The 115,719-nt window shown below is 41.0% G+C and overlaps 1 protein-coding gene and 1 non-coding gene across 3 annotated transcripts; one reads left to right on the forward strand and one right to left on the reverse strand.

Moving 5' to 3' along the window:
• The first annotated feature begins 36,523 nt into the window (after positions 1-36,523).
• Positions 36,524-101,948, forward strand: CHD1L (chromodomain helicase DNA binding protein 1 like). Of its 2 annotated transcripts, XM_070366938.1 has the most exons (23): positions 36,524-36,678; positions 55,742-55,854; positions 58,457-58,563; positions 59,129-59,243; positions 59,836-59,867; positions 64,581-64,662; positions 67,649-67,811; positions 69,117-69,272; positions 69,916-70,008; positions 72,871-72,967; positions 75,597-75,670; positions 75,941-76,051; positions 79,165-79,279; positions 79,901-80,054; positions 85,042-85,207; positions 89,404-89,552; positions 90,287-90,450; positions 91,000-91,196; positions 92,576-92,674; positions 99,558-99,628; positions 99,735-99,849; positions 100,584-100,692; positions 101,577-101,948. In XM_070366938.1, exons 1-23 carry the CDS (start codon positions 36,546-36,548, stop codon positions 101,653-101,655), a joined length of 2,694 nt encoding a protein of 897 aa, XP_070223039.1. In that variant the 5' UTR covers positions 36,524-36,545; the 3' UTR covers positions 101,656-101,948. The 2 variants fall into 2 exon arrangements, with proteins under 2 accessions (XP_070223039.1, XP_070223036.1); XM_070366935.1 differs by lacking the exons at positions 36,524-36,678; positions 55,742-55,854; positions 58,457-58,563; ... (2 more) ...; positions 64,581-64,662; positions 67,649-67,811 and adding an exon at positions 67,923-69,005.
• A 4,806-nt stretch (positions 101,949-106,754) lies between these two features.
• Positions 106,755-106,861, reverse strand: LOC138987377 (U6 spliceosomal RNA). Its single transcript, XR_011463852.1, has one exon. It is a non-coding gene; the product is annotated as a U6 spliceosomal RNA (small nuclear RNA).
• Positions 106,862-115,719: the final 8,858 nt, after the last annotated feature.

Below are 115,719 nucleotides of genomic sequence, written 5' to 3' on the forward strand. Positions count from 1 at the left end.
TTGATTTGCATTTCTCTGATAATGAGTGATGTTGAGCATCTTTTCATGTGTTTATTAGCCACCTATATGTCTTCTTTGGAGAAATGTCTGTTTAGTTCTTTGGCCCACTCTTTTATTGGGTCGTTCATTTTTCTGGTATTGAGCTGCATGTGCTGCTTGTATATTTTGGAGATTAATTCTTTGTCAATTGTTTCATTTGCCATTATTTTCTCCCATTCTGATAGCTGCCTTTTCACCTTGCTTATAGTTTTCTTCATTGCGCAAAAGCTTTTAAGTTTAATTAGGTTCCAATTGTTTATTTTTGTTTTTATTTCCATTACTCTGGGAGGTGGGTCATGGCCTTGTCATTTTTGATATTAGGTATATCTGTTTTCCCTCTCACTCTTTTCCTTATTAATTCTGTCAATTTTATTAATCTTTTTAAAGAACCATCTTTTGCCTTCATTGATTTTCTCTATTTTATATCTGCTTTCTGTTTCATTAATTTCTGATTTTCTTTCTATCCTCTTTTTGCTTGTTGAGATCGTTAATTCATCAAGTTTCCATTGAAGAACTACTGCAGCTGCATTTCACAAATTTTGATATGTTGTATTTTCAATACTGTTACTTTCAAAATATTCTGTAATTTATATTGTAATTTCATCTTTGATGGATGAGTTATTTAGAAGTAAGTTACTTAATTTCCAGATGATTTGGGATTTTCTAGATATGTAACCAAGCAGGACCCTATGGGTCGTTCCTCTGACAAACCCCTTCCCTATATCCTCTGTTTTAGCTCCTCTGAAGTATTTAGATAATCATATCTGACACACATTTCCCAAGTTGCTTTACAGATGCTAAAACTCCCACCAAATGGAAGAAATTAACTTGATGACCATAAGCCTGTAACCTGCAGACCTACTGGGGCCTAAGGATTGATAATGTTAACCCCTGTGACACCACCCTGTTACCTCACCATCAGCCAATCAGAGAATTCTGCAGGGGCTGGTCATTTACCCTGGGTTGCCACTCCCTCACCTTGTCTTTAAAAATACATTGCTGAAACCCATCAGAGAGGTCAGGCTTTTTGAGCACTAGTCCTCGGTTCCTTATGTGCGTGCATGCTAATTAGGTTGCTTCAGTCGTGTGCAACTCTGTGAGCCCATGGACTGTAGCCTGCCAGGTTCCTCTGTCCATGGGGATTCTCCAGTCAAGAATACTGGAGTGGGTTGCCATTTCCTCCTCCAGGGTTCCTTATATGGCACCTTACAATACATGCTGCACTTTGCTTCATCACAACCTGGTGTCAGTAGATTGGCTTTCCTGTGTGTAGGCAAGTGGACCCAAATTTTGGTTCCATAACAGATATCTTATTGTTGTTGATTTCCATTGTAACTTTCCTGTGGCTAAAGAACACATTTCATGTGATTCTAATGCTTTGAAATTGACTACTAGTTTTATGGCTCAGTATATGATATATTTTGTTCATTGTTCCGTATGCACTTGGAAAGATGATGCAATCTACAACTGTTGAGTGCAGTTTCCTACAAGTATCAGTTGCTTGGTATTGTTACTCAAATGTTCTATATCCTTACTAATATTTTGTCTGTTTGTTCTATTGATTACTGGGGAGGTATGTTAAAATCTCCAACTCTAATTCTAGGCTTGTCTTTCCCATACAATTCTGTCAATTGTTTGCTTAATAAATTTTGAAGTTATATTATTAGGTGCATACACATTTAGGATTATGTATTTCTTCTATGGAATTTACGTTCTAATTATTATGAATTTCTTTTTTTCCCTCTGTTACTTCTTCCTTAACATCTTCTTTGACCATTAATAATATAACTGCATTAGGTTTCATATGGTTGCTCTTTTCACAGAGTATCTTTACCCATGTTTTATTTCCAGTTACTTATATTTAAAGTCTCTTGTACTCAGGATATTTCTGGGTCCTTTAAAAAAATAGTCTGACAATCTTTTTCTTTTAAAGAGCTATTATTGTTGTTTAGTCACTAAGTCATGTCTGCTTCTTTTGTGACCCCATGGACTGTATTCCACCAGACTTCTCTGTCCATAGGATTTCCTAGGCAAGAATACTGGAGTGGGTTGGCATTTCCTTCTCCAGGGAGTCTCCCTGACCCAGGGATGAAACCCGTGTCTCCTGCACTGGCAGGCAGATTCTTTTACCACTGAGCCACTTAGGACGTCCTAAAGAGTTGCTGCTGCTAAGTCGCTTCAGTCGTGTCCGACTTTGTGCGACCCCACAGATGGCAGCCCACCAGGCTCCCCCGTCCCTGGGATTCTCCAGGCAGGAACACTGGAGTGGGTTGCCATTGCCTTCTCCAATGCATGAAAGTGAAAAGTGAAAGGGAAGTCACTCAGTCGTGTCAACTCTTAGCGACCCCATGGACTGCAGCCTACCAGGCTCCTCGGTCCATGGGATTTTCCAGGCAAGAGTACTGGAGTGGGGTGCCATTGCCTTCTCTGTCCTAAAGAACAATTAGTCCATTTAAATTCGCAATTACTGATATGGTTGGCTTAAAGTATACCATATTTGCCTTTTAATTTTTTCCATCAGTTACTTGTTGTTGTCTCTCCTTTTCAGCTTGCTTTCAGGTTAGTCAAGTATGTTTTAGTTCTCCATTTTCCCTCTTTTATTGTCTTTTTACGTATAATATATACTTAGTATTACTCTAATGATTACAACATGCATCCTTTATTACTTTCTATCTTGAAATGGTATTTAATCATTTGGCAGTGCACTAAAGCCTTACAATAGTATAATTATAATTTTATTGATCTTTTCTGAATATTGTGTTATCAATGTCATATATGTTATATCAACATGTTATGAACCCCATAATATATTGAAAGTATTGTTTTAAGCAGCAAATAGTCTTTTAAAAAGAGTATAAAGTGAAGATTTTGAAATGTTACCATTTATACCATATGAAAATATCAAATTCCTGGGGATAAACCTAACAAAAGACATACAAATCCTCTATGCAGAAAGTGGAAAAAATATTGGAAGAAATTACAGAGACCTAAATTAGTGGCGTGAGATACCATGTTACGAGTCAATATTGCAAGGATGTCAGGTCACCGCAATTCAGTCTTCAGATTCAATGCAGTTCCAATCAGAATCTCAAGGTGTAGAAATGTGTGTGTGTGTCTGTAGCTGATTTTAAAAACTTAACCTAGGCACCTCAAAAAGAGCAAGGCTCACCAAAGAAGTTATGGTGTGAGTTGAGTGCTCAGTTGCTTAGTCATGTCCAACTCTTTGTGACTGAAGGACTGTAGCCCACATATCTCTGTTCATGGGATTTCCCAGGCAAGAATACTGAAGTGAGTTGCCATTTCCTTCTCCAGGGGATCTTCCTGACCCAGGGATCAAACTCAGATGTCAAATAAGCATATGAAAAGATGTTGTACATCATATGTCATCAGTTCAGTTCAGTTCAGTTCAGTCGCTCAGTCGTGTCCGACTCTTTGCGACCCCATGAATCACAGCACACCAGGCCTCCCTGTCCATCACCAACTCCAGGAGTTCACTCAGACTCACATCCATCGAGTCAGTGATGCCATCCAGCTATCTCATCTTCTGTCGTCCCCTTCTCCTCCTGCCCCCAATCCCTCCCAGCATCAGAGTCTTTTCCAATGAGTCAACTCTTCACATGAGGTGGCCAAAGTACTGGAGTTTCAGCTTTAGCATCATTCCTTCCAAAGAAATCCCAGGGCTGATCTCCTTCAGAATGGACTGGTTGGATCTCCTTGCAGTCCAAGGGACTCTCAAGAGTCTTCTCCAACACCACAGTTCAAAAGCATCAATTCTTCGGCATTCAGCTTTCTTCACAGTCCAACTCTCACATCCATACATGACCACAGGAAAAACCACAGCCTTGACTAGATGGACCTTTGTTGGCAAAGTAATGTCTCTGCTTGTGAATATGCTATCTAGGTTGGTCATAACTTTCCTTCCAAGGAGTAAGCATCTTTTAATTTCATGGCTGCAGTCACCATCTGCAGTGATTTTGGAGCCCAAAAAAATCAAGTCTGACACTCCTTCCACTATTTCCCCATCTATTTCCCATGAAGTGATGGAACCAGATGCCATGATCTTCGTTTTCTGAATGTTGAGCTTTAAGCCAACTTTTTCACTCTCCACTTTCACTTTCATCAAGAGGCTTTTGAGTTCCTCTTCACTTTCTGCCATAAGGGTGGTGTCATCTGCATATCTGAGGTTATTGATATTTCTCCCGGCAATCTTGATTCCAGCTTGTGCTTCTTCCACCCCTGCGTTTCTCATGATGTACTCTGCATGTAAGTTAAATAAGCAGGGTGACAATATACAGCCTTGACGCACTCCTTTTCCTATTTGGAACCAGTCTGTTGTTCCATGTCCAGTTCTAATTGTTGCTTCCTGACCTGCATATAGGTTTCTCAAGAGGCAGGTCAGGTGGTCTGGTATTCCCATCTCTTTCAGAATTTTCCACAGTTTATTGTGATCCACACAGTCAAAGGCTTTGGCATAGTCAGTAAAGCAGAAATAGATGTTTTTCTGCAACTCTCTTGCTTTTTCCATGATCCAGTGGATGTTGGCAATTTGATCTCTGGTTCCTCTGCCTTTTCTAAAACCAGCTTGAACATCTGGAAGTTCACGGTTCACATATTGCTGAAGCCTGGCTTGGAGAATTTTGAGCATTACTTTACTAGCGTGTGAGATCGGTGCAATTGTGTGGTAGTTTGAACATTCTTTGGCATTGCCTTTCTTTGGGATTGGAATGAAAACTGACCTTTTCCAGTCCTGTGGCCACTGCTGAGTTTTCCAAATGTGCTGGCATATTGAGTGCAGCACTTTCACAGTATCATCTTTCAAGATTTGAAACAGCTCAACTGGAATTCCATATGTCATCAAGCAAATGCAAATTAAAATCACGATAAGATAATACTACAAATCTGTAAGAATGGCCAAAAACCAAGAACATTGATGACACCAAATGCTGGCAAGGCTACAGTGCTACAGATAAGTTTTCATTGTTGATGGGAATGTAATATGGTACAACCACACTGCAGGTTACCCACAAACTATGCATATTCTTACCATGTGTCTGGCAATTATGAGTCTCAGTATTTACTTGAAGGAGGTGAAAACTTTCATCCATACATAAACTTGCACTCAGATTTCCATGCTGTGCCCCCAGCGTAATTGATGTATGTGTGTGTGCTTAGTTGCTCAGTCATTTTGGACTCTTCGCCACCCAATGGACTGTAGCCCACCAGGCTCCTCTGTCCCTGGGGATTCTCCAGGCAAGACTACTGGAGTGGGTTGCTATGCCCTCCTCCTTGGGATCTTCCCAACCCAGGAATTGTACCCAGGTCTCCTGCATTGTGCGTGGGTTCTTTACTGTCTGAATCACCAAGCAAATGAGGTATAATTGACAAATCCAAAGTTATATATATTTAAAGTATATACCATGATGATTTTCTGTATTTATACATTGTGAGATGATTACCACAATCAAGTTAATTAACACTTCCATCACCTAACATAGTTACTTTATGTGTGTGCCTGTGTGTGTGTGTGTGTGTGGTGAAGAATGCTTTACATTTACTTCCTTAGAAAATTTCAAGTATCCAATACAGAATTATTAATGATTACATATATTATATATATATATATTTATATATTACATATATATATTAATATTACATATTATATATATATATATATATACACACCATGCTGTAGGTTAGATCCTCAGGACGTATTCATCTTTTAAATGAACGTTTATGCCCTTTGACCAACATCTTCTCATTTCCTCTATGTTCTAGCCCCTGGAAACCACCGTTCTATTCTATTTGTATGAGCTCAACTTTTTTTTTTAGATTCCACATATAATAATTCCACATCACATTGTATGTGATAGCATACAATATTTATCTTTCCCTTCTGGTGTATTTCACCTAGCATAATGCTTTCTAGGTTCATCTGTGTTGTCACAAATGACAGGATTCCCTTTTTATGGTTAAATAATACCCTATTGTTATGTGTATATAACATAGTTTCTCCATTTATATGTTGGTGGACACTTAGGTTGTTTTCATACCCGGCCTATGGTAAATAATGCTATCATGAATATGAGCGTGCATGTCTCTTCCAGATACTGGTTTTACTTGCTTTGTATACATATGTAGAAGTGGAATTTCTGGATCTTATCATAGTTCTATTTTTAATTTCTTGAGGTGCTTCCATACTGTTTTCCATAATAGCAGTATGAATTTACATTCCCACCAACAATGTGCAAGAATTCCCTTTTTCCACAACCTGGCCAACACTTGTTATTTCTTACATATATTTCTTTTGATAATAGCCATTATAACAGGTATGAGGTGATATCTCATTATGGTTTTGATTTGCATTTCCCTGATGGTTATTGGTAATGAGCACCTTTTTATGTATCTGTGTGGTATTGGAGAAGACTCTTGAGAATCCCTTGGACTGCAAGGAGATCCAACCAGTCCATTGTGAAGGAGATCAGCCCTGGGATTTCTTTGGAAGGAATGATGCTAAAGCTGAAACTCCAGTACTTTGGCCACCTCATGTGAAGAGTTGACTCATTGGGAAAGACTCTGATGCTGGGAGGATTGGGGGCAGGAAGAGAAGGGGACGACAGAGGATGAGATGGCTGGATGGCATCACTGACTTGATGGACGTGAGTCTGAGTGAACTCTGGGAGTTGATGATGGACAGGGAGGCCTGTCATGCTGCTATTCATGGGGTCGCAAAGAGTCGGACATGACTAAGTGACTGAACTGAACCAAACTGAGCTGACCATTTGTATATTTTCTTTGGAAAAATGTCTACTCAGGCTCTTTGCCTATTTTAAAAATGAGATTGTTTGCTTCCTTGCTATTGAGTTGCATGAGTTTCTTATATATTTTAGATATCAACCCCTCATCAGATACATGGTTTGCAAATGTTTTCACCCATTCTGTAGATTGTCTTCTCATTTCTTGTTTATTTCTTGCTGCATAGCTTTTTGGTGTGATGTAGTCCCAGTTTATTTTTGCTTCTGTTGCTTGCACTTTTGGATTATCTAAAAAATCATTGCCAAGACCTTCTCCCTATATTTTTTTCTAAGAGTTTTATGATTTCAGGTCTTACATTTCAGTCTTGAATCCATTTCAGGTTAGTTTTGTGAGTGATATAAGAGAGGAGTCCAATTTCGTTCTTTTGCAATGTGGATATCTAGCTTTCCCAGCACCATTTATTGAAGAGAGTATCCATTTCCCATTTTATGTACTGGGCACCCATGTCAAAGATTAGTTAACTGTGTATATGTGAGTTTATTTCTGAGCTTTCTATGCTCTTCCACTGGTCTATGTGTCTGTTTTTATGCCATTACCATTGTGTTTTGATTACTGTAGGTTTTTTAATATAGTTTGAAATCAGGACATGTAATTCCTCCAGCTTTGTTCTTTTTCCTCAAGGTTGTTTTGGCTATTTGGAGTCTTTTGTGAATACAAGTGTTTATAGCAGCTTTATTTGTAGTTGCTGCAACTTGGAAGCAACTTGGATGTCTTTCAGTAGGCAAATGGATAAATTGTAGTGCATCTGGACAGCAGAATATTGTTTAATATTAAGAGGAAATGAAATACCAAGCCATAAAAAAGACATGGAGGAAACTGAAATGCATCTTACTAAGTGAAACTAAAGTGAAAGACTACTGTGATGGTTAACTTTATGTCAACTTGACTGGACTAAATAAGGTATACCCAGATAGCTGGTAAAACACTATTTCTGAGTGTGTCTGTGAGGGTGTTTCTAGATGGGATTAGCATTTGAATTGGCAGATTGAGTAAAGAAGATCACCCCTTACCCATGTGGATGGGCATTATCCAATTCATTGAGGTCCTGAATAAGACATAAAGGTGAAGGAAGGGCAAATTTGCTCTCTCCTTGAGCTGGAATATCCATCTTTTCTTGCCCTCACACATGGGTGCTTCTTGTTCTTGGGCTCTTGGACTGCACTATGACTTAAATCACTGGGGCTTCCCGGGTTCTCAGGCTTTCAAATTTAGAACTACACCACTGGCTTTCCTATGCTCCAACTTGCATATGGCAGACATTGGGATTTCTCAGATTCCATAGTCAGTGAACCAATCCCTCATTATAAGTCTCTTACTATCTCTCTCTCTCTTTATATATATATATATACACACACATACATACATATATATGTATATTATATACATACGATTAGTTCTGTTTCTCTGGAGAACCCTGGCTAAAACAGCTACATACTATATGATTCTGACTATATAACATTCTGGGAAATGCGAAAGTATGAAGATACTTAAATGACCTGTGGTTGTCAGGGGTTTGAGGGAAAGAGGGATGAATGGGTGAAGCACAGAGGAGTTTTAGGGTAGTGAAAAGACTCTGTGTGATACTATAATGGTGTATCCATGTCATTATATATTTCTTCAAACATATAGAATATACAACACCAAGAGTGAGCCCTAATGTAAACTATGGACTTTGGGTGATAATGATGTGTCAATGTAGATTCTTTGATTGTAACAAATGTACCACTCTGGGGATGGTGATGATGAACTAGGCTATGCTTGTATGGGAGCTGGGAGTATAAGGGAAATCTCTATACCTCTTATCAATTTAGCTATGAAGCTAAAACTTCTCTAAAAAAGTAAAGTCTGAAAAAATGGAATCTTAAAAATATTTTTTCAGTAGTTCTCTGTTTAAAAAAAAGAAGACATGCTGTACTAAACTACAGTTATGTTGTGTTGGTGTAAGAATAGTCAAATAGTTGAATAGGACACCATAGAGAATCCAGAAACTGGTTCATGCACATAAAGACATTTGATTTATGATGAAGTTATCACTAGAAAGCAATTGGAAAAGTAGCTATCAATAAATGGTGCTGTGTGGAAAATACCCACAAAACTTGATTCTTATTTCATATTCTACAAAATATTGATTCCAATTTAGAAATCCTAGAAATATTAGAAATCCTAGATGGTGTAACAAAATAAGAAAAAGAAATGAGAGGTATTTAAACTGGAAGGAGGAAATGTCCCTACTTGCAGAGAATACATTTGTCCATGTAGAGGATTCCAAGGAATCTACACAAAAAGCTGCTGGAATTTACAAGTGATTAGCAAGGTCACAATATTAAAAAGGTCAACATATGAATATATAGAAATGCAGGTTGATTTTTGTTTATAAATGATTGGAATCCCAAAGTCAAAAACAGCACCAATAGCTCTTCATAAATGAAACAGGTATAATTATAATAGAATATGTAGGATCTTTATTTTGAAAATAAAAAAACTTGATGAAATAAATCAGAAGACCTTAATGAATGGTGAGACATTGAGGCATACCATTTTCAGTGATTGAAACATTCAGTATAGTTAAGATGTCCATTCTCCCTAAGTTGATATACTGATTTAATGCAATCCCAACTAAAAGCCCAGCAGGATTCTTTGCAAATCTTTACAAAAGATAATTCTAAAGTTCATGGAAATGTGAAGAAACTAAAGTAGTCAAAACAATTTTGAAAAGCAAGAACACAGTTGGAAGACTCACATTAAGATATATCATGAATCTAAATAGAGAAGACAGTGGTATTGGTAAAAGGATAGACACATAGATGAGTGGAACAGAACAGATTCCAGAATTTGACCTTTTATAGTGGGAATTTCTAATAATGTACTTTCACAGCCTTGAGAAATTTCATAGAAATAACACCTGGAAAAACAGCATATATCAAGAAACTGTATTGATTATTATTATTTTTCATGTTTTTCTTAGAATAATAGCCTTGTTACAGACCCCAAGGCCAGACCCAGAAGGAGTATGACGGGGATCATGAAAGCATGGAGCTTGGTTCATACCTAACGCCAACACTGTGTTGGCGTTAGGTACGAACACTGCCTACGCACTTGCTGATTGTTCCCAAGACTATCCCAGAAGAAAACAGCCTGGGGTAAAAACAAGGAGATCTGGACTATGTCAATGTAGCGTCTTGGGAAAGATGGATCAAAAAAAGTTTTGTAGTCTGCCATTAGGAATAAAAGCTGGACTCAGAGTGGACTCTGAACCTCAGCCCAATAGAGGCTGCTGGTCCGCCACCCAATGCACCAGATTTCGTGTTCTGTTTTCATTCTCATTGCTCACTCCTGGACCTTTAGGGCAACAACCTTTGTAAATTCAGTCTATTGATTTTTAGTGAAGGCATAGGGGCAATTCAATGGAGAAAAGACAGTCTTTTGCACAAATGATCCTGGAAAAATGAGACATCCATATGCAAAAAAAAAAAAAGTGACCCTTGACCTATGTCTCATAACTTATATAGAAAATGAATTCAAAATGGATAGTAGACCAGATATAAGATATAAAACTCTTAGAGAAAATATCGAAGAAAATCTTCATGACCTTGGATAGGGCAAAAATTTGATTTTGTTAAAACTTTTTCTCCTCAAAAGACATTGCTGCTGCTGCTGCTGCTGCTGCTAAGTCGCTTCAGTCGTGTCCGACTCTGTGTGACCCCATAAACGGTAGCCCACCAGGCTCCCCCGTCCCTAGGATTCTCCAGGCAATAACACTGGAGTGGGTTGCCATTTCCTTCTCCAATGTGTGAAAGTGAAAAGTGAAAGTGAAGTCGCTCAGACATGTCCGACCCTCAGCCATCCCACGGACCGCAGCCTTCCAGGCTCCTCCATCCCATGGGATCTTCCAGGCAAGAGTACTGGAGTGGGGTGCCATTGACATTAAGCGAATGAAAAGCCATGGACTGGGAGAAAATGTACTGATCATCTATTTGACAAAGAACTTTTACATGCAATATATAAAGAACTCTTAAAACTTGAAAAAAATACAATTGAAAAAAAGAGGGCAAAAGATTTGAACAGACACTTCCTGAGAGGGCTTCCCTGATCTCAGTTGGTTAAGTCTGCCTGCAATGCAGGAGACTCTGTTTCGATTCTTGGGTCGGGAAGATCCGCTGGAGAAGGGATAGGCTACCCACTCCAGTATTATTGGGCTTCCCTTGTGGCTCAGCTGGTAAAGAATCTTTCCGTAATACAGGAGACCTGGGTTCAATCCTGGGTTGGGAAGATCCTCTGCAAAAGGGAAAGGTTACCCACTCCAGTATTCTGACCCAGAGAATTCCATAGACTGTATAGCCCATGGGGTCACAAAGAGTCGGACATGACTGAGTGACTTTAACTCATTCACTTTCACCAGAGGAGATACACGGATGGCAAAAAACACATAATGAACCTATTAGTCATTACATAAATGAAAATTGAAACCAAATGGGAAACTCTTGCACACCTATTATAATGGCTAAAATTTTTTTAAATGACAATATCCAGTGCTGGTGAGGATCTATAGCAACTTGAACTCTTCTACCGAGAATGCAAAATAGAGTAATGGTTCTGGAAAATAGAATCTGGTTGATAGTTTCTAAAAAATTACACAAATACCTGCAATGTTACCCAGCAATCCTACTTCTATTAATAAATATTTATTCTAGAGAAATGAAAACACATATCTGCACAAAAACTTGTACACAGGTTCATAGCAGTACTATTCATAACTGCCAAAAACTGAAGACAACTCAAAATGTCCCTCAACAGATGAAAAGATAAACTGTGGAATTGTCATATGATGGAGTGCTACTCATCAGTAAAAAGAAATAAGCTATTAATACACAAACACCATGGATGAATCTGAAATGCATTATGCTAAGTGAAAGAAGCCAGTCTCTAAAAGTAACTTAATGTATATTTCCATTTGCATGATATTTTGGAAAAGATAAAACTATAGTAATAACAAACAGATCAATAGTTTCTAGGGATTAAGGTTGGGTTAAGAAACTGATTAAGGAGTGTTAGAATTGTTCTTTATCCTGCTTGTGGTGGTGGTAGTTATAAGAATCTATGTATTATTAAAACTCAAAAAACAGTTAATGAAACAAAAATCTTTATCCATTCATCTGTTGGTGGACATAAGCGGTAATTTAAAAATCTAGAAGAACAAACTGAATAACTATTTGTACTAAAATGAGTTCAATAAAGGGGCAAAATATAAGATAAACATATACAAACAAAAAGAGTGAATTTGCTACATGTAAACTTTAAAACAATTAATAGATAAGTAAGTTGAAATATACTAGAGGTTGGACTCATCTTGGGTCAAACTGAAAGTCTACATAACCTAGAGTTTAATGGGTGGTAGTGCAATAAAATAGGATAGTTGCTATTTATCCAAATATTGTGCCCATATCTTTTATTTGTTATCTATAGTTCTGTTATTCATAGCTGATGCATTCTCACTCTGAAAACAAACTTATTTTACCTTTTAAACCATATACTAAAGATCACACTAACATGTCATAATATTTTTATAAGTGGAATTTTAAAAAATTCATTTTTAATTGAAGGATAATTGCTTTTCAATATTGTGTTGGTTTTTGCCATACAGCAACATGAATCAGCCTTAGGTATACATATGTCCCCTCTCTCTCAAACCTCCCTCACACCTCCTACCCCATCCCATCCCTCTAGGTTGTCACAGAGCCCTGGTGTGAGTTCCTTGGGTCATACAGAAAATTCCCATTGGCTGTCTGTTTTACATATGGGAGTGTATATGTTTCCATGCTACTCTCAATTTGTCCCAACTTCTTCCTCTACTGTGTCCACAAGTCTGTTCCCCACATCTGTGTCTCCATTCAAGAAGTGAAGTTGCTCAGTCATGTGAAACTCTTTGCAATCCGATGGACTGTAGCCTACCCGGCTCCTCTGTCCTGTCCTGCAAATAGGTTCATCAGTACCATCTTCTAGGTTCCTTATATATGCATTGATATGTGATATTTGTTTTTCTCTTTCTGACTTACTTCACTCTGTATAACAGGCTCTAGGTTCATCCACCTCATTAGGACTGACTCAAATGTATTCTCTTTATGGCTGAGTAATATTCCATTGTAGATTCGTACCACAGCACAGCTGCTTTATCCATTCATCTGTTGATGGACGGAAGTGGTAATTTTTAAAATCTAGAAGAAGCAACTGAATAACTATTTGTACTAAAAAGAGTTCAATAAAGGGGCAAAATATAAGATCAACATATACAAATTGGTATTTTTCCTATACATCAATTAGGAAAAGTAAGAGAATAAAAGATCCCATTAACAATAGCAAGAAAAACTAAACATCTCCTAAGAATAAACCAAAAAGTAATATGCAAGATCTATTTGAAGAAAACAGTAAACCTGACTAAAAGACATAAAATATGACTTGAATAAATATCATGTTCCCAGAGAGGGAGTCTTAGTATTGTAAAAATTATTGTTTGCTTGTCAGCATTAATTGGTAATGTCAAGGCAACCCAGTCAAAATTTCAGTGGAATTTTTCATGGGCCATGATGAGTTGATTCTCAAATTTATATTGAATACTAGAAAAGAAAATATTTGAAAAAATTAAAAGAAAGACAAAAACTGAAAAAAAATATTTAAAAACAAACTAACATTATAGTGATTGAAGCAGTGTGGTATTAGTTATATAAAAAGATAGCCTCATGTATAAAAAGGAATTTAGTTTCAATAAAAATGCTATTTCTAATCATTGTAAGAAAAAATAAATTATCAATAAATAATGTTTATTATCTATTTGGGGAAAAAGTTAAAGTTAGGTCCTGATTTTGCACTGTATCAAATTCCAGAGATAGACATAAAATACAAAACTATAGAAAAATGGGAGAACATATAGGAAAATATTTGTATAACCTGGGAGAAAAGAAAAGCATTCATAAACAAGACACAAAAATCTAAGAACAGTGAAGGAAAAGTCTTACACTTTTCCTTCAAATTCAAAACTTCAGTATATCAGTTCAGTTCAGTTCAGTCGCTCAGTCATGCTAAATAAGGAATTCAGGGACTTCCTAGTGGCCCAGTGGCTAAGACTCTGCATTCCCAATACAGGGGGCCCAGTTTGATCCCTGGTTGGGGAACTAGATTTCACCTGTCAGAACTAAGAGTTCACATGCAGTTTTGAGGGGTGGGAGAGCTCCCTTGTATCAAGGTTTTAACAGTGTCTCAGAATACAGATATGTGTGCAACAGGTGTGCTTATTTTTCAAACACAAGACCCAGCTTTGTGGGGTGAGGGCATGAGATGGCTTTGGGTTCTTGTCAACCACAGCAGAAGGTGGTTCTTAGGACTGTAGCTTCAGGTACCAAGTCCACCCTGTCTAAAGTTACTCAGTGTAGGCTGAGTAATGAGAAACATTTGACATCATGACTTTATTACTGAGATTTCTTGATCCTTCTGTGGAAATGTGACAAAAGTTAAATTCCAGGGTTGGAAAACTTGGAAGACTTTGGGGATTAGCTATGCATAAACATTATACTGCTGGGTGAAGAACAGAAAGAGTGAAATCACATGTGACTAATTTGAGGGCAAGGTATGACAGCCAAAGGACATTTATCTATAACTAAAAAGGAAAATAAACACAGTCCTGTCAACAAAAGGTCTGTGGGCAAGTTTTAGTGCATGGCTCAAGTTCACGACCTTTAGATTTTGTTCTCAAAGATTTTTTTAATAATATTTCAGTGTTTTTATGCCCTTACCCTTGATTGTAAAGGCTACCAACAATTTTCTGAAGTGACTGGGCAAGAGTCTTGTAAAGTAGACTTACTTTGTTGATATGCTAAAATGTGAAGCGTCTTTAATCTATTTCTCCCCCTGGAATTCTGGATTTTATTTTTTAAATTTTATTTATTTACTTTTCTAACTTTTTATTTTGTATTGGGGTATAGCCAATTAAGAATGTTGTGATAGTTTCAGGTGAACAGGGAAGGGACTCATACTTATACATATATCCACTCTCCCCCAGATTCCCCTCCCATCCAGGCTGCCACAGAATAGTGAGCAGAGTTCTGTGTGCTATACAGTAGGTCCTTGTTGGTTATCCATTTTAAATATAGCAGTGCATACGTATCCATCACAAACTCTCTAACTCTCCCTTCCCTCCATCCTCCTCCCTCCTTCATTCTGTAAGTCTGGCAGCCTCTTTCTGTTTTGTAAGTTCATTGGTATCATTTCTTTTTAGATTCCACATAAAAGGGATATCATAGGATGTTCCTCCTTTTCTGACTTACCTCACTTAGTATGACGCTCTCTAGGTCCATCCATGTTGCTGCAAATGGCATTACTTCCTTCTTTTTAATGGCTGAGTAATATTCTGGATTTTTTTGTTTACTGTGTGTTATTTGTGTCCCTAGTAGCTCAGATGGTAAAGAATCTGCCTACAATGCGGGAGACCTGGGTTCAATCTCTGGGTTGAGAAGATCCCCTGGAGAAGGAATTGGCAACCTGTTCCAGGATTCTTGCCTGGAGAATTTCATGGACAGAGGACCCTGGTGGGCACAGTCTGTAGAATTGCAAAGAGTCAGACATGACTGAGCCACTAACACACACACACATTTGATCCCAAAGTTGTATAATTACACTGAAAGGCAAAATACGGTATTTCCTTTCAAGGGAGAAAGGAAACCCAGTCTCTATCATCCTAGTGCAGTGATTTTTATTTATTTTTTAGTTACTCACTGACCTAATCCTAATCTGGACCCAAAGGTCTAAGTCCATGTGCTCAGGAAGAGATCTATCCGGACATTGACCCAGGATCACAACTTTCACTCAAGCTCCATATCTGACTCATTAGATGCTGCTAGCTGGTGTACTACTGTGATCCAACAGAGCAGGAAATATCAGACAGCAGACACAACTTTTTCATAACCTGTATTTGATCAAACATGTTTTGGTGGGGTTGGCATATGTGAAAATCCATCACTGGCACAGTTTGAATATCATTAATGTTTATTGGTTAGCTGTTAACAGAGGTTGTGCCTCCATGGTTTAAACAAAGCATTAATAAGCATACTGTGTTTATAGAACCTGAACTTACATAACTTGAATGAAACAGAAACTGGGGTTATACTTTATTCTGGAAGTCAACAAGATCAAACATGTTTTGGTGGGGTTGGCATATGTGAAAATCCATCACTGGCACAGTTTGAATATCATTAATCTTTATTGGTTAGCTGTTAACAGAGGTTGTGCCTCCATGGTTTAAACAAAGCATTAATAAGAATACTGTGTTTATAGAACCTGAACTTACATAACTTGAATGAAACAGAAACTGGGGTTATACTTTATTCTGGAAGTCAACACTGACTCACTGGGAAACATTGCACAAGTTGCCCAAACTCTGTGTGCCTTAGTTTGCCCATTGTGAAAGATCCTCTCTATACCTCACAGTTGTAACAATCCCATGGACTGTAGCCCACCAGGCTCATGCCAGGGATTCTCCAGGCATGAATACTTGAGTGAGTTGCCATGCTCTTTTCCAGGGGATGACAATCCTAGGTCCTGGCTTTTAGAACAGGCACCTCATTCAAACATTCAATAATACTTCTTATGTGCTAGACACTCTTCTGGGTACAGTCACATTTTTAACATATCCAAAAGTGATATCATTATCTTCTCTTCCTCAAACTAGCTTTTATTTCATCTATTTTCTGTCTCAGTGGTGGCACTGACATCCATCCAGTTGCCTGAGACAGAAATGCCTGGGAGTCCGTGTCAGTGTTTCTCTTTCCCTCTGTCCTCTATCCAGTCAATGACAGTCCTCTCAAGTGTACCCTCACCAATTAAAAAAAAATCTTTTACTCCCTTGCTAACCCCACCTCAATGTCTTAGCCCTTGTGGTCTCTCTGCCATGAACATGGCCCTTCCTGATTTCACAGAGCTGGCTTCTCATCATTCAGATCTTAGCCTAAATGTCGTCTTGTTAGTGACATGTTCTTCAACCCTTTCTATACAGAGCTGCTCCTCAGCCCTGCTCTTAATTTCTTTACCTGTTTTCTTAACCATCTTATTAGCACTAATACTACCTGTTAACTCATTTGTAGCCCCCATTTTGTATATCTCCATCACAGAATCTTTCAGGATTTGGAATAGCTCAACTGGAATTCTATCACCTCCACTAGCTTTGTTCATAGGGATGCTTTCTAAGGCCCACTTGACTTCACACTCCAGAATGTCTGGCTCTAGGTCAGTGTTCACACCATCGTGATTATCTGGGTCGTGAAGATCTTTTTTGTACAGTTCTTCTGTGTATTCTTGCCATCTCTTCTTAATATCTTCTGCTTCTGTTAGGTCCATACCATTTCTGTCCTTCATCGAGCCCATCTTTGCATGAAATGTTCCTTTGATATCTCTGATTTTCTTGAAGAGATCCCTAGTCTTTCCCATTCTGTTGCTTTCCTCTATTTCTTTGCATTGATCGCTGAAGAAGGCTTTCTTATCTCTTCTTGCTATTCTTTGGAACTCTGCATTCAGATGTTTATATCTTTCCTTTTCTCCTTTGCTTTTCGCTTCTCTTCTTTTCCCAGCTATTTGTAAGGCCTCCCCAGACAGCCATTTTGCTTTTTGCATTTCTTTTCCATGGGGATGGTCTTGATCCCTGTCTCCTGTACAATGTCATGAACCTCATTCCATAGTTCATCAGGCACTCTATCAGATCTAGGCCCTTAAATCTATTTCTCACTTCCACTGTATAATCATAAGGGATTTGATTTAGGTCATACCTGAATGGTCTAGTGGTTTTCCCTACTTTCTTCAATTTCAGTCTCAATTTGGCAATAAGGAGTTCATGGTCTGAGCCACAGTCAGCTCCCAGTCTTGTTTTTGCTGACTGTATAGAGCTTCTCCATCTTTGGCTTCAAAGAATATAATCAATCTGATTTCGGTGTTGACCATCCGGTGATGTCCATGTATAGAGTCTTCTCTTGTGTTGTTGGAAGAGGATGTTTGTTATGACCAGTGCATTTTCTTGGCAAAACTCTATTAGTCTTTGCCCTGCTTCATTCCGTATTCCAAGGCCAAATTTGCCTGTTACTCCAGGTGTTTCTTGACTTCCTACTTTTGCATTCCAGTCCCCTATAATGAAAAGGACATCTTTTTTGGGTGTTAGTTCTAAAAGGTCTTGTAGGTCTTCATAGAACTGTTCAACTTCAGTTTCTTCAGCATTACTGGTTGGGGCATAGACTTGGATTACTCTGATATTGAATGGTTTGCCTTGGAAACGAACAGAGATCATTCTGTCGTTTTTGAGATTGCATGCAAGTACTGCATTTCGGACTCTTTTGTTGACCATGATGGCTACTCCATTTCTTCTGAGGGATTCCTGCCCACAATAGTAGATATAATGGTCATCTGAGTTAAATTCACCCATTCCAGTCCATTTCAGTTCGCTGATTCCTAGAATGTCGACATTCACTCTTGCCATCTCTTGTTTGACCACTTCCAATTCGCCTTGATTCATGGACCTGACATTCCAGGTTCCTATGCAATATTGCTCTTTACAGCATTGGACCTTGCTTCTACCACCAGTCACATTCACAGCTGGGTATTCTTTTTGCTTTGGCTCCATCCCTTCATTCTTTCTGGAGTTATTTCTCCACTGATCTCCAGTAGCATTTGGGCACCTACTGACCTGGGGAGTTTCTCTTTCAGTATCCTATCATTTTGCCTGTTCATACTGTTCATGGGGTTCTCAAGGCAAGAATACTGAAGTGGTTTGCCATTCCCTTCTCCAGTGGACCACATTCCCAAATAGGAAAAGGAGTACGTCAAGGCTGTATATTGTCACCCTGCTTATTTAACTTATGTGCAGAGTACATCATGAGAAATGCTGGGCAGGAAGAAACACAAGCTGGAATCAAGATTGCTGGGAGAAATATCAATAACTTCAGATATGCAGACGACACCACCCTTATGGCAGAAAGTGAAGAGGAACTCAAAAGCCTCTTGCTGAAAGTGAAAGTGCAGAGTGAAAAAGTTGGCTTAAAGCTCAACATTCAGAAGATCATGGCATCCGGTCCCATCACTTCATGGGAAATAGATAGGGAAACAGTGGAAACAGTGTCAGACTTTATTTTTCTGGGCTCCAAAATCACTGCAGATGGTGACTGCAGCCATGAAATTAAAAGACGCTTACTCCTTGGAAGGAAAGTTATGACCAACCTAGATAGCATATTCAAAAGCAGAGACGTTACTTTGCCAACAAAGGTTCGTCTAGTCAAGGCTATGGTTTTTCCTGTGGTCATGTATGGATGTGAGAGTTGGACTGTGAAGAAGGCTGAGCACTGAAGAATTGATGCTTTTGAACTGTGGTGTTGGAGAAGACCCTTGAGAGTCCCTTGGACTGCAAGGAGATCCAACCAGTCCATTGTGAAGGAGATCAGCCCTGGGATTTCTTTGGAAGGAATGATGCTAAAGCTGAAACTCCAGTATTTTGGCCACCTCATGCGAAGAGTTGACTTATTGGAAAAGACTCTGATGCTGGGAGGGATTGGGGGCAAGAGGAAAAGGGGACGACAGAGGATGAGATGGCTGGATGGCATCACTGACTCGATGGACATGAGTCTGAGTGAACTCTGGGAGTTGGTGATGGACAGGGAGGCCTGTCATGCTGCGATTCATGGGGTCTCAAAGAGTGGGACACGACTGAGCAACTGATCTGATCTGATCACAGAATCTAAGCTCTCTAAGTGCAGGTACATTTTCTGCCTTTGCTGTTGTTACTCAGTCACTCAGTCATGTCCAACTCTTTGTGACCCCATGGACTGCAGCATGCTAGTATTCCCTATCCTTCACAATTTCACAGAGTTTGCTCAAACTCATGTCCATTGAGTCAATGATGCCATCCAACCATCTTGTCCTATCGTCCCCTTCTCCTGCCATCAGTCTTTCCCAGCATCATGGTCGTTTCCAATGAGATGGCTCTTCCCATCTGGGAGCCAAAGTATTGGAGCTTCAGCTTCAGTATAAGTCATTCCAATGAATATTCAGGTTTGATTCAGTTTAGGATCAACTAGTTTGATCTCCTTGCTGTCCAAGGAACTCTCAAGAGTCTTCTCCAACACCACAGTTCAAAAACATCAATTCTTTGGTGCTCAGCCATCTTTACGGTCCAACTTGCACATCTGTACATGACTACTGGAAAAATCATAGGTTTGACTATATGGATCTTTTTTGGCAAAGTAATGTCTCTGCTTTTTAATATGCTCTCTAGGTTTGTCATACCTTTTCTTTCCAAAAAGCAAGCATTTTTCAATTTCATGGCGGCAGTCACCATCTGCAGTGATTTTGGAGCCCAAAATCACTAAGAGGTCGTGAGCTTAGTTTTTTGAATGTTGAGTTTTAAGCCAGCTTTTTCACTCTCCTCTTTCACCTTCATCAAGAAGCTCTTTATTTCCTCTTCGCCTTCTGCCATAAAGGTGGTATTATCTGCATATCTGTGGTTATTGATATTTCTCAATAATATTTTCCCAGTAATTAAGATTATTTCCCAGTAATATTTTTTTTAATTTTAAAAAATATACACGTGTTCCCCATCCTGAACCCTCCTCCCTGCCCGCTCCCCGTACCATCCCTCTGGGTCATCCCAGTGCCCAGTAATCTTAATTCCAGCTTGAGCTTCATCCACCCCAGCATTTTGCAAGATGTACTCTGCATATAAGTTAAATAAACAGGGTGACAATATGCACCTTGGCATACTCCTTTCCCAATTTTGAACCATCCTTTGTTCCATGTCCAGTTCTAACTGTTACTTCTTGACCTGCATACAGGTTTCTCAGGAGGCAGGTCAGGTGTTCTGGTATTTCCTTCTCTTGAAGAAATTTTCCATTGTTTGTTGTGATCCACACAGTCGAAGGCTTTAGCATAGTCAATGAAGCAGAAGTAGATGTTTTCCTGGAATTCTCTTACTTTTTCTATGATCCAAAGGATGTTGGCAATTTGATCTCTGGTTCCTCTCCCTCTTCTAAATGTAGCTTGTACATCTGGAATTTCTCAGTTCACATACTGTTGAAGCATAACTTGAAGAATTTTGAGCATTATCTTGCTAGCATGTGAAGTGAGTGCAATTTTGTCATAGTGTTAACATTCTCTGGCACTGACCTTGTTTGGGATTGGAATGTAAACTGACTTTTTCCAGTCCTGTGGCCATTACTGAGTTTTCCAAATTTGCTGGCATATTGAGTGCAGCACTTTCACAGCATCATCTTTAAGGATTTGAAATAGCTTAGCTAGAATTCCATCACCTCCACTAGTTTTGTTCATAGTGATGCTTCCTAAGGCCCACTTGACTTCTGAATCCAGGATGTCTGGCTCTTGGTGAGTGATCACACCATCGTGGTTATTGGGCATCAAGATATTTTTTGTATAATTCTTCTGTGTATTCTTGCCACTTCTTAATGTCGTCTGCTTGTATTATGTCCATACAATTTCTGTGATTTTTTGTACCCATCTTTGCACAAAATATTCCCTTGGCATCTCTGATTTTCTTGAAGAGATCTCTAGTCTTTCCCATTCTATTATTTTCCTCTATTTCTTTGCATTGTTCACTTGGGAAGGCTTTCCTATCTCTCCTCGCTATTCTTTAGAATTTCCATTCAGTTGATGTATCTTTCCTTTTCTCCTTTGCCTTTTGCTTCTCTTCTTTTCCCAGCTATTTTTAAGGCCTCCTCAGACAACCATTTTGCCTTTTTGCATTTCTTTTTCTTGGGGATGGTCTTGTTCACCGCCTTCTGCACAATGCCCTCTTTCGGTTATTGCTCCCTGTTTTCTGTTCCCCTTTATAGCAAAACTCTTTGGAAGAGTGTAATGGTATGGTTAATAACTTAATGTTACTGCACCATTCGGTCACCATTTTGATGAAGCATGCACCAGATGGTGACCTGATGTATTGTGTTCATTGCTTGTACCCAAACAACTTATATACTTAAACGTAACTTATACTTAAGCAACTATGTATTTAAACACAATAAAGAATGAGAACATCATGAAAACATCTGCCCAAAAAGGGGGAAAAGGTGTCAAGTAGATAAATTGACATTTGGGGAATACCGTTTTCCTTCTTTGATCTGGCTAATCAAAGTGGGGACCAGGTTATTTTCCACTACCCTCATGCATAAACTCTTTGAACTCCTTTGAGAACAAAGAACATTGTAAGGTATAAAATGGTGGGCCCCCAGACTCATGGCAAGGTCCCCTCCACGCATGGATGCATGTAGTGGATGGTGCTCCCACTGGGACTCTGGTGCACTGACCAGCTGCTGAGAGCCAGATGAAGGAGCTTTCCCCGGGACTGGTGAGATTCATTTACTAAGTGCTATTGTAAATTCACTTCTTTCCTTTAACTTTGATCCTTGATTTGTACTAGGCTAGTTCAGTTCAGTTCAGTTGTTCAGTCGTGTCCGACTCTTTGCAACCCCATGAATCGCAGCACACCAGGCCTCCCTGTACCTGATAAATTGGCATTAGCTACCAACCTGTAGACTATATCTTGAATTCTTTAAAAGAACCACTGAAGCAAAACAAACCAAAGAGGCGTGAGACATTTTGTCTCCACTTTTTCTCCTATTCCCTTTTTAAAAGTCCACTTCAATGTACAGAAATCATTCTTGTCAAGGTCATCAATGTCCACTATATTGCCCAGTCCAATGCTTATTTCTCTCTCCTATCTTTACTCCAGCTCTTAGCTACATGTGACACAATCACTTCTTCTTGAAACTTCTCTTCATTTGGCTCAGGGACACCACATTCTTAGTTCCTATACTATGTCACAGACTGTTCTTCTTAGTCTCTTCTGCTGGTTCTGCTTCATCTTTCAACTTCTAAATATTAGTTGTCCAAGGCTTAATCTCTTTTATAGCTTCAGTCATCTCTTAGGGGGACTTACCTAGTATCAAGGATTAAGGTCTATCCTAAAATGAGGATTTCCATATTTATATTATATATTTAGTTCCAATCTCTCCCTTGAATTCCAGACTAATCCAATTATCTAGTCAAACCCTACACTTGAATATCTAATAACCATTTCATGCTACTATGTCCAAAAACGAATTCTTCATGTTCCTCAAATCTCCTCATTAGCAGTCTTCTTTCCTCCATATATGGAAAATCCATTCTATCATTTTCTTTGACCAAATCCCTGAAATCGCCCTTTATTCATCTTCTCTTAGGTACTCAACGTATTTTATAGGCTCTACCTTTTCAATATATCTAGGATGTCACCACTCCTCATTACTCCACTCCATCACCACCCTGACCCAACAACTATTATCTCTTTCCCAGCCTCCTACAATAGTTTCCTAACTAGTCTCTCTGCATCCACTCTGCCCTCTTCTATAGACTTTTCATACAGCATTCAGAGTAGAACTTAATAGGTGTCATATCACTAAATGACTTAGAGTCTCTCAGCTACCTTTATGAAACAACAGACTGGTTCCAAATAGGAAAAGGAGTTCGTCAAGGCTGTATATTGTCACCCTGTTTATTTAACTTATATACAGAGTACATCATGAGAAACGCTGGACTGGAAGAAACACAAGCTGGAATCAAGATAGTCAGGAGAAATATCAATAACCTCAGATATGTGGATGATACCACCCTTATGGCAGAAAGTGAAGAGGAACTAAAAAGCCTCTTGATGAAAGTGAAAGTGGAGAGTGGAAAAGTTGGCTTAAAGCTCAACATTCAGAAAACAAAGATCATGGCATCCGCTCCCATCACTTCATGAGAAATAGATGGGGAAACAGTGGAAACAGTGTCAGACTTTATTTTTGGGGGGCTCCAAAATCACTGCAGATGGTGACTGCAGCCATGAAATTAAAAGACGCTTACTCCTTGGAAGGACAGTTATGTCCAACCTAGATAGCGTATTCAAAAGCAGAGACATTACTTTGCCAACAAAGGTCCATCTAGTCAAGGCTATGGTTTTTCCTGTGGTCATGTATGGATGTGAGAGTTGGACTGTGAAGAAGGCTGAGCGCCAAAGAATTGATGCTTTTGAACTGTGGTATTGGAGAAGACTCTTGAGAGTCCCTTGGACTGCAAGGAGATCCAACCAGTCCATTGTGAAGGAGATCAGCCCTGGGATTTCTTTGGAAGGAATGATGCTAAAGCTGAAACTCCAGTACTTTTGGCCACCTCATGTGAAGAGTTGACTCATTGGAAAAGACTCTGATGCTGGGAGGGATTGGGGGCAGGAGGAGAAGGGGACGACAGAGGATGAGATGGTTGGATGGCATCACTGACTCGATGGACGTGAGTCTGAGTGAATTCTGGGAGTTGGTGATGGACAGGGAGGCCTGGTGTGCTGTGATTCATGGGGTCGCAAAGAGTCAGACACGACTGAGCGACTGAACTGAACTGAGCTGTATTTTAGATGCCAGACTCAATATACCAACAGAACACTTAGCTTATAGCTAGTATCCTATCTCTGGTATTATAAGAAAACAAATGTACTTTAAGTTAAAAATAACAAACACCCTTTTGTTTGAGCTGCAGGTGGTTGTTATTGCAGCTTTAATGGATAAGTCTATCCACAGAACCTGGAGGGGAAAAAATAAGTCAAACACAGAGACTAGTTTGCAAAAACCACTCAGGAGTAACCACATAGGACAGAAGTTCCTCCAGGGAAGCTGGCAAAGGAGACAGGTCTGTGTTATGGTTTTGAGAAAACACCCAAGTAGGAAATCAATGTAGCCCCATCAAGTGACTCTTGTAAGGAAGGTATAATTCGGGCCGAGGCAGAAAAGAAGGAGAGATGACCTCAACGGAGGCAGGTTACCTTTATTCAGGCAAGGAGGGGTGACTGTTGGCCTAACGACCAGGCTGAGCACGAGAGGGATCAGGGAGGCTTCATATTTAAAGGGAGGTTTGTGGAAGCGATAAGGGAAATGTTACGCGGTTTGGGTAAGATGGCATTTGTAATTGAACAGGGGGTGGGAGGTTTTGGGCAGGGGGTGATAAATCCCCTGGATAGGGGGTGATAAGTCCCAGGCAGATGTAGGGGTGGGAGGTTTCTGGGCAGGGGGTGATTAGTCTCAGTAGATGCAACAGGTCCGGAGCATCAGGGTGGGACTTAAAGTTCGGTTTTGTTTTCTCCAAAGTTAGATGATTCAGCAAGGGCCTTTGAGACCGTTGTTTTCTTTTCTGGGCCCAAAGACTCCTTCATTCTAGACCCTGAAATCACAAAAAATTGGGGGAAAGGGCGCCATATCTCTCTGGCTACTTCCGCTGGTTAGGGGCGATGGTTTTGGGTCTGGAACAGAGGATCGTCCTAGGGCCCAGGGTCTCCTTTTCCTGAGGTTGGAGGTGCCAGGCTCTCAAGAAGAATGGTCTTGACCTGGTCTCCAGAGATGGCCTGAATCCGTTCTTGGAGAAACCTTTGAAAGAGATTGAAGAGACAGGGTCCAAGTAAGAGGAATAAAATGATAAGTACCAGTGGTCCCAAGAAAGGGAGCAACCAAGGGAGGGCCTGTTGGAACAGGTTTTGGGAAGTGTAAAGGTTTTGTAACTCATTCCTGTGGCATTCGATCTGTCTCTAAGTTCTTTGACTCTGCCCTGGACTATGCCCGTTTCATTAACAAAATAGCAGCAGTCCTCTCCTAGGAAAAGGCAGGCCCCTCCCTTTTCCACGGTGAGAAGGTCTAGGGCTTGCCTATTTTGTAGGACCACAGAAGCTAATGAGCTAATTTGTCTTTGGACTGAAACGAAGGACTCCACTACCTGCTCCATATCCTCATTAAGTTCTTGGGACAGCTTGTAGTAGAAATGGGCCAAGGTTGAGATGCCCCCAATCCCGGTGCCTAGGGCCGCTGCTATGCCGGTCCCAATCAGGAGAGGGGCTATGGCAGCTTGTTTTTCTTCTGTGAAAAAGTTCCCCTTGGGGGTGAAAGGTTGTTGTTGAATCACACGAAGACACCAGGATTCTTGGCCCCCAGAGAAGAATTCAATCCGGGGCCAGAGATCAGGCTTGATCGCTCAGAGCTTTTGTGTAATAAAGTTTTATTAAGGTATAAAGGAGATAGAGAAAGCTTCTGACATAGGCATCAGAAGGGGGCAGAAAGAGTACCCCCTTGCTAGTGTTAGCAATGAAGTTATATACTCTCCAATGAATCCAAAGAATGTCTGGAGGTTGTAAAGACCTCACCAGACCTACTCCCATAATTTACATTTGAAGATAACAGAATTAGCCAGAAGGTTTAATCCAGAGACTGTCCTCAGGCAGGATACATTATTGTTATATAATCCTAAGGAATGTAGAGAAGGAAAAAAAGTTTGTCCTTTCTTCCTCCTTGAGAATTCCAGACCCCTCTCTCCTTGGGGACCCTAGACTCCTTATCAACCTGCCTAGGAAATGACTCTCTCAGGGGTAGACTATTTGTTCTATCTCTTCTTCTTTAAGAAATGTTAGACCCGGGGTCGGGAAGACCAAAATGCAAGGTCCAGAGGGGTCAAGGGGGAGACATGATTATGCATAGGTCCCGCAGAGAATGAAGATTCCTGAGTTGGTGCAATTATTTGTGTTGTTCCAGAGAACCCAAGTGGAACAGAAGGAGGGAGCGGAGTTTGTAAGACCAGTGTAGTTGGGACTAGAGTAGTTGATACACGTTAGGTTGGAGGAAGCTGAGAGTAGGACATTGTCAGAGACTGGCCCAATGAGTCATGTAGTTTTTTGTTGGGAAGGGGAGGTATAGTTGCCCTATGACAGCCAGGTTGAGGGTAAGGGAATTGCCATGTGTGGTGAGGGAGACTGATATGCATATCCAACACTGGGATGTATGTTGTGTGTACTGAATTGGAAAGAAGAATTGAAGAGAAGAGTTGAGAAGGCGGATAAGGTGTTGGTTGCCAAAGGGAGGTTTTAGGAGAGGCCGTAATTGGGAAAGGAGGTCTAGGCATTTAGAAGGCTCAGGGCTTACCTGTAACCGGGAAATTATGTTCTTTATGACTTGTTTCTTTTCCTGATTTTTAGTACCCCGCCCCAGTCTGAGTACCCTCAGTGGGTAATGGGATAGCAACATATGTTTCTTCCATTTGGCTTATGGCAGGTGCTCACGAAACTCCCTCTCTTTTGTACTTTACCAGTGAATAGGGATTTGGACTCCCCCTGCCCGCCACCTGCCCCAAGGTTCATGATGCATGGTCTTGGAGCCGTATTATAACATGAGGAATGAACACAGGAATAAATGTCTGAGCAGGGGCAGGGAGTAGCCAGAATGCAGGGGAGTGCAACAAGGATAAGGAACAGGGGAGTCATGGGTCTGTTAGTTAGGCAGTGCCGAGGAAATAGCACCCTAGGAGTAGAACACAGCTACCAATGTAGGTGATACCGACAAAGAGATGAAGGATAGGTGACCAGTCCTGAGGGGAGACAGTTACTAGGCCTATAGCAAGGACTAAGATTAAGAGTATAGTTATAGTTAGAGAGATGGGGAGAGCCCAGTCAGGGCGAGGGGCAGAAGGCCCCAAGTTGGTGGTTGCTTGAATATGAGGAGGAACAGTGTTCATAAGGATGAAGAATGACATAGAGAATGAAAATAAAGAAATCAATTTCATCTGGAGTCAGGTTGTAGAAGGTTCCCTGAAGCCATAGTTGAGACACCAGCGTGGTCAGTTCTTCGAAGGAGGTTCCTGTTGTGGCGCTGGTCCAGAGGTCTTATAGTAGTTGGATCAGGAGCAGTTGTAGGTTGAAGAGAGTCCAGGTCATTCAGTGTCCTCTTGGATGGTTGACGGGGGTTGTCACTGGGTGACTTTTAAGGAGGTAGGTCCTGTGAGGGAGACCTGATAGGTGTCAGTTAAGGAGGGCAGCGCAGAATCGGAGGTGACCCGTTTTAGGCGAGAGAGGTGTACCCAGGAGGTGACCTTCTCAGGTTTAGCTGTAGTCGGGGTAAGAAGGATGATTTTGAATGGTCCCTGCCACTTTGGGGTTAGGTCAGCCTGGGGATTATCAGCCAGATAGAGCATGTTCCCAGTTTGTAAATGGGGACAAGTCCCCCAAGGGGAACTTGAGGGTCAGAGGCAGGCTAGTTGTGGTTGACGTATTTCCAGAGGAAATTGCGGAGTTCCACCAGCAGAGGGGAGTGTAGGAAGCTTGGTATGGGAGGAGGTTCGGGGGGAGTCCAGGAGGGAGTGCGGGCCTTCTGTACATCACCTCAAAGGGGCTCAGCTCCAGAGGCTTTCTGGGCAAAGTCTGTACTCTGAGGAGAACAATCAGCAAAAGTTTAGTCCAATCCAGATGTACCTCGAGGGATAGTTTGGTAAGAGTTTGTTTGATTGTTCTATTCATCCTTTCTACCTTTCCTGAGGTCTGGGGATGATATGGAATGTGAAATTTCCAGGGTATCTGTAAGAATTGGACAAATTATTGGGTGACCTTGGAAGTATATTCCAGGGCATTATCAGACTTTAAGTATGAAGGTAAGCCAAACCTGGAGATAATTTCTGTGAGGAGGATTTGGGCCACGGTGTGGGCTCTTTTGTTTGTAGTGGGAAATGCTTCTACTTATCCTGAAAAAGTGTCCACAAGGACCAGGAGGTATCTGCCCTGGTCTATCTGCCAATCCTGTGCTGGGAAGCTGCCTCGCATTTGATGGGTTGGAAAGGATGTAGGTTTAAGGTTGGAATTGGGATAGTACAGTGACATGTCTGACAGGAGCGGGTAAGGTTATCTAAATATTGTTGGTCAGCAGTGGATATGGGGAAAGTGGTTACCGAGGAACTGTTGGAGTGTCTTGGATGAGGGATGAAAAAGTGAGTGTAGATAAAAGTGGATTTCTCTGGTGGTGGGAGGGTCAGATGGAGTCAGGGCTAAGATGACAGGCGACTGGAGAGAGGGATGGGACAGAGCTATCTCCTTTGCCTTCTGGTCTGCAGCATTGTTGTAGGCTGATATGAGACTTCCCTTTTGATGTCCCCTACAGTGGAGGATGGCGGCTTTGTTTGGTAAGAGTGCTGCCTCTAGAAGTTTGTGGATCAGGTCTGAATTAATAATGGGGGATCCCTTTTGGGTTAGGAAACCTCTTTCTCTCCATATTAGGATGTTTGAGTGAAGTATGTTATAAGCATATTTGGAGTCTGTGTGGATGTTAACCCTTAGATTTTTAGCCAGAGTCAAAGCTCTGGAGAAAGCTATCAGTTTGCCTGTTGGGAGGTGGTGTAAGATAGCAGAGGTCAAGCTTCAATTGTCTGGGTCCCGTGATTGTGACAAAGGTCCCCCTGGATGATGGCATATCCTGCCTCGAAGGGTGGGGATTCTTGAGAGCTGCCGTCAATGAACCAGTGTGGGTTGTCTGGGCCTAGGATGGGCTGATCTGTTAAATGTTGGAAGGGGTTTTGGGTAAGATCTACTTTAGGCTGTGGCTATTTAGGAGAGGGTCTGTTGTAGGGGACGAGGGTAATAAGCTGGAGGGGTTAAGGGGAGAGCAGGGGGAGAATGAGAGCTGAGGGTCAAGGAGAAAAGCATGTACCTGTACCCTGGAAGTGGGAAGAGAGAGGAAAGTCCGAAGTGATAGTAAGTCTTGGAAGGTGTGTGGAGAACAGACTGTTAAAGGGGCTTCCTAGAGAGTTTATTTGCTTCAGGTATGAGGGCTGCGATAGCAGCCATGGCCTGTATGCAGGGAGGCCACCCCTTGGTCACCATGTCAAGCTGTTTTGACAGATAGGCTATGGGAGCCCAGGTGTCTCTGGCCTGCTGACATAGAAGTCCCAGGGCGTGTCCTTGGTTGGAATGGTCAAAGAGAAAGGATGGTCAGGTGTGATCTGGCAGGTGGAGAGTTGGCACTCGGAGGAGGCTCTGGGTGAGCTGGCGAATAGGATTGGCCAGCGAGGAGGGGTTAAAGAGGGGCTCATCCAGACATCCTTTAGTTGCCTCATAGAGCGGCTTTGCAACGAGGGAGAAGTTAAGGATCCAGATACGGGAAAAGTTTAGGAGGCCGAGGATAGACAGGAATTCCCTTTTCATTTTTGGAAGTGGACAGTTAATCAGGGCCTGGATTCTATCTGGGGGAATAGTTCTCTGTTGGTGGGATATGGAGAGCCCCAGGTAGGTGACGTTTGTCCGTACTTCTTAGGCCTTGGATCGGGACACCTGATAACTCCAGGATTCCAAGGCCCCAAGGAGTTTGGCAGTATGTTGGAGGCAGAGTTTTCAGGCTGGGCTACAAAGGAGGAGGTCATCTACATATTGGAGGAGATGACTCAGGACTAGGTTGAGGGTTTGTAGGTCCTTTTGTAAAGCCTTTCCAAAAAAGTGGGGGCTGTCTCTGAACCCCTGGGGGACAACTGTCCATGTTAGTTGTTGGGAAGCGTGAGTCCCAGGGTCTTGCCAGGTGAAAGTGAAAGGGGTTGGGGGAGGGGGTGGAGGGAGATGCTGAAAAAGGCATCTTTGAGATCTAATACCATGAAGTGGGTTGCAGTCACGGGTATGGCAGACAGAAGGGTGTAAGGGTTAGGGACTACTGGGAAGGTCGGCATGACGACCTCATTGATTTTTTCGAAGATCCTGGACCAGTCTCCAAGAGTTTGGTGCCTTCCTTACTGCCAGAATAGGGGTGTTGTGTGGCGAATGGGTAGGAATTAAGATAGAGTCTTGAAGAAGACAGTCTATGATAGGCTTAAGTCCCTTGTGGGCCTCCGGGGTGAGAGAGTACTGTTGTTGGGTGATTATAGTCTAGGGGTCTTTTAAGGTAATGTGGACTGGGGGATGATGTTTGGCTATGGATGGGTGATTAGTGTCCCAGACTTCGAAGTCTAAGGTGGGGGTAGATCCAAGGGAAGGTCAGGGGTGAGGGATAGGGACCGTCCAGGTGCCATCTGCATGCAGAATATAGAGACTATATTGAGGGGGGATATGGTAATAAAGACCCCCAGTTTGGATAACAAATCTCTCCCTAAGAGTGCTATTGGGCACTGAGGCATTATGAGGAATGAGTGTATGAGGGTTGATTTTCCAAATTGACAGAGTAATGGAGAGCTGATTTTTGGCCTTAGGGGAACTCCAGAGATCCCCTTGATTGTGAGTTCTGAGTCTTGAGTTGGGCCAAAGTAGGAAGTTAAGAGACAGAAAGCGGCTCCAGTGTCTACTATAAAGGAGATCTTTTTCCCGGCCACTATCCTGTCCACCCTAAGTTCTGAGCTCATGTCTGGGACATGGGCCGGGCGGCTGGAACCTGGGCCCCGTCATTGGAACAACTCTTGTAGGGCTGGACTGGGGTTCTGGGGAGAAGTGGAGATCTCCCCCGGTGTGCCAGGGTGTCCCTGTAGACACTCCACTCTCCAGGTCTGGGAGGTGGGGAACTCCCCAGGGGTGCCAGGGCGTCCCTGGAGACAGTCCATCTTCCAGTGTCCCCTCTGGCCACAGGTCGGGCATGCTTTTGTAGGGGGCTGTGGGTTTGGGCAAGTTTTGCCCAGTGTCCTGACTGGTTGCATCGGAAGCAGGGTCTGGCGGGGGAGGGTCTTAAGCCCTGGTCTGGGACTAGGGCGGAGGCTGATCTCTTCCCTTAGTTGCTGCTGCCAAAAAGGCATATTTCACTTTTCTCTCACAGTCTTTTTCTCTCTTAGCCTCCTTCTCTCTATTATTGAACACCTTGAAGGCCACTTCTAGAAGGTCTCTTTGGGGGGTCTCAGGGCCCTTCTCTAGTTGTTGAAGCTTGCATCTAATGTCAGGGGCGGACTGGCTGATGAAGACAAAGGTAGAGTAACCCAGCAGGGGTGGTGATATCTAGGTTGGTATACTTCTGTACTGCCTCTGTGAGGACTGCCAAGAACAAGGCTGGATTTTTGTCTGCCCCTTGGGTGATTTCCCTGACTTTATCATAATTGACATGGATATGAGTATTTTTCTGCATTCCTTCTAGAAGGCAGGTAATCATGTGATTGAGTCTCCTGATACTTGGGTCACCGGGCTGGTACATCCAGTGGGGACCTAATTGAGGCACCGCCTTATCAACAACTGGGCTATCCCAGTCTTGGTTATGCAAGTGATGGGCATGGGCTTTCGCCGCTTGCCAAATATGGTCTTTTTCATCTGGGGTGAGAGATGGCATGTAGGATATAATATAAGTCACTCCATGTGAGCTTATAGGCCTGGGAGAGTCTCAGGAATTCTTTTCTGTATCTGGTAGGATTTTCAGAAAATGATCCTAACTTTTCTCCTATCTGGCTCATGTCTGAGAATGAAAATGGCACATGGACTCAGGTGGGGCCCTCTGGTCCTGCCACCTCTCTCAGGGGAAATATGTGTTGAGTATGTGACCGTGTGGTGGAGGTGGCGGGGGAAGGGGAGAGGGGGGAGGGAGAGTCGGGGAGATGGGGTAGCGGTCGAGGAGGAGTCAGGAGAGGTTTCAGAGTCAGTAGGTGTGTTGCATGAGTGGGGAGGAGAGGGTTGGCAGGGTGGTGGGTAGGGAGTCGAACTCTGGGGATGCAGAAGGTCGAGATGGGCGGTTAGTTGAAGAAGAGCCCTTTTGCTTGGGAGGCAAGGTGCATAGAAGGACCTCATGGTGGAGCAGGCCTTGCATAGGGGGGGCCTGCTCCGAAGGGCCCAAAACGCTTGGGCATAGGGGACCTCCGACACCACTTGCCATTCTGTTTAAGGAAGTCGGTGAGATTTTGAAGAACGTTAAAGTCAAATGCGCCGAATTCAGGCCAGCGGTCTTGATTGTCTAATTGGTATTGAGGCCAGATCTGTATACATAGTTGTTTTAAGCGGTTACCTTTGAGTTCAGTGAGTAAGAGCGATTTGAAATTTTCGAGAACACAGGTTAGAGGAGAATCTTTTGGGACACATTGGCCAGACCCCATAATTGAAAGGCAAGCAGAGGCTCCTATTGGGAGCTCGAGTCGTCACCCGTAGTCGCAATAGGAGTTATGAGAAGAGAGCTCTGTGTCGAGGTGGAGTGTCCCCCACCGTCACCTACAGAGTGGCCTTAGGCTGGGGGTCCCCAGGACCCGGAAAGGACTGGGTTCTAGAGCGCCTCTAGAACACCGTCCGGATCTTACCTTAATCTAGGGGCTGGCTTGAGTGGAGTGTTGCATGTAGAGCGGTCGAATGGCAAGAGTTCCCTGTTCCAGAGGTCGTCAGAGAGAGAGAGAAAGGGGACAGTGCCGGAGGCCTGGGGGTATGCAAAGCACCAATAAAACCTTAGGACAAGGCTTGCACCGCTCACGAAGGCACTGGGTATCCTCGAGGGGAACTTATGAGCCCTGGCAGAAAGTGAGCTCAGTGGGTGTTCCTGTTTCCAGACTCCAGGAAAAGGGAAAACGATGAGAGGCAGTGAAGAAGGAATTCATAGGGCCTGGACTCCATCTTAGGCCTGTTCATGTTGATCATGCTCGGCCACCTTTCCAATGGACTCTGAACCCTGTGTTTAGTTTAGCCTATGAAAACAACAACAGAAGGATAAGACCCCCTCCAGACAGGGGAACCTTGAAGATCGTATCTAGGTTACTCATCGCCTAAGAGAAAACATACACTAGTCACCCCTTCCTTCAGACAGGCCATAAATTTTTCTGTATCTATCGGAGTGTAACCTCGGGTTTATTGATTATTGGCTAATTGTTTGACTGTTTGAGCACATGAGCACATAGCACGTGAATGATGGGGTTATTGGGATTGTATTTTCCTTGGTTTATGTAAGTCTCGAGGAATTTGGAGTGGTGGGTTCAGACAGGTACACATGGGGTATAAAAGATTTTCACAAATGCTGGTCGGGGTTCTTGACTAAGAGGAGACTCTGCCTTGGGCCCGCCGGTGCAATAAACTGCACTCCACTATCTGCATTGTCCTTCTGAGTGAGTTTGTTTCCCGGAACCCGTGGCTACAACAGGAGGGAGAGTGAGAGAGAATGGGAGAGACGAGTGCCTCGCCCTCTCCGGGTTTCGGCACCAAGAATGTAAGGTATAGTTCGGGTAAGGTATAGTTCGGGCAAGGCAGAAAAGGAGAGATGACCTCAGTGGAGCCAGGTTACCTTTATTCAGGCAAGGAGGGATGACAGTCGGCCAAACGACCAGGCTGAGCACGAGATGGATCAGGGAGGCTTCATATTTAAAGGGAGGTTTGTGGAAGCAATAAGGGAAACGTTAGTCAGGCGGAACGTTTTGGGTAATCTTTGGTTGAGATGGCATTTGTAATTGAACAGGGGGTGGGAGGTTTTGGGCAGGGGGTGATAAGTCCCAGGTAGATGCAACAGGCTGGGAGCATCAGGATGGGACTTAAAGTTTGCTTTTGTTTTCTCCGAAGTTAGATGATTCAGCAAGGGCCTTTGAGACCATTGTTTTCTTTTCTAGGCCCAAAGACTCCTTCAACTCTGTTTCTCTTTCAACTTAACATTTATCTCTACCTGATTTTATTTGCTTACCTCTTATCTCCTCCTTTTAAAACATAACCCCCAGTCATGTCTGACTCTTTGTGACCCCGTGGACTGTAGCCCACCAGGCTCTTCCATCCATGGGATTCTCCAGGCAAGAATACTGGAGTGGGATGCCATTTCCTTCTCTAGGGGATCTTCCTGACCCAGGGATTGAACCCAGGTCTCCCTCATTGCAGGCAGAGGCTTTAATCTCTGAGCCACCAGGGAAGCCCATTCACTTTCACTTTCACTATCTCCTCCTTTTAAAACATAACCCTAATTTAAAATACAAACAATATAATTTACTTAAATGTTCTATAGATGAAATTAGTGGCCTTTGTCTCCAGGGCCAAAAGAGTTCTTGGCACAAAGATGTTCAGTCAGACATCTTTGAGACAGAATGACTCAACATTAACTTTGCAATGCTTTGAGTATTTTTATGAATAAATCAACTGGAAGGCATGTCTTTTGTAGCAATTTTCACCCTTTATTTATAGGGCGTGGAGATATGGGGAGTGCAACTTTAATCTGTGTTTACTGAAGGTGGAAGCGCCAAGATTAACCTAAACAGGAATTTAGTATTTTCATATTACCCAGAGAATAGTATATGGGTCCAGCTCTGCTGCTGCTGCTAAGTCACTTCAGTCGTGTCTGACTGTGCGACCCCACAGACGGAAGTCCACCAGGCTCCCCCATCCCTGGGATTCTCCAGGCAAGAACAATGGAGTGGATTGCCATTGCCTTCTCCTATGGGTCCTGCTCAGCTTTGTTCAATTACCATTCCAAGTCAGTTTCCTCAGCTGTCATGTAGGGACAATTATGGTACCTATTTATAGGGTTATGGGTGGATTACAGGAGAAAATCACAGAAAGCTCTTAGGGGAGTAACTAACTGCATCAATAAATGCAGCAATTTGTACACTACTAATCATCAGTTCATGGGAAATAGATGGGGAAACAGTGGAAACAGTGTCAGACTTTATTTTTTTGGACTCCAAAATCACTGCAGATGGTGACTGCAGCCATGAAATTAAAAGACGCTTACTCCTTGGAAGGAAAGTTATGACCAACCTAGACAGCATATTCAAAAGCAGAGACATTACTTTGCCAACAAAGGTTCGTCTAGTCAAGGCTATAGTTTTTGGATGTAAGAATTAGACTGTGAAGAAGGCTGAGCGTGGAAGAATTGATGCTTTTGAACTGTGGTGTTGGAGAAGACCCTTGAGAGTCCCTTGGACTGCAAGGAGATCCAACCAGTCCATTGCAAAGGAGATCAGTCCTGGATGTTCTTTGGAAGGAATGATGCTAAAGCTGAAACTCCAGTACTTTGGCCACCTCGTGGAAGAGTTGGCTCATTAGAAAAGACTCTGATGCTGGGAGGGATTGGGGGCAGGAGGAGAAGGGGACGACAGAGGATGAGATAGCTGGATGGCATCACCGACTCGATGGACGTGAGTCTGAGTGAACTCCGAGGGTTGGTGATGGACAGGGAGGCCTGGGGTGCTGCGATTCATGGGGTCGCAAAGAGTCGGACACGACTGAGCTACTGAACTGAACTGAAGTGAATCATAAATTACTACACCTTGCTGCTGCTGCTGCTAAGTCGCGTCAGTCGTGTCCAACTCTGTGCGACCCCATAGACGGCAGCCCACCAGGCTCCTCCGTCCCTGGGATTCTCCAGGCAAGAATACTGGAGTGGGTTGCCATTTCCTTAACCAGTGTATTCAATCAAAGCTAATGCTGAGTCATGGTGACTCGCTAACACATAGCTTCAATTTGCTCTCTGTAATTCACTTGAGAAATCCATTGTGGCCATGACATTCTTCGTATGTTTAATTTACTACCATTCAGAGGTTCCGGCCTACAGACTACAGGGAGCAAGTAAGGATTTCAGGGCTCAAACCAATTTATTAATACTGTAAACTGAACTCTACAATGTTGCCGAAAATCGCTGGGGGGCAGAGCTATAACCCCAGAAGCCAACAGAGCACATTTAATGTTGATTAAATAACAAGTGAATGACGAGCGTTTCAGGTGATCAGTCGCCTAGAGCGGACATAAGCTCAGCCCAGAGACACACGTGTGAGCGGCCCCACATGCACCCAGCTGCAAGCATTCAACAGCGGGTAGGGGACCTTCGAGCACCCTCGGCTCTCAAAACTCAGAGCAGGAGCGCCCTCTGGCGGCGGCGGCGCCCGGGGGTTCTGGCCGAGAACGTCGGGAAGGACGCTCGAGGGGCGGGGCGGCGGCGCGGGGCGGTGCTTCGCCCGACTGGATGGAGCGTGTGGGAGCTGCGACCCCGGAGGGCGACATGCCCGGCTTTCTTATGGCTCTTCAGAGCAAGAGCCGAGCCGAGGCGCTGCGGGCGCGGGTGCAGGAGCAGGACTTGCGGCAGTGGGGCCTCACAGGTCAGTGGCTTCAGGCGAACTTCCGCCCACGCCGGCCGACTCGTTGGGACTCTCCTCGCCCGGGCCTCTGTACCCGTTGCCAGGAACGGTCCGGCGGCGCCGCGGGTGGACCTTCCCGTCGGTTTCAAACCTACAGACACCAGGGCCTTCCTTTCCCGCCCTTGCGGCGGGGCTGGGCGGAGAGGAACTCCGCCTTGTGCCGGGTGGCCTTTGCCCCGCCTGCGCAGCGCGCGCGGCCGGCGGACGCGGGAGAAATGGGATTCCCAGAGGGGAAGCCCGCTGCTCCAGCTACCCGGCGCGCCGGCCCTGGGGAGGGGGAACTTGTTGAGGCCCCAGTCGCTGAGGTAAGACGTTCCTCTCTCTCAAGAGGTGGAGACTGTCCTAGCGCCCCAAGGGTGTGGGTTTCAAGTTTGTGTTCTGGTGGGTTTGGAGGCCTAGCTTGGGGCGTTTAATTGGTTGCTTCTGTAAAACGATCAGAACTCGTCTCCGAGCTTCAGTTTTCTTCTTCGTTTACCCGGCTCGCACAGTGATAGTTCTCCACTGGTTAATTCTCCTCCAACGTTATAATTTGAAATATGAAGCTAAGCAAAGTTCATCAGCGCTTTTCTGCGTGCAACTATTTTATTTGTACTAGCCCTTCCCTAGAATCTTAGAAGCGCAAAGCTTGCATCCCCTTGAGGTCTTCAGGCAGGGAGGCTGATCGTGTTTCTGGATGGAGACCACAGGGTGGAGAGTTGTTGTTTGTTGTTGTTTAGTCGTTAAGTCGTGTCTTATTCTTTTGCGACCCCTGGACTGTAGCCCGCCAGGCTCCTCTGTCGGTGGGATTTCCCAGGCAAGAATACTAGAGTGGGTTGCCATTTTCTCTAGGGGACCTTCCCAACCCAGATATCGAACCCATATCTCTTGCGTCTCCTGCTTTGCCACCCGGGAAGCTCGTAAGGAATGTTATCCATGTTAAATGTGAATTTATGGTCTGATGCTTATGTGTTTGGTGTAAAGTTTATCTGTTTATAAAGCCAGAGTTTATACGTGCTTGTGTGTTTGCCTGTTTCCTTGCATGTGTTTTTGGGTATGATACGATGTGTGAGAGAAGGCTAGATCAAATGTGCACATTGATACTGGACTGTTGATAATTCACCTGGAGAAATATACACATGGACCAGTGCTGTTATAGTAAAATTGACAAGATAGGTACGAGATTGCAGGTTTGCCTGGAAGAATTAGAGTGAGTGAATGAAGAGGTAAATAGACAAATACGGAAGTTTGGTGCTGGGCATGGATAAGTGCGTAGTGTGGAGAAAGGAAAAAGTAGAAAAGTATACTCAGGGGAATAACCATTTAATATTGTAACTTGAAATTCCTATTTCTATTTGAATAAATTAATGTTCTGAGAAACTATTCTTTGGTTAAAAATGCTTACTGAATTTTCATTTTTTCGTTTTTATTTTTTGTATTTAAAAATTATTTGTGTTTTTTTTCCTTCTGATTTTTTCATTTTTAACAGAGTAGTACATGTTTTCTGTAAAACATTTAGGGTAATATTCTATGCATAAAGGAGAACAGTAATATACATAATTCTATGACATACTATTATGTTTCCTGCTAGTTCTTGGCCTTTGCATGCATGCATATGTTTGTATATATCATTTCTTTTTCTCTCTCTTTTCCATGGTGGGGCCAGGACTGAGGGAGAAGTGCAAAAATGGGCTTTCATTTTTATGAAACCATAAATTTTTTCCTTATTGTCATTTATTCTTCAATATATTTAGTGCGTATATGTGTGCTAAGTCACTTCAGTCATATCCAACTCTTTGTGACTCTGGATTGTAGCCTGCCAGGCTCCTGGAGTGGGTTGCGTATTTAGTAGGTACAGGCTGATTTTTTCATTTTTTATTTTTATTTTGGAGATTAATCTCATCATTTATTTCGTTTGCTATTTTCCTCCATTTTGAGGGTTGTCGTTTCATCTCATTTATGGTTTTCTTTGCTGTACAAAAGCTTTTAAGTTTAATTAGGCCCCATTTGTTTATTTTTGTTCTTATTTTCATTACTGTAGAAGGTAGGTCTAAAAAGATCTTGTGGTGATTTATATAAGTGTTCTTCCTGTGTTTTCCCCTAAGAGTTTTACAGTATCTGGTCTTTAATCCATTTTAAATTTATTTTTGTGTATGTGTTAGGAAGTGTTCTAATTCATTCTTTTACACGTGGCTGTCCAGTTTTCCCAGCATCACTTATTGAAGAGACTGTCTTTTCTCCATTGTATTTACATGCTTCCTTTGTCATAGATTAGGTGACCATAGGAATGTGGGTTTATCTCTGGGCTTTCTATCCTGTTGCCTTGATCTAATATTTCTGTTCTTGTGTCAGTACCATACTGTCTTGATTACTGTTGCTTTGTAGTATAATCTGAAGCCAGAGAGTCTGATTCCTCCTGCTCCATTTTGTTTTCTCAAGATTGCTTTGGCTATTTGGGGTCTTTTGTGTTTCCATACAAACTGTAAAATTTTTTTCTTTTAATTCTGTGGAAAATGCCATTGGTAATTTGATAGGGATTGCATTGAATCTGTAGGTTGCTTTGGGTAGTATTGATTCTTCCAAGAACATGGTATATCTCTCACCTGTTAGTGTTATCTTTGATTTCTTTCATCAGTTTCTTAATAGTTTTCTGAGTACAGGTCTTTTACCTCCTTAAGTCGGTTTATTCCTAGATATTTTATTTGTTTTGTTGCAGTGGTAAATGTTGTTGTTTTTTTTTTTAAATCTTTCCTATCTTTTATTGTTAGTGTGTAGGAGTAATAGAAATTTCTGTGCATTAATTTTGTATACTGCAGCTTTACCAGATTCATTGACTCTAGTGGTTTTCTGCTGGCGTCTTTAGGATTTTCTGTGTATAGTTTCATGTCATCTGCAGACAGTGACACTTTTGCTTCTTTTTCTCCAGTGTGGATTCCTTTTCTTTTTCTTATCAGATTGCAATGCCTAGACTTCCAAAATTATGTTGAATAATAGTGGTGAGAGTGGACATCCTTGTCTTATTCCTGATCTTAGAGGAAATGCTTTTAGTTTTTCACCATTGAGAATGATGTTTGTGGTGGGTTTTTCATATATGACCTTTATGTTGAGATAGATTCCCTCTATGCCTACTTTCTGGAGGATTTTTATCATAAATAGGTGTTGAATTTAGTCAAAAGCTTTTTCTGCATCTATTGAGGTGACCATATGGTTTTTTTTTTTTTTTTTTTTTTCTGGTTGTTTTTTTCTTTAATTATGTCAAAGACAAATGTTCTGGGACAGATGTTACGAGAAATGGAGGGTGTGGTACTTTAAAATACAGATATAAAAACATCACCAGTAATAAAACATATCAACGTCATGTATCTTTCAGATATAATGAACTAAGAAGGGCACAACATCACTTCTGTGGTATTTTCTTCCCTCAAATGTGTAACACCTCAGTCTAACAGAAAACATCAGATAAACCCAAATTGAGGAACACTGTATAAAATAACTGACCAATATTCTTCAAATGTGTCATGGTCACAAAAGAAAGACTGAAGAAATATTTCTAAGGCAATGGAGATCTTACACTGGATCCTGGATCAGACACAGAACATTATTAGGAAAAGTAGTGAAGTCTGAATAAGGTTAATAGATTAATAGTATTTTATGAATGTTAATTTCTTGGTTTTGATAGCTGTATTATGGTTACATAAGATTAACGTTAGAGGAACCTGGGTGAAGGGTATATGAGAACTCAACAATTTTCTACAGAAAACTTACAACTTTAAAATTTTTTCAAAGTAGAATATTTGATATATATATATGTGTGTATATATATATAGTCAAGAAAAAATGTTCTACAGTTCACACAGGCATTGCTAGACAATGTTGTGACTGCATAAACTCTAGAATGCTACATACAGTGTTGGTGCAGAAGAAGGAAGCAAACACAATGCCACCCATCCTACCCTCTCTAAATTCAGAGACAGGGACGCTTTGTTTCATTAGGGAAGAAGCTCACTGCCTACCTCGCTCTGAATCAGAACGATCTGAAGAAATAGTTGATCCAATGCTGTCCATTCGTATTCGTTCCATCTCTTGAGGACCCTGCAGCTGTTCCAGTCGCCGCTTTAAAAATCTCTGTTCTCGTTCCAAATTCTCTAGCTGGTGCTGGCTCTTCCTTTCAGCTTCTTCAAGTTTCTTGATGTGTGCTTTGGCTGACCATATGGTTTTTATTCTTTAATTTGTTAACATGGTATATCGATTTGCATTTGTTGAAGAATCCCTGCATCCCCAGGATGAAGCCCACTTGATCATGATGTATGATCCTTTTAATATGTTGTTGTATTCTGTTTGTTGGTATTTTGTTGAGGATTTTTGTGTCTGTGTTCATCAGTGATATGGTCTGTAATTTTCTTTTTTTGTGATATCTTTGTCTGGTTTGGGTATTAGGGTGATGGTGGCCTTGTAAATTGAGCTTGGAAGTGTTCCTTCCTCTGCAGTTTTTTGGAAGAGTTTGAGAATGAGTGTTAGCTTGTCTCTAAATGTTTGATAGAATTCGCCTGTGAAGCCATTCTGGTCCTGGACTTTTGTTTGTTGTAAGATTTTTAATTATAGTTTCAATTTCATTACTGGTGATTGGTCTGTTTATATTTTCTATTGGTTTAGTCTTGGTTCAGTCTTGGAAGATGGTACCTTTCTAAGAATTGGTCCATTTTTTCCATGTTGTCCATTTTATTGGCAAATAGTTGTTTTAAGTAGTCTCTTTTGATCCTTGGTATTTCTGTGGTGTCAGTTGTAATTTCTCCATTTTTCATTTCTAATTTTATTGATTTGAATCTTGTCCCTTTTATCCTTGATGAGTCTGGCTAAGGGTTTATCAATAACCAGCTGCAGTTTCATTGATTTTTGCTATTGTTTTATTTCTACTGGGTTGGCCAAAAAGTTAATTCAAGTTATTCCATAGTATCTTATGGACAGACTCAAAGGAATTCTTTGGCCAACTCAGTATTTCATTTATTTCTGCTCTGATTTTTATGATTGCTTTAGGTATAAGGTTAGGTTGTTTGAGTTTTTTCTTGTTTGTTGAGGTAGGACTGAATTGCTATACACTTCGTTCTTAGAACTTCTTTTGCTTCATAGGTAGATTTTGGGTCATCGTATTTTCATTTGTTTCTATGTATTTTTAAATTTGCTCTTTGATTTCTTCAGTGATGTCTTGGTTATTTTGTGTCATATTGTTTAGCCTCCTTGTGTTTGTGGGGTTTTTTTGTTTTTTACATTCCACCCCCCCCACCCCCCGTTATTGACTTCTGGTCTCATAATGTTGTGGTCAGAAAAGATACTTGATACGATTTCAGTTTTTTAAAATTTACTGAGGCTTAATTTGTGACCCATGATGTTATCTATCCTGGAGAATGTTCCATGTGCACTTGAGAAGAAAGTGTAATATGCTGCTTTCGGGGAGAATGTCCTATAACTAGCGATTAAACCTGCCTGGTCTATATTGGCATTTAAAGCCGTGTCTCCTTATTTTCTGTCTAGGTGATGATTCCATGTGTGTAAGTTGGGTGTTAAAGTCCCCCACTATTATTGTGTTCCTGTCAGTTTTCCTTTTTATGGCTGTTAGCATTTTCATTATTTATTGAGGTGCATACATATTTATGTGTTATATCTTCTTGGATTTATCCCTTGATCATTATGTAGTGACCTTCTTTGTCTCTTTTAAGTCTTTTTATTTTTACGTCTGTTTTATCTAAGTATTGCTATTCCCGCTTTCTTTTGATTTCCATTTGCATGGCATGTCTTTTCCCATCCCCTCACTTTCAGCCTGTATGTGTCTTTAGGTCTGAAGTAAGTCTCTAGTGTGCTGTGTGCTTAGTTGATCAGTCATGTCCAGCTCTTTGCGATCACGTGGACTGTAGCCTGCCAGGCTCCTCTGTCCATGTTCGAGGCAGGAGTACTGGAATGGGTTGCCATTTCCTTCCCAAGGGGATCTTCCCAACCCAGGGATCGAACCCAGGTCTCCAGCATTGCAGGCAGATTCTTTACCATCTGAGCCACCAGGGATGAACCATACATTCAGATCTTGTTTTTGTATCCATTCAGCCAATCTGTTTCTTTTGGTTGGAGCATTTAATCCATTTACATTTAAGATAATTATCAATATACATGTTCCTATTACCATTTTCTTTATTATTCTGGGTGTGTTTTTGTAGGTCTTTTTGTTCTTTTGTGTTTCCTGCCTGGAGTTTAGCATTTGTTGTAAAGCTGTTTTGGTAGTGCTGAATTCTCTTAGCTTTTGCTTGTCTGTAAAGCTTTTGATTTCTCCTTTGAATCTGAATGAGATCTTTGCTAGGTAGAGTAAAGTAGGTTTTTCCCTTTCATTATTTTCAATATATCCTGCCAGTCTCTTCTGGCCTGCAGAATTTCTTCTGAAAAATCAGCTGATAACTTTGTGGAGATTCCCTTGTATGTTATTTTGTTTTGCATTTCCCTTGCATTAGTATTTTTTTTTTTAATTTAGTATTTGTTTGATTAATATGTGTCTTGCCATGTTTCTCCTTGGGTTTACCCTGTACGGGACTCTGCTTCTTAAACTTGGATGGCTATTTCTTTTCCCATGTTAGGGGATTTTTCGGCTATAATCTCTTCAAATATTTTCTCAGACCCTTTTTCTCTTTTTTCTTCTGGGATCACTGTTATTCAAACGTTGGTGAGTTTAAAGTCTCTGAGCCTCTCATTTCTTTCCATTCTTTTTCTTTATTCTGCTCCTTTGCAGTTATTTCCACTATTCTACCTTTTAGCTCACTTATTCATTCTTCTGTCTCAGTTATCCTGCTATTGATTCCTTCTAGTGTATTTTTAATTTCATTTTTATTTATTTTAATTGGAGGATAATTACAATATTGTGATGGTTTCTGCGATATTCAATATGAGTTGGCCATAGGTACACTACACACATGTCCCCCCAATCCTGAACCCCCTCCCACCCCTCCCCACTCCACCCCTCGAGGCTGTTCCAGATCACTGGCTTTGGGTGCCCTGCTTCATGCATCAGACTTACAGTTGTCATCCATTTTACATATGGTAATGTATATATTTCAGTGCCATTCTGTCAAATCATCCTTCACTCTCCTTTTCTCACTGAGTCCAAAAGTCTATTCTTTACGTCTGTATTTGCTGCCCTGTATGTAGCATTGATCGTCGGTGTCATCTTTCTAAATTTCGTGTGTGTGTGTGTATGTGTATATATATATATATATATGCATTAGTATACAGTATCTGTCTTTCTCTTTCTGGCTTCTTTCACTCTATAATAGGCTCTATTGCTATTGCTAAGTCACTTTAGTCGTGTCCGACTCTGCGTGACCCTATAGACGGCAGCCCACCAGGCTTCCCCGTCCTTGGGATTCTCCAGGCAAGAACACTGGAGTGGGTTGCCATTTCCTTCTCCAATGCATGAAAGTGAAAAGTGAAAATGAAGTTGCTCAGTCATGTCCGACCCTAAGCGACCCCATGGACTGCAGCCTTCCAGGCTCCTCCATCCATGGGATTTTCCAGGCAAGAGTACTGGAGTGGGGTGCCATTGCCTTCTCTGATAATAGGCTCTAGGTTCATCCATCTCATTAGAACTGACTCAAATGCATTCTTTTTATAGCTGAGTAATATTCCATTGTGTATGTGTACCACAACTTTCTTGTCCATTCATCTGCTGATAGATACCTAGATTGCTTCCATGTCCTGGCTATTGTAAATAGTGCTGCAATGAACATTGGGGTACATGTGTCTCTTTCAATTCTGGTTTCCTCAGGGTATACGCCCAGCATTGGGCTTGCTGGGTTGTATGGCTGTTTTATTCGAGTTTTTTAAGGAATCTCCACACTGTTTTGTATAGTGGCTGTACTAGTTTGCATTCCCACCAACAGTGGAAGAGGGTTCCCTTTTCACCACACCCTCTCCAGCATTTAGTGTTTGTACACTTTTTGATGATGGCCATTCTGACCAGCTTGAGATGACACCTCATTGTGGTTTTGATTTGCATTTCTCTAATAATGAGTGACGTTGAGCATCTTTTCATATGTTTATTAGCCATCTATATGACTTCTTTGGAGAAATGTCTGTTTAGGTCTTTTGTCCACCTTTTGACTGAGTTGTTCATTTTTCAGGTATTGAGCTTCGTGAGCTGCTTGTGTATTTTGGAGATTGTCACTTGTTTAGTTTGCTATTATTTTCTCCCATTCTGAAGGCTGTCTTTTCACCTTGTTTATAGTTTCCTTCGTTGCGCAAAAGCTTTCAAGTTTAATTAGTCCCATTTGTTTATTTTTGTTTTTATTTCCATTACTCTGGGAGGTGGATCATGAGGATCTTCCTGTGATTTATGATGGAGAGTGTTCTGCCTGTGTTTTCCTCCAAGAGTTTTATAGTTTCTGGTCTTACATTTAGGTCTTTAATCCATTTTGCATTTTATTTTTGTGTATAGTGTTAAAAAGTGTTCTAGTTTCATTCTTTTACATGTAGTTGATCAGTTTTCCCAGGACCATTTGTTGAAGAGGCTATCTTTTCTCCATTATGTATTTTTGCCTCCTTTGTCAAAGGTAAACTCTGCATAGGTGAGTGGATTTAGCTCTGGACTTTCTAGTTTGTTCCATTGATCTATATTTCTGTCTTTGTGGTAGTACTGTACTGTTTTGATAGCTGTAGCTTTGTAGTGTAGTCGTAAGTCAGGAAGGTTGATTCCTCCAGTTCTGTTCTTTCTCAAGATTGCTCTAGCTGTTCAGGGTCTTTTGTGTTTCCATACAAATTATGAAGTTGTTTGTTCTAGTTCTGTGAAATATACCATTGGTAGTTTTGATAGGGATTGCATTGAATCTATAGATTGCTTTGAATAGTAAATTCATTTTCATTATATTGATTCTTCTAATCCAAGAACATAGCATATTTCTCTGTTTGACTTCTTTCTTCAGTGTTTTAGTTTTCTGTATATGAGTCTTGTCTCTTTGGGTAAATTTATTCTTAAGTATTTTATTCATTTCAGTGCAGTGGTGAATGGGTTTGTTTTCTTAATTTCTCTTTATGATTTTTCAATGTTAGAGTATAAGAGTGCAATGGATTTCTGTGTATTAACTTTATATCCTGTGACTTTACTATATTTATTGATTAGTTTTAGTAATTTTCCAGTGGCATCTTTAGGTTTTCTATGTAGAGGATCATGTCATCTGCAGTGAGAGTCAATTCTTTTCCAATGTGGATTCCTTTTATTTTCCTTCTCTGATAGCTGTGGCTAGGACTTACAAAACTATGTTGAATAGTAGTAGTGAGAGTAGGCACCCTTGTCTTGTTCCTGCTTTTAGAGAAAATGCTTTCAATTTTTTGCCATTGAGGATAATGTTTGTTGTGTGTTTATTATATATGACTTTTATTATGTTAAGGTATGTTCCTTCCATGCCTACTTTCTGGAGAATTTTTATCATAAATGGGTATTGGATTTTGTCAAAGGCTTTCTCTGCATCTACTGAAACAATCATATGGTTTTTATCTTTAAGTTTGTTGAGATGGTGTATCACATTGATTAGTTTGCAAATATTGAAGAATCCTTGCACTGGAATAAAGCCCACTTGGTCATGCTATATGATCTTTTTAATATGTTGTTGGATTCTGTTTGCTAGAATTTTTTTGAGGATTTTTGCATCTATGTTCATCAGTGATATTGGCCTGTAGTTTTCTTTTTTTGTGGCTTCTTTGTCTGGTTTTGGTATCAGGGTGATGGTGGCCTCATAGAATGAGTTTGGGAGTTTTCCTTCCTCTGCAATTTTCTGGAAGTTTGAGTAGAATAGGTGTTGGCTCTTCTCTAAATTTTTGGTAGAATTTACCTGTGAAGCCATCTAGTCCTGGGCTTTTGTTTGTTGGAAGATTTTTTTATTACGGTTTCGATTTTCATGCTTGTGATTGGTCTGTTCACATTTTCTGTCTTCCTGTTTCAGTTTTGGAAGGTTATACTTTTCTAAGAATTTGTCCATTTCTTCCAAGTTGTCCATTTTATTGGCATATAGTTGCTGATAGTAGTCGCTTATGATCTTTCGTGGAGAAGGCAATGGCACCCCACTCCAGCACTCGATCTTTTGTATATCTGTGTTGTCTGTCTTAATTTCTCCATTTTCATTTCTAATTTCATTGATTTGAGTCTTTTTTTCCTTGACAAGTCTGGCTAACAGTTGTGTACTTTGTTTATCTTCTCAAAGAACCAGCTTTTAGTTTTATTGATCTTTGCTATAGTCTCCTTCATTTCCTTTTCATTATTTCTATTCTGATTTTTATGATTTATTTCCTTCTACTAACTTTGGGTTTTTTGTTGTTGTTCTTCTTTTTCTAGTTGTTTTAGGATTAAGGTTAGATTGTTTGTTTGATGTTTCTCTTGTTTCTTGAGGTTGGCTTGTATTGCTATGAAGTCCCTCTAAGCATGGCTTTTACTAAATCCCATAGATTTTGCATTGTTGTATTTTCATTATCATTTGCTTCGATGCATATTTCTATTTCCATTTTGATTTCTTCAGTGATCTGTTGGTTGTTCAGAAGCATTTCGTTTAGCCTTCATATGTTTGTGTTTTTTATACTTTTATATTTTTCTGTAGTTGATATCTTAGTTGTAATCAGAAAAGATGCTTGAAATGATCTCAATTTTTAAAAAATTTACCAAGGCTTAATTTGTGGCCCAGGATGTGATATACCCTGGAGAATGTTCCACTTGCACTTGAGAAAAAGATGAAATCCATTGTTTTTGGGTGAAATGCCCTGTAGATACCAATTAGGACCAACTGGTCCAATGTATCATTTAAAGCTTGAGTTTCCATGTTAATTTTCTGTCTGGATGATCTGTCCATCAGTGTGAGTGGGGTATTAAAGTCCCCCACTATTATTGTGTTATTGTTGAGTTCTCCTTTAATAGTTGTTAGCATTTGCCTTATGTATTGAGGTGTTCCTATGCTGGGTGCATATATATGTTTACAATTTTTATGTTCTTTTCTTGGATTAATCCCTTGATCATTATGTACTTCTTTGTCAAAGTGTCCTTTGTCTCTTATAACTGTCTTTATTTTAAAGTCTATTTTATCTGATATGAGTATTGCTACTTCTGCTTTCTTTTGGTCTCCATTTGCATGAAATATTTTTCCTAGCCCCTGACTTTGAGTCTGTATGTGTCCCTAGGTTTGAGATGGATCTTTTGTAGGCAGCATATAAAGGGGTCTTGCTTTTGTATCCATTTGGCCAGTCTCTGTCTTTTGGTTGGAGCATTTAACCCATTTATGTTTAAGGTAATTATTGATAAGTATTATCCTGTTACCATTGTGTTTGGGGTTTGTTTCTATAAACCTTTTTTCTGTGTTTCCTGTCTAAATAAGATCCTTTAGCATTTGTTGAAGAGCTGGTTTGGTGGTGCTGAATTCTCTTAGCTTTTGCTTGTCTGAAAGCTTTTGATTTCTCCTTCGAATCTGAATGATATCCTTGCTGGGTAGAGTAATCCTGGTTATAGGTTTTTCCCTTTCATCACTTTAAGTATATCCTGCCATTCCCTTCTGTCCTGCAGAGTTTTTGTTGAAAGATTGACTGTTCTCCTTTCAAGTTGTTTGGTGCTTTTATTATTTTTTCTTTGTATTTAATTTTAGTTAGTTTGATTAATAAGTATCTTGGCATGTTCTCCTTGGGTTTATACTGTATGAGATTCTCTGGGTTTCTTGGACTTCGATGGCTATTTCCATCCCCATTTTAGGGAAGTTTTCAACTATTACTTCCTCAAATATTTTCTCATGCCCTTTCCTTTTGTCTTCTTCTCCTGGGATGCTTATAATTCAAATGTTGGGGTGCTTAACATTGTCCCAGAGGTCTCTGTGACTGTCCTCATTTCTTTCTATTCTTTTATCTTTTTTCCACTCTGCTTCATTTATTTCCACCATTTTGTCTTCCAGTTCACTTACCCTTTCTTCTGCCTCAGGTACTCTACTGTTGGTTCACTCCAGAGTGTTTTTAATCTCAGTTATTGCATTGCTCATTGCTGATTGACTATTCTTTATTTCTCCTAGATCCTTGCTAAACATTTCTTTCATCTTCTCAAGCCATGTGTCTAGTGTGCTTATCTGTATCTCCATTTTGCTTTCAAGATTTTGGATCATCTTTACTATCATTATTCTGAATTCTTTTTCAGATAGACTCTATCTCCTCTTTGGTTTGGTTTGGTGGGTTTTTACATGTTCCTTCACCTGCTGGGTATTTCTCTGGCTTTTCATTCTGTTTGCTGTGTTTGCGGTCTCCTTTCTTCTGGCTGGAGGGTTGTAGTTCCTCTTAGTTGTGGAGTCTGCTCCCTATGGGTAGGGTTGGACCAGTGGCTTGTGAAGATTTCCGGACTGGGTGAACTTGTGTGTGTATTCTGGTTGATGGAGCTGGATCTCATCTCTCTGGAGGGCAGTGCAGTGTCCAGTAGAGAGTTTTGGGGTATCTGTGAATTTGGTGTGGCTTTGGGGAGCCTGTCTGTTAATGTTCAAGATTGTGTTCTGTTTTGCTGGAGGATTAGCTTGGGATGTCTTGCACTGGAGCTTGCTGGCTCTTGGGTGGAGCTTAGACTCAGTGTAGGTGTGGAGGGTTTTGGGTGGACTTTGGTGTATTAATGTTCTCTGTTGTCAGGAGTTTTATGATGGTCAGAAGTTCTGGAGTTGAGCCTCCTGCCTCTGGGTTTCAGTCCTGACATCTTACAGTAGCATCAAGACTTCTCCATCCACATAGCACAAAAGACAAAACCCATAGGTTAATGATGAAACAACTCTCCACAGCCAGGAACACCCGAAGGGAGTCACAGAGTTTATATAGAGAAGAGAATAGGGAGGAAGGAGAAAGAGGTGACCAGGAGAAAAAAAGAGTCAAAAGGGAAGAGCAATCAAGCTAATAATCAACTCCCTAAGTGAAAATGGGTACTAAAAATTAGGCTCTTAAAGATACAAAATTAATAACAAAAGATAGAAAAGCAAAAATTAAGAACCTGGAATAAAAATTAGACTCTCAAAAGCACAATGTAAAAATACGGAATTTATTTCAAAATTAAGTTGTTGTTTTTTTTTTAAAGTGAAATTAGGCTATAAAAACTAAAGGAGTAACAAAGAGCTGTATTAGGACAGTATGAGGGGAAAAAAGAAAAATAAGAGGGGAAGAAAGAAAAATAGGAATTGAAATATGAGAAATTAAAAAATAATAAAATTTTTGAAAATTAAAAAATAATAATAATGAAGAAAAAAGTTTCTTTTAAATATTTCAGTAAGAAGCAGAAGGATATATATGGTGGTAGTGAGATGAATGTTCATTTGATTTCTCTGTGTTTCTGCTAGTTGAGTTGCCTACTCAGAAAGTCCTCCAGTATATCTAGGAATGTCTCTGGAGCTGTTGTGGGCAGTGTGGAGTCAGTTCAGTGTCAGATATTCCCTTATTCCAGCTGTAGTTGTTCCCAACGTGTACAGTTGCCCCTCAAATGCACAGTCTCAGTTTGACTGTGGGGTTTTAATCTGTTGCACCTGCTGCTTCTGGGGGCAGTTCCCCATTCTTTTCTTTGCTTAGGCTGGCCTCCTCTGTTTGCAAGTTTTCCTTCAGTGTCTGATCTCCACCCTGACATGAAGGGGTGAAACAGGCCACTTATTCAGGCTCACTTGTGCTGTGGAGACAGCAAGTGAAAGTGTCAGTCACCAAGTTGTGTCCAACTCTTTGCAACCCCGTGGACTGTACTTCAGGCTCCTCTGTCCATGGGATTCTCCAGGCAAGAATACTGAAGTGGGTTGCCATTCCCTTCTCCAGGGGATCTTCCCACCCAACCCAGGGATTGAACCCAGGTCTCCTGCATTGCAGGCAGTTTCTTTACTGATTGAGCCATGAGGGAAGATGTGGAAAGGGAGGGACACTGCAAACAGGCACCACTGGTGTGTGTGGGGAGCCCTTGAAATGGATGGATCACCCAGGAATTGCCATAGTTCAAGGCGGTGTGCACCTGCCGAGTCCAAGTGCTAGGGCTCCCGAGTGCAGGGTGCACCGTGGGGGTACAGCCCCAGGTGGGCCATGCATCTCCTCAGGGGAGTTGGTCTCAGGCTGTGATACCCTCTATAGCTCTGTGGTGTTCAGGATCCTGGGAACACGTGGGTAGCGGCTGGTGGCTTGCTCACAGCTTGGGGGAGATGCGGTGTTTGGGGCTGAGATTGCAGCGGCTCCTTGCTTTCTGCCTCTGGCTGCTGCTCACCTGCCTCTCTGCCTCTGAGGAGAGTCTTCATTTATTGTGTTGTTCATCACTGTCTATTTGTTCTTTAATTCTTTAGGTCCTTGTTAAACATTTCTCGTATTTTCTCTATCCTTGCCAAGAAATGGGTCCAGCTCTGGAGTTTGCAGGCAGTTGGGTGGAGATGGGCCTTGGTGCTAGGATGAAGACCTCTGGGAGAGTTCACATTGATTAATATTTCCTGGATCTGAAGTTCTCTATTAGTCCAATGGCGTGGTGTCAGTTCCCCCACCACAGGGTCTCAGATCCAAGCCCTGGCCTGGGAACCAAGACCCTGCAAGTCATGTGGCATAGCCAAAAAAAAAAAAGCAATAAACAGAAAAAGAGCAGAACAATACCAAAGGACAAAAATAAGGTAAAATTAGAAAAATTAAAAACATATAGAACAAGAGAACAATAAAAATAAAAGTGGAACAAGACAGAACCACAACAGCAAAAAAATTAAAAAAAAATAATATAAAAATAAAAGATAAAAAAGAAAAAGAGTTCTCTGGTGCTTTCTCTAGCCATGTTCTTGCCCCCCATGGTGAGCTGTAGCCTATCCCTGCCTCCCCAGTAGACCTCAACACTTCTCTGGTTAGGTCTCTGGACTCTCTGTGTCAGCCCCACCTTTGCGTGTGTTCCTCTCACCAGCATCTGTTCCTGAAGCTGGCCTGGAGCACACGTGCCCGCACAGGCCTCCATATGCATGCTCAAAGGGTTGTTGAGCATTTTTTATTGAGGTTTGTTTTTGCTTTGTAGGCTCTTGCTTGCATTGAAAAATTAAATATTTGTCATGTATAATGGAAATATGTTTTCTGACGTGTTATTTGTCTTTTGATTTTGTTGCATGTGTGTATGTATATCAATGATGATGTTTAATAATTCTTTGTAGTCAGAACTTTTAGCCTTGTAGCATGTGAGTTTTGCCATTAGCATTCTGCTTAGAAAGGACTGCTATTCTGAATTTGTACTTAATGGCCTAAATGTTTTTCTTCTAGTATAATTATGGTTTTTCATTTTACATTAAAATTTTCATTTCCCAGAAATTTATTAGGAGAGAACTTGACTCTATTCCTTTCCCCCAAATATGGAACAAAGTGCCTGCTTTTTGGAAATTGCTGACTTAAATAAGTATTTTGTTCTGCGGTAAGCAGTCTTCTTCTTAATAGTGTCAGAGATACATCCCATTCATTTGGTGAACTTTAGAAACTCAAAATACATTGTATCATAAAGGTGTGTTTGGATTGCATTTTTTTTTTTTTTGGAATATGCAGAAAGCTGACAGTTGGCCTTCTGGTTTTTTCCTTCTGGTAATTTACGTCATTTGCCTCTGACTGCTTTTAAGATACTTTCTTTTAAGTTTTTAGAAACCTAATTTGATGTATCTTGGTATATATTTCTTTGGGTTTATTTTTTTATTCTCTTTGAAGTTCATTCAGCTTTTTGAATCTGTAGATCTTTTGCCAAATTGTGGAAATTTTTCCGCCATTCTTTCTTTGAGTACTTTTTTAGCTCTGTCCTGTTTCTCTCTCTTTCTGGGATGCCGATGAATGAATGTAGATATTTTGTTAGAGACTTGCAGTTCCCTGAAGCTCTGTTTTCAGTCTGTTTTCTCTCTGTTTAGATTGAGTAATTTCTGTGGTTCTGCCTTCCAGTTCACTAATTCTTTTTTCTAGTCTGCTATCAAGCCCATCTTCTGAGTTTTTTACTTTGGTTATTGTAGTTGTTAGTATATTATTTTTCTTTGTACTTTCTATTTCTTTACTGATGCTTTCAATTTTTTTTTTCAATTATTTTAATAAACATGTTCATAGTTGCTTGTTGAGGCACTTTTATCATTGCTGGTTTAAAATAAGTGTAACACCTGTATCATCTAGATGTTGGCATTTCTGGATTGTCTTTTTTCATTCAGTTTGAAATCTTCCTGGTTCTTGGTATAATGAATGTTTAATAAAACTGGACTTTTTTTCTTTTAATTTATTTTAGCTGCACAGGGTCTTCATTGTGGCACGTGGGCTTCCCTAGTTGTGGTGTGCAGAGTAAGTTTCCATATGTGGAATCTTAGTTTCCTCATCAGGGATTGAACCTGGGCTTCCTGCATTGGGAGCGTGAAGTCTTATCCCCTGGACCACCAGGGAAGTTCTTACTTTACATATTGAGACTCAAGGTCTCATTTAAACCTTTTGTTCAGTTGTCTATGCTGCTCTAGCAGGGAAAGGTGGTTGCTGCCTTGTTACTACCAGGTGGAAATAGAAATCAGACTCCGCCTCTGAGCTTTTCTTAATACCTGGAAATAGGGAGGGGTTGAGAATGAGAGTACTAGCTCCTAATCTGGTCCCCATGGGCACTGTGCTAGGGGTGGTCTCATTAACCCAAGGCAGTGATAAAAATCCTGAGTCTCCACTAGGCCTCCTTTAACACTGTAGGGCCGGTTGGGGATGGAGCTCATATGATCTAGTAGGAATCTAAGTTCAGGCTCCCTGTGTGGTCTCTACTGACACTGTAGGGGAGGGAAAAGTGAAGTGGGACGGCTTCATTATTGGTGAATGGGATGAAGATCCTGACTGCCTGGTTAGCCGTCTCCAGTACCTTCCTCCTAGGGGTGATGGGAACTTCACTGAATCTCTTGAGGGTGGAGGTCTAGGCTCCCATTTGGACTTTGCTGGTGTGGATGGGGCCACAGATTTTTCCCTTTAGTGTTTGGCTTAACTAGAGTGGTTATTGTCCAGAAGTTATAAGTTTTGTCTCTCTAGGCTTTCTTTTCCCTTTGGCTATGGAAACAGGCTTTTGTTAAACTTTTCTTTACTGTGTACATTGGCATTTCTGGGTGGTTAATTTCTTCACCTCTAAGTCTGAGCTATATGAGGCAAAAAGAAACCCAGGGAACTCATAACTGTTGTTTGCTGGCTCCCAAGGTTACTAACCAGTCTGCCTTCTTTGGCCCCACCTTTTCAGAGTCATCTTGTTATGTTCATTTTCTTTGTAATATTCAGAATTTTTAGTTGTATTATCCAGAGGAATGATGAAAAGAACATCTCTATGTCCCCAAAAGCAGAAGTCTCCAAGGTTCATATTTTAATCTTCTTTAAATTTTCTGGATTTTCCCACATGCAATATGGGGATGATACCTAGCATGAGCTTGTTACTACTTTAAATTGGGTAAATTAATGTACATTGTTTACTACTCTCTCTGGTGTTTAGTGGAGAAGGCAATGGCACCCCACTCCAGTACTCTTGCCTGGAGAATCCCATGGACAGAGGAGCCTGGTGGGCTGCAGTCCATGGGGTCGTTAAGAGTTGGACAGGACTGAGTGACTTCACTTTCACTTTTCACTTTCATGCATTGGAGAAGGAAAGGGCAACCCACTCCAGTATTCTTGCCTGAAGAATCCCAGGGATGGCAGAGCCTGGTGGACCTGCCGTCTGTGGGGTTGCACAGAGTCGGACACGACTGAAGCGACTTAGCAGCAGCTGGTATTTAGTAAGTACTTAATATCAAAAATAGTAATCCTTTATCTGCCTTACTTGCCATCAGTATCTTTTTTTCATTTGTCATTTGCCTTTTAAAAAACGCTTTATTTTTGTTTGCGCTGGTCTTTGTTGCTGCGTGCGTGTTTTCTCTAGTTGCAGTGCGGTCGCTAGTCGCGGTGCACAGCTTCTTACTGCAGTGCCTTCTCTTCTGCAGATCATGGGCTCTAGGGTGTGTGGGCTTCAGTGGTTGGCAGCACCAGAGTGCTCTCTAGAGTGCAGGCTCAGTAGTTGTGGCACAGGAGTTTAGTTGTTCTGCACTATGTGGAATCTCCCCAGACCAGGGATTGAACCCATGTCCCTGGTATTGGCAGGTGGATTCTTAACCACTGGACCACCAGGGAGGTCTGCCTTTTATTTTTATGGAGCGTTTTTTTTTTTAATGTACTAAATTATTGTTTCTTTTCTAAACAAAAATTACATATATAAAGTAAATGTCTTTATTTAAAAATTATAATTATATACCTACATAAAAAATAACTTGTTAATCTTTTAAATGTTTTACAATTGTATGTTGCCCAGTTTCTTTTTAAAGGTGATGAGTTCAAACCAGAGTTTTACTTTTGTTAATAGTTTTTCTATAAAGTATGTTTGGGATTTCCCCCCTTCGGAAGATATGGCTAGTCTCTGAAACTGAATTTCCCCCACCCCACCCCAGAGAAAGAGAGGCAGCAGGAGCTCTCTGGACTTCAGACATCTATTTTCTGCTGTCCTTGTACATTGGTAAACACCGCCGGTGCAACACTGTTTGCATTCTTAACAGCATTGCTTCTGGATTCAAACTTGATTTAATCTCATCCTGTCTTGATTTTTTTTGTTTCCTTTAGCATCCAGTGGCAGATTTAAATGGTTGCAGTTAAGCAAGCAGACAGGTGTATCACCCATGTGTTGTTTTTTGCTGTTACGTTGCATCAGTAAAACCTCATTTCCTAGAATGGACACTGGCATGAGACTCAGGCAGTCTGGAGGCCAGATCCCAGGTTGATTTTCTCATCTGCCAAGTGGATCCTGTAACACTGACAGGCTGTTTTAGGGCTTTGACTATAGTGGTGGCAAAGTTTGTTAAAAAAATAGTGTGAAAGTCAGCAAATATTTGCATATCTGTAACTTCTCAGCAAAAGATACGTCCGGTAGGCTTGGGGTATGGGTAATTAGCCTGTGTTCTTTGGTTGAAGGTCTTGAACATAGCCTGTGTGTGTGCTGAAATGTCTACTCTTCTGACTTGCTGTTTGTTTGTTTTTTTATTTCTAGGGATCCATCTACGCCCTTATCAGCTGCAGGGAGTCAACTGGCTAGCCCAGTGCTTCCACTGTCAGAATGGCTGCATCCTGGGGGATGAGATGGGCTTGGGTAAGACCTGCCAGGTATGTTACTGTGGAGCGAGTACTGTTTACCTCTACTGGAATACCTCCTTACAACTCATTCCTGTTTTTAGCTGCCAACTATTGGGATGTATTTTTATACTAGGAGGTATACAGGTATTTTTATACCTGAGCTTTTGTTACGAGATCATGACCTTGGACTTGGCTTTTCTCATTATGGGGGTGGTTTTGAACTGTCACTACCTTTGTTTTAATCTAACCCTTGACATATAGAATTACAATTAATGGGCAGGATTTTCTATATAAAGCAAATATACCTGTCCCAGGGATCAAATTGGCTCTTCCCTCTTTAGCAATACTTTACTAGTTAACTGGATCACTTTTAATATTAGTCTCCCTCAGTGGATGGTGGGGCTACTTTGCATTTCTCCGCCATGCTAGAGAATTACAGAGGAGGTACTCTGTTTGCTAAAATGACCTGGCCTTCCAGTGGTAGGAATCAGACCTACCTCCTTGGGTAGAATCAGACGTGACTTCCTTGGGCATGGATTACCAGGTTTTGTCTTGAGATTGATCCTGCCAGTAGGATAATCACCAGTACAGCTCATGTTGACAGAGGTCAGCGGTAGTCTTGGATTGATGGAAAGTCCAGACACAGATACCCCTTGGGTTCATCACACAAGGTTTATTCCTCTGTAGTGTACCAAAGAAAGTCAGTGCAGTCAGGGGATACAGCAGAGGCAATTGAGTAGAAACCATGGAAGTATAAGTTTCTTGATTCCAAAGGTTTCATCATTGAACCCACAGAGTGAGTGAAGTTCCCATTAGTCCTTTTAGAAGGACTAACCTCTCCCCTTAAGTCTGACCTCACATAGTAAACATCAAGCTGGAGCAATTCTGCTCAGAGTCTAGTCTGACCATGTTGAAAGTGAAAGTGAATGTTGCTCAGTCATGTCCAACTCTTTGTGACCCCATGGACTATACAGTCCATGGAATTCTCCAGGCCAGAATACTGGAGTGGGTAGCCTTTCCCTTCTCCAAGGGATCTTCCCAAACCAGGGATCAAACCCAGGTCTCCCACATTGCAGGTGGATTATTTTCCAGCTGAGCCACAAGGGAAGCCCAAGAATACTGGAGTGGGTAGCCTATCTCTTCTCCAGCAGATCTTCCTGACCCAGGAATCGAACCAGTGTCTCCTGCGTTGCAGGTGGATTCTTTACCAACTGAGCTATCAAGGAAGCCCCTGACCATGTTGGCGATGCCTTAATCTAGATGTACCTCATCAGTCTTGGGGTTTTTCAGGATACAGTATGACTTCTGAGCATGGTTCCCCAAGGTAGCTATTTATCACTCTCAGATGTCTCAGGCAGTAATCCTGGTTCTAGTATATTCCTGAACTGAGAGCTGTGGAACAAAGAGAAGTATCCCAGTGTTTCTGGGAGGCAGGCCAATGGACTCTTAGATTCAGGTACAGAGCCCTCTGCGTAGTCTCCCGTGCAGTATCCATTTATCATGGCAAGCTTTTAAAGAAACTTCTCTAGTCAAAAATGTGTACAGCCAGGTCCTAAAATAGGCTATTAGGCTTTACAGAGATTTTCAATTTAGACCCTGACGTGGGTTTATGAGGCATTATTTTTTGTTTGTTTTCCTCACTGGAATGTGTGCCCCAGGAGAGCTAGGAGTTTTGTTTATTTTGTTAACTGTTCTACACCAGAGTTCAGAATAGAGCCCGGTGAACAGAGGGCACTCCATTAGTGCATGGGCTTCCCAGGTGGTGCTGGTGGTAATACAATGCTTAGTCACTCAGTTGTGTTCAACTCTTTGCGAGCCCATGGACTGTAGCCCACCAGGCCTCCTCTGTCCATGGAATTCTCCAGGCAAGAATACTGGAGTGGGTTGCCATGCCATCCTCATGCTAGTGGTAAAGAACCTGCCTACCGGTGCAGGTAGACATAAAGAGATGTGGGTTCGATCCCTGGGATGGGAAGATCCCCTGGAGGAGGGCACAGAAGCTCACTCCAGTATTCCTGCCAGGAGAATCCCGTGGACAGAGGAGCCTGGCGGACTGCAGTCCCTGGGATTGCTGAGTTGGATAGACTGAAGCAGATTAGTGTGCAAGCATGCACGCATAAATCCATGTGGGGGGAAGTTAGGAAGGAAGGAAAACATCCTCCTTTAGGAGACCTGGCCAACAGCAGAGGCCAGCGTGTGGTTGGTCGTCTTCGCAGTCATATCTTGATTCTTCTTAGCATGTGTTTTTAGAGCATTCCTAACTTTGTGCCTCATTTGCCTTGTTTTCATTGATTTCTGCTGTCTGTCCCTGATACTTTCCTTTGTATGAAAGGTTCAGTTACATAAATTTTGAGCACTATTGCTTGTTGACTGTTGATGTAATTGAGTACCGTCAATGTCTTCGGCAATTGTATCAAATCTTACCTGATTTCACTCTAGGAATGGATGACTCTCCTAATGTGTGCTAGATTGTACATTATTTTTTTGTAAAGCCAGTCTTGTTTAATAGATTGTGTTTATACTGTATTCTTTTTGATGCAATTATAGGTGTTCTCTGCAAGGCTGTGGGAACTTTATAATTATTTCTCATGTGGAAAGGTGATCAAAACTGCCTTCTTTTTCTGTGTTCCAGACTATTGCACTCTTCATTTATTTGGCAGGAAGATTAAATGATGAAGGACCATTTCTGATTCTTTGTCCCTTGTCTGTTTTGAGCAACTGGAAAGAAGAGATGGAGAGGTACAGAGGAGTAGATGTAGTTGAAAATTTTTTTTTACTTTTTTTTCTGGGTACTGTGTGAAATATGATAAAACAACATATTGTCCTAAGCAGTGAGTTTATTTTTTCCAGAAAACTCTGACCTGAGGCAGTGTAGAGAAAGAATGAGGATCAGATGAGGGAGGGAGGGTCCAATGGATGTTTTTGTTGCCTTTTGGCAATTTGAAGGTCAGTACTCGTTTTTAGTAAATTTGCTGAACTGAGGAAGAAACCATCCTTTTCATAGTGATACAGTGACATTTCATAGGAAGTAATGAATGTGGGAAAATATTTTTCTTTTAAGAATTAACACAAGGTCCTTTTAGATGTTCATCTGACCCTTCTCCCTCTTCACATGGGGACTTAGTCACCCTTAGGTTTGTCCATTACTCTAGTTGGGGTTTCAGGGTCTCAGGACTCGTTCTGGCTGCAAAGCATCCTGAGGTCTGTACATCTGCAATCCTTCCATGAAATGTCATTTTCCAGACATGCACCCCTTGTCCGTGGCTCTGTGTTTGTGTTCATTTACCTCTTTTCTTGGATTCAGATTTGCTCCAGGTCTTTCCTGTGTAACATATGCAGGTGACAAGGACAAGAGAGCCTGCCTACAGCAAGACCTGAAGCAGGAGTCACGTTTTCATGTGCTGCTAACTACCTATGAGGTATCTGTTTGTTTTTCTACAGCCAGAACTCTTAACCTGGGACCTTAGAGGTTGTAGAATCCTCTGGAATTATATTTAGTTTTTTTGAGGGCTCATGTTATTCTAGGAGGAAAGTCTGAGGAAAGTCTGTTTTCATTTGATTCTCACAGAGGTCCTGTGAGCAAAGGGAGTGAAAAACTATTGTTAGTTCGATATCTCTCCCTCTTTCTTGGTGGATCAAGGGGGAGGGCTTCCCAAGGAGGCAGCACTTGAGCTGTCTTTTGGGCAATGAGTAGAAGAAGGTAGGATGGGCTGAGGCATCATCTGTTACTAGAGGATGGGAAAGGAAGATGAAGATACTTAGTTCTCGTCTCTGTTCTCGTTCTTCAAGCTAAGAATGTCCAGACTCCTGTAAGCAAGCCCTTCTACGCGTTCATGCCTCCCTTTGTCTGTAAGATGCTGCCACCCAGAGGTTATGCTCGGAACTCTTGTACATAGTCAATGAATGAGACAGCTAAATCCAATAGTTTAGGAGAGTTAATAAAAGACTAGCTTAGTAATGTCAGAAGTATATCAATATCAGCCTTTACAATGCGTTTTCCTTAATTTTCAGATTTGCTTGAAAGATGCATCTTTTCTAAAGTCGTGAGTATGTTGCACTACTTCAGAAATTGTCCTGAATGTGTCATGAGAGTAATGTCTTTCCTTCACATTTTTTCCCCTGGTTTGTCATCTGTGAGTCTTACCGGGTGTGTGGCACGGCAGGAGTCTTACAGTCCAAGCCCGTACTCTTTACTGTGTCTACGTAGATTCCCTGACTTAACCTCTGTGAACTTCAGCTTCTTTATCTGTAAAATGAGGACAGCTGCTGTGAGGATTAAGTGAGATAAGCTGTATGTGGTGGGTGGTTAGTAGATACCAGATTCTTTACATCACAGCTTGTATAGATGCCTGTCAGGACTGCTGTGTGGAAATTCTACTACAACACAGGGGAATTATTTGAGCTTTTTTCTGGAAAAATCCTAAAATAGCCATCAGTGCTATAAAGTTAACTTTTTATTTTTTAAATAATTTTATTTATTATTTTGGCTGTGCCTCGTCTTCATTGCTGCACAGGCTTTTTCTTTTCTCTAGTTGTGACAAATAGAAGCTACTCTCTAGTTGCGGTGCACAGACTTCTCACGTGGTGGCCTCTCATCGCGGAGCACGGGCTCAAGAGCTGTGGCGCACGGGCTTAGTTGCTCTGCAGCATGTGGGACCTTCCTGGCCAGGGATCAGACCTGTGTCCCCTTCATTGGCAGGTGGATTCTTTACCACTGAGCCACCAGGAAAGCCCTAAAATTAGCTTTTTAGAGAGGGATTTTTAAGTAAATTTCTTTCCAGTTATTGGCTTACAGGTCTCAAATCAGCTCATAAAGTACAGGCAACTTAGGTGTAACTCTTATACTACCTGGTACTTATACAGTGGTAGGGATGCTGTGTTGCAGTATGTGGTTAAGCCAACACTTACCTTATAAATTAAACAAGAGCTCAGTTTTGGGTGAATAAGAAGATATATTGACAGTTTCATTCTCATAGCATGTGTACTTATGGTTAGGTGGGGTTTGTTTCTTTAATATTCAGGACCTTTACAGAGTGCTTTATCAATAATATAAATGTTATTTCATACCCAGGCTCTTCTGAGTTGGATTTTTATTTTCATCTTATTTTGAAACACTAAAGACTCAGTCACAGATTTCATGACTTCCATGTAGTGTTTTGTTTCATTCATGTTTCATTTAAATACGCGTATTACTTTACTTTTCTTAAAAAAAGGATACGCTTTCCCTCTCACTTCTTTTTTATTGTCAACATCCAACTTAATATGTATTAAAGATCTCTTCTCTGGAAAGACATTGTTCTGGGAGTTACCAGCAACACCAGGAAAGTAAACCATACGGTGACCCCAAGTGAACATAAAACTCCAGTAGAGTTAATAAGAGGTATAGATATCCATAATATCCATAATATTAGGCAATATATGGAAAGTCTCAAAAGGCAAGAAGATTAGGACATAGATGTTATTGGGTACTTTCCATAAATTATCCTATTGAATCAGCATGAAAACCTTAATAAGTAGGTATCGTCATCCATTTTATAGATGAGAATGGTAAGAGATGAGGTGTGACCCATCCCAGGGCACATTGCTAGTAAATGGCAAAGCAAACCTCCAAACCCACTTTGTTGTAGAGCTTTTTAAAAGAGAACTTTCTGAAGTATTTAAATGCACTGGAGTTTTACATTTTCAGTAGAAATATAATCTTTCTATATGAGATTATTATCTTAAATCCATTCGAAGTGAATTCAAGAAACTAAGTAGTAAAGGGACATTTATAATGTTTACTCATTATGACCCCTAAGAACACAGTTGTGTTCTTTTGATGTATTTGGCAGGGTTATACTTTGTATGACTGTACTGCATACTGAGAACAGCCTGAAAGTGTAATGCAATCTCAGCCCTAAAGAGGCTTATTAGGGAGGGTTGAGACTGTGCATGTAACAATATGAAAAATAGGAAAGTTTTTTGATAATAAACATAAAATCTTTGGATCAAGAGGATTAGAAACTACTTTTCCCACTCTCCATTCAGTCCTGGAATTCCCTCCACCCCTTCCTCTCCAGGGAGCATCCCTTGGCATGTCCTTTAGAGAGTAATTTGACAACCTTCTGTTACTGAGCCCAAATTCACCTCCTTACAGTCTGATTCATTAAACATGCTTTTTACTGGTTGCTTTTATATGTAAAAACCTGAATATTGAGACTTCCTTGGTGGTCCAGTGGTTAAGAACAACCCATGCCTCCATTGCAGGGCCATGGGTTTGATCCCTGGTTGGGGAACTGAGATCTCACATGCCACACTGTGTGGCAAAATGAATTAAAAGAATAGAAATTAAAGAAAAAAAATCTGAGTATACAGCTCTTAATACCATAATAATACTGTAATGATCTTAACAGATTAATACCTAATCTAAGCTGAATGGTCATTTAAACAGGAGCCAGGCACTGTCCTGTAGCCCCTTGAAAAGGGCTCACACCCTTGTCATGCTGTGACCAGCGTCCAAGATCAGCTGGACTCTTACTCCTCATGATCCTTCAGTGCAACTCCTGCTACCCGGCAGGAGTGACCCTGATTCCTGCACCCTCTCTTGGACCCAGTTCTTCCCTCTACCTGCACCACTCAGTAGGTGAATGGGCCTAAGTGTCTGTCTCTGTACCCATTTTCTGGATTTTCTCTGTGGCCTCAGAGGAAGAAGGCTTCCTCCTCTTTTAAGGTCAACCTCTGCTCAAGATCTTCCTCTAATATTTGAGGGATTTTAATTTCCATATATCTTTCCAGTGTTCTGCTTTACTTGTACGTACATTTAGTTGTTTTTAATATGTAAGTATGTATGTATTTTTGATCGTGTCAGGGTCTTGGTTGCAGCCCTCTGGATCTCTCATTGTGGTGTGCTGGTGCATGGGCTTATTGTTGCGATGTGCAGGCTTCTCTCTAGGTGTGGCTCACAGGCTTCAGAGCGTGTAGGCTCTAATTTGTGGCCCTTGGGGTCTCTATTTGAGATGCACAGGCTCAGTAGTTGTGGACCATGGACTTAGTTGTCCTGCAGCATGTGGGATCTTAGTTCCCCGCCCAGGGATTAAACCTGCATTGGAAGCTGGATTCTTAACCACTGAAACACTAGGGGAAGTCCTGTACATTTAGTTTTTTAAGTATAAGAATAATGTAATGGGATTACAGAATGTTTACAAATGAGATAAGAGCCTCATAACTTCCACTTTATTATCTTTTGCATGGTTTTTATTATATATATATTATATAAATATATAATATTTATATTTTTAGTTATATAGGCCTTTTAAATTATAACATATTTATCATTTAAAATGCTGTGTTTCATCACCCATTATTGGACCTATTATTATTTTCAGGTTTTTTGCTGTTTTAAATAATGCAGCTTTGAACATAGTAATACATACATATTTTAAATTTTTTTGTGGGCTAAACAGCTTCCCAGGAGTATATACAGAGGATATCTTCTTGGGAATTTGTGGTCATAACTATTATGCTACCAAAGGGCACTGGCATAGCCACCAGTGACTTCTACATTAACAGTGCCAGTGATGTATCTTCTTGTTGTAACATTTGATCTGTTCACCACATCCCCATTTTTTATAATTTATTTATTTATTGGTTGCACTGGGTATTCCTTGCTGCTGCTAAGTTGCTAAGTCACGTCAGTCGTGGCCGACTCTGTGCGACCCCATAGACAGCAGCCCACTGGGCTCCCCCATCCCTGGGATTCTCCAGGCAAGAACACTGGAGTGGGTTGCCATTTCCTTCTCCAGTGAATGAAAGTGAAAAGTGAAAGTGAAGTCGCTTAGTCGTGTCTGACTCTTCACGACCGCATGGACTGTAGCCTACCAGGCTCCTCTGTCCGTGGGATTTCCCAGGCAAGAGTACTGGAGTGCAGTGCCATTGCCTTCTCTGATTCCTTGCTGCTTGACAGCTTTCTCTAGTAGCAGCGAGCAGGAGCTACTCTTCAGTGCAGGGCACAGGCTTCTCATTGCAGTGGCTTCTCTTGTTGCAGAGCACAGGCTCTAGGCACATGGACTTCAGAAATTGTGACTTGTGCGCACTAGAGTGTGGGCTCAATAGTTGTGGTGCAGGAGCTTAGTTGTTCTGCAGCATATGGGATCTTCCCAGACCAGGGATTGAACCTGTGTTCCCTGCATTGGCAGGCAGATTCTTTTCCACTGTACCACCTGGGAAGTCTGCCATGTCCCCATTTTAAAATCACACTTTTTTTTTTAGCTAACGTGACATCATTGTGTCTTGATTTTTCTTCTGGGTCTGTATCTTAGTTCTGCCTCATACTAACTTTATGACCTTAACTGAGCTTTAGTATCAGTCTTTTTTATCAGTATTTTTTATATTAGTAAAAAGGGCACAATAATGTCTACTCATTTTATTTTTGGGGGTTAAATAACATACCTAAAGCTCCAAACTTTAGGTATGTTAAAGTGGCACATAGTAAATGGTTGTGTTTCCTTCTGCTTTCTGTCTCCAGCGCCTCTTTTCTACCTTCAATGCATAGAACTTTTCCATCTCAGAAAATAAATTCCCTTAATTTTACTACATTATCCAGATATTGCCTGATGTACTTGGTCGGCTCTTGGAGAAGGCAATTTGGGTGTGTTTCTAACAGAATGGGCTTGATATTGGTCTTCCCAGAAAGAGTCTTAGTTTTGTAGTAAGACTTTTGGGTGTGAGATATGTGTTTGAGTTATATAAAACTGAAAACATGGATGTTCCCCTTACAGCTTCCCTTGGAGTGTTCTTGTTGTGGATGAAGCTCACAGGTTGAAAAACCAAAGCTCCTTGCTGCATAAGACTCTTTCAGAGGTAAACTCATAGGATGCTTTTAGTTTGTATATCACTCCCTTTTAAAAAATGTTAGTATTAGTTTGGTCCTGTATAGAGCCAATTAAATTGACACATTTTTTTCAGTGAGATTTCTGCAGAGTTCAGTGAACATTTTATGGTGACAGAAGTAATGCTTAACATGTCCTAGTTTCTCTTGTCTTTTACATAGGAGATAATGTTTATTAAAAATCTGGTTGTCAAATGAATAGGACTCTACCCCAGGATAATACGTTGTATTTTTGGAAATGCTTCAACTGTCTTTTTGATTTTCAGTTTCTTTAAAAATAATCTTAATGTAGTTTTTCTGTCTGCAATAACAAACATATCTGACATATTTATTGTACCACTCCCCCATTTACCTGTTTAAAAAATTTGACAATTCAGAGTCATGAACAGACTAATTTCATGCCATTGAATATTCCCTTCAGTCTCACCTGTCTCTGTCATACTTTTTTGAGTATGAAACCTTTGATCTTACTCCATTCAGTTCTCTGGCATCATTCTGGCAAAGCAGATGAGAAATGTCATTGTAGCCTTACATTTGCCCTCTTTTCTGAGGAACCAGTTGAAGAGCTTATGAGTATGAAGTGCCCATCTTGTTGCTGACCTAGTAAAGACTTATTAATTCCTGTGACCTGGTGTGCAAATTTCTGGGATTGTCATTGACTTTTGGTCCCTTTTCCTATAATAGATCAATTAATGAATTTAGAGGTCATTTGGAGGAAAGTCTTAGATCTGAATTCTTTATTTACTGGTTAAAAGTTAACAGTTTTTAGTGTTTAAATGCAGATATGGCCACTATTATTATTATTACCCCGATCTCAAAGATTGCTGTCCCCTAGTAGGGCCCCCTCTGCTCTGTGGTGTCCTTTGCCTTCTTTTTAAGGACTCTTTAATACTGTCTCTTTTCCAAAAGATTGTCATATCCAGCACCTAAGAGACTCTAAGATACTGCTTCATCAGCTGCTATGCCAGTTTATTGATTTATAGTGGGAAAAGAGAAGCAGGAAAGGAAGTAAACACAGTAAAGGAAGCCTGTGTTTGGAGTGGGGAAGCTAAAGTCTATTGCTGGCTCCAGAGCCTTTTCTTCTTCTTGGTAAGGAAACAGGCTCAGAGGAGATTGTTTTATGTTTTCTGAGTATCCTTTTTAGGTGAGGTTTGAACTGCAGACAGCTAGTTGGTCAGGAAAAAAACACGTTTATTGATTGGGCTGAGAGGCGGGGAGAAGGGTACTGCCTTTTATTTTCTCCTCTTCCAAATACTATTTTCAGCTTGTTTGTAAAATTTGGAAGAAACCTAAATGTCAATATAGGAATTGATTATACTGTACAATTTGTGGTATACCCAAACAGTATATTTACAGAGTAAGGCTGCCATGAAAAATTATGTAGAAGAATATTTAATAATGTAGGAAATATTTGCAAAATATTTTATACAAAAAAGTTTCCAAAATTTTAAATATAAGCAGAGATTGTCTCTAGGCTTCTTTTTCCCGATTATAACTTTTGATGCTGAATGAACCCTGCTTTGAATTAAAATGTTAATCCATGTGATAGTGTAATTTCATTTTAGTGATTGACAACCTTGGTTATCCTTGTTGACTTCATATTTTTTGGCCATTTTAGTTCTTTGAGCATATTGTAAAAATGTGATTTGGTTATTGGAAACATTCGTTGTTAACCATTTCCCATACTTGAAATATCGTGAATACGTTGCACTATAAGCAGCACGAGTGGGTGGGCATTGATTACACAATTTAAAAAGAAACAAACCAAGTGAAAGTGCTCCCCCAAAAGATTTTGAAAACAGTTTTCATTGATTGTATCATTTCATTTATCACCTTTGATATCTTCTTATGACCCCCTCCCAAATCAAATTATAGAAACACAAGAGGAAAAGTAAAAGCCACCAATAATCCTATTCCACTGTGTATGTTAACATTTGGTATATATGCTGCCACGTTCTTTACAGCGCATGTGTACACCCAAACCTAAATGTATATATGTGTGCATGCTAAGTTGTTTCAGTCGTGTCTGACTCTTTGCGACCCCATGGACTGTAGCCCTCCAGACTCCTCTGTCCATGAGAGTCTCCAGGCAAGAATACTGGAATGGGTTGCCATTTCCTTCTCCAATATTGTTAAAAAAATAAAAATATATTAAATACAGAATTCAGTGTGTGTATGTGTGTGTGTATATATATATATATATATATATATATATGCATATATACACACATAATGTATTTCCATGTTTTATATATATATATATATATATATATACACATGTACAGCATATAGCTTTCTCTTTGTACTGTATTATTTAACTCAAGTAGTATAAGGTCTTTTTATGTTAGCTAAGAGATTGTCCTTTGCTTGACCTAACAACTGTTGTTACTGTTTTTCCTAACCTTTTACTTCATTAGTCTGTTATTCATGGGGTTCTTATTCCTCTGCTCAAAATTGAACAAGTGTCTTTCCATTTTGGGTGGTATATAGTCCAGAAACGTCCAGAATTCTTGTTGTCTTACATTGGCTACACGTGTTAAGTTTTACGAAAGGATGTTTTTAAAAAATATATCTTCTTTCTTATAGTGGTGGGTCCTGCTGCTGTAGTTTTGGGCTTCTCAAACTGCATGAGTATATGCTGTGTGCTTGAATTTCCACATAGGTTGCATAACAGTAACCATTTTGAATACTCATCGATACTTTAGGGTTCACAAAGTGATTTTACTTTATAAATGGTATCTCCTTCACAAGATTATTATCCCCTTCTTATAGTTGAAACTGAAGAGGTATTATTTCCTACATCAAACAGTTATATACATTTAGAATCTGAGCTTTCTGATTTCATGTCCCTGAATTCATTTCATTGAATCATGCCTCTCTGTGTTAAGGTTGTGATGGGTCACTCAGTCTTGCTTTCCAGCGTTACAGATTTTCATTTTATTCATTTGTATATTTGAGTTCTCAGTTGTCTTCAGCCTCCTGTTGACTGGAACACCCATCCAGAACAGCCTCCAGGAGCTCTACTCACTCCTCAGTTTTGTGGAGCCTGATCTCTTTTCCAAGGAGCAGGTGGAAGATTTTGTTCAGCGTTACCAGGACATTGAGAAAGAGTCTGAGTCAGGCAAGTTCCCTTCTTACAAATCATGCCCAAGAGGTCTGGGCCCAGCAACTTCCCTAGGGCATAAGGGTTACAGATAGAAAAGAAGGAGAATCTATAACCAGAGAACCCCTTCTGAGGAAGTAAAGAGCCTCACAAAGATAAGGTGCTGTCAGAGCCCTCCTGTTGTTCCCAGTGCCTGCTGTTCGTGATTCTCCTATTTGTTTGTCACATGACTCTATAATTGTGCTTATTTGGGTCATTATCAGAAGAAATAGTGTCTGCTGGTTTGCAGACTTTTTTTTCCAACGTATAATTTCTGTGAAGACTTGGATAACTTCCTATGGTACTTCTTGAGGCAGAGAAATATGTGGGTGCCGTATGTCATTCAGGGCTCCATAGCACTAGTGTTTCTTTTAACACTTTTATCAGTACATAAGAACCAAAAGTCTGGGCTGGATGGTGTTGGAAGTAAAGGAGGAAGCCATTCTGGTTTGTACAATGGTCATTTGTAGTTTTCTTCTCATACCTTTGCTCCTCTGCCTCTTAAAATTGTCTATCTATGTGATATTATCCCAGGCTCATTATTCAAAATAATTGATAGGCATGCCAACTAGTGGGTCTGTACGTACTAGCTGAGGAGGAGTTGGAAAGGCTTCTCACAGCAGAAATCTCCATTCCACAGATTGAATTTTACCTGGGGAACCTACTCGGATTGTTCCCATGTTTAAGGTTGCTATATAAAATATTCCAAGTCAAATATTACACAGGACATACTGATCTTCAACAAATTATTTGTTCATCAAATTCAAATTCAAATTTAACTTTTATTTTTATTTTTTGTTTCTGGCAATCCTGCATGCAGTGTAATTCTAGTTTAGGCTAGTTTTTAAAAGTTTCTGACAGCTCAGGAAGGAAAAAGGGTATGGAAGTCAAAGAACTAAGTGTGAGTACTAGCACCTTTATCAACCAGCTGTGTGACTTTGGATAAGGGATTTGACTTCTCTGAACTTCACTTAGTTTTACAAATAGGGACAATGTTACCACCTTGCCTACATTTCTGAGCTGTTATGCTGATCAAATGCAAAAGTATCCTGGAAAAAGAATAGTTCTATGCAAATGAGATTATTAAAAGAAACAGAAGAAGTTGGAAAGAAGAATCCAAGGAAGGACGAAATACTGTGAAGAATTACCTTGCTGGCCTAGAAGGCAGAATTGGTATGAAAATGAGAAACAAAAGTAAACTGTTGTATGTTCTCTAATAGTTCATTGCCTTGGTTTTGCTTTTGTCCCACTCTAATTGTGTGTGTGTTTTCTTTCCTTGTACAGCAAGTGAACTATACAAACTCTTACAGCCATTTCTGCTGAGACGAGTAAAGGCTGAGGTAGCCACAGAGCTTCCCAGGAAGACGGAAGTAGTGATATACCATGGCATGTCAGCACTGCAGAAAAAATACTACAAGGCCATTTTGATGAAAGACCTAGGTAATCAGAGGGTACTTGTCCGTTTAGAAACTAATGAGAATGTGATTTTCATGCACTTTATAATCACACTCAGTTTGTATAGCAAGAAAATGGGATGGGATTTTTTATTCTGAGTAGTAGTCAGGTCAACTAGAGTGAGACTGGCAGAGTACCTTTTCCAGTCAAAGTATAACTCTGACTTTGTTGTTTGTTGACTTTGTGAGATTTCCTTCCCATCCCCCCACTCCTGGTTTTCCTTAAGGGCTTCCCCTGGTGGCTCAGATGATAAAGAGTCTACCTGCAATGCAGGAAACCTGGGTTCGTTTCCAGGATTGGGAAGATCCCCTGGAGAAGGGAATGGCAACCCACTCCAGTATTCTTGCTGAGAGAGTTTCATGGTCAGAGGAGCTTGGCAGGCTACAATAGGGTCACAAAGAGTTGGACACGACTGAGCAGCTAACACTTTTACTTTTCTGTCTTAAAACAAGGTGATGGTTAAGAAAACTTCTTATCAGTGTGCTGTTCTTAATGCACTTCAGTGAAATTTGGGAGATACAGATTTGAAAGATACATTATTGAAATGAGTAAGGTTATGTATGGAAACTTGCAGGGTTTTTTGTTGTTGTTCAGTAATCCATCTCTCTCTCTCTTTTTAAAATTTCAGATGCATTTGAAAATGAGATGGCGAAGAAAGTTAAACTTCAGAATGTCCTGTCCCAGCTTCGGAAGTGTGTGGATCACCCATATTTGTTTGACGGTGAGGCAGTGCCCTTTTTTCTCAGCATTACTTTTTTTGTCATTTTATGGCCAACCTCATAGAAAAGTTCTTAAAAAGATTTGCCTATATTTACTATCTATTTTTCCCCATTTTCTCTTGTTAATTTTTTATGTTGATTATCTAATGTATTGTTCATATTCAGATTTCTTCAGTTTTAAACGTCCCTTATTACTTTTTCTTTTATCTTTTTAAAGTAAATTTATTTTTATTTTAGATACAGTGGGAAAACACAGGAGAATTTTAATCAGGGGAGTGATAGGATCTGATCTGCATTTTGTTATAATTTTGAGCTATGGACACTTTAAAAAGAAACAATAGCAAAAACAAAAACAAACACTACAACCCCAAAACCGCAGGCCCAGAAATGATAGCATATCCATTCCCCCATCCCCTCCCAGCATGAACACCTCCTCCCTCTGCTAGAAGGAGAGTGACATGTTTATCCTCAAGGTCAGAAACTGGAGAATGAGAGAATTCTATGTAAGCTGACCTCGGTAAGAGTTGGATACGACTGAGCGGCTGAGCACATGAACAGACCTTGTTAAACATAATTTTCATTTTACTCAGCCTCCTCACATACTGTAGTTCCTTTTCCACAACTGCTTCTCTTTGTTCAGTATAATTGTTGTTCGTTGTTCAGTCACTATGTCGTATCCCGTTCTTTGTGACCCTACAGACTGCCGCACTCCAGGCTTCCCTGTACTTCACTCATGGAGTTTGCTCAAACTCATGTCCATTGAGTCAGTGATGCCATCCAACCATCTCCTTCTCTCTTGCCCCCTTTTCCTCCTGCCCTCAATCTTCCCTAGCATCAGGGTCTTTTCCAGTGAGTCAGCTCTTCGCATCAGGTGACCAAAGTATCGGAGCTTCAGCTTCAGCATCAGTCGTTCCAATGAATATTCAGGGTTGATTTCCTTTAGGGTTGACTGTTTTGATCTCTTTGCAGTCCAAGGGACTCTTCAAGAGTCTTCTCCAGCACCACAATTCAAAAGCATCAATTCTTTGGCTCTCAGCTTTCTTTATGGTCCAACTCACATCTGTACCTGACTATTGGAAAAACCATAGCTTTGACTATATGGACCTTTGTCGGCAAAGTGATGTCTCTACTTTTTAATATGCTGTCTAGCTTTGTCATAGCTTTTCTTCCAAGGAGCAAGTGTTTTTTAATTTTGTGGCTATAGGCACCATCCACGGTGATTTTGGAGCCCAAGAAAATAAAATCTGTCACTGTTTCCACTTTTTTCCCTTCTGTTTGCCATGAAGTGATAGGACCGGATGCAATGATCTTCATTTTTTTGAATGTTGAGTTTTAAGCCAGATTTTTCACTCTCCTCTTTCACTGTCATCCATAGGCTCTTTAGTTCCTCTTTATTTTCTGCCCTTGGAGTGGTATCTGCATATCTGAGGTTGTTGATATTTCTCCTGGCGATCTTGATTTCATTATGGTAGAAAAGCATTTTTAAATTTTGCCACTTTTCTGGGTCTTCATTTATTTTGGAGAGCTACTTATGGGAAATCATGTGAATACTTCTCTCCTGTGAATCTGCCTGTGTCCATCTTTGTTCTTTTCAAATTCAAGATCCAGTCAGAGATCTTACAGTGCATTTGTCATGTCTCTTTATTCTCCTATAATCTAGAAATGCTCCTCAGCTTTTTTTTTTTTTTTTTAATTTTTCATTAAATTGACAGTTTTAAAGAATCATGGCTCTATGTTTTATGGGATATCTCATAATCTGAATTTTTATGATTGCGTGTCCCTTTGTCTTGAACCCAGTCAGTGAACCTTTTTTGTCACCACCATTGCTAGTTTATCAGTGGTCTCTGTGTGGCTCAACTGATGGTTATCAGTTCACTTTTTTTTAATTCCATCTCTCAAAACCTTTGACACAGTTGATCACTTCTTGAAACACCTTTTTCCTTTGGCTTCTGGGACAATACTTTCTCTTGCTTTTCCATCTGCCTTATGTCTTCTCTGCCTCCTTTGCTGAGGGAATTTCATCTTATGGATGTCTGTAAATTTCCCTCTAAGTACTAATTTAGCTGCATTCTACACATGATATGTAGTGTTTTCATTTTCATTCAGATTTTTTTTTTTTTTAATTCACTCTGATGGGTAGCCTGTGGGACAGTTCCAGGCATTTTATGCTGTGAGGGCTCTAGTATTGACAAGATCAATGCAGAGGCTTTTCTGCAGTCATTTGAAGGAAGTTGTTGCCAAGTAGCCATATGAATTGTTTTAAAATGTCACAGGATCTTAATGAGGTGCATGTCAGAGCTTTTCTTTTATGCGAAGAGCTGTTGGGAACATGTAGATTTTAAAAGAAGCCTTCCAGTTTATTTTGTACCCTGCATGAGAATGACTAATTTATATCTAACCCTATGTCTTGATGTGTTTTCTAGAGTGAGAACCTGAAGGTTTCAGTTTTGGGTCTGTTTGGTCTTTAGCGTCTCCCTGTGCTTCAGTTTCAGCATGAGAATGACTAATTTATATCTAACTCTTTGTCTTGATTTGTTTTCTACAGTGAGAGCCTGAAGGTTTCAGTTTTGGGTGTTTGGTCTTTAGCATGTCCCTGTGCTTCACTTTCCCAAAGAGTAGATTTGTTCCTTGGGTAAACATTTCTTAGACATATTGGATGTGCCAGTCTCTGTGATTGATACTGGGTAGTGCTGATATCATAATATAAACAAATAATTATGAAATGCCTCAAAGAGATATGAGACTTGGGCTCATTATCAGTTAGAAGGATCTTGGCTTCTCTGTAGCCTCGCCATCAGCTTCTCCATTCAGAGTCTGCCCCAACTGGGAACACATTTACTGGGAGTGGGTTCTTTCTTTCCCAGGTGTGGAACCAGAGCCTTTTGAAATTGGAGACCACTTGATTGAGGCTAGTGGGAAACTTCACCTGCTGGATAAGCTGTTGGCATTCCTGTATTCCAAGTAGGTGATAGGTTCATATTTTCTATTCTGAGCTGGTGATTGTTGAAACCAGAATAATGTGCAACTCACTGATTTCTTGAGACTAATCCCAGTTCTCCTTTTTTCCAAGACCCTGATTCAGGTTCCACCTTTTCTGCAGCTATACCCTTCATCCCATGCCATCCCCTCTATGATCATCCTTTCCTTTCCTGAATTCCTATAGCACTTAGGATCCTAATCCAGCATTTGGCAGCATACTGCCTTAATCTGCTGTCTGGTTAATTGTTATATTAACCATGTCACTCTAGCTGTATTGTTTAGTTCAACAAAGACAAAGATACCATCAAACGTTTCTTTTTAAAAGGCCTGCTGGTGTACCTTGCTTTGAATTGGCACATATTAAGTACTTAGCAAATATTTACTCTTGTTAACTTGTGGGGCTTGATTTGAACTCAAGGAGAACTCGAGGACTCTTTCCCTGAGATGCAAGTTGGGTATTGGAAGAATTAAGCCACTTTTTTGGGGCCTGTAAAGATTTAGCTAAGTGTTCAGTGGCCTGGTGTCTGGCCTGTATCTGATCCTCTGGTTCTCGGAGGTACAGAGCAGTCTAGAAAAAAATCCGTTTCCCAAGGATTTCTAAGTTGTCCCTTAGGGACAACTGACCCAAGAAGGCCTGAACCAACCTAAAACCTGAGATTTGGCAAAAGTGTCCAAAATTAGGAATGTGCAAGTCAAACAGCTGCATGCCTGATTGTATTTTATAGGCTATGATGTATCTCCTCTAAGTGTCCTAGTGTTGGGAGAAGGACCCATAAACAGCTTCTCTTTGACCTTTTCATTTCACAGGTGATGAAACGGGCCCAGAGAGGCTTTGTGGCTTGTCTGAGGCCACCACAGCCAGCAAATGACAGAAATGGGATTAGATGAAGTTCTAATCTAATGGGATTACATGAGGATTAGATTTTAAGTTCAACACCTTTTCTACCAGTTTGAGGCTAGAGTCTTGAAGGAGTTTTTCATAATTGTTCATCTACACCTATCACAAACTCAGATTAAATTAGTTTTCCTAATAGAATGTTGTTTAGACATGTTTAGAGAGTGCCATACAGTACTTCTTTGTTTATGCAAACTTAATAGCTGATAACCATGGGCTGTAGGTTTGAACTTTTTTTTTTCGACCATACCATGGAGCTTTTGGTTGAACCCAGCCCTTGGCAGTGAAAAGTGCAGAGCCCTAATAACTGGACCACCAGGGAATTCCCTTGAATTAGTCCTTGACCTAATCCATTTTGCCACCTCCTTTCTTCTCTCCTCTCCCTACATAAGTTTTCTTATGTATCATGTGGGATTTGAAATGCCACCTGCCTCTTCCTTCTCTAAAGTGATGCTTCTCAAAATTTTCAACCAATAAAGCTATAATTGAAAGGATAGTGACTTTCACCCCAAAGTAGAGAAGAGCTATTGATTGCCAACCACAAGCTCTTTAAGGTCATCAGTTTTTGTTTCATTTTTTGTACATTTGAATTTTGCATTTTTCTCTTCACATATCTTTTATTTTGCTGTTAAAACTGTATGTTTCTTTCCATTTAGTAATTGCCATCCTGGAAAGAAGCACTGTCAGGAGCCACGTTAGGCATTACTGACAAAATGGAGGCACGGCCCCAACCCCCTCTCCTCATTCCGCAGGCATGGACCCAGGATGAAGGAGTTAGCTCTTGTGATTCTGACTTGTTTCTTCCTTTCGTCAGTTGGGTTGGCTGGAAAGAATGTTAAGGTGCTTATTATTCTTGAGAGAAGCGTGAGACAGCGCAAAGCCTTCTGCACTTGTGCCCAGAAAATAATCTATAAAGTAACCATTGTCATTTGTTCAAGGATTTTTGCAAAGAATGTCCCAGGATGAGCACATAGGCCACAGCTTGAGGCCATGGGAAGGATTGTTACATGAGACCTGTTTGTGAGGGGAATGTTTATGGCAAAAGAAGTTTGCTGAGTTTAGGGTTTAGGAATAATTAAGAATAGTTAGAAGCCTTTTTAGGAGATAGTGAGCTTTTATGCGGCCCAGACATAAGCATGAGTTACAATGTAATGACAAGTAAACACCATTCTGAGAGAATTGCTGAAGCAGGAACTCTGTTTGAAGGGCAACAATGAGACAATAATCTGGGTGAGGGGGAACTGAAAATGTCAAACCTCTGACCTAATGCTTTTGAAAAAGTATAAAAGAGAACCTGATGCTTGAAGTAAACATGTAGTCCTGTACCTCCAGTCAGAGGCTACATCATTTCCCTCGGACACTGCTCATCCCTTCAGGCTGATCCTCTGGCTGCTGGAGCTGGAGTCCTGCAAAACACCTTGGTTATCTAGGGCTTATTACGCCCTCTGGTGCATTGACGCAGACTCCTGGGAATATCCCAACACTTACAGCACCAGTGAGAAGTGTTGTAAGGACTCAGCTACTGGTGCAGTTACATGCTTGTATAAAACATTTCACATTACTGAAGAAGGCTCTGTAAATGATTATGACATTTATGTTTCTACTTCAGGATTTCATTTCTTTGTAAACTTGTATTCTTCACTAAGTTTCACCTGCAGGAAATCCACCCTAAATACTATTGGAGTTGGCAGTTTTTCCTTTTCTTTTCCTTGCCAGAGGCCATCGAGTTTTACTTTTCTCTCAGATGACCCAGATGTTGGATATTCTCCAAGACTACCTGGATTATAGAGGTGACATCCCTTGGCCATTACATTAATCAAGACTTTTAGACTTAACAGTCCAGATGGGTCTGTGAAGAATTATCTGGGGTGTGGGGATGTTACAGAGAAAAACATTATTAAGAATATTATTCAGAATCAAAGGAAGATAGCTTACAGTAGGGGCATGACTGTATATGAGAGAGACAAAATTGGTGTTTGGTTTTGAGCAGACAGTGTTTTACTCCACAGTGAGTAATTGAAAATGGTTTCTATTTCTCTGTTTTCTCCCTCTGTGTGAAGGCTACAGCTATGAGCGTGTGGATGGTTCTGTAAGAGGAGAAGAGAGACACTTGGCCATTAAGAACTTTGGACAGCAGCCCATCTTTACTTTTCTCTTGAGTACCAGGGCAGGTAGGCCGCATCCCTATTGATGAAAGCAGACAAATGAAAGGGTGAAACAGTACATTTAAATTCTAATCATTAGATTTTTCCTTAATTCACTGAAAGGTGAGGTTTTTACTGAGGAGTGTAAAAAAAAAGGAGTGGGGGGAATTGAGGTAGGTTACATCAGTTTATCACTGTCCTAGACTTCTAGCATGGTACTCGTTTCTGTCAAACTGATTTAAGCTTTCATCTCATCAGAGAAGTAAGGTTAAAACCTGGGGTTGTTGGAAAGTAATTCCGATCTCTTTTGACCATTGACCTGTGAACATCCTGAAAGATTTCTATAATTTTGTATAGAAATTTTAGTTTTAGTCATGTTCAATAGAGACAGCTCTCCTTCCCAACCATGAATTTGGGAAACAAGATAGCAGCCTGCCTACTAGTTGTCCTTCTGACAGGTAGCTCTGAAAGTGTTGTGAAAGCTTAATAAAAAATCTGCTTTTAAAAAGTGTGATTGTTATGAAATTTCCAGCTCTTTAGAATTAATTGTAACATTGTCTGTATATGACTTAAGTCATAAATATTTTATATGACATTTGTAGTGCCATACCACTTATGGAGTGCTTTCATTTACTTAAATGATGTCAGCTCTTGGAGATGAAATTATTCTCATGTCACAGAACAAGCAGACCTTAAATTAATTTTGAATTCACAGAATCTTAAGTTTCTTTTTTTCTCTCAGTCTCTTTTTTTTGGTAGACCTAAATCTTGATGGAATAGAATTAGGAGCTCTAAAGGGATGTATATCCTCTATTGTAAAGAGAGATCAGTATATTTATGAAAAGAGAGTTCAGTCTTATTTAGTAAACATTTATTAAGTCCCTGGTACTATAGGGTATTAAAAAGTAGTGTTGAATATAATCATTGACCATAAGGAGATTGTTTTACCTGTGTATGTCTCATCTCTGTATTAAAGAGATATAATGAAATTCATTTGGTCCTGCTCGCTTCTAAGATCATAGACTGCACCCTTGATCTCAGCCACTTATTCATGTCGCAGTTGTCTTAGGGTAGTCTTAGGAGAGACTGATTAGGTAACCTGATAATAAGTGGCTGAGATCGAGGGTGCAGTCTGTGTGATCTTAGAAGGAGATCCAATCAGTCCATGCTAAAGAAAATCAGTCCTGAATATTCATTGGAAGGACTGATGCTGAAGCTGAAACTCCAATACTTTGGCCATCTGATGTGAAGAACTGACTCATTAGAAAAGACCCTGATCCTGGGAAAGATTGAAGGCAGGAGGAGAAGCGGATGATGGAGGATGAGATGGCTGGATGTCATCAGTGACTCAATGGACATGAGTTTGAGTAGACTCCGGGAGTTGGCAATGGACAGGGAGGCCTGGCGTGCTGCACTCCATGGGGTCGCAAAGAGTCGGACACAACTGAGCGACTGAACTGAACTGAACTGATGCCTTACTGATTTCAACACCGTCATACTCAGCAGCATTGTTTGAAACATCTGAAATTAGGAAGAAAGATCTCTGCTTTTCAACTAATCTCCTTGGAGTTCTTGGAATTAGAACAGAGGGATCTCATAGGAGCCAAAGCAGTCCTGAGCCTTTTCCAAACACCAGCTGTCCTGTTTGCTGTCACATTTTAGTTGTTGATTTGCATCATTATCATTTATTCAAGTTTCTCTCCAACTTTCAGGTATTTCTTATTGAGTCATATTGCCACCAGGTGGCAGTGAGAGCTCATGAATATGTCTCAGACAAGTCTGGCTATAGCTTATTTATAAAATATCATCCTTTAATGAAGAAGAGCTGAACTTAACAGTAACCCAAGAAGAAGAAGAAAATTTTTATGAAAAAAACATTTCATAAAAAAATTAAAACACTTCAATGAAATAAGTGCCTGAAAGTATTATGGAATAGTGGGTAAAAAACATAGGCTCTGAAGCCAGACCATGTGGTACTGAATCTGGCTCCTTTCGCTTCCAGTCGTCCCTCAACTTCTCCGTGCTTCCATTGCAACATCTATAAAACGAGTACCCGTGATTGTTGCGAGGATTATAGGAGTTAATATATGTAAAGCACTTTAGAATGGTGCCTGCAGACAGTAAAGCCTAGCACCTGGGTAGCTGTTGTTGTTATTCAGTATATTAGCATCTCTCGGTAATCAGTCTTTATTATCTGTTTATTCCAACTTTAATTTTATATAAAGGCTTTAATTAGAATGTTCCTGCCTGACTTAAGATCTAGCTTGGAGGCAGTAGCCCATCTCAGAAGTTGGTCCTTAGTTCTGGCTCCTGGAACAAGCCATTTCAGGCTTGCTTGTTTCAGCAACGAGCTGTAATGACCCTGGCAAGAGGGAGTCTATTTTGTGCTTGTTTCCACATTAATCAAAGAGAAGGCTGTAATTTGCCTTCATAGTTCTTCTCATTAATTCCCATAGTCCAAGGAGCCTCCACAGCCCTCTTCCTAAAGAAAGACTGGAAAGTTGTCCCAGGGAGTGTTTTTGTCCTTTGGTTGGTTTTGTTACCTTCTCCTTAATTAATGTGGACAAGTAACAGAAGAGAATACTAAAGTCTTCTCCAATCAGAGGGAGATAGCCCCCTGCTCCGCTTGGGGGTGTAATACATGGCATCTCCTCTTCTCATTAACTTGTGTCAGAGCCCATGCTGCCTGGTTGTACCTTGCAGTGGACATTAGGAGGTCTTCTCTTGATGGTGCCCACAGCAGACCTCGCTCAAATTTAAAACTGTTTCTGAAAGAGCATGTTTCCTTTTCCACAGACTATTCTAAACAAAGTTCAATGAAGATTTTTAAACTGGAGAGATTTAAAATGGATTCAGGGCGCTAACTTAAGTACCTACTTTTGCTTCTTACCTCGCTCCACTCACTTCCGTTACTTGCAGTTGTTAAACTTGCCCGAGTCAGGCAGCAAAAGCCCATGTAGGACTTTTAACCACTACAAAGCTCTGTCTAGAGTTGAGGATGGGGGTGTCAGTTTGAAGGATGAAGCCAGTCATTTTGGCTGCTTTCAATTTATCAGTCTGAACGCTGTGGCCTTGTGTCATCATAGTCTGGTCCTTAGCCCTTGTACTTCTGCCAACATTCTTTTTTGTATTGTTTTCAGGTGGAGTTGGCATGAACTTAACAGCAGCAGATACTGTTATTTTTTTTGACAGTGATTTCAATCCTCAGAATGACTTACAAGCAGCTGCCCGGGCTCACCGAATTGGCCAGAACAAGTGAGAGATTTAAGCATAGCTCTGGTTCCACTTCCTTGGCTCTTCAGTAGTTCTGGATTCGGGGGGAAGGTGAAGAATGTGGGCTGGTGACAGTTCTAGACTGGGCGGTGAGAGACCGGTTGGTTTTAGCCCATCTCTGTTGCTGACTCCAGAGTAGTACTGGGCTGGGACTTGCTTTGGTAAAAAGAGCAAAGTCAAATTGTGAAAGGACTAGGAGGGACTCTGAGAAGTTATTTAACATCCTTCCTGAGTTAAGGTGTGATTCAGTTTAAAAATGAAGTTATGGGTTTATGGACCTAAGATAAAAAGATAAGTCTTACTCTCTGACCTGGTGATGATTTAGATCTAACAGAGGTTTTCCTCTACCATGGATAAGGAACTCCAATCATGACCACCTCGTCATCCCTCCCTTGACTCTTTTGGAAAGGTTCAGTGAGCATTAGAGGCCAGATTCTCTCTAACAAATAACTCAGGTTCACATACAGCAATCCCCTGTTAGTTGTACCCTGAAGCTGGCATTTTAGATTTGTTTCCTTTTTTGCATCTTGACCTGACATGCTTGTGTGCTTCTTTGCGGACCCTTCTATTTTAGCACATTAGTTTTCTGTGATTTCTCTACAGGTCTGTTAAAGTTATTCGGCTGATTGGACGAGACACTGTGGAAGAGATTGTCTATAGGAAAGCGGCCTCCAAGCTGCAGCTCACCAACATGATCATAGAAGGGGGCCATTTCACTCTGGGAGCCCAGAAACCTGCTGCGGATGCTGACCTCCAGGTAAGATACACTGTTCTTCACTTTTGTTTTTTGTTTTTTTTTTTAACTTATTTATTTATTTGGCCTTGCTGGGTCTTGTTTGCAGCATGTGGAATTTTTAGTTGCAGCGTGTGGGACCTAGTTCCCTGACCAGGGATCAAACCTGGGGCCCTTGCACTGGAAACATGGAGTCTTAGCCCCTGGATCACCAGGGAAGTCCCTGTTCTTCATATTAGAAGATGTCATGGTTTTAGTCAGTGGTTCCATCAGTGAGAAAGTAGATGAATTAACCACCCACTCTCTCCTGCTACACATTTGTTCCCTAGCCAGATTCCTTCCTGCCATAGGAAGATCCCCTGGAGGAGGAAATGACAACCCTCTGCAGTATTCTTGCTTGGGAAATTCCATGGACAGAGGAACCTGGCGAGCTGTAGTCAGTGGGGTCACAGAGTCAGACCCAACTGAGCATGCATGCACATAATATATATACTACATGCAGGCTGCTATGGGAGTGAAAATGAATATGATAAATAAAGGCAGCAGAATACAGAATAAGGATGGACTGTAATGGCACCCCACTCCAGTACTTTTGCCTAGAAAATCCCATGGACGGAGGAGCCTGGTGGGCTGCAGTCCATGGGGTTGCTAAGAGTTGGACACGACTGAAGTGACTTAGCAGTAGCAGTGGATCCCTTTTACTTGGATTCAGATCCAAGCCTTGTCTCTTACTGGCTGTGTTGCTTTGAGCAGATAGCTTAACCTTTGCTTTCTGAAAATGAGGATACCACAGGTTCCATCAGGGGGCCTTAAGAGAATTAGGTAAAATAAACAACTCAGCATAATAATGATTTATCTTGTACCTCCATCTTAACCCCAGACCCTTTGATCAGTGCTTTGCATCACCTTCTTCACACTCAGAGGAGGGTAGACAAGATCAGGAATTCAGAATTATGCCATAGGAAAAACAGATGAAAGAACTAGAGTTAATTGCTTAGAGGAGGAGATACCAGCTAGAAAGCAGATGCAGGCTTGGAAGATGTTAGAGAAAACTCTTCTGGGAGAGGACTTGGAGATATTCTGTAGCAGCCCTTGGGTTTAAATTAGAACCCATATTATCATATAGACCAGGTCCTCCCATTTGACCCAGGGATGAGGGGCTAGAAGCAGAGAGACTGTCTTCTAGGATGCTGGAAAGATCCAGGCATGAAGTGAGTTATAAACCTCTGACATAGGCAGTAGCAATGGAAGGGTCTGGAACATTACAGAAGAAGAAATGACAGGAGCTGCTGCTTAGAGGTGGGGAGCTAGGGAGAATAGAAAATGTAAAGATGTCTATAAGGTCTTCAGCCTGGATAATGAGGAGGATAGAAATTAGGAAGCAAGAAGTTTAGGTAGAGATTTAGGAAGAGGAAGATAATTTAGGCTTTAGTCAACAGAGTTTGCAGTAAAAACATATTAAAAAAAATACTGTTAGAGGAAAAGCTCAGAGATAAAAATTTCATTTGCAGAAGTTTGTAAGAGAGTAGACTTTAAAGGGACTAGTTTATCAAACAGAAAATACAACAAGTATTTAAAAGGAAAAATTACTATTAAAAGCGAAATTGCCAAGTGTTAGTCTGGTTTTCCTCACATGGTTATTATATCCACAAAGACCAGTGCATATCTTTACACATCTGCTTTGCAGAAGACAGGGCTCACATTGGTTTTGTTAGGAAGTCAGTAACTTACGGGAAAGGCTCAAGGTTTCATTTATTTTGGAACTTGAACTAGAAAGTAACCCTGGATTTTGTGTGTTTACTTGTTTGGTTCTTGTTTCTCTTAAGGTGCAAAGTGGGTTTTTTTCGGTTTTTTTCTTTGGTTCCCAATTGATGTGTGCACACTTGTCCATGCTGGTGGCAAAGCAGATCGTACATGTGTTCACATTATCCAAGAGGCAGTTGCAAATGTCAGATGGCAGCTTGAGAGAAAGGTGTGGGCAGACTGCAGAGGCTCTTACAGTTCTCCAACCATGAGTTCCTGTAGAACCTCATGAGTGACAAGTTCAGTATTGGGTCTGGTGAGGGGAATGAATGGCTGAACCTTGGCATGCCCACATTCTGGGTGTGGGAGGAGGAGTTGTCAGTAAGAAGCTTGAACTCTCCCAATTGGAGAGGGGCTCAGGGGATTCAGTGATGGTGTCCCTGTGACGTAGGCTGCTGGGCATGTCCATGTAATTGTGTAAACATGTCTCTGTGCCATGGGCCAGATCCTAATGGGAACATAGACCTCCCCCCTAGCTGTTTGAGAGGGGCTCTGTCAGAATCTCACCCAGCTCGTGGTTAGTAGAAGGTTACTTCTGATTTTTCTCTTACCTACCAAGCCTCTGCAAGTTATCTCTGGTTGCCAAAAGCAAAGATAACACCCCAATCCCCTTATCTCCAGGAAAGCAGGGTTTGTATAATAAAAAGAATCCGATAGTCAAAGATGTGACTGTGGTTCAGTAAATCTAAGAAGTACTGGATCATGAAATCCTCAAAGAAGGAATCAGATTCATTACCCTGCAGGAAGAACATTATAGGAAACAGAGGCAGAGGCAGATGGAGTGAACATTTACTGAATGCTCACTGTGTGCTAAGTATCATATGAAGGGGTTCTTCCCAGTTATTTCTGTGATATGAATAACAGAAGAATGAGGTAGGTACTCTCCTTATTCCCATTTCAAATAATTTGCCCAAGAATGTTAATTCATTAAGACTCCAATCCAAGGACTCTCTAACCTCCAAGCACATGCCCTTGCCTTTAATTACTGTAATATATTTCTTCTCTTGAGCTTCCCAGGTGGTGCTAGTGGTAAAGAACCCGCCTGCCAATGCAGGAGACATAAGAGATGTGGGTTTGATCCCAGTTTGGAAGATCCCCTGGAGGAGGGCATGGCAACCCACTCCAGTATTCTTGCCTGGAGAATCCCATGTACAGAGGAGCCTGACGGGCTATAGTCCATAGTATCATCATGAAAGGGTCAGACACGACTGAAGCAACTTAGTGTGCATGCACATTTTTTCTCTAAAAATACATGTGGTCCCTTGATAACTGAGACACGTCACAAGTGAGACATAGACTAAAGGGAGTGTCCCGGTGTGGACCAGTCTTTTTCATAAATAGTGGCTTTTATTTTTGGTGCCAGTTGTTGAAGTGAAAATTGCTCAGCCATGTCCAACTCTTTGCGACCCCGTGGACTATATGGTCCATGGAATTCTCCAGACCAGAATACTGGAGTGGGTAGCCTATCCCTTCTCCAGGGGATCTTCCCAACCCAGGCATCGAACTTCCCACGTAGCTCAGTCGGTAAAGCATCTGCCAACAATGCAGGAGTTCAGTTCAGTTCAGTCGCTCAGTCGTGTCTGACTCTTTGCAACCCCATGAATCGCAGCACGTCAGGCCTCCCTGTCCATCACCAACTCCCAGAGTTCACTCAGACTCACGTCCATCGAGTCAGTGATGCCATCCAGCCATCTCATCCTCTGTCGTCCCCTTCTCCTCCTGCCCCCAATCCCTCCCAGCATCAGAGTCTTTTCCAGTGAGTCAAATCTTCGCATGAGGTGGCCAAAGTATTGGAGTTTCAGCTTTAGTATCATTCCTTCCAAAGAACACCCAGGGCTGATCTCCTTCAGAATGGACTGGTTGGATCTCCTTGCAGCCCAAGGGACTCTCAAGAGTCTTCTCCAACACCACAGTTCAAAACCATCAATTCTTCGGCGCTCAGCCTTTTTCACAGTCCAACTCTCACATCCTACATGACCACAGGAAAAACCATAGCCTTGAGTAGACGGACCTTTGTTGGCAAAGTAATGTCTCTGCTTTTCAATATGCTATCTAGGTTGGACATAACTCTCCTTCCAAGGAGTAAGCAATGCGGGAGACCTGGGTTCAATTCCTGGGTTGGGAAGATCCCCTGGAGAAGGAAATGGCAACCCACTCTAGTATTCTTGCCTGGAGAATCCCAGAGGAGCCTGGCAGGCTACAGTTCATGGGATGGCAAGAGTTGGATACAACTTAGCGCTATGTTTTCGTTACCAACTGAACTACTGGGAAGCCAGTTGCCAAAGTCAGTCGCTTTTTTGTATATATCAAGGTTAAAGATAAGTATATCTAGGTTTGTTCAATTCTTCCAGTGAGCTATCTAAATTTTTTTCCAGTTGTTACAGAGTATTGTAAGATTTCCAAGTTATTCACAAAATAAACCAGCTAGAGATAGCTAACCCAAAAAGACAAGATGCAAATGAGCCAAAGTGTGAATGCAGCTTGGTTCAGAGCCTCAGAGTTAGCACTTAGGGAAGTACACAATTGAAAGGAGAAAACTACAGCTAGGAAAGATGATCTGAACTTTTTTAGGTGGTTCCTACAAGCCTAGGGAGAGGCTGAGGGTTTGTTAGAGAGCAGGTAAGAGAAGCAGGGTAGTGCAATGTCCAGGGTAGGCATGTCCAGCAAGCAGCATTAGAATTGAGAAACGGCTCTCCCGTCCAGTGGTCAGGAGATGTTGCTGGTCTTTAGTGAAGATGGTTTCCACTGAGCACTGTGGTAGGAACAAAACTGTCAAAGGAAAGTCACTTAAGAAAGATGCTGTGTAGCCTTCTCATTCCAAGAAGTTTGGCAGTAGGAGGGGTAGGAGAGTAGCTAACAGGGTCTGTGATGTCTCACGTGACTGCTGGGGATGCCTGTGAAACTCTGTGAGAAGTGCTAAGATAATGCTGGAAGTGACTCTTATTCTTCAGAACAAAGATTGGAGGGTCAAATTTTCTGTTTATTGAGAATTGTCAAAGTTAGGCTCTGACTGTCATTTATCACCTCTCTGCTCATTCATCATCCAATTACAGAACAGCCTTGTTGGTGTCATCTGTCACAGGGAGGGAAGAAAGGCTGAGCATCAGGACAGGGATGCGCCTGGTGTCTAAGCCACTTTGCAAATCACTGGTGCCCAATGTTTGTTTTCATGAGGGCCAATTGGACTTTTTTGTTGTCTTCATTCAAGTTGAGCGAGATACTCAAATTTGGTTTGGATAAACTGCTGTCCTCGGAGGGGAGCACCATGCATGAAATAGACCTGAAGTCTATCCTGGGAGAAACAGAAGATGGCCACTGGGTCTCTGATGCCCTGCCTACAGCAGAAGAAGGAAGCAGAGAGCCAGAGGAAGGAAGTAAGTGGGGGGTGAGAACAGAGCTAATGTCATGGCCACCCCAAGCTAGAGCAGGAGATGGGTCCCCATTTCTATTTCTGAGGTATTTGTATTGCTGATTTGAAATTTTTTTTTTTTTTTCCCCACATGGTAGCTTTGTAAGGATGTTCCTTGATGTCTTAGGGTTATTTTGTAATGAATTTATTTGTCTGTACCAGTGGCAACACAAATTCAGTGTGGAATGGGGTGAGAGGTCTGCTAGTCTTCCTAGGCTTCTTGATTCGAGAGTACTTTATTCCATTCATGCAGAGAAGGGCAGTTTCTTTACCCGATGCTGCTTCCTTTTTTGAGTGGAGAGTAGGCCGGCATGACTTCTCGTTTTGTGATTCTTTTTCGTTTCCACAGGACCCTGAATTTCCATCACCTGCTTCATTCTTTCCCTTTGCCACCAAACTGTCAAGGCACGACCTCCAGAAGCAATGCCTTCCCAAATTGCTACCTTCAAGTACTTTCTAGTCTCTTTCTGTCAGTTCCTTAGCAGTTGCTTCTCTGATCTTCCCAGTTGCAGACCTTTCCTCATTATTTTCCCACTTGGAATGTGTCCTCCTCATGGGGGACAAATTTGATCTGTGTATGATGTTGTTAGAACTCTGCTGCCTCTTTTCCATGCAGTCTCTGCCTGACTCCACTGTGGGCTTGGGAGCTAATTCAGCTCATTTGGGATGTTCATCTCTCTACCTTCCTGCAAATTGAGGTTTGTAGTACTCTCTGACTCCTAGCTTTTTAGAAGGTATGGGTTCAGGGTGGCTTTGTTGTCCTTGTTATTCCCTATGGTTTTTATAGGATGTTTGGAAGATGAGAATGTGGACAGCTGGCATTATTCTCTAAGACACTGCTCTTTAACTTTTCTCATTGTTTAGCTTTTACATTTTTGAATATTAGCATCCCATTTTTATTCTTCAAGAACCCTTTCTGATTCTCTGCTTGTTTTAATTGTGTCCTATTCTGTTTGCAGGGATAGAATATCCTCTCTGAGGACTTTTATTATAGCTTTTTAAAAAAGTATTCCTCTACGCCCTGTGTTGTGTATTTGTCTTGTCCTTGTTGGTAGTTTCTCTGAAATATCTGGTGTGCCGTGGCTATCTGTTCATGTTTGCAGGTGAAAGGCAGAGCTGATGGGCAGGTCTGGCCTGAGCAGGTATGTGGATTCCTTGGGCTTATTCCAGCATCACTGATTGGTGAGCTGGCCTTCTCACTGAAGGGGCCCTCCCAGATGTCTGTATTTGGAGTCTTTTCTCTGGGCAACTCCATTTTTCCGAAGACTAATCCTTTAATATCTTTCTGGAAGAGGTGAATAGGGTCTGGAGTAACCTGTTTGCTCAGATTGAGGAGACAACATGAATGAAGGTGTTCAGGGTGCTCCTGTTACTTCTTTTTTTTTTTTTAATTGGAGTATAGTTGCTTTACAATGTTGTGTTAGTTTCTGCTGTAGGATGAAGTGAATCAGCCATATATATACATATATCCCTTCTTTTTTAGATTTCCCTCCGATTTGGGTCACCACAGAGCACTGAGTTCCCTGTGTTATACAGTCAGTTTTCATTAGTTATCTAAATATTTTATATGTAGTGATGTATATATGTCAATCCCAATCCATCCCACCACCACCCCCTTACTCCTTGGTATCCGTATGTTTTTCTGTTTCTGTTTCTGCTTTGCAAATAAAGATTATCTATGCCTTTTTCTAGATTCCACATACATGTGTTGTGTGTGCTCAGTCACAACCCCATGGATTATAGCCCGCCAGGCTCCTCTGTCCATGGAATTTTCCAGGCAAGAATACTGGAGTGGATTGTTGTTTCCTTCTCCGGGATTTTCCTGACCAGGGATCGAACCTGCGCCTTTTGTGTCTCCTGCCTTGGGAGGCGGATTGTTTACCACTGTGCTTCCTAGAAGCATATATGCGTTAATGTGCGATACTTTTTTTTAGCTCCTGTTACTTGGTGTGCAGACTTTCTCTCAGTTATCCCTCCCTGCGATTCCTTGTCCATGGAAGTTCTGAGCTTTTGGAGGATTCAAAGGGTCTCTGCTCTCACAATCATCCCTTGACCAGGCACCTGTGTTTTGCTTCCACTGTTCTTTTAGCTCTGTTATCCCTTGAGCCACTGACAATTTTCTAAAAAGTTGTTGAACTTTTTGTCCACTGTCGTCTCATATATCTTTTTAAAATCCCTTTACTACCGTGTAGGTTTTAGGTGGGAAGAGAAATAGATGTATGTGGTCCTATTTTTAAGTTGCATTTTGATTACATTAAGTACTGAAGCCTGCACTCATTTCTGCACTCATCTAGATTAATTTTAGCTTATTTTGCTAATGTTTAGTAGAACAAAGTAAAATTTCACTGTTTTCCAGAAAGATAATTATATTTTTCAGTCAGTCCAACTGCCAAAAAAAATTATATATATTTTTTCAGGCAGTTCAGCTGCCGCAAAGATTTCCCAGTTGTATTAAAATTTGGAGTTCTGTCTTTGATCAGTGGGTACAGGTCCAGTCTGTGGTAGGTGGTTCCATTGGCAGGATGAGTGTCCATACCTATGGTCGCCAACCTTCTCTTGGCTGCAGAGTGAAGACAGAGCATGGTTAAAAGAAGAGAAATGAATATGAAAGACTCATAGCTACAGCATCCCCTATGAAAGGGGGCTATAGGAAAAAAAAGTAGGATAGCTTTTATCTTGAATGGCAGGATCTTTTTTTAAAGCATGTTTGTAAGTTGAGAATCGCATGCAGCTACATATGTGATCATATTTGCCTCTTCTTGGCTCTTTTTTCCTCACTTGTTGATAGAGCACCTCATTGAAAGCCCCCTGCTGACTTAATTAGCAAATGCCAATTAGAATTACAGCTGGTTGGATTTGGGTACAAGTGTGAAGCAGTTGATCTCTTGAGAATGAAAATGTTTTGCTTTCGTACTCTCTAGAGAAAAACATACTTATATTCATAGCTGATTTTATAATGCTGTGAAAAGACATTCTTTGGTAACGTGCTATTAAATATGCTTCAATTTAGAATCGTTGTCTTACCTCTCTTAGTTACTAGGCTTGGCTTGTTATGACTTCTTTCTATCATGTGATTCATGGTCTTGGCAAATTACCCAACCTCTTTGAGTCTCTGTGTCCTCATCTGTAAAGTGGTGCTAGTAGTGTATACCTTAGCCTTTTACACAGTTGCAAAAGTCAGATGTGATTATAAATGTGAAGGTGCTCTGACAGCATAACTGCTATTCAAGTTCAGACTATCGCCATTTGTGTTATTACTGTAGTTACTGTTTGCTGGCCTGTTATCTTTCCATCCTTCTATAGACACAGTTGTATACTGAAAAGAGCACATTGGCAGCAGACTCAGAAAATCCTGCTTTCTTCACTTATTAGCAATTTGAACTGGGGAGGCGCTTAATAACTCAGGAGTTTTATAATTTTATTTATTTTTGGTTGTGCTGGGTCTTCATTGCTGAACAGGCTTTTCTCCAGTTGTGGCAAGTGAGGGCTACTCTCTAATTCTGGACTAAGGATCAAAGCTGTGTCTCCTGCCTTGGCAGGTGGATTCTTTACCATCTGGGAGCCCCCAGGGAAGCCCTCAATTTTCTCTTTTTCTTAAGTGGGGTTAATTATACCAAGACTGTGGTGAAGCTCATGAAGATGCTTCATGAGCTCTACAAAGAAAGTTGTAAATCTAAGGGATTATTTTTGTGATTATTTCCTCATAGATTTTCTACTTGATCCTTGTAATATTACAGAAATGGGGGAAGAGCTGAGTGTTAAAAGTCTGTTTGTAATTAAAAAAAATATGCTGTTGGTTACCTTTATTTAGGAGATCTTAATGTTAGTGAGATTTGTGCTGGGGAATAGTGTGGGATGAATGAGTGATGAGTGATCCAGGACTTGGCAGGCATCAAACTGAGACTTACGGGCCACCTGAAGATAGACCAAAAGGGCTTTAGCCATGCTCGCTCCTTTAAAAAGTAAATATATGAAATCCCCAGGTGGATCCCAAACCCGTCAGCATTAGTGGGATGGGAATTCCAGTACCTTCATCACAAGCTATTCTTGGCCCATTTAGAATACAGGCCATTCTCTTGTTCACCCTCCTTATTGCTTTGACTAGAATCAATCCAGTTTTCTTTAGTATCTAACATTTCTCTCTGTGTTTTATGTTTTTAGAAAACCACATGTACTTATTTGAAGGTAAAGATTATTCTAAGGAGCCTAGTAAAGAAGACAGAGAATCATTTGAGCAACTGGTGAATATTCAGAAAACCCTTTTGGAGAAGACTAGTCAAGAGGGCCGGTTACTCCGAAATAAAGGCAGTGTAAGAACTGTTAATTTATGTGAGGATAAATTCTTCCAAAGTTTCAATAAAAATGAACAGAAAGTGATGCTGAGAATGATTTGTTAAGAAATAAGAATGTATCTATTTGTTGAAAAAAAGTATAAGAAGATGGCATAAAAATAATAACAAGGAGGTTATATTTTACCATTTATTGTGGGTGATAGTAAGCCACTCTTGAAGGGATCACTGTCTTACATCAAAATACCATACCCTGCTGCTGACAGTCATGACCTATGTCATTAAGGATGGATAGCAATCATAAACGATGTCTGTAATGTCCATAGCATTTGGCAGTTAGTCTGTATACATTAAATGCTAGTTATTGTTAAGGTGATCATGATGTTGGAATATTGTGTTTAAGACTGAAAGATAAAATACATTAAGGAGTATTTCCATTAAAATGAGTTAAACCTAAAACAGCATCCTTTCAATTAAAAAACAAGTTATTTTCTCAAGTACCTTATTCCTAATGAAATTAATCAAAATGACATATTGCTATACTGACATGCCAGTGCTTTGGTTGAGTTTAGAGCATAGTATCCTGGTTACCATGCCTACCAGATGTGTAAACTGAAGTATCTTGCCAGCACTTCCCACCACCCATGGTGAAATACTGTGAAATAATGAGCTCATTGCTCAGTGTGATGAATGAGACTCATGAAGGAACAGGTAGACCCCAGTTCCCCTGGTTATAGAGCTTGTTCTTCCTATAGGTTCCCATCCCAGGCCTTGTGGAGGGGTCCACCAAAAGGAAGCGGATTCTGAGCCCAGAAGAACGGGAGGACAGAAGGAAGAGAAGACAAGAAGCAGCAGCCAAGAGAAAGAGACTGTTAGAGGAGAAGAGGAAGAAGAAGGAAGAAGCAGAACATAAGAAAAAGTACGTGTGTGTTATTTGATGGTGTTATTAACAAAGCTGAAGGTCGCCGTTGGTAAAGGGATCACTACTGCATAGTGAGCCCACAGTCAAACATCACTTTAAAACTGCAGAAAGTGTCTGTAATGCTGGTAGTTCCCACTGGTAATAGAATACTTTTATAAAGATTAAACTTTCACCTTAGCAGTCCATCTACTTAAGAGAACAGTCCCGAGTGCCTCAGGCAGAGAAGATGCATTCAGCTGAAGCGAGAACATTTTAGGACTTGATTGCAGCTATCTGACAAGAGTAGTTTACTTGAACAGTCCCTTTTAGTCACATGTTCTTAAAAACAGTGACATCTGGTAGCTGCTCATTTTTGAAGTGTAGTCAGGAGGCAGTTAGGCTAATCAGTAAGGCTTCTTGTTTATTTACAAACAGGCAGAAGGACAGGGTGAGTTTCTAATTGCATCTCCACTTGCCACTCACCGTTTATGAATCACAGCCCAGGATGTGCTTTGAGGGAACTAGTGATAGGCCCAGTTAATTCCTCTCCCCTCTGGTTTCTCGAAGGATGGCCTGGTGGGAGTCCAACAATTACCAGTCCTTCTGCCTGCCTTCCGAGGAGAGCGAACCAGAGGACGGCGAAGATGAGAGCTCTGCCCAACTGGAATATGAGGACCCAGACTCAACCTCCATCAGATATGTAAGCGGTGACGTCACCCACCCCCAGGCTGGGGCGGAGGATGCTGTCATTGTGCACTGCGTAGGTAGGTAGACATGGTGGGGCCTCAATCCTTAAGGTGCCACGAACTGGGGAAGACAAGGCAGAGCCCTGTCTTAGGGGAGATTAATGGGCTTAGGGCAGCCTTGTGTGGTCAAAAAGAGTGTGAACTTTAGAACCAGGAGACTAGGGTGCTCAACCAGGTAAAGAAGAAAGGTAAGAGTCAAATCCAACTTCTTCAGGCCTCAATTCTCTTATATGTGTAATGGGATAATATCTGCTTTGTTCCCTGCACAAACTTTTTAAGAGAGTACACAGAGGCTACATCTATAAGCCAAATAAATGGTTTGAGAAAAAACAAAACTCCAAACATAGTCTCCCTCATGACCTTTGCACTTTTTTCCCCCAGGCAAGTTCCTCTTCCTAGAATGCTCTTTCCCCACTTAGCAACATCAAGCATTGTCCAGATGTCTACATCTCAAAGAGAGGTCTCCCCTGACTTCCCACACCCCATACTCACCCCTGTTTTTCTCTGTTTACTTTCTTACCTTATTTTACTTGATGACACATCACCACGTGACATATTATGTATGTATTTGCTTGTTTGTTTCATTGAGTGAACAAACAATGAAACAAGCAGATATATACATAATATATCACGTGGTGTTTCATTGAACTGGGCTTCCCTGATGGCCCAGACTGTAAAGAATCTGCCTGGAATGCGGGAGACTTGGGTTCAATCCCTGGGTCAGGAAGATCCCCTGGAGTAGGAAATGGCCACCTATTCTAGTATTCTTGCCTGAAGAATTCCATGGACAGAGGATTCTGATAGGCTACAGTCCAAGAGACTGCAAAGAGTTGGACACGACTAAGTGACTAACACTTCCGTTTTCACACTTTCATGGGAGCAGAGATTTCCCCCCTCCCCCCACTGGTGTAACCCTAGAGCATAAAAGAGTTCTTGACGTGTAATACTGACAAATATTTATAGTATGATCGAATGAATGACTGAATACAGAGTATTAACCAGCTGTATTAGTACCAGCTTGAATAAGTCATTTAACCTTTCCCCTTTCTTACCTATGAAATGGGAGTTGTAAGCTGTTGTATTATCAATGCTTCAACTCTTTCTGGTTTTACATCTACTCTACATCCTTCCTTAGCTATCTTCCAGGAATTACAGAAGGACTACAGAGCTTCTGCTCTTTGAGAACACTGATTCTTTTGATGCTTTTCTGTTATGATGGCCAGGTATATTCCAGAAAACCTAAACATACTTGACAAGTCCAGTGTGTAATATGCTTGGAGGTTAGATAGTTGTTTCTGCCCTTTGAAAAATCAAGTATACTTGGCATACCATTTTTTTTTTAATTGTGGACTGGATTTTGCCTCCTATAGAAGAAAATCTTCTCTTTCTCCTATCAGATGACTCTGGCCGCTGGGGCAGAGGTGGTTTATTCACAGCTCTGGAAACAAGATCTGCTGAGCCAAGAAAAAGATATGAGTTGGCTGGAAAAATGAAAGGTAAGGAGCAAAGCAGAGAGAAGGGTTAAGGATGGAATAAGAGGGAGAGGACATTAGGTGTGTTAAAAAACACTAGATGAGGAGTCAGAAGAGCTAGTTGGAGTCTGAATTCTGCCATTAGTTAAAGCTAGTTGATACGTGACTTTAAGGCAATCCCTTCCCCCTCCCTGTACCTGCCTTCTCATTTGTAATTTGAAAATAATACTTTTTCCATCTACCTCCTGGGACTATAATGAGGATAATGAATGTGTAAGTATTTTGATAAATGTCAATCCCTGCATGCATGTTGAAGTATTGTCTTGAAGTTCATTTCATTGTTTACCCAGTTCACTCTATCTTCTTGAGGGAATTTCTCCTGGAAATGTCAGACACCTGTGGGAGAGAAATCAGACATACCATTGAAGGGCTAACAGGAGCTGGGTGCTGAGAGGAAGGAGGTTGTATTATGAAGTTAGCACAGACTAGGGTGTAACACTCCCCGGAGACGGAAGCAGAGCTGTCTGGGGAAACTTGAAGGCTGAATGGTGTTCCCTCGGCAGAGAGAAGGGGCCGGGCACCTCGTTTTATGTGTGGCAATCACAAAGTGGCAAGAGGAGTAAAATGATTATTGTGATTATTTCCTGTGGAATTAAGAGGTTAAAGGATCTTGTCCAATAGAGAAGAGCTCTTCAGATTTCTTGGAGATTGGTTTTTCTGCTCACTTCTCTAACGTAGAAAGGGATGCAAGGACTTAGAGTGAATAGTCTTTCTACTAAAACACATTACAGGGTTTAATATGTGTTGCCATGATTAACCCAATCTAGATACTGACTGGGCAGTTTGAAAAGGAGAGAATTCAGGGGAGGCTGGAGCTAGAGATACAGACTGAGGAGTCTCCATTTGGATCCTTGTTTAAAACCCTGAAGGAGAGAGGATGGAGAAATGGGAGGGCAGAGAACACACCTCCATTTAGGAGAAGGAAGAAGGAATTGTCAGAAAAATAAGAGAACCTTGACAGTGTAGTGCTTTGGGGTACAAGGGAGGAGAAGTGTCAAGAAGTGGTCTGCAGTGTCAGACACTGAAGTGAGGATGAGCACTGGGAAAAGCCCACTAGATTTGCCCCCCAAGGGCAGTCACATCACCCTGGAGCATTTTGAAGAAAGTGTGAAAAGTAAAACCTGGTGGCACAGAGTAAGGTGTAAATGGTCAGTAAGGAATCAGAGATGGGAGTGTGCATTCTTTTCTGAAGGAGAACTGGAATAGTGTAGAGCAGGGTAGATGAAATGTGGGCTTGAAGGAAGTCGTGAAAGTTATCTTGGGCCTGGAAGGATGGGTTGAGATTAAATAGGTGGAGAGAAAGGGTAGGAGAGTCCATAACCATATCTCATTCTTCTTGGTATCTCCTGTAACCCCACCAGTCCCAGTATGGGGTATTGAATGACCCAGGTAGTTACAGTGAATGTTTTAGGGGAATGGTGTGTAGGCCGGACAGAGTGGAGTAGAAAGTTTAGGCTGAGGAATAAAGTTAGGTTTTAAAGAAGAGAGGTTTGGGCCACATTATAGAAGACTGCACATGACTAATGACTTGTCCAGGGAGATGGCATTCTAAGGCAGGACCTTATCCAATGTCTAGACATGGGAGATTTGGGTAGAAGAATGACATAGCAGAGCAAATACTGGGTTAGCCAAAAAGTTTGTTCAGGTTTTTCTATACCATCATATGGAAAAACCTGAACAAACTTTTTGGCCAGCCCAGTATTTTAGAATGACTTAAAAAGATTGGGGTATGCAGGATGGATTGAGAGGACAAAAGGTTCAAACTGAAATATTCGAGGCCTAGAATTAAAACATTTCTCTAGAGAATTTGATTTGGATGAGATAGGAAAATATACAAATACAAATATGTATAGTAGAATACAGTATTTGAATAATTTAAAACAAACATCAGACTCTTCTAAAGGAATTTTAAGTTCATAGTGACCCACCCCCTCCCAGCCCAGATACTTCTGGGTTTTTCATTCACTCTCCAGTGCCTGCAGGAATACTTCATAGGCAGTGTTTGAGGAGCATTGAAGTAGAAAAGCATAAAAATTCAAGAGTGAAGGGGGTGACATGGTACCGAAAGACATTCCTCTTTTTAATCCCTCTTTTTTACCCCATGGATTAGACATCCCCACCTGAACAAAAGTGCCTTGGTGGGTCTTTTAGAAGACCCAAGAGGAGTCTCACCCACCACTGTAACTGGTAAGACAGAGATAAATCTCCATACAGGCAAGAACCAGCAGAGTGTGAAACTGCCTAGACCCCTCTCACTGCAGTAGGGCAAAAAACAGGTGAGTGTTGCCCTTGCAGGTACTCACACATGGAACTTGCCTAAGTCCATCCTTCCTGAAGGGAGATCTGGCACATCATTGGAGAAAAGAGAAAAATATAAGTTTGTTTGCAGCATAGGTGGTAAGGGAAACTTTCCCAACCCCAACCCTGGCCCACCAAGGAAAACACTGCAAAGGGCTGATTTTTCTGGCAGCTACCATCACAAGGTGGAATGCAGCTGGAAAAACCTGTTTCTCTCTGCCAGCATCTGGAGTACTAAGGTGGTAGCTCCCCATCCTGGGCGGAGGAAGGGTATTGGGAAAGAGGCAGATATGAATTTCAAATGGTGTCAAAGGCATGTGAAGGATATTGGGAAAGAGGCAGATACGAATTTCAAATGGTGTCAAAGGCACGTGCTCAGTAGAAAGTTCATGCACAAGTAACTGAAAATTTCCCTGCAGGTGTGTGGTAGTCCCAACACACTAAGTGTTAAACCCACACTTTCCCTCGGCTCTGCTGCCGGCTCCCTGGTGTATCCATGAAAGTGAACTCTGGTAGACCAGGATCCTACTCAAAACAGGTCATGTTGGCAGGCAAGGAAGAAACCACAGACTTGAGCTATAGCTCCACCTTCTGGGAAAAAAGGTACCCAGCCAGCCTGATGAATTGTAAAAGTCAGAGAATACACAAAAGCTTAAAAATTTGGCCACAAGACAGAGCAAGAAGAGTGGAGCACAAACATACAGGAAAAACTGAGATAATACCAATACTATATAATGTAATACCCTGTCTGCTGCTGAAGGTAATGAGCACTGAGTTAAGGAGATATCTGCTACTTCAAATGCAAAAGCACCAGTGCATAAGTACCAGGAATATGAAATCAGGAAATATGGCATCACAGAAAGAAGATGACAGTTCTCCAGCAGCCATGCTCAAAGGCACAGAATATTGTGATCTAACTGACAAAGAATTCAGAATAGCAGTTATGAAGAAACTCAGTGAATTACAAAAAGACTCGGAAAGGCAACTCAATAAAATCAGGAATAAAATATGTTAACATAGTGACTTCTTTTCAAAGAGATTGAAATTTTAAAAACCCAAACAAATTGTAGAGCCAAAGAAGTCAGTGGATGAGATGAAGAATGCAGTAGAGAACAAGGTAGGCTTCTCAGGTAGTGCAGTGGTAAAGAATCCACCTGCTGGTGCAGAAGATGCAAGAGACGTGGGTTCAGTCCCTGGGTTGGGAAGATTCTCTGGAGTAGGAAACGGCAATCCATTCTAGTATTCTTGCCTGGAAAATCCCATGGACAGAGGAGCCTGGTGGGCTAAAGTCCATGGGGTCACAAAGAGTCGGACATGACTGAGCATGCATGCGTAGCAGGGGAAACCATGTGGAAGAAAGAATAAGTGACTTGTGAGAGATAGGAATTTTGAAATAACAAATTTAAAGAGTGAAGTAAGCCTGTGTAAGCTATGAGACTGAATCAAAAAAACACAAATCAGAATAATTAGGCTTCTAGAAGGAGAAGGGGAAAACGAGTTTAAGAAATAGTAGCTGAGAACTTTCCCAACCTGGGGAAAGACAAAACATACATGTTCATGAAGCTAATAGGTCACCCTGCTATTGCAATGCTAAAAGACCTTCTTCAAGACTTTGAATGATAAAAAATCTTAAAGGAAGCTAGGGAAAAAAAGAATATAATGTACAAAGGAACCCGTATTTGATTATCAGCAGATTTCTTAGTAGAAACAGGTCCTGAGAGTAGAATAACATATTTGAAGTGTTGAAAGATCAAAATTGCCAACCAAGAATACTTTATACAGCAAAGTTATCTTTCAGCTATGAAGGAGAAATAAAGGCTTTCCCAGCAAACAAAAGCTGAGGGAGTTCACCACCACTAGACTTGCCTTGCAAGAAATGCTGAAAGGAGTTCTTCAAGCCAAAATGAAAAGGCACTAATCACTGATACGAGCACATGTCAAAGTATACAACACACTAGTAAAATATGTACAGTAAGGTTTAGAAAACCAACTTGGTATTAAGATGGTGTGTGAACCACTCAACTATAATATAAAGCTTAAAGGAAAACAGTAAAAGTAACTACAGCTACTATAAATTACTAATGAATACACAACATACAAAGAGGTAAATTGTGACATGTGAAATATAAAAGGGAGGAGTGAAAGGGTGGAGCTTTCATAGGCAATTGGATATAAGTTGCTGTCCTCCTAAAATACACTGTTCTATCTATAAAATGTTTCATGTAAAGCCCCATAGTAACCACAAAGTAAAAACCTAGATCAGATCCACAAAAGACAAAAGGGAACCAGAGCATACCACCGTAGAAAAGAATCAGTTTACAAAGGTAAGCAGAAACAGAGGGAAAAAGAAACGGGAATTACAAAACAACTGGAATGCACACAGTGGGATTAGTAAGTCCTTATATATAATTACTTTAAATGTAAATTGATTGAATTCATCAGTCAAAAGGCACAGAGTGTCTAGATGGATAAAAAACAAGACCCAATTATATATCTCAAAGTGAACGGATGGAAAAACATATTCCATGCAAGTAGAAACCAAAAGAAAGCAGAAGTAGTTATATTTGTATTACACAAAATAGACTCGAAGCCAAAAATGGTAATAAGACAAAGAAGGTTACTATATAATGATAAAGGGATCAATTCATCAAGAAGTTGTAACAAGTGTAAATATATGTGCACCCAACATTGGTGCACCTAAATATATTAAGCAAATATTACTACATATGAGGGGAGAAGTAGACAATACAATAATAATAGGGGACTTCAGTACCCCACTGTCAGCAATACATAAATCATCCAGACAGAAAACGAACAAGGAAATGATGGCTTGAACCAAACAGCAGACCAAAGGGACCTAACAAGTATCTATAGGACATTCTATCCAACAACAGCAGAATATAAATTCTTCTAAATACACATGGAACATTTTCAAGAATAGATCATACGATAGGGCAAAAAACAGGTCTTAGCAAAATAAGGTAATTGAAATCATACTAAGTTATCTTTTCTGCTCACAATGGTGTGAAACTAGAAATAAAATGAGGAAAACTGGAAAATCTGTAAGATGTGGAAACCAAATAGTATACTCCTGAACAGTGGGTCAAAGAATAAACCGAAAGGGAAAGCAAAGAATATCTCAAAAAAAAATATGGAAACACAACATCCCAAAACCTATGGGGCCCTGCAAAAACAGTTCTAAGAGGGAGGCTTACAGCAATAAATGCCAGTATTAAGAAATTAGAAAGATCATAGCCCTCAAGAAGATAGAAAAGAGGAACAAATTAAGCCCAAAGCCAGCAGAAGGAAGGAAATCAAGTTCAGAGGAGAAATAAATGAAGTAGAGACAGAAAAAACAATAGAAAAGATTAATGGAACTAAGAGGTTTTCAAAAAGATAGACAAAATTGATAAATCTTTAGTGAGAATAAAAAAGAGAAGACCCAAATAAAACCAGAAAAGAAATTATAACTGACCCTACAGAAATACATAGAATCATAAGAGATTATTATGGATAATTGTACACCAACAAACTAGATAACCTGGAAGAAGTGGATAAGTTTATAGAATCTGCAAACTGTCAAGACTGAGCCAGTAAGAACTAGAGAATCTGAACAGACCAGTGATGAGCAAAGAGATTGACTCAGTAATTAAAAACTTCCCAACACAGGAAACTTTAGGACCAGATGGTTTCACTGGCAGATTCTACCAAACATTTCAAGAAGAATTAACGCCAGTCCTTCTCAAACTCTTCCAAAAAATTGAAGAGGTGGGAACTTTTCCAAACTCATTCTATGAGGCCAGTTTCACCCTGGTATCAAAGCCAGATGACACTACAAGAAAACAAAACTATAGACCAATATCTTTGATAACTTCAATGCAAAAATTCTCAACAAAATATTAGCAGACCTAATTCAGTTACTTATTAAAAGGATTACACACATGACCAAGTAGGAATTATCCCAGGGATGTAGGGATAGTTCAACATACACAAATCAATAAATGTTATGTATCACATTAATAGAATGAAAGATAAAAATGATCCTCTCAATAGATGTAGAGACAGGATCTGACAGTACAATTTCGTGATGACATACCCTCTGCAGATTGGTAATGGAAGGAACATACCTCAGTATGTTTTTTGTTTCGTTGTTCAGTTGCTAAGTCATGTCTTGGGGCCCACCAGGCTCCTCTTCCATGAGATTCTCCAGGCAAGAATACTGGAGTGGGTTGCCTTTTCCTTCTCTAGGGGATCTTCCTGACCCAGGGATCAAACCCCAGTCTCCTGTGCATCTTCTGCATTGCAGGCAGATTCTTTTACCACTGAGCCAAAAGCTATATACAACAAGCCCACAGCATGCATTATATTCCACATAACTGAAAACTTTTCCTCTAATATCAGGAACAAGACAGGGCACCACTGTTACCTATACCTGAGTAGCTTTGGAAAAGGCACAGCATAGGGACAATTCAGAGTAGCCCTTCCTCAGGGGTCTCATTCTGTAGTGAACTTTATGTTCTTTCTGTTGCTTCGTCTTGTTTTACCTCAGATTTGAGTTTGGGAGGTGTCCTTTTATTTCCTATTGATGATAAAGAGTCAAGAAACGAAGGACAAGATTTGGTAAGTGAAAAAACCACATCAATTTATTGGAGCTAAACTTTGACTCCCATCACCTCCTCCGGAAACTGCCCCTGCTCCCACTCAGTAAATGGATTATTCCTCCTAGTTGGCCTTGATTGTGGCCCAGCACCGAGATCGTGCCAATGTCCTGTCTGGCATTAAGATGGCAGCCCTAGAAGAGGCCCTAAAGAAGATATTTTTAGCAGCAAAGAAAAGGAAAGGTAAGTCCTTCCACTTGCTCAGGAATAGATGAATTTCTGTTTCCAAGCGTAGGATGTGATTTTTAAAGGGACGTGAGAAATGCCAAGATCCCATTCAGTATATGTGGTGAAGGGAAGCCCCAGTATGAAAGGCCACACAAGTAACACTCTCCTCACCTTGTATTCTCAAAGTCCTTTTCCTTTCTTGATCACTTCTGTACCTTTGTCTCTGGACCACCTGCATTCTCTGGGTATTTGTATCATGATTTTACAGACGAGGAAGCAGAGGACCAGAGATGAGGTAAACTGGTCACATGCTGTTGAGAAACGCTTTTTATCCTGTCCCCTCTCGGAGAGTCACAGTCTGCATTAGCAGACAATTCTCTGCCAAAAGACCTGAGTTTAATTTTATTTCCAAACCCAGCATGTCTTAGAGTTTGTCAAACTGATGGACTTGTTAAAGAATCTTTGCTTTTTAAATTACATCTCAATCATCAATCATATTCTATTCCCATTGTACCTACTTATTACCATAGCCTGTATGTAGGTCCTCATGTTCTATAGAATTAGTTTTCCCATGTTACAGTCACTCCTCATATAATAATCATATGCTTTGAGTGGCACTCACCAAGATTATATACATTTTGTTCATTGGAAACAACAAAGTGACTCAGAATACATTATCATCTATGTATATCTTATACACATTACTCAATTTGATGAATGAAGACATCGTGAACTTTTTTTTTTAACAGCAAGTGTCCATCTTCCACGCATTGGACATGCCACGAAAGGTTTTAACTGGTATGGTACTGAGCGACTTATTCGGAAACACTTGGCCTCAAGAGGCATCCCAACTTACATGTATCCTTTTATTATCCTAATGGTGTACACTTTCAGCTCAGAAGGGGACAGTGTCTTGCATTTTTCTGGTGTCATTTTTTAATCCAAGGCCAGGTCCTCTTCTGCCATGTTTTTCACTCTACCCCCACTTCAATAAGAAAAAACTAAGAAGCATTTTCTTACTGTGTATATATCCAAGGAGATAAACACTCCCCAGCATTTGTACATGCCAACAGCTAAAAGATACATGAAGAGGGGAATTAATTGAACAATTGCCATTTGCTCTCATGTTGAATCTGTTTCACATCACTTTTCTGGAGATCCTTCAGGCCCATAGATCAAGGCCTAGTTCTAAGAACTTCACTCTGTTCACTAAAATAAGCAAACAAGTGACGTATTTTATTTCTGAGCCAATTCAGTGTATTCTTAAGCAGTATGAAATTCATTTTGACCATGAGGACATAATCTAGTTTTGCTAGACTAGTATTTTCTTCCAGTGATCTGCTTGCTGTAAGTTAGCATTGTTTGAACCACAATACTGAGTCCAGAATTATTAGAAGAAGCTGAATTTACCAAGTGCTATAATTATACAAAAACTTCCTCCTTTTACTTAGATAATTACTGAAATTAATTCACTTGGTGGGGATTTATTTAAATCACTATAAAAACTTAGCAGAGAAGTTTTATACATTTGCACAATTCAGACAGTATCAGAAGAGTTTTAGTATATCATCATAATTCTACAGTAATAAGTACTAACAATATTGAAAAGATTTATTACATGGTAAAAGGAAATTAAGGCGTACGCCTCTGGAGTGATTATTTCAGTAATTACTAAAGAACTAGTAGTTTTAGTAGAGTCGATTTTAAAGTGATGAAAAATATTCCTTGACCGCCCTATTCAGCTACTATTTTCCTAGAAGCAAGGCTGCCATCCTTCATCTACAGGCCTCATCTTCATCCTCAGGACAGCTAGTATCCTAACAATCAGCTCAGCATCAGATCCAGCCTTCAGCAACCAGCTGAAAAAGCTGGAAAAAAAAAGCTAGTTGGTCAAAGCCACTGTAATAGAGTATTCAAGGAATCAGGATCTGGTGGGCCTCTGAGAGGCTCTGTTTTCTGAATTCTAATTTTGTTCTCCTGAATGTGTTATACTGATGTGTAATACCTGTAATACAGCTATGCAAAAGTTATTTGGGAAAATCCTTTGGCAGTTTGCCAGTGCCCCAGTATGCATAGCTATTTGTATAATAATAAATACATTTTCTCTCTCTAAAGGTTTCTTAGCTTGCTTTCCCCTCAATCTAGTTTTCTTCCTCTCAGACTGATTTCTTTATGGTGAGAAAGGTAAGTGCATTAAGGAGAAAGGAAGGGAAATAGAACAGGTTGGTTCTGGCGGAAGGAAATGCCTTCAGTCAGTTCATGCCTTGGAAAGACAGGTCTATAGGGGAAAGACTGAGAAGAGAGATTGCTGATCCAGACAACCAGAGTCCCTCCTGCCTTCTGTTTATACAGTTCAACATTCAGATCCAGAGGAACACAAGTGGCTTCATAGAAGCCAAGGATCACCTTTCCCCCTTCCATTAAATTCAGTTCAGCTTCAATAAATGAAGGGACTGTGGGGACTTCCCTAGTGGTCCACTGGGTAAGTCCCTGTGCTCCCAATGCAGAGGGCCCGGGTTCAATCCCTGTCAGAGAACCAGGTCCCACATGCCACAACTAAGAGTTTGTATGCCACAACGAAGATGGAAGATCCCATGTGCTGCAACTAAGACTTGACACAAACAAAAAAAATAAAAAGAAGGGAATTGTGGAAGTGGCACAAAACTGACAGCAAATGTCAGATTGGGGAGGACAGAGAGATGAGAACCACCAGAGAAGGAATTGTAAGAGGAGATACCATAGAAGCTGTGACTTTTCACATTTTTGTACATGAAGTCTCAGTCTTGGCTGGCTGTCCTCAACCAACCTGGTTTCTGCTGCTTTGAGGCCCTTAATACCTAGAGAAGCCTCAGGCATGGGCTCTTGATTCAGGGAACCTTGGCTACTAGGGGGTCTCAGAGCTGGGGCCATGACCTTCTAAGGAAAGCAGTGATGTTAGCATCTGTGTTGTAGTGTTCTATTTGACTTCCTCCCTGGCTTCTTCACCTGTCAACAATTTAGAATCTGTGTTGAAGACCAATTTAGTTGAAGACTAAGTTCATGATTCCTGAACTTTTTCTTTTTTAATTTAATTGGAGGCTAATTATAGTATTGTGGTTTTTGCCATACATTCACATGAATCAGCCATGGGTGTACATATGTTCCCCATCCTGACTCTTCCTCCCAACTCCCTCCCCATCCCATCCCTCAGGGTCATCCCAGTGCACCAGCTCACTGCACTCTGTCTCATGCACTGAACCTAGACTGGCGATCTATTTCACATATGATAATATAATGTTTCAATACTATTCTCTCAGATTATCCCACCCTCACCTTCTCACAGAGTCCAAAAGTCTGTTCTTTACATCTGTGTCTCTTTTGCTGTCTCGCATATAGGGTCACTGTTACCATCATCTAAATTCTATATATATACATTAATATACTGTATTGGTATTTTTCTTTCTGACTTACTTTGCTCTGTATAATAGGCTCCAGTTTCATCCACCTCATCAGAACTGATTCCAGTGCATTCTTTTTAATAGCCGAGTAATATTCCATTCTGTATGTGTACCACAACTTTCTCATCCATTCGTCTGCTGATGGACATCTAGGTTGCTTCCATGTCCTGGCTATTTTAAACGGTGCTACGATGAACACCGGGGTACACGTGTCTCTTTCAATTCTGGTTTCCTTGGTGTGTGTGCCCAGCAATGGGGTTGCTGGGTTGTATGGCAGTTCTATTTCCAGTTTTTTAAGGAATCTCCACACTGTTCTCCATAGGGGCTGTACTAGTTTGCATTCCCACCAACAATGTAAGAGGGTTCCTTTTTCTCTGCACCCTCTCCAGCACTGTTTGTAGACTTTTTGATAGCAGCCATTCTGACCAGTGTGAGATGGTACCTCATTGTGGTTTTGATTTACATTTCTCTGATAATTAGTGAATTTGAGCATCTTTTCATGTGTTTATTAGCCATCTGTATGTCCTCTTTGGAGAAATGTCTGTTTAGTTCTTTGGCCCTTTTTTTGATTGGGTCACTTAATTTTCTGGAATTGAGCTGCAGGAGTTGTTAGTATATTTTTCAGATTAATTCTTTGTCACTTTCTTCATTTGCTATTATTTTCTCCCATTCTGAAGGCTGTCTTTTCACCTTGCTTATAGTTTCCTTTGTTGTGCAAAAGCTTTTAGGTCCCATTTGTTTATTTTTGCTTTTATTTCCATTACTCTGGGAGGTGGGTCATAGAGGATCTTGCTATGGTTTATGTCAGAGTGTTTTGCCTGTGTTTTTCTCTAGGAGTTTTATAGTTTCTGGTCTTACATTTAGATCTTTAATCCATTTTGAGTTTATTTTTGTGTATGGTGTTAGAAAGTGTTCTAGTTTCATTCTTTTACAAGTGGTTGACCAGTTTTCCCAGCACCACTTGTTAAAGGGATTGTCTTTTCTCCATTGTATATTCTTGCCTCCTTTGTCAAAGATAAGGTGTCCATAGGTGCGTGGATTTATCTCTGGGCTTTCACTTTGTTCCATTGATCAATATTTCTGTCTTTGTGCCAGTACCATACTGTCTTGATGGCTGTGGCTTTGTAGTAGAGCCTGAAGTCAGGCAGGTTGATTCCTCCTGTTCCATTCTTCTTTCTCAAGATTGCTTTGGCTATTCAAGGTTTTTTGCATTTCCATACAAATTGTGAAATTATTTGTTCTAGTTCTCTGAAAAATACCATTGGTAGCTTGATTGCATTGAATCTGTAGATTGCTTTGGGTAGTATACTCATTTTCACTATACTGATTCTTCCAATCCATGAACATGATATATTTCTCCATCTATTTGTGTCATCTTTGATTTCTTTCATCAGTGTTTTATAGTTTTCTATATTTAGATCTTTTGTTTCTTTAGGTAGATATATTCCTAAGTATTTTATTCTTTTCGTTGCAATGGTGAATGGAATTGTTTCCTTAATTTCTTTTTCTGTTCTCTCATTGTTAGTGTATAGGAATGCAAGGGATTTCTTTGTGTTAATTTTATATCCTGCAACTTTACTATATTCAGTGATTAGCTCTAGTAATTTTCTGGTGGAGTCTTTAGGGTTTTCTATGTAAAGGATCATGTCATCTGCAGACAGTGAGAGTTTTACTTCTTCTTTTCCAATCTGGATTCTTTTTCTGCTCTGATTGCTGTGGCCAAAACTTCCAAAACTATGTTGAATAGTAGTGGTGAGAGTGGGCACCCTTGTCTTGTTCCTGACTTTAGGGGAAATGCTTTCAATTTTTCACCATTGAGGATAATGTTTGCTGTGGATTTATCATATATGGCTTTTATTATGTTGAGATATGTTCCTTCTATTCCTGCTTTCTGGAGGGTTTTTTTTTTTTTTTAAACTTTACAAAATTGCAATAGTTTTGCCAAATATCAAAATGAATCCACCACAGGTATACATGTGTTCCCCATCCTGAACCCTCCTCCCTCCTCCCTCCCCATACCATCCCTCTGGGTCGTCCCAGTGCACTAGCCCCAAGCATCCAGTATCATGCATTGAACCTGGACTGGCAACTCGTTTCATACATGATATTTTACATGTTTCAATGCCATTCTCCCAAATCTTCCCACCCTCTCCCTCTCCCACAGAGTCCATAAGACTGTTCTATATATCAGTGTCTCTTTTGCCATCTCGTACACAGGGTTATTGTTACCATCTTTCTAAATTCCATATATATGCGTTAGTATACTGTATTGGCGTTTTTCTTTCTGGCTTACTTCACTCTGTATAATAGGCTCCAGTTTCATCCACCTCATTAGAACTGATTCAAATGTATTCTTTTTAATGGCTGAGTAATACTCCATTGTGTATATGTACCACAGCTTTCTTATCCATTCATCTGCTAATGGGCATCTAGGTTGCTTCCATGTCCTGGCTGTTATAAACAGTGCTGCGATGAACATTGGGGTATACGTGTCTCTTTCCCTTCTGGTTTCCTCAGTGTGTATGCCCAGCAGTGGGATTGCTGGATCATAAGGCAGTTCTATTTCCAGTTTTTTAAGGAATCTCCACACTGTTCTCCATAGTGGCTGTACTAGTTTGCATTCCCACCAACAGTGTAAGAGGGTTCTCTTTTCTCCACACCCTCTCCAGCATTTATTGCTTGTAGACTTTTGGATCGCAGCCATTCTGACTGGTGTGAAATGGTACCTCATAGTGGTTTTGATTTGCATTTCTCTGATAATGAGTGATGTTGAGCATCTTTTCATGTGTTTGTTAGCCATCTGTATGTCTTCTTTGGAGAAATGTCTATTTAGTTCTTTGGCCCATTTTTTGATTGGGTCATTTATTTTTCTGGAGTTGAGCTGTAGGAGTTGCTTGTATATTTTTGAGATTAGCTGTTTGTCAGTTGCTTCATTTGCTATTATTTTCTCCCATTCTGAAGGCTGTCTTTTCACCTTGCTAATAGTTTCCTTTGATGTGCAGAAGCTTTTAAGGTTAATTAGGTCCCATTTGTTTATTTTTGTTTTTATTTCCAATATTCTGGGAGGTGGGTCATAGAGGATCCTGCTGTGATGTATGTCAGAGAGTGTTTTGCCTATGTTCTCCTCTAGGAGTTTTATAGTTTCTGGTCTTACATTTAGATCTTTAATCCATTTTGAGTTTATTTTTGTGTATGGTGTTAGAAAGTGTTCCAGTTTCATTCTTTTACAAGTGGTTGACCAGATTTCCCAGCAACACTTGTTGAAGAGATTGTCTTTTCTCCATTGTATATTCTTGCCTCCTTTGTCAAAGATAAGGTGTCCATATGTGTGTGGATTTATCTCTGGGCTTTCTATTTTGTTCCATTGATCTATTTCTGTCTTTGTGCCAGTACCATACTGTCTTGATAACTGTGGCTTTGTAGTAGAGCCTGAAGTCAGGTAGGTTGATTCCTCCAGTTCCATTCTTCTTTCTCAAGATCGCTAAAAATATGGAATGCTTCTTGAATTTGCATGTCATCCTTGTGCAGGGGCCATGCTAATCTTCTCTGTATTGTTCCAATTTTAGTATATGTGCTGCCGAAGCGAGCACCGGTTTTTTTTTTTTTTTTTTTTATCATAAATCGATAATGAATTTTGTCAAAGGCTTTCTCTTCATCTATTGAGATAATCATGTGGTTTTTATCTTTCAATTTGTTAATGTGGTGTTTCACATTGATTGATTTGCAAATATTGAAGAATCTTTGCATCCCTGGGATAAAGCCCACTTGGTCATGATGTATGATCTTTTTAATATGTTGTTGGATTCTGTTTGCTTGAATTTTGTTAAGGATTTTTGCACCTATGTTCATCAGTGATATTGGCCTGTAGTTTTCTTTTTTTGTGGCATCTTTGTCTGTTTTGGTATTAGGCTGATGGTGGCCTCACAGAATGAGTTTGGAAGTTTACCTTCCTCTGCAGTTTTCTGGAAGCATTTGAGTAGGATAGGTGTTAGCTCTTCTCTAAATTTTTGGTAGAATTCAGCTGTGAAGCCATCTGGTCCTGGGCTTTTGTTTTTTGGAAGATTTCTGATTACAGTTTCGATTTCTGTGCTTGTGATGGGTCTGTTAAGATTTGCTATTTCTTCCTAGTTCCGTTTTGGAAGGTTACACTTTTCTAAGAATTTGTCCATTTCTTCCAAGTTGTCCATTTTATTGACATATAGTTGCTGATAGTAGTCTCTTATGATCTTTTGGGTTTCTTTGTTGTCTGTTGTGATTCTCCATTTTCATTTCTAATTTTGTTTTGATTCTTCCTCTTTTTTTTTTGTTGTTGATGAGTCTGGCTAATGGTTTGTCTATTTTATTTATCTTCTCAAAGAACCAGCTTTTAGCTTTGTTGATTTTGGCTATGGTCTCCTTTGTTTCTTTTGCATTTATTTCTGCCCTAATTTTTATAATTTCTTTCCTCCTACTAACCCTGGGGTGCTTCTTCTTTTTCTAGTTGCTTTAGGTCTAGTAGAGTTAGGTTATTTATTTGATTTCTCTATTTCTTGAGGTAGGCTTGTACTGATATGAACCTTCCCCTTAGCACTGCTTTTACTGAATCCCATAGGTTTTGAGATGTTGTGTTTTCATTTTCATTCATTTCTATGCATATTTTGATTTCTTCTGTGATTTGTTGGTTATTCAAAAGTGTGTTGTTTAGCCTCCATATGTTTGTCTTTTTAGTAGTTTTTTTCCCGTAGTTGACATCTAATCTTACCACATTGTGATCAGAAAAGATGCTTTAAATGACTTCAGTTTTTTTAATTTACCAAGGCTAGATTTATGGCCCAGGATGTGATCTATCCTGGAGAAGGTTCCGTGGGCACTTGAGATAAAGGTAAATTCATTGTTTTGGGGTGAAATATCCTATAGATATCGATTAGGTCTAACTGGTCTATTGTATCATTTAAAGTTTGTGTTTCCTTGCTAATTTTCAGTTTAGTTCATCTGTCCATAAGTGTGAGTGGGGTATTAAAGTGTCCCACTATTATTGTGTTACTGTTAATTTCCCCTTTTATACTTGTTAGCATTTGCCTTACATATTGCAGTGCTCCTATGTTGGGTGCATATATTTATTATTATTATATCTTCTTGGATTGATCCTTTGATCATTATGTAGTGTCCTTCTTTTTGTTTTTTCACGGCCTTTACTTCAAAGTCTATATTATCTGATATGAGTATTGCTACTCCTGCTTTCTTTTGGTCTCCATTTGCGTGAAATATCATTTTCCAGCCCTTCACTTTCAGTCTGTATGTGTCCCTAGGTTTAAGGTGAGTCTCTTGTAGACAGCATATATAGGGGTCTTGTTTTTGTATCCATTCAGCCAATCTTTGTCTTTTGGTTGGGGCATTCAGCCCATTTACCTTTAAGGTAATTATTGATAAGCACGGTCCCATTGCCATTTACTTTGTTGTTTGGGTTCCCATTTATAAACCTTTGCTGTGTTTCCTGTCCAGAGAAGATCCTTTAGCATTTGTTGAACAGCTGGTTTGATGGTGCTGAATTCTCTGAACTTTTGCTTGTCTTTAAATCTTTTGATTTCTCCTTCATATTTGAATGAGATACTTGTTGGGTACAGTAATCTGGGTTGTAGGTTTTTCTCTTTCATCACTTTAAGTATGTCCTGCCATTCCCTTCTGGCTTGAAGAGTTTCTATTGAAAGATCAGCTGTTACCCTTATGAGGATCTGCTTGTGAGTTATTTTTTTTCCCTTTCTGCTTTTAATATTTGTTCTTTGTGTTTGATCTTTGTTAATTTGATTAATATGTGTTTTGGGTGTTTTGCCTTGGGTTTATCCTTTTTGGGACTCTCTGGGTTTCTTGGACTTAGGTGGCTATTTCCTTCCCCATTTTAGGGAAGTTTTCAACTATTATCTCCTCAAGTATTTTCTCATGGCCTTTCTTTTTATTTTCTTCTTCTGGGACTCCTATGATTCAAATGTTGGGGCATTTCACACTGTCCCAGAGGTCTCTGAAGTGGTTCTCATTTCTTTTGATTCTTTTTTCCTCCCTGCTTCATTTATTCCCACCAATCTACCTTCCACCTCACTTATCCTGTCTTCTGCCTCAGTTATTCTACTGTCAGTTCCCTCCAGAGTGCTTTTGATCTCAGTTATTGCATTGTTCATTATTGATTGACTTTTTTATTTCTTCTACGTCCTTGTTAAATTTTTCTTGCATCTTCTCAATCCTTGTCCCCAGACTATTTGTGTCCATTTTGTTTTCAAGATTTTGGATCATTTTTACTATCATTGTTCTGAATACTTTTTCAGGTAGACTCTCTATCTCCTCCTCTTTGATTTGGTGTAGTGGGCTTTTATCATGATCCTAATCTGCTGAATATTCTCTGCCGTTTCATCTTGTTTATATTGCTGCATTTGGGGTGGCCTTTCTGTATTCTGGCAGTTTATGGTTCCTCTTTATTGTGGAGGCTCCTCCCTGTGGGTGGGGTTGGATGAGTGGCTTGTCAAGGTTTCCTGGTTAGGGAAGCTTGTGTCAGTGTTCTGGTGGGTGGAGCTGCATCTCTTCTCTCTGGAGTACAATGAAGTGTCCAGTAGTGAGTTTTGAGGTGTCTGTGGGTTTGGTGTGACTTTTGGCAGCCTTTATTTTTGTGCTCAGGGTTATGTTCCTGCATTGTTGGAGAATTAGTTTGGTATGTCTTGCTCTGGAACTTGTTGGCTCTTGGGTGGAGCTTGTTTTTAGTGTAGGTATGGAGGCTTTTGGATGAGTTCTTGTCCATTAATGTTCCCTGGAGTCAGGAGTTTTCTGGTGTTCTCAAGTTTTGGATTTAAGCCTCCTGCCTCTGGCTTTCAGTCTTATACTTACAGTAGCCTCAAGACTTCTCCATCCATACATCAATGATAAAACATCTAGGCTAATGTCTTCTCACATTAGAAGAGTCTCCACAATGGGGGACAGCCAGAGAGGTTCAGAGTTACATGGAGAAGAGAAGAGGGATGAGGGAGTTGGAGGTGACCAAGAGGAGAAGAGGAGGAATCAAAAAGGGAGACAGCAATCTAGCCAGTAATCAAATCCCTATGTGCTCTCCACAGTCTGGAACACTCAGAGAGGTTCTTGGAGTTCCATAGAGAAGAGAGGAGGGAGGAAGGAGATAGAGGTGACCAGGAGGAGAAGAGTGGGAATCAAAAGGGGAGAGAACTATCTAGACAGTAATCAATTCCCTATTTGCTTGCCACAGTCTGGAACACTCAGAGAGGTTCACAGAGTTACATAGAGAAGAGAAGAGAGAGGAGGGAGATAGAGGTGACCAGGAAGAGAAGAGGGGGAATCAAAAGGGGAGAGAACAGTCTAGCCTGTGATCAGTTCCCTAAGTGTTCTCCACAGCCCGAAACACCCAAAGAGAGTCACAGAGTTAAGTAGAGAAGAGACAGGGGAGGGCGGAGATAGAGGTGACCTGGGGGGAAAAAATGAAAGTCAAAAGGGGAAAGAGCAATCAAGCCAGTAATCACACTCCTAAGTAAAAATGGGTACTGAAGATTGCATTCTTAAAGGTACAGAATTGATACCAAATATAAAAAGCAAAGATTAAAATATATCTAGGAATTTCTCTGGAGCCATTGAGGGCAGTGTGGGGTCTGTTCAGTTTTAGATAGTTACTTGTTCCAGCTTATACTTCTTAAGGTCTATAGGTCCCTTCCAGTGTAGCCAGTGCTAACTCCAGGGTTTTAATTTGTTGCACCTGTCACTTCCAAAGCGATTCCCTCTTTGTTTATTTTGGCTTCCTCTGTTTGCAAGTCTCTTCAATATCTAACATCTGCCCTGATACAAGGGTGGTCATTTATTTAGGCTAACTTGTTCAGTTGTGCTCTGGGGAGGGAGGAACACTGCAAACAAATATCACTGGCGTGTGTGGGGAGTGCTCGCAGTGTCTGGGCTGCACTGGGTTTGCCACCGCTCACGGCGTGTGTGCTTTCCCGGTCTACACTGCTCAGGCTCCAGGTTGCTCTGCAGGGGCACTAAGGTGGGCCCTGGGTTGTGTGCACTTCCCAGATATACGCTGCTCAGGTTCTGGTTCTCAGGTACTCCGCAAAGGCACAGACTCAGTTGCCCCGGCCTTTTGTGCCGTTTCCAGGTCCAAGCAGCTCAGGCAACCAGGTGCTTGGCCAGCAGTGCATCTTACTACCTCCCCCGTCCCAGCTGCTCAGTTTCCTGGGTGCACAGTGAGAGTGCTGTCCCAGGTGTGCCATGTGTCTCCTCTGGGGAGCTGATCTGGCTGCAACCCTCCTGGTGGATGTCAACCATCCAGGATCCCAGGATGACTTGATTAGCCACTGGGAGCCTGCTCGCAGTTTGGTGGAGGATGCCCCTTGCCTTCCAGCTCTGGCTGTTGCCTGCCTGCCTGCCTCCCTGCCTCCAGCGGGGGATGGGCCAGTCTGCTGCCAGCTAGCTCTCCTGTGGTATTCTCTCAGTCTTTTGTTCTGTGAGCAGGCCGGCAGTGCCTTCAGATCAGATCAGATCAGGTGATCAGTCGTGTCTGACTCTGCGACCCCATGAATCGCAGCACGCCAGGCCTCCCTGTCCATCACCAACTCCCAGAGTTCACTCAGACTCACATCCATCGAGTCAGTGATGCCATCCAGCCATCTCATCCTCTGTCATACCCTTCTCCTCCTGCCCCCAATCCCTCCCAGCATCAGTCTTTTCCAATGAGTCAACTCTTCACATGAGGTGGCCAAAGTACTGGAGTTTCAGCTTTAGCATCATTCCTTCCAAAGAAATCCCAGGGTTGATCTCCTTCAGAATGGACTGGTTGGATCTCCTTGCAGTCCAAGGGACTCTCAAGAGTCTTCTCCAACACCACAGTTCAAAAGCATCAATTCTTCGGCGCTCAGCCTTCTTCACAGACCAACTCTCACATCCATACATGACCACAGGAAGAACTGTAGCCTTGACTAGATGAACCTTTGTTGGCAAAGTAATATCTCTGCTTTTGAATATGCTATCTAGTTTGGTCATAAATTTCCTTCCAAGGAGTAAGCGTCTTTTAATTTCATGGCTGTAGTCACCATCTGTAGTGATTTTGGAGCCCAGAAAAATAAAGTCTGACACCGTTTCCACTGTTTCCCCATCTATTTCCCATGAAGTGATGGGACCAGATGCCATGATCTTCGTTTTCTGAATGTTGAGCTTTAAGCCAACTTTTTCACTCTCCACTTTCACTTTCATCAAGAGGCTTTTTAGTTCCTCTTCACTTTCTGCCATAAGGGTGGTGTCATCTGCATATCTGAGGTTATTGATATTTCTCCCGGCAATCTTGATTCCAGCTTGTGTTTCTTCCAGTCCAGCGTTTCTCATGGTGTACTCTGCATATAAGTTAGATAAACAGGGTGGCAGTATACAGCCTTGACGAACTCCTTTTGCTATTTGGAACCAGTCTGTTGTTGCATGTCCAGTTCTAACTGTTGCTTCCTGACCTGCATACAAATTTCTCAAGAGGCAGATCAGGTAGTCTGGTATTCCCATCTCTTTCAGAATTTTCCACAGTTTATTGTGATCCACACAGTCAAAGGCTTTGGCATAGTCAATAAAGCAGAAATAGATGTTTTTCTGGAACTCTCTTGCTTTTTCCATGATCCAGCGGATGTTGGCAATTTGATCTCTGGTTCCTCTGCCTTTTCTAAAACCAGCTTGAACATCAGGAAGTTCATGGTTCACATATTGCAGAAGCCTGGCTTGGAGAATTTTGAGCATTACTTTACTAGTGTGTGAGATGAGTGTAATTGTGCGATAGTTTGAGCATTCTTTGGCATTGCCTTTCTTTGGGATTGGAATGAAAACTGACCTTTTCCAGTCCTGTGGCCACTGCTGAGTTTTCCACATTTGCTGGCATATTGAGTGCAGCACTTTCACAGCATCATCTTTCAGGATTTGGCATAGCTCCACTGGAATTCCATCACCTCCACTAGCTTTGTTCGTAGTGATGCTTCCTAAGGCCCACTTGACTTCACATTCCAGGATGTCTGGCTCTAGGTGAGTGATCACACCATCATGATTATCTGGGTCGTGAAGATCTTTTTTGTACAGTTCTTCTGTGTATTCTTGCCATCTCTTCTTAATATCTTCTGCTTCTGTTAGGTCCATGTCCTTATCGAGCCCATCTTTGCATGAAATGTTCCTTTGGTATCTCAGATTTTCTTAAAGAGATCCCTAGTCTTTCCCATTCTGTTGTTTTCCTCTGTTTCTTTGCATCGATCACTGAAGAAGGCTTTTTTATCTCTTCTTGCTATTCTTTGGAACTCTGCATTCAGATGTTTATATCTTTCCTTTTCTCCTTTGCTTTTCGCTTCTCTTCTTTTCCCAGCTATTTGTAAGGCCTCCCCAGACAGCCATTTTGCTTTTTTGCATTTCTTTTCCATGGGGATGGTCTTGATCCCTGTCTCCTGTACAATGTCACAAACCTCATTCCATAGCTCATCAGGCACTCTATCTATCAGATCTAGGCCCTTAAATCTATTTCTCACTTCCACTGTATAATCATAAGGGATTTGATTTAGGTCATACCTGAATGGTCTAGTGGTTTTCCCTACTTTCTTCAATTTAATCTGAATTTGGCAATAAGGAGTTCATGGTCTGAGCCACAGTCAGCTCCTGGTCTTGCTGACTGTATAGAGCTTCTCCATCTTTGGCTGCAAAGAATATAATCAATCTGATTTTGGTGTTGACCATCTGGTGATGTCCATGTATACAGTCTTCTCTTGTGTTGTTGGAAGAGGGTGTTTGTTATGACCAGTGCATTTTCTTGGCAAAACTCTATTAGTCTTTGCCCTGCTTCATTCTGTATTCCAAGGCCAAATTTGCCTGTTACTCCAGGTGTTTCTTGACTTCCTACTTTTGCATTCCAGTCCCCTATAATGAAAAGGACATCTTTTTTGGGTGTTAGTTCTAAAAGGTCTTGTAGGTCTTCATAGAACCATTCAACTTCAGCTTCTTCAGCATTACTGGTTGGGGCATAGACTTGGATTACTGTGATATTGAATGGTTTGCCTTGGAAACGAACAGAGATCATTCTGTCGTTTTTGAGATTGCATCCAAGTACTGCATTTCGGACTCTTTTGTTGACCACGATGGCCACTCCATTTCTTCTGAGGGATCCAGAGGCAGTGCCTTAGGTTAGAGCTTTTCAAGGGAAAGTTCTCTCTCTCTCTCTCTCTCTCTCTCTCTCGCCCCTCTTTGTTTTCCTCTCTCTGGCTATCCCGTGGTTTGGGTTACTATCTCACATTAGCTCCCTCAGATTGCCCTCAGGGCATTCAGGCCTGGTCCTTGTCCTAAGCAGTGCAGCCCATGTGTCCCTGTTCACCCAGCGCTTGCTAGTGGCAGACGCGAGCGTCTGGGCTACTTCTCCGCTGAGAGTTGCAGTTAGGTGTGTAATCTGTGGGTTTTATTTATTTACTTTTTTCCTCCCAGTTATGTTGCCCTCTGAGATTCCAAAACCCCACAGACCCACCAGTGAGAGGGTTTCCTGGTGTTTGTTAACTTCTCCTCTTTTATGACTCCCTCCCTGGGATGGGTCTCCATCCCTAAATCTTTTGTCTCTCTTTTTATCTATTTTGTCCTGCCACCTTTTGAAGACAATGGGCTGCCTTTTCTGGGTGCCTGGTGTCCTCCAATGTTCAGGAGTTGTTTTGTGGTATTTGCTCAGCATTCAAATGTTTCGATGAATTTGTGGGGGAGAAAGTGGTCTCCCCGTCCTATTCCTCTGCCACCTTAGGACTGCCCCATTCCTTAACATTTTTTTCCTAAAAAATTTTATTTTTTTGCCTCTTATCTGTTCCTCTTACTCTACTCCGTATAGTCAAAGCTATGGTTTTTGCCGGCAGTCATATATGAATGTGAGAGTTGGACCGTAAAAAAGGCTGAGAGCCAAAGAATTGATGCTTTTGAACTGTGGTGCTGGTGAAGATTCTTGAGAGTCCCTAGGACAACTAGGAGTTCAGTCAATCCTCAAGGAAATCAACCCTAATATTCCCTGGAAGGACTGATGCTGAAGCTCCAGCTCCAATACTTTGGCCACCTGATACAAAGAGCCAGCTCATTGGAAAAGATGCTGATACTGGGAAATATTGAAGGCAGGAGGAGAAGGGAGTGACAAAGGAGATGGTTGGATGGCATCCCCAAATCAATGGACATGAGTTTGAGCAAATTCCAAGAGATCATGAAGGGCAGAGAAGCCTGGCGTGCTGCAGTCCTTGGGGTTTGCAAAAAGTCAGACATGACTTAGCGACTAAACAAGAATCTATTACTCTTACCACCAGTCCTTGACACTTGGGTGATTATGATAACTTTAACCTCTTGACTGGCATCTTAAGTCTTAGAAGGAGAACTGGAACTCCAACAAGAGAGAACGTAGAGAAATTTAACCTAGTGCACAAATAAGCTGCCTGGTGTTCAAAAGCAGCCAAAGTCC

This window comes from Bos mutus, chromosome 3, assembly GCF_027580195.1.
Source record: "Bos mutus isolate GX-2022 chromosome 3, NWIPB_WYAK_1.1, whole genome shotgun sequence".
In the NCBI taxonomy this organism is placed as follows: Eukaryota; Metazoa; Chordata; class Mammalia; order Artiodactyla; family Bovidae; genus Bos; species Bos mutus.

Bases quoted from the DNA above. Each gene is read 5' to 3' on its own strand.
- CHD1L (XM_070366938.1), top strand. From the start codon at position 36,546: ATGGAGCGTGTGGGAGCTGCGACCCCGGAGGGCGACATGCCCGGCTTT. The intron at 69,273-69,915 runs GTAATCAGAGGG...TTAAAATTTCAG, and splicing joins CATTTTGATGAAAGACCTAG to ATGCATTTGAAAATGAGATG. The intron at 99,629-99,734 runs GTAAGTGAAAAA...TATTCCTCCTAG, and splicing joins GAAACGAAGGACAAGATTTG to TTGGCCTTGATTGTGGCCCA.